The sequence below is a fragment of the Mus caroli genome, unplaced genomic scaffold, assembly GCF_978045245.1.
Source record: "Mus caroli unplaced genomic scaffold, Mus_caroli_1 scaffold_16, whole genome shotgun sequence".
Taxonomy (NCBI): domain Eukaryota; kingdom Metazoa; phylum Chordata; class Mammalia; order Rodentia; family Muridae; genus Mus; species Mus caroli.
In genome coordinates, this window is record NW_028227271.1 from 30132351 (window position 1) to 30274177 (window position 141827).

General features: G+C 51.5%; 4 protein-coding genes and 1 pseudogene across 9 annotated transcripts in view; 2 read left to right on the forward strand and 3 right to left on the reverse strand.

Moving 5' to 3' along the window:
- Window positions 1-5147: 5147 nt before the first annotated feature.
- CUNH8orf90 (chromosome unknown C8orf90 homolog) lies at window positions 5148-9121 on the reverse strand. The gene is made up of 2 exons (XM_085831746.1): window positions 9011-9121; window positions 5148-5808 (listed from the first exon to the last, which is right to left on the reverse strand). Exons 1-2 carry the CDS (start codon window positions 9075-9077, stop codon window positions 5348-5350), a joined length of 528 nt encoding a protein of 175 aa, XP_085687872.1. The 5' UTR covers window positions 9078-9121; the 3' UTR covers window positions 5148-5347.
- Window positions 9122-13983: 4862 nt separating this feature from the next.
- Window positions 13984-84280, forward strand: LOC110311066 (maestro heat-like repeat family member 5). Of its 2 annotated transcripts, none has more exons than XM_021184292.3 (30): window positions 13984-14128; window positions 22736-22911; window positions 23887-24032; window positions 24855-24983; window positions 43572-43731; window positions 44901-44953; window positions 50857-50964; window positions 51248-51364; window positions 52381-52500; window positions 53340-53498; window positions 54127-54249; window positions 54922-55001; window positions 56212-56353; window positions 58163-58258; window positions 59287-59391; window positions 60758-60893; window positions 61158-61330; window positions 62324-62473; window positions 63212-63366; window positions 71278-71431; window positions 72364-72545; window positions 78989-79126; window positions 79527-79641; window positions 80465-80608; window positions 81988-82164; window positions 82615-82770; window positions 83226-83348; window positions 83504-83606; window positions 83751-83825; window positions 84081-84280. In XM_021184292.3, the coding sequence occupies exons 1-30, from the start codon at window positions 14049-14051 to the stop codon at window positions 84179-84181; spliced, it is 3876 nt and encodes a 1291-aa protein (XP_021039951.1). In that variant the 5' UTR covers window positions 13984-14048; the 3' UTR covers window positions 84182-84280. The 2 variants fall into 2 exon arrangements, with proteins under 2 accessions (XP_021039951.1, XP_021039952.1); XM_021184293.3 differs by having other exon boundaries at window positions 14006-14128; window positions 83229-83348.
- Window positions 84281-87008: 2728 nt separating this feature from the next.
- Ptp4a3 (protein tyrosine phosphatase 4A3) lies at window positions 87009-119320 on the reverse strand. Of its 5 annotated transcripts, none has more exons than XM_021183304.3 (6): window positions 119247-119320; window positions 92287-93184; window positions 90416-90508; window positions 88794-88924; window positions 88097-88171; window positions 87009-87438 (listed from the first exon to the last, which is right to left on the reverse strand). In XM_021183304.3, the coding sequence occupies exons 2-6, from the start codon at window positions 92389-92391 to the stop codon at window positions 87321-87323; spliced, it is 522 nt and encodes a 173-aa protein (XP_021038963.1). In that variant the 5' UTR covers window positions 92392-93184; window positions 119247-119320; the 3' UTR covers window positions 87009-87320. The 5 variants fall into 5 exon arrangements, with proteins under 5 accessions (XP_021038963.1, XP_021038964.1, XP_021038962.1 ...); XM_021183305.3 differs by lacking the exon at window positions 119247-119320 and adding an exon at window positions 118526-118791; XM_021183303.3 differs by lacking the exon at window positions 119247-119320 and adding an exon at window positions 95859-95981.
- Window positions 114503-114579, reverse strand: LOC115029512 (U4 spliceosomal RNA; annotated as a pseudogene).
- Window positions 119321-137107: 17787 nt separating the features above from the next.
- Window positions 137108-141827, forward strand: part of Gpr20 (G protein-coupled receptor 20) — a 10626-nt gene continuing 5906 nt past the window's right edge. The window contains exon 1 of the mRNA XM_021184331.2: window positions 137108-137159. The gene's annotated coding sequence lies outside the window, so the exon portion shown is untranslated. The remainder of the gene's footprint in view (window positions 137160-141827) is intronic.

Genomic DNA, 141827 nt, shown 5'->3' on the forward strand with positions numbered 1-141827 from the left:
TCTCTCTGGCATGCTGCCAGGAACCAGCCTCCCATTTCAGAAGTGAAGTTCTTGGTCTCTCCACAGAGTTTTAACACTAGTCAGCCCCAGGACCCAGACGATGGGTGCAAGTACTTTAAATCACCAAGACAGACAAGAAAGGGATTTCCGTATGCTCCTCTGACCAAGATGCTTTGGTCCCCTAGTGGAAAGGTCATGGTGCCTGAATTTCAGCGGCTGTCAATGGTCACCTTCTAACCCCACCTGCCTTACAGCCTGGGAGGAGCAGCCACACCCAGAATTGACAGTAGATTTTAATAGGACACTCATTAACCTGAAGAGGTGACCACACAGAGCCCAACTGACCATTCACAATAGATCCCCACAGCCATCAGTCCCGTATCCAGGCATTCGTGTCTTCCCCTATCCCAGTCTCGTTGCCAACCAAACTCCCTGCTTTCCTGAACGCAGGCTTTATCTACAGGGGAGGGACGTAAAGTAGGTCCTTCACAGCAACTCAATTATGCCTCCATCGGAAAGTCTAACACAATCAATTCAGGGAGCCGGCCGACATCATAACACAGTAATTAGGAACAACTTCCAACTCAGGGCTTCCTTTGAAGATCGTAATTGCAATTAATTAAACATCCTCACTGCTCCTCGGAATCTGTTCTTGAAAAAACCTGGGGAGATGGGTCCTACCTCTATTCCAAGCAGCCTGGGACTCAAAGCATGCCCCAGTAGCCTTTGAATATAGCAAGGCAGAGAGTTACCTAGAACAGCTGTGAGGTGGAAGGAACTCAGCATCTGTATCCTGAACTCCCCCATCCCTTTTCTTCCATTCCCAGGATGGTAAGGCCCCAGGATGCCCTGTCTTGGCTCAGAAAGGTGATATCCCAGAACATATGGCTACTCTGGATACTAACTTGAGCACCTGCTGTATGCAGCTCTACCATGTGTGCACCAGGACAGAAACCCTACCATGGCAAGATGGGTGCTTCATCCAGGTGTCAGATCCCCCCACCTCCCCCATTAGGTGGTGCATCCTGAGGCTTAGCCAAGTCAACAGCAGGAAGCTCAGGCTCCCCATAGAATGAGAGGCCCTGGTAGGCACTGCTATACTTGGGGCAAAGAACTGGCTAGCCCTTAAGATATGGTAGCATACAGGAGCAGCTTACAAACCCCAGTGTAGGTCTTGGCTCAGCACCCCAGCTCCTTGAAAGATGAGGGTGAAGTCCCACCATCCAAGGCAACCCTAGACAAAATGCTTTCCCTCCTTACAAACCCCAGTGTAGGTCTTGGCTCAGCACCCCAGCTCCTTGAAAGATGAGGGTGAAGTCCCACCATCCAAGGCAACCCTAGAAAAAATGCTTTCCCTCCAACTTTTGAAGATAATTTGAAGGCTTGTTTGGGTTTTGCGGTGTTTGTTTGTTTGTTTGTTTGAGACAGGGTATCACTGCACAACCCTAGCTAGCCTGGAACTCACTATGTAAACCAGGCTAACCTTGTACTCACAGAACTCAGGCGCCTCTGTCTTCTAAGTGCTGGAATTAAAGGCATATGCCACTATATCTGGCTTTGTTTGAGGCCTTATGATGGTTATCTTTGCCAACTTGACACAGCCTGAAATCACCTGGGAGGAAGGTCGCAATGACAGGTTGTCTACATTGTATTGGTCTGTGACTTGTCTGGCACATGGGAGGGTTGTCTGAGTTAAGTTCATTGATGTGGAAAACCCAGCCCACAGTAGGCAGCTCCATTCCCTAGGAAAACCCAGCCCATTGTAGGCAGCTCCATTCCCTAGGAAAACCCAGCCCATTGTAGGCAGCTCCATTCCCTAGGCAGGGGGCCTGACTGTATAAGAGTGGAGAACTGAACTGAGCACAAGTAAACAAGCAGTCTTCCTGCCCTTGACCATGGCTATAATGTGACTAGTTGTTTAAAGTTCCTGCCTTGACTCCATACAGTGATGGACCGTAACCTAGAATTGTTCACCAAATAAACCCTTTCTCCCCTAAGTTGCTTTTGGGTTGGGGGGGGGAGAGGGATCAGAGAATTTTATCACAGCAGCAGAAATGAAACTAGGCCATGCCTCACATATTTATGATCCAGACATCATGAGACTTGGAAGGCAGACAGCTGGAGACAGCATCAGTGGTACAGAGGAGGGGCCAAGAGTCCCAGATGATGAAACACACGGAGAGTTATGCCAGGGGCCATAGCAAAAAACAGCTCTGTGAGTGCTGCCCTCGACTGTGTAATGAGGCGATTAGGGGAAGCTGAGGTCAGGAAGGGCCGAGCAGGCCTTCCTGCCACCATGCCCTCCTCTCAGAGCTCCTAGAGGCAGAATCTACCTTCACAGCCTCAACACCACTTGGCATATGCAGATGTCTGGCCATGTTTTACACAAATGATAGAGGCCTTGGTCTGTAGCTCTTTGGGACAGAACGTTCTCTGGGAGCGGAGGGGAAGGTGGAGATTCAGCAGAAGCTGGCCATGGGGCCACATCCTTGAACTTCTTAGCTGTGTCTCAGCTCACCCTTTCTGACCTTTCCCACTATAGACAGGCCTCTAGAGAGGCAGCCATTAAGTACCTGGCTTCCTGCCCCTGGGAGCTTGGCTCTGAGGCATGCCCAATATTTTTCTACCTTCCTGACAAAGGAACTCACTAGGGTGGCCGCAGACCACTGTCCACTGCTGTGAGAAACTGCCTGGAACATGGGGACACATTCACCATGGGGCCACTTTTGAGGTCCTGCAGCTTCTAAACATGTGGCTGTCCTTTCTGAAACAGCTTTCAGAAGCCAGTGGCCTGCGGCCAGGGAGATGGTGAAGGTAAACTGTGTCAGTTGAGCTAGCCTGGTGGGGAGGCCAATTCGAGGGCACAGCCAGCAAACTGCAGGGGCAGGGCTTCCCTGACAACCTTGAGCCCCAGGAACAGGGAAACACCCTTCCCTGAAGCTCCTGTTACTGGCCATTCCAATTACCTGATCACTCAATGCCTTCTGTGGTTGAAGCTCCCCTGAGTTCAGTCTCTTTAGCCTGGCAGAACTCCTGCTGGGACCTTTGACCCTTGCTGCCAGTCCCTGGGATTGCCTAGCCTTTGCCTACCTGGTCTCCTCTGTCTTCAGCTTGCTTCCCCTCCGTATAAGGCAGGCTCTTCCTTACCCTTTCTTAGCTAAAGTGCCACCCTCTCGAAGAGGCTTTCACACGCTGCTTGAAATAGCCTGTACCATTATTTCTCATGCCGCCATCTTGTGATGTTTAGTTTCCTATTTGATAACTCCTCTGGGAGTCTTGGTGCCCTATAGTCCCAGATCGGACCAAGGGTCTGCCCCTGAGCTCTCAACCACATGCCTTTGAAAACTGCTTTGAAAATAAATTTCTAGAAAGGCAAGGTTAAAAATACAAAAGGCCCAACCCCCAAATTTTCATTATTATACCATAGTCACAAAATGACCCCATCACTGCTATGAGAGAGGAGATGTGTGCTTCATCCCCACAGTGCAAGCTGACCTGGGGGAGATACTGGCCTGGAGGACTCCTCACAATGAAGAGGCAGTGAGCCTCCTGTCTCTGGGAGCATGGCTTTGAGGAATGCCTCCAGTCGCCCACAGTGTGATCTGCCTTGCCTCCTTCCCCCTTCTTTGCTCAGCAGGCTTTCTTGATACCCTGCCTGTGTTTGGAGGATAACCTCCGAATCTAAGGGCTGCTAGCTTTTAAGGAGCCTAAACAGCTAATATACCATATGGACAGACAAACACCAGTACACAGTCAAGACAGATGCTGCCTCACTAGGAATCAAATGAAGGATAGTGTTACGAGGACACCATTGGACACCTTGGTACAGTTGAAGTGACACCCAAGGTGAGAAGGAGCCTAAAGCGGAAGTTGGAGTTCAGGCCAGTGCAGTAGAGGATAGAGAGGAAGAGATCCCCTCCTCTGTAGCCTAAACTGCCTTTGGTGTTGTACTGTGTCCACCTCCTGCTCCTCCTGCTCTTCCTCCTCTTCCCCCTCCTCCTCTTCCTCCTCCTGCTCCTCCTGCTCCTCCTCCTGCTCCTCCTCCTCCTCCTGCTCCTCCTGCTCCTCCTGTTCCTCCTGCTCCTCCTGCTCCTCCTGCTCCTCCTGCTCCTCCTCCTCCTGCTGCTCCTCCTGCTCCTCCTCCTCTTCCTCCTCCTGCTCCTCCTGCTCCTCCTGCTCCTCCTGCTCCTCCTGCTCCTCCCTCTCCTCCTGCTCCTCCTCCTCTTCCTCCTCCTGCTCCTCCTCCTGCTCCTGCTCCTCCTGCTCCTCCTCCTCTTCCTCCTCCTGCTCCTCCTGCTCCTCCTGCTCCTCCTGCTCCTCCTGCTCCTCCTCTTCCCCCTCCTCCTCTTCCTCCTCCTGCTTCTCCTGCTGCTCCTACTTCTCTTCCTACTCCTCCTCCTCCTCTTCCTGCTCCTTCTCCTCTTCCCCCTCTTTCTTCCCTCTCCTGTCCCTGCTTCTCCACCACATCCCCTAAAGTGAACATTCCATCTAAGTTGTTCTGCCAAGACTTGGATTTTTTTTTCCTCCCAGCACTGGGAAATTATAAATAACTCCTGTATTAGAAGAAACAAACAAAAACAGAAGCAAAATCTCTGAGTCCAGATGCTCTTGTGTGGAAACGGGCCTCCAGCCCACGGGCTCCTCTACACCAGGAACCCAAAGCCACCCCCCCCCCAAATCAGGATGGAGCCTGGCCCTTTCTCTAAAGGCCACTCAGCCTTACTGCTTGATATCACACTATGTAGAGATGTCACCAGAGCTAGGCAGTCCTTCCTTGCTGCCCACACAGACTTCTGCCTAAAATTTTCAACCTAGATAGGGACAAGCTGGAAGCCCAGGTCACATGTGCCACATTCCAGGAAATCCTCTCGGATTTTCAAGGGAGAAGTAGACAGCATCCTTCTGGGAGGGGACAGAGAGGAAGGCAGGCTGGAGACTGTCAGAACTCCTTCCTGACACTGCCTCTCTCATATTTTCCATGCTTACACTCTACCCTTGTGCATCCCTAGCGGCTGTCATAGAAACCTGAGACGCGGTGGCCCTTGGAGTGAGACACAAGGACAGCCAGCATCCAGCTACTCCTTGGAGGCCAAGCAGTCCACACCAGGTGAGATCGTGTAACTTCCCATCCTGGAGCTGAGCAAGAATGACAACTGGGGGATTGACCTCCCACCTTCCCCAGGATCATCTCATCCTCACAGCCTGCCGGAGTCACCTTTTCCACCTGACTCTCAGACTCACTAGGCGGTTGAGATGGTGCAGGCATCGTGTCCCGCGTCCCCTCCCCGGCTTCCCTGGTGCACGGTACAGGGCGAGGCCAGACGCTGGGACGGGAGAGGCAGAGGCTTTATTCGCTGTCACGGGGAAGGGCGCGCCAAGCAGGACGGCCAGCTTCGGGAGGGAAGGCGGCGGCGGCGGGCGCCAGCAGCACCAAGCCGGGTGGTCTGCCAGCGCCGGCGTAGCTCAGCGCCAGGCGCTCCAGGCGCCGCTTGCGCTCGGCCGCCTGCGCCGTGGCGTGCAGGGGTCGCAGCAGCGCTGGGGGCGGTGCGCCAGGGCCGCGCAGCAGGAAGTCGAAGCCCGCGCGGTCCCGCGGATCGTAGAAGAGCGGCCCGGTGGCCGGGTCCGGGCCTGGCGGCCAGGCGAACGGAAAAGGCAGCGTGAAGTCCTCGGTGAGCACGCGGATAGCGAAGTCGTCCTCTTTGCCCAAAGCGCGGTAGGCGCGCCCGATGCCGCGGAAATGCGCCTCCCAGAGCTGTGCGTCGCCGCCGTAGATGTCGGGGAAGCGCGGTGCGGGGGGCGCAGCCGGTCCTGCGGCGGGCGCGACAGTCAGCGGGGGCTGGGGGCGACACGCTTGTCCCCGGCGCGGGGAGGCTGGGGTCATGGAAGGAGAGACCACTGGGCCAGAAGAAACAGGTGGGGACCACTGGGGAGTGAGAAATGAGCCCCTTCTCAACACCTAAGGGGGACCTGCCTCCATCCCTGACCTCTCTCCTACCTCCTGTCTCCTCTCCCTGCAAAGGGGAAATTGTCCACTGTCTTGAGGGACAGCATCAGCAGACTGTGAAGGCCTGCAAGTTCCTGAGAGTATGAAAAAGTCAGGCTGCTGGGCAGAAAGTTCAAGATGGGGAGCGAGTTAGCCAGGAAGCTCAGGATAGTAGGATTCACCCAGCAGGTGGCGGCCAAGCAGCCGTTAGGGCAGGAGGGGCCACTTAACAAAATCCAAGCGGACTACTGTGAATTCAGCAGACTGTAGGCCTGGCCTGGGGTCTTCAGCTTGGTTCCCATGAGGAGGAAGCAAGGGTAAGGAGAGTGGAGCTCTCACGGAGAGATACGGGGTGCAGGGACCTGGCATGGCAGCAGATGCTGGTCCCCAGGATGGGGACCAGTCCCAGTTTCAGGCTGGAAAATATGTGGGCTCCCACAATGCAATGGGGGTCAACATTCCATATTTGCTACAGGCAAAGGTCTAAGGACAGGAAAACCCATGCCGTAGGGCTGCAATAAACCCCCACAGTGCCACACCCATGCCTAGGGGCCTCTGTTACTATTCTTACTTAGTGCACTTACTGAGCACCTGCTGTGTGCAACCAGGCTCTGGGCTAGGTACTGCCTGTAGCCATGAGCCAGACAGCAAAGCCTGTTCTTCCACCTCCGTAGGTAAACAAATGCCTTCTTGAGTCAGAACCTTGAGCAGGATGAGGGGTGTTATACAAGGAGGAGAGATGAACTGGAGGTTACCCACCTAGCCCAGTGGGGAGAGCCAGACCTGCAGATGGTTTGAGATGCACAGGCAGGACCTACAAGGGCCACACCCTCAATCTACAGCTCAGAGGACCAGTGAACCCTGCCCCAATCCCTGCAGCCTATCCTGTCTCCCTGGCTGCCTTCGAAGTCCCTGTCTTAGTCCTCAATACCAGGGTCGGGTGCAAACACAGAAGGGGCAGTGGGAATTCCTCTGAGGTGCTGGTAGAGACAAGTTTTGGAGGAGAGAGGGCTGCAGTGGGTCATGGGAGAGGGGACAGTGACAGCCCTGGGCATGGGCAGGGTGGTTTTATCAGCCTGCCATTGTTCCAGGTGAGTAGTTACAGAGGTACAGTACAGAGGGCAGTGGTAGCTGCCTCTGGTCCGGGTGAAGCCGCTGGCGCCAGGACAGCAGTGAGAAGAGCCCTGCTGTTGAAGATGTCTTAAAGCTAGTTAGTGTGGAGACGTGGAGTGGGAGCGCTGTGGAGGAGGGAAACCTCTGGCCACCACTTGCTAGAGAAGGGCAAAGATGAAAAAGAAGCAACTGAGGCCAGAGGGTGGAGAGTTTGATTTGGGACGGGTTGGGTTGAAGCCTTCAGATAGACCCATGGAGAACATAGCTGGCTGGAGACAGACCTGGGGAAATGGCATTTAGAGCCAAAAGAGTAGATGAAATCACCTGGGGAGGGAGGGGAAGGAGGGGGGAGGGAAAGGGAGGGAAGGGGAGGGATGGAAAGGAAGAGAGGAGGGAGGGAAGGAGGAAGAGAGGAAGGAGAGGGGGAGGGAAGGAGGAGAGGAGGGAGGGAAGGAGGAAGGGAGGAGGGAGGGGGAGGAGAAGTCAGGGGAGAGGAGGGGAGGGGAGAGGAGGGAAGGAGAAGAGATCCAGGACCAAGCCTGGGGCCATCTGTCCTTGCCAGGTCAGAGAGAGGAGAAGCCAGTGAGGGGACCAAAGAGAAGACAGTGATGTAGGAGCAGTGTGGGAGATTCTGGAAGCAGATCTGGCTGAGTCACGTGCTGCCCGTGGGTCACATCAAATGAGGCCTGAGAGCTGGCCTCAGACTTAGCGTGGTGGAGGACATCGGTGACCTTGACCTGAGTTGCTTCAGAGAAGTGCAGAAATTAAGCCCGATTAGAGCAGGTTCAAGAGCAAATGGGAGAGAGAGAGAGAGAGAGAGAGAGAGAGATTTAGAGGCAGCAAGGATTTGTTATAAATGTGGAGCAGAGAAATCAGGCAGTCGCTACAAGGGAAGTGAGGTTGAGAGAGAGGACAGAGAGCCTCCTGCCTTTGTGGTAATGGCTGTGGAAAGCGAATGCTTCTGCCTGAGGCAGAGGGTGGCTTGGGTGTGGCTGCGTCAGAGAGAAGGGTGGGCAGCTGGCCTTGGCTGGGAGTGGATAATGTGGGACAGTCAAGGCATCAGTGTGTGGGGGCAAGTACCTGAGTCCTAAGATGGCTTCAGTGTCACAGGGAAAGAGGTTCATAGCCAGCAGCTGGGGCACAGAGTGAAGGCACCTAGCTGTTGCTAGGAGAGAGACCAGGCAACCAAGAAGTCAGGGGCCTGGCCTGGTGGAGGCGCCCTTCAGGCAGCTGTTAAAAAAGGGGGGTGAAGACCTGGTTCTTTCAGCCAACAGGACACAGACAATGGAGGGGGACCATGGGAGGGGGTGCCAATCAAGAGCAGCAGGAAGAGAAGGTTGGCTGGGTGGGAGGTGAGACAAAGCAGAGAGTGCAGGGAGGTGACTAAAAACAGAGGGTGTGTTTCCCCCAAGTAGGGCAGGAGCTTCCTCAAGGGAGCAGACCAGAGAAGAATCCAAAGATGGATGTAGGGGAGCTATAGTCGCTATGCTGACCAGGCCTTGACCAAGCTTGAACTAGATGAATCCAGAGGCCTGAGCCGTGGGATGGGAAGAAGTCAGCAGGATGATAGATAAACAGTCAGTGAACAGAGAGGGTGGTGACCCCACTAGGGTGAAGTACTGGGGTCTTAGAGGGTCATAAGGAGGCGTGGCCAGAACAAAGAAGGCCCCGCCTGTTCTCCCCCAGGAGGGCTCTCAGGGCAAAGGCTTGGGGGAGGGCAGAAAAGAACTCAGAAGAAAGACTGGTGTCCTCCACTACCTGGGCCCCACCCCCACTTTCTGGAAGATAGCTGGAATGCTGCTTCCTGTTCCCACATTCTCAGAACCGCCCCCCATCCCCCTTACACACACACACACACACACACACACATACACACACACACTTCTCATCAGACATCTTCCCCGTGTGTCTCACCTGGAGTGGTGACAGGGGGCGGGGCCAGACCAGTGGGGCTGAGGTCTCCAGAACACGGGGAAGCCATGTCAGAAGCTATGGTCCCACTTCTGTTTACTTGGCTGCCCAGGAGACTGGGAGGGCCCTTCTGGAAGACAGAATCTTGCGTTTAAAGGGGCCCCATCTGGAAGGGGGATGGGGCAGGGCTCATGAGAGTCCAAAAGTACCTTCATATTCTGTCTTGACTCAGATCCATCTGGTATTCACATGTCAGTCTATGCCCATGGGGCTGCTGAGAACTTGATCCCTCTCAGCGACACTTTCCCGCCATGGGCACTTCAGGAGTGTTTCCAGAGCCTGGGAGCCCATCATCAGCTCCTATCTTCAGCAACTCAAGTACAGCCCAGACTTGAGCCAGACTAAGTCTCCTGCTTCAGGAAGCCTCTGTGGACTTGTGCCCTCCCCTACCCCAGCCCCATGAACACAGCACCAAGGATCAAGGATGTGGGGCTGACAAGGTAAGAATCTCCAGAAGGAATTGCTGTGGATGCCAGGGCTCCCTGAGGTCAAGAGCACTGAGCACTGTGGCATAGCCTCCCTGCTGTGCCACCCTAGCACTCATGGTCCAGGAACTAGCCATAATCCCTGAGAGAGGCTGGGAGGTATCACTCCCCTCCATACATGCCTGCAGGCTGTAAGAAGGCCCAGGAACCAAGACAACCTCAGAAGAAGTGGATGTCCTTGCTTGTAGTTGGATCTGGGACCTGGAAGAGAGAAGACCCAACCTCCAGCAATCATATGAGCAAGTTCACTGTCAGGGGCTATTTGTTACACGGCCGCACTGACTGATACAGCAGTGCTGCAGTGGGAGAATGGGGGCAGCTTCATGGAAGAGTGGCCTATCCATCATTCACACCACCACCACCCACATCTGCATTTTCACATCTATTTTCTCCTGCCTTGCTATCCACTGCAGGGCAAGTACCATTTTGTCCTTCTGGTCTGCTCTGTACCTCTGAGCCCACAGAGCCTTCAAAAGAAGTCACCTGTCTGAATCAGTCCCTCCCTTGACTTCTGTGGCCTCATGCATCCTGGGATGGAGCGTGTCTTGCTCTAGGCAGCCCATACTAAGACCACTCCCTTTCAATTCCATTCAGTCATAGTAAAAGGGCTAAATCCCTCACAGTCCCCAAACAGCCACAGCCAAGCTGTTGGTCCCCTGACCTCCCTAAGTCTTAGGGAAAGCTGGTTCCTGGCTACCCACAACACCCACCCCAACAGAGCTTTAGTTCTATGTCCCATGCACATCAGCTTACACCCTCAGTGCTACATCAATGTGCCACTCTGCCCATCTCCCAAAGTCTTGGACCAGTAGCCCTCATCCTTTACTGACCCAGCCAGCCGCCATTCCCGGTGACTGGGAGTCAACTGTGTGGTAGGAATGAGATCAGCCATATTGCCTGCCATGGTAGCTCTTTTCACTTAATACAGTGTCTTTGGAGGCAGCCACACATGCAAGACATCAGCTTTCCTTCTTATTAAAGGCTGGATGGTATCCCCTGGGTGCCTCATCACACACCTCCATCCATTCGGTCATAGATGGACACAGGCCGCTCCCACACCCTGGCCTTGTGGAGGTGGCTGTGGACAAGGCGTGAGAGACACATCCTGAGATCCTAATCTTGATGGCTTTGGATGTGTGCCCAGAAGGGCGATTACGAGATCTTATGGCAGCGCTATTTTTAATTTTCTGAGGAACCTCCGAACTGTTTTCTTCACTGGCTGCAACCCTGTCACACTTCACCTACCAGGCAGGAGCATTCCCTCCCCCAACACCCCTGAGTCTTGCTTTTCAGTTGTCTGTCCTGACAGGTAAGAACGGACAACTTGCCATGGGTGGCTCTGACCGCACAGCCTGGGTTTCTAGTGATGGTGTCACCTGTGCATGAACCTGCCGGTCAGGTGTCTGTCCACTCTGGATGACGTCACCCAACTCCTGCCCTGCTTTCATCGGGGTTTCTCTGTTGATGACTTGAGCGTCTTCTTTTACTGTTTGGCTGTAACTTCTTATTATAGAGAAGTGATTGTCAGTATCTTCCCCTGGCTGGGGTGTGTGCTGGCAAAGGGGAGGGCTACCTTCCGTTTTACTATTTCCTCGCTTTGCTGAAATTTTTTTGCTTGAACACTGTCTTCTCCGTCTGTCTCCACCTTCTTCCCCTGGACTTTTGGTTTCATGGCCAGGGAGGCCAATGTCATTTCTCCTGTCCCCTAGGTTTCCTTATAAAAGTCTTGCAGTTAATTCCCAGCCTGATGTGAATGTCTCCAGAGGGGCGCAGACCCATGCCTGGCCCCTTCATCAACAATGCAGCTCCTCTGTCCTTCACCCACTGGGCCCAGCACAGTTCATGGGTCTGCCACCCTAGAACTCAGAAACCAAGCCTGGCTTCCCAGAGACCAGGAAGAGCTAGGAAGGTGCACTGTTTCCTTAGGAAGGGGGCAAATTCCAAAAAGGAAAAAAAAGGAAAATCCTGCATCACTGGACACTGAGAGCTGAGAACAGCCAGGGGCTCCCCTGAAGTAGGTCAGGTTCCTCTCCTAGGGGAGCCAGTATGCAAGGGTTTGGTAGCAAAGCCCAAGAGAAAACCACCCACATCTACCCTGAGGAGGTGAGATGCTGGACTCCACCCCACTGCTGGTCCTAGGATGGAGGAAGGTGCTATGGAAGCAATCTCACTCCAGAGGCTCCAGGACAGGGTGGCTGGCTCAGTGGAGTCTCCACCCTCGCATCTCCTCCTCATCCCGCCCCAACCCCAAACGGCAGCCCTCTGATCACAGTCCTGTCTGTGACCACAGCGCCACCTACTGGCTGCATGGGGGAGCCAGACAGGTGACACATTGAGGCATGATTGAGAGAGTAGCACCCTGGAAAAAGAGGGTGCCACCAGATAACCTCGTTCCCACACCGGACTTGTTTAGTGGCCTGAGTTTGCATCCTGTTTCTGCCCTCAACAGCTGTGTGACCAATGTATGGCCCCCTCTGAATTTTATTCCAGAACAGAACAGTGGGCACATCTGACCTCTGAGAGGCATGAAGAAGTGGCCCCCACTTGACAGGGCACCTTTGTCTGGCAGATATTTGGTGGTGCTCACGGGCAAACCAACACAAGCATGGCATAGCCAGGATCACTGCTGAATTCAGGTTCTCCTGCATACCATGGGTGCTTGCCACTCATACACAGTCACCGTTACAGTTTCCCACCCACACAGGTATGGTGTACAGCTAAGAAATGGTCTTCGCATAAGGACAATGACATAGCTACAAACCCAGGAAGGAATACGTATGGAGACTCGAGATAATATGTTTAAGCTTCCTGTAGCTTTATTTAGCAACCAACACACAAAATTCCTAAAATTTCAGGAATCACTCAGAGCCTACTGGGCTGGCTCCCACATAACCTTGGTCAAGGGCCCTAGGCAAAAATGGTTATCAGGGCCCTAGGAGCCACCACACACAGAAGTCACAGAACCAGCTCTGCTGTGACCTGCCTCGTGAACGGATAGATAAGGAGGTGTCGGCCTCCCTAAACGAACCTAGGGTTTCAACTCTGCCTCTCAGACAGAACACATGGCCTGAGGACTCATGGGTATTGGGAAGTCTGGACTGACCAGATCAAGGTGTGAACCAGCTCTAAGTCAGCTAAGGGACTCTTTCTGGCTGCAGACAGTACCTTCTTAGAGTGTCCTTGCATGGGGAGGGCCCTTGGGCCTCATTCACTTGGTTACCAGCTCTGCCTTTCCTCCTAGGCAGGGAAACTGAGCTAGAGCAGTCATGGGGACTGCAGATCAAGGTCAAAGCTGCTTATAGCAGACTCTGGAGCCAAGGTGATCAGTCCTCGGTCACCAGGGCCTCAGCTGTGAAGAGCCAGGCCCACAGCCTCCAGCCGTCCCCCAGACGAGTGACCTTTGCAGATGTCGTCCATGCAGTCTCATAGGATATCAGGGTTGGATTCAGTTCTGCGGTGACCCTAGACACCTGATGGGTCACACCTAGCTGTCTCTTCCATCTTCCTCAGGCGCCCCAGCCCCAGCCGAGAATTGTCTTCACAGTTCCATACGAGCAGACCTCAAACCCTCATGGTGTCTGCACACGCTGTCCCTCAGTACTTCCCGGGTCCTCAGCCTAACCCAGCTGCCCTGCCCCGCCCTGAGGCTGGGCTTCCTCCTTTGCCTCCCACACTTTGTGGGTGAAGCTGGGTCCCAGGAATGCCCAAGGCTGAGCACTGTGACACTCAGCACCATCAGCCAGGACTGGCATTGTTCACATCTCTCAGACTATTAGACTGGGATGGTGGCCACCACTTGGCACCAGAACCAAGATGCCCCTACCCTGCCCAGACACTATACTGGAGTACTCTTATCCTCTCATCAAGTCTCAGAGCGACCCAGGAGCTTGGTAGATATGCTCCCATTTCACAGGAGTGGAGACTAAGTCCCAGAGAGGTTGAATGACCGACACGGAGCCATAAGATCAGTAAATGGGAAGGCTGAGTTTGGTGTGGGGCACTTTGCCCCACCCTCTACTTGGAGCCTCAGCTGGCTTCAATCCAGGAGCTGGGTCTATGTGGGGATGTTTGCCAGGCATGTCTGTGCAATAGCACCCAGATAGGAGAGCATAGCATCTCATATGTTCAACTGGAGCCCTCAAGAGCAGTCACAGCCCCAGCCTAGGCCCTCCTGTCACCACAGGGTCCTGGACTCCTATTACAGATGGTCCACTCATTCACAGAGAATGCCAGAGGTGTGAGGAACCAAGAGATAGACATGAAGCAGCCTGACTGGGGACACACATCCTCAATGCATTTGTAGACCCAAGCACATATCCCCAGCCTACCATCCTCAGACAGTGCTGGCACCACAGCACTGTCTCTAGAAGGGTGCTGTGGACACTGGAGCCATTATGACCTCAGGGTGAGGTCAGGGCCAGCCAGGACAGCGCTAGCCTGTTGGTAAGGATAGAGCTGCAACTGGGACCTGTGGGTGGCCTGCTCTGGATCTCAACATGAATGGGCAGCATTCTGACAGGTCACACAGCCGCAGCTCAATTGATAAGCCCTCATCAGCCATGTCCCACAACTCCAGGTCAGTTCAGTCCTGGAAGACATGGGGGAGCCAGAGGCCACCCAGCCCGCAGGCACCTGGCTTCTTCACCTTCCAGGGCAGCAACACACCATCTTGAAGGGTGCATCCTGGGGTGGCCATGCTGGCGTAGGGCCTAGGGGTATCATCTCCAAAAGCAGGCTAAGGGGGACTTAGGGTGGGTCCTGGGCTGTTGCTGCCCTCAGTGTAATAGGAGGAGGGAAACCTTACCAAGAGAGGAGGGGACAGAAACTGCTCATGAGGACCAGAGATAAAGATGGGCAAAGGTTACAACACGGCGTGAGCCGGCAAATGGACAGCTGGACAGACAGGGATGGGCTGCTGCCTACTTCTGTGTCAGCTTCTTCAGGGCAGAATGGGAAGGAAGGACACAATAGCTTGTGTTTCTACAGACTTGACCCCAAGAAGAAGAGATACTGCTGTTCACTCATCACACACACACAGACCTACACACATGTGTACAGGCATACCCACACACATACACATATATGTACATCCATGTATGTATGTATGTATATATATATATATATATATACACACACACGTATATATACATACACATGCATGTACGTACATACACACAAGTACACGTGTATATGCATACACACATGGGTGTACACACACACACACATATATATACACATGTATACACACATAAGTACATATGCACACAAACGAGGTACCCACAGGATAGCTTTGCCCACAGGCCACAGCCTCAGCCTAGCCTTCCAGGTCTGCTGTTTTAAGTTGACTTCTTCCTCTGCCACATGGTCCCCCATATCTTGCTACTTCTGCCTACAATGTCCAGAGCTCTCTTGTGTAGTCACTTCCCCTGTGCCCCACCTCATTGCAATGTGATCCCCGTGAGGGAAAATTGAGAGGAATAGTTGTGACAACCTTTGCTCTGTGCACAGGGCCCAGCTCCCAGATGCCAGCTTTATGGGAACACAGTCCACTCTGTACAGGGACAGAGCACCAAGGACTGGGATGCTCCACCATCCTTGTCCCACCATACAGTTTCTGAGCAGAATTTCCAAATGTGATGACTTCTGAGGAGAGCCAGCTCCTGGCTCACTGACAGCCACCCTCCAGCTGAGCATTCACATGAATCATCCTCCTATGGAGGCACTGACCCTGTGCTTGGGCCCCATCCTCAGGACCCACCTTAACCCCAATCGTTTGGAAGGTTCAACCCCCAAGGATACATGGTGTGGGGAAGCTTTCACCTGGGCCCTGGAGCAAGGAGGGAAGTCTGTCCATAGCAGGGCAGCAGCCTGCTCCACAGCCAAGGCCTCCCTCTGACCAGGTGCCTGCTGCCCACTCTCTACACAACTTTAGAACAGTTTCTGCCCAAGTTTGTCCCCAGAACCAGGGAAATGATCTCCCTACCCAAGGGCATCCTGCTATATCCAGAGGGGGAAGCGGGAAGCACACAAGCCGGAGGTGTCTGCTGGAGTGCTCTCAGACAGCGTGCGTGCTAGCCGGGTTAATATTCTGAAGGCTGTTCCAGGGCTCCATCTAAAGATTCAGAGGGGCTGGGGTTTCCTTGGAGATGAGAATTGGTAGGATACTGCCAGTTATACCTTACACGTTGAGAAGTGGTAGAAAATTATGTAGGGTGAGGGTCAGGCTGAAGTTTCAGACAAGTTTGTCAAGATGACACCTAAGTAAGACTTGAAAGAAGTGCACTGCAAGGAGTGAGAGAGATGGTTCAGCATTTATGAGTGTGCACTGCTCTTGCAAAGTCTGGTTCTCAAGCAACCACATAAGGGGCCTCACATCTTCTGTAATTCCAGTTCCAGGGAATCTGATGCCTTTTTCTGGCCTCTGCAGACATATGTACATATATATACATATTAAGTCATTTAAATTAAAAAAAAAAACTAGGTTCCAGAAGAGCAGTGATAGGGAGTGGGGTGACCTCCAGATAGAAGGGAGCAGCTGGTGCAAATGTCCTGAGGTTGTAACTTCCCTGGTGGTTTAGAAACAGCGGGGGGGGGGGAGCTCAATGGGCTAGGGTGGAATGAGCAGGAAGCAGTATGAAATGAGATCTGACAGGGTGGGATCTGCTCTCTGGGTTTTGTCTGTTTTGCCCCATTTCCTGTACAGACTTACATAGGCTAGAATGCACCCGTTTGAGTGATGTCCTAGACCACAAATAAAAAACAGCTCAGGCTCCAGTTTCCCTGCACAGCCTGGTAGTGAACGAGCTCCCAGCCACACTCAGCCCAGGAGCCACCAACCAATGTTACCTTTTCTATCATATCAGAAAATTAACACGGAGTATAGCCTTGGGGTCTGGCTTCTTTTCACGTGCCATACTGTGTTTCTGATGTCTTGCATCGTTATTGGTCTGCTTTACCGGATTTCTGGGGGTGCACTGCTGCTTTTTTACAGAGCACATTTGCATGCTTTGTGAGTTTAGCTGTTATAAGTCAGGCACTATTAAATGTTTGTGCAGGGAGTTGTATGTGACTCTAACAAACGAGTAAACACACACAGCTGGGGTGCCTAAGTCCCGTGCCCACTGTGCGTTCAACTTCACCCAACTCTTTACCCCAAGTGTTAGATTGTAACATCCCTACCCCAGACTTCCTGCTTCCGCACATCCATGGCTTTTAACGTATTCAGTTTTCCTGGTATTATTTTAGGGATGCAAGGAACTTCCCCTGCCAGGCTTTGGTTTGGGGGTGGGGTTTTTTTTCTGTCCTTCAGAGGGACAATGTGGCTCCATCCATCCGCTGCTCTGCCTTCTGCTGCTCTCCACAGGTGGCTGCCCCATCCACTGTTTTGCCTGTGATTTGTTCAATTGTCTGTGTGTGGGTTTGGCTCAGAGTTCTCCATCGATCTGGGACCCACCCTCTGTTACCTGTGTGATCTGCAAGAATTGCTTCCAGGCTCTGCTGCTCCACCTTGCCTTCTGGATACCCTTCACCCACTCCGCTTCGATTAAATCAAGTATCTATATTTTTCTTTGGTGGTTGCATAATGCTTTTGCCACATCTAAGAAGTCTTTTGTCACTCAAAGTCATGAAAGCAGTTTTTCCTGTTTCCTTCTAGAACTTTCAAGAATTCAACCTTTCTTTTAACTCCATGCTGTTTTGGGGGTTATTTTAGGCATGTGTTTAAAATATAGATAGGGGCTGCTTTGTGAGCGTGTGTCTGAGTGTTTCATTGCAATATGCTGGCAAATCCGGCCTGCCTTTCCTATTGGAAATTGCTTCTGCATATTTGTCAAAACTCATTTGCCCTGGTCTGGGGAAGTTGCTCAATGGTTGGTGCACTTGTCTAGCAATTTGGATCTTCAGAAACCCATGGGTATGCTGGATGGTCATGGCAGCCTGCCTGTAGTTCCAGCCTCTGAAGGAATGTCTTTGTTGAGAAATTATCTTGTTAATCGACCCTGCACACTGTGGGGGAATACCATCCGCACAGTACGTTGTTTAATGACTGTCATGAAGATGCCCTTGCTTCATTCTTAATTGGGAAGGAAGAGTGTGTCTTTCATGGTTAAATGTGATAGGAGCTGGGGGTGGATTTATGTTCTTGAGATCCATTTGAGAGGACGACTCTTGTGATTTTGTTGTTGCATTATTTTTCAAACCTGTTCTCTGCCTCTTGTTGACTGAGACTTTAGTCTGTTGATATGGGAAGTTACATTGATTGCCTTGAATTCTCAAGAGGAGCCACACCTGGAGATGAGAGGCGAGGTGTTCCCTATGTTTTTAAACAAAGCTTCTGTCCTTAGAGGAAGTGTATGAGGCTGCGCTTTCCCTTTTTGCAAGTTCACTGATGGCCAGGTGTGGCGACGCACAACTTTAATCCCAACACTCAAGGAAGCAGAGGCAGGTGGGTCTTGTGTGGTCCAGGTCCCAGGCCTGTACAGTGAGACCCTGTCAGGAAGAAGAGATTCAAAGATCAGGCTTGAGTATCTCACAGGATGAGTCGGACTGTGTTATTCCTTCTGTTTTCTAGATAAACATCAATATGATTTCTCCCCCAAACACTCTGTGAAAAGTAAGAGGCTGGTAGGCCTGAGGTGCTCACTGTAGGACATTTCAATATAAAATAATTTTTATCATATATGAGTTTTGTTATATGTCTCTAGAATGAATGTTAGCATTTTATGGCCTTAAGTGTCTGTCCAATATGTTTACGTTGTCATTCTAGCTTGAGTAAAGTTATACATTCTATTCCTTTATCGCTCTACAAACACCTATAAGATGCATAGTTAGGCACCGCTCTATTTTAAATTAATCATTTGTATCTTCTCCTTTTTGCTTTTTTTTTCTCCTCCAGTAAACCCACAAGGTATTTATCAATGAACTTGGCTTTTCAAAGAAACAGTATCAGGCTTTGTTGGTTTTCTCTGTTTTGGAAGGGATTCATTTTTTATTTTGGAAATTTTGCTCAAACAGCATATTTTGATAATATTTCCCCTCCCCTAACTCCTTCCATATCCTCCACTATTTCTTTGTTTGTTTCTGATTACTTATTATGGTTAGTTCTCTTCTTCCACCCTGTGAGTCTTGGGAATGGATTTTAGGTCATCCGGCCTAATTAAAATGTCCTCACTGCTCGGGCACGTTGCCAACCCTCTAGTTCTTGCTGTTTTCTTTCCTTAAATTTAATATCTTCTGTTTTATTTTTACAGGTAGAATCCTAGTCTCTGGAGATTTAATTTATGTGTATGAGTGTTTTGTCTGTGCACGGCATGCATGCCTGGTCCCCACAGAGTTCAGATGAGGGTGTCAGATACCCCTGAAACTGGAGTTGTGAGCCAACATGTCAATCCCAGGAATCCAACCTGCCTCTTCTGCATGAACAAGTGCTCTTAACGTCTGAGCTGTCACTCCAGCACCTGTTTTGTTGTTTTTGTTTTTAAGACCAGCTCTCACTATGTAGAGCAGGCTCACCACGAACTCATAATTCCCCTGCCTCAGCCTTGTATGGATTACAGCTGAATTCTGTCCCTCGAAGCATGAATACAGTCCATGCAGGACACACAAACCTGATATTCCTTCCTACATTTTGGCAGTCTTTGCTGCTAGATGGCAGTGTTTGAATCACTTGCATTCCATGTGACCCTTGCTGTAACTTGCTGTTCTTGACCTGTGTCCTTCATTGTCTTTTTGCAGTTCTGACTTTGGGTTGATGTCCTTCTTTGTCATCGCTTAGGTATTTATAGTACAAGGTACAGCCTCTGAGTTATGTCACATCACTTACCGTTGTCACCCTGCCAGAGCTGTCAACACATCATTTCGACTCTCCCTGATCTACACTGATGTTATATATTTTAATTCTACATGTGTTACGAGCCCACAATGCATTATTTCACAGCAAATATTTTAAACGAGCAGAGACCTTTTCTCCTCGGCTACATATTTAAGCCTCTCCAGTGTTCTTTATTCTGCTGCTTCCATACATGGATCTGTCAGCCTCCAGCCTGGGGGAGGGGAGCTCCTCTAACACTGTCTGTGGTCTGGGTCTCTAAGGATGAGTTCATGGGGGTAGGGCCGCATGGACACGTGTATGGAAAGTGCCATATCTCACCTGAAGATTTCAAAGATACTTTCTTGAGTAGAGTCTTCTCGATAGCTGAGGTTCCACCACCACCACCACCACCCCTCAGCCCTGTTCCTGCTCTTCTATTTTGCATGATTCTAATAGGGGCACTGCTGCCCTGGTTTCCTTTCATAGATCTTTGTTGCCCTTCATGGGTTTTTTGGTTTGGTTTGGTTTTTCTTGCCTTTGGATTCAGGTGGCATTTTTCTGAATGTCATTTGATGTGTTCTTTGTGTCTCTTTGCTCGCAGCAAAGTCCTAGATGAGTGCATCGGTAGTCTTTATCTTACTACTTTACTGGAAAGTAGTAAGAGATCCTAAGTTGGCCCCACTGATTAAAAACTCTGCTCCATCTTGTCTAGTCTGCTGTTGGGAGTCACCCGCTGGAGTCTTCATCTGAAGCATGATTCTCATCCTTTTTATTGCTTCTCCTTCTCTCCTTAGCATCCTTATGTTCTACCATGTTGAATATAACTGTTTCAGTGACCTTGTCTACTGATTTTGTGACTCCTATATTGGTATGCATCTGTTTGTGTGTGACAAGACTGCACACTGTAGGGGCTGGTGAGATGGCTCAGTGGGTAAGAGCACCCAACTGCTCTTCCGAAGGTCCAGAGTTCAAATCCCAGCAACCACATGGTGGCTCACAACCATCCGTAACGAGATCTGCCGCCCTCTTCTGGAGTGTCTGAAGACAGCTACAGTGTACTTACATATAATAAATAAATAAATCAAAAAAAAAAAAAAAAAGACTGCACACTGTAGCCCCGGCTAACCCAGAACTTGCTATGTAGACCAATCTTGATGTCCTCCCACCTCAGTCTCCCTAATGTTGGGTGTACCTCATGCTTAGCCTTCCATATTGACTATGGTCCATTAATTTTCTTCCCTTTGTGGACTGTTTCTTGCTATGTTACCTTTCTGGTAAATTTCAAGTGACTGCCAGTAACCATGAACTAGGCCTTGCTCAGTATGCTGCTGTTCCTGCACACATAAAGATTCTTCAGCTCTGTCTGTTAAAACAGCTGGTCTCATTGAACCTTGCTTTTTTAGAGCTTTGACAGGGAGAGCAAGAGCATCCTTGCTTGGGTAGATTTTTCCCTGTAATTGATGTGACTCCTTAAAGACTTCATTGTACAGATGGGGAAAGAATGCTTTTCTAGCCCTGCATCAGTTCCGAAGCTTCCTCTGCTCCTACCCCTTCATGCACCAAGGTCAGATGAAGATGGGGTTGGAGGGAGCTCTGGAGACCTTCAGATTTCCTCCTGGGCCTCCTACCCTCAAACACTGACCACTGAGGTCCCCCCACATTTCCGCCTCCAGGTCAGCAGCTCACAAATACAGCTCACAGGCTTTCCTGCTAGCCACTGGGAACTAGGTGTGTCTCAGCACCCAGCCTCACAACCTGAAGCTCACCCTGTAGACTTCCATTTCTCGAGGATCATTGTCCCGTACCGATGGTGTCTACTGGTGACCACGATCTTCTACATCTTCTGCCAACTTCTGATTTCATAAGGCAAGAAGGAACTCTGGCTCTGGTGGCTCCATCTTGGATGCACAGGTGGCAGGGATCAGAAATATGGTGTGACAAGAGTCACATGTGAAACAATGAATAAATAAAGCATTAGAGACTGCTACCTTCTGGTATAACCATGATGGCTGTATTTTAAAAACACTCGTGATGGCTGCTTTATAATATGCCTCATGGTCTTGTTCAGTCTGCAGGCATGGTTAGCCTCCTCGCCTAGCCTAGAACAGGCCTTCCCCATAGGAAATGTGGGGAACTGAGAATTACATATGAACTAGCAGATGGCAGTCGTGAAGCAGGGAACAGAAGCAAATATGGAGGCAGGGAGGAACTAGACTTGGGCAGCATCCAAAGCCAGAGGGCCTTTTCTTTAGGCCCTTTATGGTAACTGCCAGTCTAGGGAGATACTTTGCACCCTTTTACAAAGCATAAAGCCCTGCATTATCTGTGCTCTTGCCACTACTGCTCCTGCAGATCTGCCACATACATGGAGACCCCTCAAGGGATATCTGGGTAGGCAGGATATTACATATGCTGCTCCAAAAACCCTGGCTATCCAAGTCAATATGAGAGAGAGAGAGAGAGAGAGAGAGAGAGAGAGAGAGAGAGAGAGAGAGAGAGAGAGAGAGAGAGAGAGGTGAGCCACTCTGAGCCCTTCTGAACTTCTAGTGTGTCTGTCTGTCTCCCTGTTGGGCCAAGCCACCTTCTCCAGACCTTAAACTTCTCCATTCATAAGAAACTTTTACAAGACCCCAGGGATACAGAAGTATACAATAGGTATACAAGCCAAACATCCCCAAAGACAGGTGTAGACAACAGGCCTGCAAGTCAAACACGGACTGATCATAAAACCACAAAGCATTTTCTCTTAATCGATTATTTGGTGTGTAGGGCCTTACCATTTATTAAAGATGAAAGCAAATTAGTTACTAATGCGACAGACGCGCTTGTTTGTCTAACAATACAATCCAAAGTTACACTAATTTGATGCTTACATGCTGAGTAATGCTAGTAGGGGACTATTGAAAGTTCCTTTTCCATGATATGGTGTGCAGTGCAGGATGCATGGGTGGTGTGTTCAGGACCTAGGCTGGGGCGAAGTCACACAACGCAACACAGGCAAACACTTTCAGAAATATCCCCAAATCACGGTATGTTTGATTTTGAATTTGTTTTTGGTGTTGGCCGTTCAGAAATATTTGACAGTTATCAAATCTTTTGAGGCTCCAACATGCAGTTACATGACCCCTGTGTGGGGTCAGACCCAGTCCAAGAAGCTTTGGCTTATTCAACAGTGTCGTCGAGCCTCAAGGTACACACACACACACACACACACACACACACACAACTTCAGGCTCGCCAGACTGCTAAACAGAAGGACAGACACATGGAAAGACACTGCGGAGCCTGATCCAAAGTGAACCATGCCCATATGCACTGCAGTTAACCACACATAAGTGCATGTGATGTTGACACTCAGAACTTGCTCCATTTCAGAATCTTCTTCCACGTTTCCCCTTCCAAGAAGGAATCCTCGACATGCACCGAGGAACCTCACGACTGTGCCTCCCGGGACAAAGAGTCCCACGCTGCCACCATCCTGCTGTGCAGATCCAAGAGCAGCCAGGCTTCCCTGGAACACCAGTTCGTTTTGGAGGAGGCCTACAACTCAGGTGAGGGTAGCCTGGACAACAGGTCCCTCCCAGTCCCTCCACCGGAAGTCGTCGGGAGGATGAGGAGTAGGAGCTCCTCTCTAGGACTTTGTGTATCGCAAAGGCTGCAGACGTGCCCAGCTGTCTGTGAGCCCCCTGGCTTGTTCTTGCCTCCTGAAGCACCAACAACGTACATTTTTTATAAATGCCCTCTCCTCCTCCCAGCCACACCTCCTCCTAACCACAACCCCTCCCAGCCACACCTCCTCCTAGACACAACTCCTCTTAGACACACCCCCTCCTAGCCACACCCCCTCCTAGCCACATCCCCTCCTAGCCACACCTCCTCCCCAACCACACCATTTACACCTCAGAGCATCAGCTTAGACATGAACCTCTCTTTCTGGAACGCTTTCCTCTTCATTCCAGTGCCAAAGGGGATCAGGTGACACCTAGATAGACAGTTGGAAAAGAAAAAAAGAATTTGTGTATGGAAGGGTAAAGACATGATTTTTAATGGATTTATGATATGGATTTATATCTGAGTAGATATATTGCTAAATGGATCAAAATATGTATTAATAACTAGTAGTTAGCTAGGTGGAGGAGTGGGTGGACTTTGGAGTTACCTGAGTAAATGGGTGGTTAAATAAATATGAAATGAGCAGACATGAGATGAAGAGCTAGATCACTGAATATATAGGCATTAGGATGGATTGATGGGGTGGGTGGGTAGATAAATGGGCGAATGAATATTAGAATGATAATAATAATATGAACGAGAGAAGGAGAATGCACAGATGAGAATGTATTCCTGCTCTGTCCCATCTTAAACCCCATAAAGGACCACGTAAAAAGCAAGCTATCAGACGACTTCCCAATGTGTCTGGCTCTTGGCTTTCACTATATGCTCGCCCCTCTTTACCCATCCAACCCCCTGCCACAGCGTGACCTCCCAAAGGCCCATCATCCTCACATCCTCCTTGTCATCTTTAGCCATCTGCTTCAAGATGCTCCGAGACATAGGCACCTCAGACCTTCTCCAAATCAAGTACATCACCAAGAAGATAAAGAAGATGGCTCGGAGCTTCCCCAACCTGGTGATGGAAACCATCCACGACTACCTCAAAGACAACCCAGAGGTGGTGTTGCTTAGGCCCCCGGGGCAGGCGTGGAAGCATAGGGAGGCCCTGGACCCTACGTGGCACTCAAACCCTGAATCCTACATGAGAAAGTTGCATTGTTCTAGCAAAATCTCAATCTCCTTGCATGCCACTAGGCTAAGTAGGGAGGAAGGGAAATGTACCCAGTTACCTTTGCCATGCTCAGAGCATACTCATGAGGTAGAGGTTATGACTCTCACAGATGAGGAACTATGGCTTGGGGAAGAGGAGGATTTGCCTAAGGTCACAGAACTAGTAAATGGTAGAAACTGGTAGGCATGTGGGAAGTGGGCAAACGGATGGATGATGGATTGATGGGTGGATGGGTGGATATAGTGGATACAATGGAGATAGGGTTGGGTGGATAGATTGGTGGGTAGATAGCTATAGCGACTGATGAAGAGGTGGGTTGATCTAGGGAGGGGAGGAGGGAAGTGTGGGTACTGAGTACACATGGAGATGGAAGCAGTCATTTATGAATACTTGAATGCATAAATGCATTAGTGCATGGATGGGGAAAAGCTGCCCACGTGTTGATGAAGAGATGACCTCACTTTGAAGGTTGGAGTGTTTAAATCCACAGCAGTTCCCTGAGGACCAACAAGCTTGTCCTCCTCTTGAGTCTGTAGGCCAGGCTCAAGGTTAGCACATGGCAGGTGTCTCCTAAGAATTGTCAAATGGATATGTCCATGTGTGCTCCCTGCCTCCGGCCTCCTTTCCTATCCTCTCCATAGTGTTCTCCTTGGCATCCCCCGTCACTGTCAGACACCATGGTCTCAGTCTAGCCTCTGTCCTCCACAGATCTCCTGCCGACACACATTCCAGCTGTTCCAGGTCTTGGTGGCAGTCATTGGAGTCCTTGATGTCTTGGAGGAGACCTGGCAAAAATGCTTCATGCAGCTGGCCCTGGAGCACATGACCAAGTCCACGGTATGCCGCCCACTCATAGCACACAGGCTGGTTCCCCAAGGGCTTCCAAAAGCCCTTTAGTCAGTTGCCTGGGATCCAAACCATGTAGCAAGGGCTTCCAAAAGCCCTTTAGTCAGTTGCCTGGGGTCCAAACGGGGTTTCTGAGCTTTCCCATCCATGTGTTTTCTGTATGTTCTTGTCCTTGAAATGGCCTCTTCAGCAGACCCCTGCTAGACCCATATACAAAAGCCAACCAGCTGGCTGCAGCCCCACTCCCTCTCAGGATGTCTCTTCCTACCTATCCCTTCCCCGATGCCGATATACCAGCATCTGGAAGAACCGTTGCCTGTCGCACCCACTCCTCAGACCCCAACCCTTGAGCTCCTGCCTCTTGGGTACCTGCTTGATGGAGACATTCAAGCTTGGGACTCGGCTGCCCCAGCCCACCAAACCAGAAATATCAGTAGCCCCACCACCACCCTTCTGTAGGTCATAATGGCCTCCAGGGGCCCAAGACAGGTGGTTTTCTCCAGATCCACTGACCCCGTGGAGCCCTGTGTTGAACTACTTTATACACACAGCACAAATGGTTTTCAGAGAACAGTGACTGTCACCAAGATGTACCACTCTCCAAGCTACAGCCTTCTACAAGTGAGCCCAGGTCCTTCATATGTCCTGTTTTTCATCCAAGAGCCCAGCATGGCTTTGCCTTGCATGCTCCAGACTTTTACCCTGAGTCTAATCACAGAGCTGTGGTCATGGCCATGTATTCTCAGTCTGCCAGCAGTATCCATCTGATTCCAGAAAACTGCTGAGCATCCTGTGCTGATGACAGCGTCCCTCTGCTGTGTGTCAGTGCTGGTACACAGAACTCCCTCTCCAAGCTTCTCGCTTCTTGCTTCCCTCCTATCCCATCTCTCTGGGCTAAAAGTTCACAGCATTCCCAATCTCCCACCAAGCATTGTGGTGCTGCTTCTAGAGCTTTTGGGAGCAAACAGTTCTGGTTTTATTAGGAAAGACTCATTGTACACAACAAGGGGTTTTGCTACAACACACAGAAACACGTGCGCTGTGCAAGCTGCTTTTATCACACCCTTGTTCTTCCTTCTTCCGCAACTACCTCTAATCAATCGTCTTCCTCTCGCAAGCAGTCTCCTGTCTATTTTCATATTTTTAACGTATTGTTTAATCTAGACTCCAGGTATAAGATGAGACAAGTGGCATCTATCTTCCTCCACCTGGCTTATTTCACTTGATCTCCTGCTACATCTGTTTTCCTGCAGAAATGGAATCAAACAAACATCCTTTGTGTGTCTGAATAAAAGCCCGCTGTGTGTTTAGGCTGTGTGTTCTTTATCCATTCATCTTTGGATGGAGAACAAGGCTAAGTCCATACCTTGGCTGTTGCAAACAGTGCCATATATAAACATGGATATGCGCATGTCTCTGTGGTAGGTTGACTTAAGACCCAGGGATGGTAAAGGTGGGTCATGCGGCACATCTCCTTTCAATTCTTTGAGGAGCAGTCAGGCTTATTTCCACAGGTGCTGCTCAAGTATAATTGCACCAACTAACATTGCATGAATCCCACCCACCACCACCGTCCTCACCAGGACTTGTCTGTCTTCTTGTTGGTGCCCTGTGCTGCATAGGTTTTATTGTCAACTTGGCATAGGCTAGAATCCAACTGGGAAATGAACTCTCCTTCGAATTGGCCTGAGTGTGTTTCTTTGGGGCATTGGCTGGACTGCTGATGTATGTAGGAAAACCCAGCCCACTGTGGGCAGTACCATCCCTAGGCAGAAAGATAGCTGAACATAAGGCAAGTGACTGGAGCAGCAAGCAGTGTGCCTGCCTCGTTTTGGCTTCTGTTCCTTGTTTGAGTTCCTGCCCTGACTTCCCGAATAAGCCAAATAAACCCGTTTCTACTCTAAACTGATTTCAGTCAATGAGTGCTCCATCACAGCAGCATCTAAGCAAACTCTAACACAGCCACTCTCTGTAGGATGATAGGGAATCTCGATGTAGTTCTGACTTGTATTTCCCAGAGGGCTAAGGTTGTTACACTTTTTTCTTTCAGACGCTTGTTGACCATTTGTGCTACTTCTTTTGAGAACTGCCTGCTCAATTCATTATTGGATGATTTGTCTTTCGGTGTTTAATTTTCTTAGCTCCTTAAATGCTCCCGATATTAATCCCCCGTCAGATGAATAGCTACCAACGATTTCTCCCCCCATCCCTCGGGCTGACCTTTCACCCTGGTAATTGTTTCTTTTGCTGTGCCAAAGCTTTTTTAATTTCATGCAATCCCATTTGTCAATTCTTGCAGTTGTTTCCTGAGCTATTAGAGTCCCTTTCAGAAAGTCCTTGCCTGTGCCTATGTGAGCGGGGTTTCCTGGAAAGAGGCTGTGTCTGCAGAAGCTGATTAACTGACTTCAGCCATGTGGAGAGGACAGAACGGTGCAAACCCAGAGCTTAATTGCAGTTTATCTTGGGCTATCTTTAGCCTACTAAACAGCCATTCCCTGCCCTCCTCCTTATGAGAACAAAGACTCCATCACTAAGAGATAAAGCCAGACCTGATATTCTAGCAGATTAAAAAAAAAAACCTTTAGAGTGTATTAATTTATCAAAACCCTAGATTTCCACCAACCAAAGGGATGAGATGTTATCAGATAGCAGCTAAGGCCTACAGCAGAGTTCTATCTCGATTTAGCCTGTCCTCTACCCACCAACCTACTTGGAAAATACCTCCACTATGGCTTTCCTCCACTATGACTTTCTTTTGTTCTGTCACTATAGAAAGTTCATAAGAAATTTGACCTGGCTGGGACATGGAATTTAGGGAAGACTAAATCTGTGTTCTGGAGCTGCAGCCACTCATATTCGGCTCCAAAATAAGCTATCCTTTATCATAACCCTTTGAGATGAGAGCTCTGTTTGTGTGTCAATGCCCGTATCTTGAAGTATTTTCCCTATTTTTTCTTCTTCTAGCAGTTTCAAGTTGTCGGGTCTTATGTGAAGGTCTTTGATCCATCATAAATTGAATTTTATTCAGGGTGAGAGATAGTGATCTAGTTTAAGACTCCCTCATGAGGATGACCTGTTTTTTCCAATGCCATTTGTTGGAAGCCATTCTTTTCTCCAACATATATTTTTGGCATATTTGTTGTAAATCAAGGGGCTGTAGTGAATTTATTTCAGGAGTCTCTACTCTATTCCATTGGTTGATTTAGGTTCTGTTTCTGTGGCCCTGTGGTATAGTTTGAATACATCTGCCATTGCTGTCCCTGCTTAGGGTTCTTTTGGTATTCAGCTTATTCTGTGATTCCATATTAATTTAAGGATGTGTTCTCTTTCCGTGAAGAACATCATTAAATTTTCATGGGGCTGTACTGAATCTGTGGACTGCTTTCAGTAATGTAGCCATTTTCATATTATTAATCCCATCCATCCATTAACAGTGAAAGGTCTGTCTTCTGGTGCCTTGGAATTCCTTAGGCAGTGTTTTAAAGTCTTGATGCGATAAGTCTCTTACTTCCTTTGTTAGGTTTATGTTTGGTTCTCATTACTGCTTTTGAGGCTATTGTAAATAAGATTTGTCTTCTTGCTTGCTTGCTTTCTTAGCATGTGTATTATCAGTATAAGGGCATTATTGAGATATAGAAAACCTCTGGTTTTTGTATGTTTATCTTTGTATCCTGCTCCTTTGCTAAGTGTTTGCCAGATTGAAGGGTTTTCTAGTGGTGTCTCTAGGGGTTTTGGCGTAGAGCAGTGGTTCTCCACCTGTGAGTCACAACCCTCTTGGGGGTCGAACAACCCTTTCTCACAGAGGTCGCATATCAGATATTTACATTACAGTTCCTCACAGTAGCAAAACTACAGTTATGAAGTAGCAATGAGACAGTTTTATGGTTGGGGGGTGGTCACCAGAACTTGAGGAACTGTATTAAAGGGTCACAGCTTCAGGAGGGTTGAGAACCACTGGCATAGAGAATCATGTCCTCTGCAAGTAGGATAGAGGTCATTTGAGCTCTTACTCTCTTTCTCATGTCACTTGTTTCTGTATCTTAACTTTGTACACTCACAAGTGCTTCAAGCTCTATATGGGACACAAGTGTAAAGAGTCAATGTATTTATCTTGTTCCTGATTTCAGGGGAAGTGCCCTCAGCAATAAATCTTCATTTATTGGATGTTCACTGTAGATTGGAATGTATGGTCTGTATTATGTTGAGGTGTGCTCCTTCTCTAGGCCTAGCTTCTTCAGAGCTTTTATGATGAAGGGATGTGAATGTTATCATGTCCATTCATATGATCGTGTGATAATGATCATGGTGATTTCCATCCCTCATTTTATTTATATCCAATAGACACTTTCTTGATTTCAATATATTAGACTATCCCTGAAGTGAAGCCAACTTGATTATGGTGTATGATTTTTTTTTGATTACGGTTCTATTGCTATGAAGAGATACCACAACCAAGGCAACTGAGAGCAAAGTCTCCCAAGAAAGCATCTAATTGGGGGACTTCTTCTTACAGGTTCAGAGGATTAGTCTTACCATCGTGACAGAGAACATGGGGGCAGAAAGGCAGGCATGGTTCTGGAGAAGTAGCTGAGCGCTTTGCATCCAGATCCATAGGCAGCAGGCAGAGAGAGAGACTGATTCTGGAATAGGCTTTTGAAACTGCAGAGCCCACCCCCTGCAACATACCTCTTCCAACTCACCACCTAATCCTTCCCAGCAGTCCAACTGGGAACCAAACTTGCAAACATGTGAACCTATGGGAGCTAGTCTCACTCCAACCACCACACTCCATTCCCTGGCCCCCACAGGCTTATAGCCATATCATAATGCAAAATGCGTTCAGACCGGCTTCCAGAGTCGCCCTTGTCTATTACAGTCTCAACATTGTTTAAAGCCCAGCGTTTCTCCTGAGACTCAAAGGAATCTCTTAGCTGGAACTCTCTGTAAAGCAGATCACACACTTCAAACATAGAATGTCACAGAATATACATTAAATTCCAAAACGGGAGGGAAAGGAACATAGTGAGGAGATACTGGGCCAAAGCAGATCCAACAGCCAGCCGGGCAAATGCCACACTCTGCATCTCCATGTCCAACGGCAAAGGGCTCCTCGCAAATCCAATCTGCTCCAGCTTTGTTGACTACCACACAGTTCTCTCTCTTGGGCGGGTTCCAGACCCAGTCAGCCGCTCTCCTTGGCAGGCATCCCAGAGCTCTGGCATCTCCAACATCTTGAGGTCTCCAACACAACCCCGGGCTTCACCTTCAAAGCTTCACACAATGGCCTCTCCAGGTGTCCATGCAAGGACTTCCCTGACACATGCTCGCCTAGAGCAGCTTTCCCTAACTAGAGAGGAAAATCCCATGGCCCCTTCCCCATACTCTTTACTCTGAAACGAGAAGCACATGGCCAAAGTGATGGAGTTCTCCTGCTAGCTGGGGCTGGAGCCTGGGCGGCTCCTTGAGTTGCATTTGTATCAGCTTTCCTTGTTGGTGGTTTCATTTGCAACTTCAGCTTTCCTTTAATTCCTTCTCACAAACTGAAAGTTCAGCTAGCTGGGATCTTGCCCTGAGTTTAGCCCTCATTTTATTCCGTTTAGCATCAGACTTATCTTTACACATTTTATTTCCTTCAGCTCAGGACTTCACCACATTTCCTTATGCCCTTTTTCTCCGCAAGCTGTGCTTTCTCCATTTCTCGTTACCCTGTTTACTCTCTTGCATTGTAGATCTCCATAAAAGTGGGCACTAAAAACCACAGGGCACACAGGATGCAGTCAATACTAAAGTCTTGAAATCTCCTCTGTCAGTGGCATTAACCCAAAACTCTTCCATTTAGCCTCTGGCAGATATTTTCAGACAAGAGCAAAAATCAGCCACATTCTTTGCCAAAATATCACAAGAATGGTCTATAATATTCTTCTCTAAAACCTCCTGAGCTGGGCCCCAATACTGCACGTCACCCACTGTCTTCCATGTTCCTACTGTAGCCCTGTAAGCTCCACTTAACATGTTCCTCCACGTATCCAGGCCCAAGTCCCCAAATCTTCCATATTCCTCCAGACAACAGCATGGTCAGGCCTGTCAGTTGACTTTTGAAACCTCAAAGCTCATCTCCAACAAAACACCTCTTCCATCAAGGACACACCTCCTTCAACAAAAGCCACGCTTCTTTTTTGTTTGTTTGTTGTTTTGTTTTGTTTTTTGGGTTTTTTTTGTATACGTTTTATTTCTGGTTAATAACAGATATTTGCCTATTTACAAAGTGAACTAAAGTGTGATTTTGATCTTTTTTACTTCAGCACAATAGACAGAATGCAGATGTGTGTTTAAGATACTTATTAAGGCTAGAGAAATGGCCTAGTTGTAGAGAGCACTTGTTGTTCTTGCATAGGCCCTGAGTTTGGTTCGTAGCACCCACATGGCGGCTCACAACCATCCCTAACTCCACTTTCAAGGGAGATAATAGCTTGTCTGAACTCCACAGGTAGCCAACACACGTGTGGTGTACATATATACATGCAATCAACACACCCATACACAAAAATAAATAAGTTAAAATAATTGCTAAAAAAAAGCTTTAAGAAAGTACTCATTAAATGCAAGACTGATTAAAAGTCATTCATATTTTAATTTTAGAAGAAATTCCAAGAGTAGAATTATGAGTATGACAGGAGCTCTCCCTTCAGAAGGGGTTCACATTGAGAAGTTGAGAGGCTAGGGGATCTGTTGAGCTGCTGGTGTGGAAGTGGAGTAGCTTATGTAGTTGGCCTCTGTGGGCAGGCTGCTGTCACAGCACTGCTTCCTCTTTTTTCTTAAGACTTCCATTCTGTGCTTGTAGGTACATGGACACTAGTGCAGGAGCCCCCAGGAGTCCAGATTAATTGAGACTGCTGATCCTCCTCCAGGATCACCCTTCTCATCTTCTTTCAGCCTTTTCCTAATTCAATCACAGGGGTCAGCTGCTTCTGTCCGTTGGTTGGGTGCAAATATCTGCATCTGACTCTTTCAGCTGCTTGTTAGGTCCCTTTTTTGTGATCCCTTCATAGCCTCAGTAATAGTGTCAGGCCTTGGGACCTCCCCTTGAGTTGGATCCCAATTTGGGCCTGTTGCTGGACCTTCTTTTCCTCAGGCTCCTCTCCATTTCCATCCCTGTAATTCAACAGGTCAGGGCGAGAGGAGAGAGGTCCCTGTCCCGCTGGGGTCTCTCTGGGGCTGAATAGGGTGACGAGTATCAATGGCTCAAAAGAAACACACCAAGCCGGGAGTCTTGTTGAAGCAGGAACTCCCAAAGGCACACTTCTAATCCTTCCCAACTGTCGTAGTCAGGGCTTTTATTCCTGCACAAACATCATGACCAGAAACAAGCTGGGGAGGAAAGAATTTATTCAGCTTACACTTCCACATTGCTGTTCAACACCAAAGGAAGTCAGGACTGGAACTCAAGCAGGTCAGGAAGCAGGAGCTGATGCAGAGGCCATGGAGGGATGTTACTTACTGGCTTGCTTCCCCTGGCTTGCTCAGCTTGCTTTCTTATGGAACCCAAGACTACCAGCCCAGGGATGGCACCACCCACAATGGGCCCTTTGCCCTTGATCACTAATTGAGAAAATGTCTTACAGCTGGATCTCATGGAGGCTTTACCTCAAGGGAGGCTTTCTCTGGGATAACTCCTTGTATCAAGTTGACACACAAAACCAACCAGTACACCAACAGTCCACTAACTGGGAATCAAGCATTCAAATATATAAAAATATGAAGGCCATTCTCATTCAAACCACCACAATGATATTAATGTGTTCTTGAATTTGGTCTGATAGTATTTTTCCTTTTTTTATTAAACTAATAAAATTGATTTTAAATATACGACTCAGTATTGACATTTTTAAGTCATCAAAATTTATAATAGTTAAATGCCTCTTAAATATACATGATATCTTCTGAAGCTAAAAATAATATGCACTCGATCAGGTTTTAAAATCTATTTGGAACAGTAAACATGATAGAAGTAGAAAAAAAAAATCTCTTCTGAAGTCCTCTATGAGAGGAAATTGTGACAAGTTCCTGATTAGACATAAACCGTTCCATCTCCAAGGGAGAATACTCAGTGTAACTGTGGCTTCCTAGAATGAATTGGGTAGTGTTCCTTCTGTTTCTAGTTTGTGGAATAGTTTGAAGAGTATTGGTATTAGGTCTTCTTTGAAGGTCTGATAGAATTCTGCACTAAACACATCTGGTCCTGGACTTTTTTTGGTTGGGAGACTTTTAATGACTGCTTCTATTTCTTTAGGGGGTATGGGACTGTTTAGATAGTTTATCTGATCCTGATTTAACTTAGGTATTTGGTATGTGTCTAGAAAATTGTCCATTTCATCCAGATTTTCAAGTTGTGTTGAGTATAGGCTTTTTTAGTAGGATCTGATGATTTTTTTTTAATTTCCTCAGTTTCTGTTGTTATATCTCTGTTTTTCATTTTTGATTTTGTTAATTTGGATACTGTCCCTGTTTCCTCTGGTTAGTCTGGCTAAGGGTTCATCTATCTTGTTGATTTTCTCAAAGAACCAGCTCCTAGTTTTGTTGATTCTTTGTATAGCTCTTTTTGTTTCTACTTGGTTGATTTCAGTCCTAAGTTTGATTATTTCCTGCCATCTACTTCTCTTGGGTGAATTTGCTTCTTTTGTTCTAGTGCTTTCAGGTGTGCTGTCAAGCTGCTAGAGTGTGCTCTCTCTGGTTTCTTTGTGGAGGCACACAGAGCTGAGTTTTCCTCTTAGCACTGCTTTCATTGTGTCCCATAAGTTTGGGTATGTTGTGCCTTTGTTTTCATTAAATTCTAAAAAGTCTTTAATTTCTTTATTTCTTCCTTGACCAAGTTATCATTGAGTATGGTGTTGTTCAGCTCCCATGTGTATGTGGGCTTTCTGTTGTTTTTGTTATTGTTGAAGGCCAGCCTTAGTCTCTGGTGATCTGATAGGATACATGGGATAATTTCAATCTTCTTGTATCTGTTGAGGCCTGTTTTGTGACCAATTATATGGTCAGCTTTGGAGAAATTACCATGAGGTGCTGAGAAGAAAGTATATTCTTTTGTTTTAAAATGAAATCTTTAATAGATATCTGTTAAATCCATTTGAACCATAACTTCTGTTAGTTTCAATGTGTCTCTGTTCAGTTTGTGCTTCCATGATCTGTCCATTGCTGAGAGTGGGGTGTTGAAGTCTCCCACTATTGTTGTGTGAGGTGCAATGTGTGCTTTGAGCTTTAGTAAAGTTTCTTTTATGAATGTGGGTGCCCTTGCATTTGGAACATAGATGTTCAGAATTGAGAGTTCTTCTTGGTAGATTTTTCCTTTGATGAGTATGAAGTGTCCTTCCTTAACCTTTTTGATAACTATGATTGAAAGTTGATTTTATTCATATTAGAATGGCTACTTTAGCTTGTTTCTTAGGACCATTTGCTTGGAAAATTGTTTCTAGCCATTTACTCTGAGGTAGTGTCTGTCTTTGTCACTGAGGTGCATTTCCTGTATGCAGCAAAATTCTGGGTCCTTTTCATGTATCCAGTCTGTTATTGTATGTCTTTTTATTGGGGAATTGAGTCCATTGATGTTAAGAGGTATTAAGGAATAGAGATTGTTGCTTCATGTTATTTTCGATGTTATTTTTATGTTTGTGTAGCTATCTTCTTTTGGATTTGTTGGGAAAAGATTACTTTCTTGCTTTTTCAAGGGTATAGTTTCCCTCCTTGTGTTGGAGTTTTCCATCTATTGTCCTTTGTAGGGCTGGATTTGTGGAAAGATATTGTGTGAATTTGTTTTTGTCATAGAATATCTTGGTTTCTCCATCTATGGTAATTGAGAATTTTGCTGGGTATAGTAGCCTGGGCTGGCATTTGTGTTCTCTTAGGGTCTGTATAACATCTGCTTATGATCTTCTGACTTTCATAGTCTCTGGTGAGAAGTCTTGTATAATTCTGATAGGTCTGCCCTTATATGTTACTTGACATTTTTCCCTTACTGCTTTTAATATTCTTTCTTTGTTTTGTGCATTTGATGTTTTGACTACTATGTGACAGTAGGAATTTCTTTTTTGGTTCAATCTATTTGGAGTTCTGTAGGCCTCTTGTATGTTCATGGGCATCCCTTTTTTAGGTTTGGGAAGTTTTCTTCTATAATTTTGTTGAAGATATTTACTGGCCCTTTAAGTTGGGAATCTTCATTCTCTTCTACACCTATTGTCCTTAGGTTTGATCTTCTCATTGTGTCTTGGATTTCCTGGGTGTTTTGTGTTAGGAGCTTTTTGCATTTTGCATTTTCTTTGACTGTTGTGTCAATGTTTTCTATGGTATCTTCTGCCCCTGAGATTCTCTCTTCTATCTCTTATATTCTATTTATGATGCTTGCATCTATGACTCCTGATCTCTTTCCTAGGTTTTCTATCTCCATGGTTGTCTCCCTATGTGATTTCTTTATTGTTTCTATTTCCATTTTTAGATCCTGAAAAGTTTTGTTCAATTCCTTCACCTGCTTTGTTGTGTTTTCCTGTAATTTTTAAGGGATTTTTGTGTTTTCTCTTTAAGGGCTTCTAGCTGTTTACCTGTGTTCTCTTGTATTTCTTTAAGGGAGTTATTTATGTCCTTCTTAAAGTCCTCTATCATCATCATGAGATGTGATTTTAAATCAGAGTCTTGCTTTTCTGGTGTGATGTGGTATCCAGGGCTCGCTGTGGTGGGGGAACTGGGTTCTGATGATGCCAAGTAGCCTTGGTTTCTGTTGCTTATGTTCTTGCCCTTGCCTCTTGCCATCTGGTTATCTCTGGTGTTAGCTGGTCTTGCTGTCTCTGACTGTGGTTTGTCCCTCCTTGCAAGCGTGTGTGTCAGTCCTCCTGGGAGACCAGTTCTCTCTGGGAGCAATTTGGGTATGGAGAGCTTCAGCACAGGGCCAGCTCTGAGGAGCAGGTGGAAACCGGACAGATCCTATCTCCAGCTGTTCCTTGGTTCCTGTGTCCCAGTGGCTCTGGGCTGTTCCCTCTTGGGCCAGGAATTTGACCAGAAGTGGTGGTCTTACCTGTGCTCACAGGCTTGTCCACACTCCTGGGAGACCAGCTCTCTCCCAATGGTATTTGGGTATGGAGCTCTGTGACACAGACAGTCTGATAGTATTTTACTGAAAGTTTTTCTCTCTGCCTCTTGCCTCTCTGTCTCTGTCTCTGTCTGTGTGTGTGTGTGTGTCTCTCTCTCTCTTTCTCTCTCTCTCTGTGTCTGTGTGTGTGTGTTCATGCTTTTATATGATGGAGGTATTGTTTTAAGTGTCAAGTGTCCCTCACAGGTTCATGTGTTTGAACACTTGTAACCTGGTGGGGCTTTGTTACAGAAAGGGAGCCACTGGAAAGCAGGCCTTGAAAATTAGAGACTTGACTTACACTATCTCAAGTTCTCTCTGCTTTCTAACACATCAAGATGTTAAGAATCCACCCACAAGATCTGTCATGAAGACTATCCCCTCTCAAACTGAACCTGAGCTAAGCTCCCACTGAGTTCTCTTTGTCAGATTTTGTGTCACAACAATGTGAAAGGTAACCAACTTGGACATCAGGATAATACTGGCTTTGTAGAATGAGGATGGAATTCTCCCTCTCCATGGAATGGGACAATTTGAGAAGTCCTGGTGTTAATCCTTTAAAGGCCCACTGAGATCTGGGATTCCTTTGTTAAGTTGTCTGTCTGTACTGCTCATTCTACATCTGTCCGGGTTATTTCTGGCCACTTGATTTAATTTGTTCAGGTCACGTGTTCCTGGGAATTTATCTATGTCTTCTAAAGTAGTCCCTAATGATCCTCTGAAATTCATTGGTGTTGGTTATAATGTCCCCTGCCCCCACTTTATCTCTAACTCTTGAATTGTTTCTTCTCTCCTTCTTTTGGTTAGTTTTGCTAAGAGTTTCAGGGGTCTCTGCAACCTTCATGGCAGCAGAGTAGTAAGCAGTGGGAGGCAAGAAGGCAGTTCAGGTCAACAGGACTTAGTATCTGGCGCTCATTCAAAGGTCAGGAGTCTGACCCCCATGTTGTTTATTTTAGGGTTATTAAAGGACAGCACAATCTGATTGAAAAGAAAACCGTTTTGTGATGATCAACTCAATTCCACATGAACAACAAAGCTTACCTAAAATCTCTCTGAGGAACAAAGTAAGCTAAATCCAAATCACATCTGACTACATTGAAACTCTTTTGTTCAAGTACCTGCACATCTTCGGTAAAGATAAATTCTTCGGATTAACTCACAAATGCAAGCTGATAATGAGATGGGTCTGGAGGAGGGTCTGGTGACAGAAAGTCTGCTGCCACAGGGATTGTGCAAAATGTCACCAGGCTGGAAAGTATATCTTTACATCCAGACTGCTGGGCTGACAACAGTTTTCCATGCTTTCCCCCTGAAGGAACAACACTGAGTGTTTACCACTGCAGGTGCCCCCTACAAAGAGTTTGCAACACTGTATCTTTTCAGAAAACCAGCTCACCAATCACAGGGTTTCTCTGTTATCTTTATAGTCCCCGTGTCACTTACTTCCTCCCCATCTTTATTGCTCAGTTCCATCCCATCTAGTAGCTTACTCTTGTTCTCTAAAACCTTGAGATATATCGTTGAACTTTTTATTTGAGTTAGTTCTCTTTCTGGTGGTAGTGTTGGTGGTGGTAGTTGTGATGGAGGAAGATGATGATGATGGTGATGATGATGATGGTGATGATGTTTTAATGTAAGTACTTGCCCATGGACTTCCGTTTTAGAACCACCTTTCTGCATTCCTGGCAAGCTATGTTTTCATTTTCATTTGATTTCTAGGAATCTTTTTTTTTTTAATTTCTTCAGCACCTCACATCTAGAGTGTACCATTTAGCCAAATGTATGTTTGTATGGTCTCTGTAGTTTCTCTTGATGTTTAACTTCTAGTTTTGTTCTGTTATGCTCTGACAACGTGCCATGCATTTATTTCAGGTTTTCATGTACAGACTGACTTGTCCTGTAAACTCTCCGTGGGGGTTGTTTTGGAGAAAACTCTGTAGCTTTCTTACTCTGGTTCTCAATAGTCTTTATTTCCCCATTAATTTTTAAGGGAAGGTTGGTGAGCGTGGCATCTGAGTTATAAACTCATTCCTCTTGAAGAGGGCTTGCAGCTTCTGCCCTGAGAAGTTTGGTGTCAGTCTAATCAGATGGACTTTGAGTTAACATTTTCTTTTTGAATATTCAGCCCTGTGTCTTTATTCCACAGTCCTGGCTTTTTATCTATGAATGCACTGAGTGATTCTTCCCTGGGCATGTCTGTTTGGAGTTCTAAATTACTCCTGTTCTCGGATGCCCTCTCTCCCTTTCTTTGGAGGTTTTCCATGATACTTCTCACCGAATAGGTTTCCTGGGCCTTCCATTTGTATTCTAGCCCCTTTCCCTACCAATTGGCTCTCATATTTGGTTTTGTAGTTATCCCTCAGAATTCCTACAACTTATGACCATGCTTTTTGCTTCTTTTATTGATCTCTGAATATAAGATCTCTTCCACAGGCACATGGAATCCTTTAATCCCAGCACTCAGAGGCAGAGGCTGCCAGATCTTTGTGAGTTTAACACCAGCCTGGTCTATAGAGTGAATTCCAGGACATCCAGGGCTCTGTTATACAGAGAAACCCTGTCTCAAAGAAAAAAAAATCTTAACCTCATGTTAAATTCCTAGTTTTCTTTTTCTGACTTGGCCTCCCGTATTGGTGGTTCTTCATATCCAGCGTTCTCTGTTTGACATACTGAGTGTTTCATTTCCAGCATTTCTGTTCAACTGTTGTTCTGTTGGTCGTTTTCAGACATTCAGTTTTCTTATGGAGCTCCTCGGTGTTGCTGGCTCTCCTGCCCAGGTTCTGTGGTGTCTTTCTACTTTTTTTTTCAATTTATTTTATGTATATGAGTACACTGTAGCAATTTTTAGGACTTCTGCTCTCTCTGGTCAGCCCCACTCCTTCAGCCCCTGGTCCCTTCGCTCCAGCCCAAAGATTTATTTATTATTATACATAAGTACATTGTAGCTGTCTTCAGACGCACCAGAAGAGGGAGTCAGATCCCGTTAACAGGTGGTTTTGAGCCACCATGTGGTTGCTGGGATTTGAACTCAGGACCTTTGGAAGAGCAGTCAGTGTTTGTACCCGCTGAGCCATCTTACCAGCCCTTCTTTCTACTTCTTTATCTGCTAGTTTCAATCCACTTTACTGTCACTTCGTATCATTTTGTTACTACATTGGCCTATCAGCCCTCCCCATATCTTTGACTTGGTAGCTGAAGAGTCATGGTCGTTTGCAGGAGCGACACTGCCTTGCTTTTTCATGTGTCTTGTGTTCCTGAGCTGTGTGGTTTGCTCATCTATTGAGGTATTTGCTTCTTCCAACTTTTTTCTGGAGTCTTCCTAGCCTTTCTTTTTGAGGGTTAATTCCCAAGCACTACTCAGAAAAGAGAAAACTAACTACTATAGCAACAGCTACACCAAACCAAAGCAGATAATGAAACATAATTAAACTCAATTAAAGCTAACTGCTATGCCACCAGTAACCGCAGAAAAGAAAATGGCAAAAATGATGTAGGTAGACTAAGCTGTCAAGGTACAATGGTTAAACTAAGCAATAATGTGTATATATAATACTAATAGTAATAATAATAATAATAATAATAATAATAATAATAATAAATGAAATAAGGCTGAAGAGATGGCCCCGCAGTTAAGGGCACTGACTGCTCTTCCAGAGGTCCTGAGTTCAATTCCCAGCAACCACATAGTGGCTCACAACCATCTGTAATGTGATCTGTGCCTGAAGACAGCTACAGTGCACTCACATATATAAAATGAAATAAGGGGACAGGAAAGGGGAAAAGGAAGAAGGTGAGGAAGAGGGAGAGAGCAAGAGATGAAAAGCTAAGCAAAAAGAACAACTTGTAAATAATATTAGACAGAGGGGGGTGGAAAATATAAAAGCTTTTTTTAACAGTAAAATAGAATAAACAAAACTGGTCTGGTGAGCTGCCTTGATGCAAACTTAGAGATCTCTGAGTTGTATTCCTGGAACCCACATAGAGATGATAACAGAAAGCCAGCTCCACAAAACTGTCCTCTGACCCCTACATGCATACCTAGGCACGTGTGCCCACGTGCTGTGCACATGTTCACACTAAGAATTTGTGAAGATTTGTTTTCATTTTTAAGTATGTGTGTGTGTGTGTGTGTGTGTGTGTGTGTGCAAGCACCCAAAGAGGATCCCTAAAGGTAGAGTTGCAGGTGACTGTGAGCTGCCCAACATGAACGCTGGGAACTGAACTTGGGTCCTCAGCAAGAACAGTATGTGTCTTAACTGTTGAGCCTTCTCCCCAGCCTCCAACACCCCTCCTGATCTTTATTTCTCTGATTTTATAACACATGTAAATGAGGCTTTGCCCTCACCCCATCCCACCCCAGTCTGGGGCTGCGGGGGAGCCAGGGCTGGGGCTTAGTTTTATTCCTGTTCCCTGTACAGCTTGTCTTTCTCTGTCACCTCTCTCAGGAGTCCTGCTGCTCCTCTCTCTTCCTCTTTGGAATAAAACTCCGCCGCCGCCGCCCCTCCCTCCCCATTACTGTGACACTTCTCATTCACAGTCACACACTGGCAGACTCTAACGTGTCACCTCTTCAGAAGTCTAATTTTCAAGAGATCTTGATTTTGTTCACAGAGTCGTCCTCCTTCATTCCCCTTCTGGGTGTTAGGGGAAACCAGCATCTTGTCTTCACTTTCCCACCTCAGGCACTGCAGGAGCCCATGACCTTGGAGGTGTGTGGGTGGTTCCAACATCCAGAGCTCTGAGGCTGTGGGCACCAGCAGGGCATCCCCCAAACCAAGGAGGCTCTGACACTCTCCCTGTTGGTGGCCTCCACCTCGGCCACGCTGGGCTCAGTCCCCAGGCTGCCTGACCCCTTTAGACACTGTCACCGCACCAGCTGTCATAGCCATTCCCCTGACCAACAACCACAGACCAGGACACCCACAACCACCTCCCTGTCTTCACTTAACTATCTCAAGCAGCTAAGGGAACTCAGGGGAAGATGAGCATATTCAGTTGTTGCAAAGCATACAAATGAAAATGTGCTCAGAAGGATGTGTGGGGGAGGAAGGGAGCATCCCTGCCCTCTTCAGGTACTCCCAGTTTCCAGAAACTTCTCGGGGTTAAGCTGTCAAGGAATCTCTGAAACCTGACCTTTCTGGTTCCTGTGCGGACTCTAATGCCTGTAAGTGACCTGACTAGGGGGATTCAATCAAGGACTATGTGCTCAGGTGGCTTCCGCTGTGAGCAACATTCCTCCCTCCAGGGCATAGGGCAGGAACTCCCTGGAATAAAGAGGTCATATGACCCACCATGGGAGAGGGCAGGTCTGAAGGTCTCTGACCTGCTCCAAGACACACAGGCAGAGAAAGACAGGGATTTCTGCAGCCTGCCTTGGGGAATGTGACGGTTCATCCCTGCTGTTAACCTGACACATCTGGGAAGACACCACTTCTATCAGCTAAGAAGCTGCCTCTATCCGTCTGGGCTTCGTGCTTGTCTGTTGGTGGAGGAGGGCCTAGCCCACTTGGGGCAGTACCATCCCTAGGCAACTGAGCCTGGGCTAGATAAATAAGGCGGCAACTGCTGTGAAGCGAGGAGAGAGCCAGTAAGCAGTGTTCTTCCAGTTTCTGCTTCAAGCGCTTGCCTTGAGTTCCTGCTTTGGCTTTTGTTACAAGGCGGGCTGTAATTAACCCTTTCCTCCCCAAGGGCTTTGGCCATGGTGTTTATCGTAGCAACAGAGAGCAAGCTAGGACGTGTAAGAGAATTCTAGGTCTTGTGCTCTCCCGTGTGTGAAGAGGGAGCTGTGAGCATGGATAAAAGCAAGCATGCACTGCTTATAGCATCCAGGGAGGTCACCTCCTCTTCTTGTTCCAGTGACATCAGTCGGCTTTCACTTTTTGTTTAGCGTGAGTACAAGTTCGTCGTGGCCATGTGTGTATGCACACCTGTACCCATGCACGTGGAGGCCACAGATCCCTCATGTGACATGCCTCAGGAGGACACTGTTTCCTGAGACATTGTCCCTCTCTGGGACATGGAGCTCACAGATTATGAAAGGCTGGACAGCCATCAGGATCCACCCTTCCCTGGCCCCGCAGCATGAGGATTACAAACATGCATCACCATACCCTGCTTTTATATGGGTCCTGTGAGTTGAACTCAGGTCCTTGCACATTCCACAGTGAGTACTGTATCAACTGAGCGGATTCCCTCGGCCTGATGTGTGTCCAGCCTCTAGCTTTCTCCAGTCAGTTGTTTCTGGGTTGTACTGGGTTGTAGCAGGTTGTGTGGTTTTCCTCCCTGTCATGCCCAGAGCTCTGCCCAGTGTGGCTTGCCCTCCGGCTCCATCACTGCCACTGTAGTTCTAAAGGTTAGGGAGCCGAGACCACGGGTCCCTCCAGATGCAGGGGTTGGTGCTAACTGAGGGGTCCAGATCTCAGTGCTCCCTGCGGCTGGCATAGCCTTAGGTTTTCAGTTCCCTTGTCCTTCAGTTCCTGGCTTTCAGAACATGATTACTGTTGCTCCTCCCTCTTTTTAATCTCCTAAATATAGTTTTAGATGAGGGACTTCTGTGATGTTTTGGGGTGGGTGGGTTTTTGTTTGTTTGCTTGTTTGTTTTTAATTGCAAAATCAGATTCAATCCAGTGTGTTAACAAGAGGCCCTAACAACCGTGCCTATAATAGGCTGTAAGTGCTAGATGGATTTCATATGACAGTTTTCCTGCATCACAGGGAGAGCAGGAGGGGGAGGGGCCTCAGACATCTATCCTCACTGATGCTGCCAAACCATTAGATTTGAGCAGGCAGCTGTACCCTGCTGGATCCACCTCTCTCCAACCCCACCCGACAGCACCCAGAGTGGGTGGGAACAGGTTTGGCAAAACATAGCACAGCCGCTGAGAAGCACATGGCACCCGGCTGAGCTGCAGGCACTGGGCTCCTAGCTGTCTGGGGATGACCCTCATGCTGGCAGATGGGGAGCTGCTTGACTAGACTCTGCTGTGGAGCTTTATAAACAATGGCTGTCCAGGCTGAGGTCTTAAGGTGGAAATGTGGGCTCTGCTCAGAACTCATGGTGACAAAGAATTGGGGGTGGGTGATTGATGTACTAAGTAAGCTGCCTGGGCTCCATGGGACAGGTGACAGTTAGCTAGAGGCCCTATGAATGGGTGTCCTGAAAGCAGGTTGGGGAGGGGGCTTACAAATGGACATGGATTTAACTGAAGCAAGAGAGATTGGCGCTCCAGGCAGGAACAGTGTGGTAGCAAAGGCTGGGGAGCAAAGACAGCACTTGTGTTCTGGGCTCTAGAAAGCCCAGCATCAGGAGGCAGCCCATCTCAGGTTCCCTTAGCCTGTCTTCTACCCAAAAGAGGCTTGGTAAAGGCAGTACATGTGGAGTTGCCCGGCTTGGTACATGCCACTCTCGCCCTGTTCCGTCTGTCCCCACCCACCTTGACCAGCACCCTTCTTCCCCCACCCAGGAACTGAATGATATATATCAAGATGCCGCCAGCAATGTGTTGCTGGCCCTCTGTCGGCACTCATGGCCGGCAGTGGCCAAGCACTTGGAGACGGAGCTCCTGACGGGTGTCTTCCCACACCGCAGCCTGTTGTATGTGATGGGCGTCCTAATCTCTCAAGGTATGTGCCGCCATAGCATGGATCAAGAGACAGGCAATAGAAGGAGGGCATGAATGGCCTCTGGGACCACCCTCTACCCATGGCTATAGTTACACATGGGTCATGTAGGCTGAATCCCTAAGCCCCCACAGTTCAACCAGCCCTCTCAACAGCTCTGAGCTCCATGCCTCACAAGCCCTCAGTAGCCCTGGCCATTCTACAGACCTTCCCATGGAAGGGGAAAGGACCTCTGTGCCACTGTCTGATAGAGTCACATTGTTGTTGGTCCAGGAGTTGGCACAGACCTGTGAGATGAGATTGTCACTCTGCCCTGACACCTCCCTATACTGGCATTGCTCTCCCTTGGACACACAAGGCAGATGAGAATCCCAGCTCAAAGAAGTAGCTTTGATAGCCAGAGTCATGGAGATTGCCTTACTTCAGACCCTGGGCTTTCTGCCTACTTCATTCTTTCACTTCATTCATTCACTCTTTTCACATGCATGTGCTATCCTTTAAAATGACCAATCTCGAAGGCGCTGGCTGTAATAGGGCCAGCTTGCCAGAAGGCTGCTATAGAGGGCTTCCAATAGGAGGCAGGCAGTATAAGCCACGTCTAGTCAGGCCTTGGGAGCTGCAGGTCAGCAGCCAACAAGGTCAGGCAGGAAGAAGAAGTGGGAGGTCCAAAGATATTCTGGAAAGTTTGTGCTTAAGCCTGAGACGAGGCAGGATCTGGCTTAACTCAGCCTCCCCCACCCTTTTCCAAACTGACAGGCTGGATGGGGGGGGGGGGGCTTTCAATGCAGAGGGATGCCCAAAGCAAGCCCTCCTTACATGGTTGAATTCCTAATCTTCCCAAAAGGCCTTCAGCCTCACCAAGTGTCCCTTCGCAGCCTGACTTTTCCATACCTGAAGGGACCACAGCATATCCCAAAAGGCCATGCTTCAAAGGGCCCCTCCATTTACCAGTGGGGAACAAGGTCCAAAGAAGGCAAACAGCTTGCCTGGACACGGCATGCAGGCAGTACTAGGATTCCAGCCCAGCTCTCTAGACCCTGATCCCCATTCCAGATCATGTTCTTCCACTGGAGGCTGCCCTACCATATCCCTGTGGGTCCCACCGGGCAGGAGCAGATGGGGTCTGGGGAATGTGCAAGACCTGGCCTGTAACCTACCCTCTTTTCCCACAGAGGAGCTTCTCAAGGAAGAAGACAGAGCGAGCTGGAAAGATTTGCTTTCCCAGGTACAGAGGAAGCCCATCACCCCAGAATTTCTGAGGGACCTCAGCAAGTGAGACAGCAAGCTTACACCGGAGCCCCTATTGTGGCCTTTGAGGAAAAGGGAAACAGGAAAGGTGGAGAGAATGAAGGAACTGAAGGGGGAAATACAGACAGCAGGAGGGTAGACAGAGAGTCTCCACTTACAGATAAGCACACAGCATAGGGGCAGGAGGTGGCTTGACCAAGGTCACCAGGGGAGCCAGGATTTGATCTTGGTCTTCAGACACTTGGCACAGAGTAAATGCCCAACATAGACAAGTTCCTGCCACTCAACATGGGGGACTAGAAAAGACACAGGGGCCAGAGTTAAGACCTGGGAAGAAGGGAGACAAGCTTGGGTGGACTGAAGATTTGAGAACCCCAGAAGCAGTCTCATGGCAGGCCCACCTCTGACCTTCTCCCAAGTGAGAGGCTTGTACTGGTTTGCAGTCCAAGGTCAACTACTCACAACTGTGCCCTGGACTGACTTCCTTTGCCTCTCTGTCGCTTAGTTTGCTCATCTGTGAAATGGGTTGAGAGGTGAAAGTTGTGAAAGTCTTGTCCAGTGTGGAACCCAAGGGGCCCTACTCAGTGTTGGGTGTCAGCACTGTGGCAGGCAACAGGCAGAGAAGCAGGAGTGGGTTGGAGAGGTGAAACAGAGTAGCAAGAAATAAGTCACTGCGGACTGGAGGACCAGAGGCATCACTAGCCACATTCATCTGATACTGAGGACTGGAGGACCAGAGGCATCACTAGCCACATTCATGTGATACTGAGGACTGGAGGACCAGAGGCATCACTAGCCACATTCATGTGATACTGAGGACTGGAGGACCAGAGGCATCACTAGCCACGTTCATCTGATACTGAGGACTGGAGGACCAGAGGCATCACTAGCCACATTCATGTGATACTGAGGACTGGAGGACCAGAGGCATCACTAGCCACATTCATGTGATACTGAGGACTGGAGGACCAGAGGCATCACTAGCCACGTTCATCTGATACTGAGGACTGGAGGACCAGAGGCATCACTAGCCACGTTCATCTGATACTGAGGACTGGAGGACCAGAGGCATCACTAGCCACATTCATGTGATACTGAGGGCCAGAGGACCAGAGGCATCACTAGCCACGTTCATGTGATTGGCGGCGATTCTCGCTACAATGAACAGGACTAGCGCCTCTCGGCTGTGTATCAACATCCAACCAATTTAGGAGGACTAAAACCAAACAGAAGACTTCTAGGACCAAAAGTTAAATTAGAGGTCAGTGTTACAAAATATATCTGAAAACACTCCAAACAAATGCTTGGAGATTAAACAAGTCACTTCTCAGTGAAATGTAGGGAAAAAGACATCTGAAGGAAAAATTAGAAAAATATTTTTTAATATTTTTAAGTGAGTGTTAATGAAAATGTATTTGAACCTCCTGAGGTACAAAAAGCACTTTTTTTATATTAGTAAGGATATGAAACTTCATTGTCAGAAGCTACCGAGGAAGAACGAACTAAGCCCAACATAAATAGAAAGGAGGAAAAAATGCACTCGATGCAGAGGCAGGAGACATGCCCTAAGTGTGAGAGCAGCCTGATCTACACAGCAAATACAAAGAAAGGAAACAAAGTTCATCACAAGGGGTCACCGTACTGATTAAGAGGGAGAATGTCTCTTTCAGCACAGAATAATTGTCAACTGCACTAACATTCTCAGTATTAAAGGATTGCTTGCAAAACTCAGATTGTCAGAACTGAAGCAAGAAGAAGCTGAAGGTCTCAGTAGTCCTTGAGAGAACGGCAACTTGGAACCGTCCCGTTCTAAGCCCAGCCCAGCCCAGTCGCTGAAGGACATGCTTGCAAGAGTTAACAGATTTGTTCATTAGCTGCCTAGCAAATGGACACAAGAAAGCGGGTCTGAAATCCACCTCCAGTCCTGGGGAGAGGTGACTGAAGCACCCCATCCTCAGGCGATAGGTGTCACCAGTCATCTGGCAGTGACTAAGAGCAGGCGAGGTCTGGCCTGTCTAGTCAAGACAGCAGTTGGCTTGTTAGGGTTGTCCTGAGATTTGCTTCCAGCAGAGAAAACGCCCAGTTCTACCTGAAGGAATACGGTGGACTTGTGTGACCCTGAAGAATCCTGGGGAGTTGCTCTGTGGACTCTCACACACCCCTGCAAAAAGCGCCAAGCAGCCATCCTTGCTCTAACCTCAAACTGGAGACAAGTAGAGCTGGCAGAGCTAGAGGTTTGAACCCACAACCCGATGTCCTCCTTAGGAAGCCAGACAAGGGGAAGCCTCCCAAACACAAACCAATTTTTTTTTAAAATTCCATATTAAAAAATAAAATGAAGTTTGATGCAGGCAGCAGGTTGGATGGATCTCAGAGATACTCAGTGAAAAAAAAGCACACACTGATGGACCCTACAGACAATTCCAGAAAAGTCGACACTAACTTATAAGCAGAAAGGGTCATGCTGGTGGTGAGTCTCGGGAGCTCTGGGCAGATTCCAGGAACTAGAAGATACATGAAGCTCGCAGTTCTAGTGTGTGCCCAAGTCTCTTGCACTCAATGCTGTGAACAACACTGTACGTTAACTATGCCTGAAGGTTTTAAACGGTAACAAATCTCCAAGAGCTTACACCAACCCTGATGACCTGAGTTCAATCTCAGGACCCACATGAAGACAGGAACTGACTCCCTCAAGTTGTGTATGTGTGTGTGCCATGTGTGTGCAGTGCCTGCAGAAAGCGAGAATGGATCTCCTGGAACTGGAGTTACACATGGTTGTGAGCCACCATGTGGGTGCTGGGAACTAAGCTCAGTTCCTCTAGAAGGGCAGCCAGTGATCTTAACCACTAAGCCATCTCTGCGGCCCGTGTGTGTGTGTGTGTGTGTGTGTGTGTGTTGTATATATGTTATATACGTAGATATGCACATATATGTTACATACATATATGTGTTACATACACAGATAGGAGTTACATGCATATATGTGTGTTATATAACATACATATATTATATAATATACATAATACAACATGTATCCATTGGGAATAGATAGGCTTCAAAGTTTCAAATATTCTGATTTTTCTAAGTGAAGTAATGCCTGCCTTATATAGTCCCTGGATGCACAGACAGAAACACTGACCCCCTGCCTGTGCTGCAAAGACAGGTATGCACAAGTCCTGCCATCCATGCCACATCAGCTTGGGTCAGTCTGGGCCACACACACACAGGAGACTGCAGAGCTATCTGGGGGAGAATGTTTCATTTTCAGAGTTTTGACATTCGCATTGCAGACACGAGGCTCCCGTACTCATCAGTGAGCAGACAGAAGGGACTGGGTGAGAAGACAGGACCCCTGCCCTGCCCCCCCCACACACACACACAGAGCCTGCTGCTTCTGGGTAACCTGGAGGCTTCCCAGTAGTCATAGTACTCTGGGATTAACCTGGCATCTGTTCTGTATCCTAGAAAGCAGAGAACGGACCAAGAGCAGGGCCCAGCCAGGGCAAGCAAGCTTTTATCAGGTTCTGCCATCTGATGAGAACAGTCTCCAACTCAGGGATGGAAGACGAAGACTAGGGAATGACAAACAATCCTACCTACAGGGGGCGCTCTAAGATGGTCATCTGCCTTGCAAGATACTCCCCCTTGGGTTCACGGTTTCTCTCATTTAGAACTATTTTATGATAAATCCCTAGAAGTTTAGTTGCTTAAACAAATTTATTTTGGGTTTTAATTTGTGTCAATATTGTTTTTTAATTGGTGCTGCCAAAATGTTCACACATACACATATGAAAAGCTGTCAATTCAATCACCCTGCTACCAAAAAACACTTCTTTTGTGTTGCAGATCTGTTGGGCATTTTCAGGGCTGTGCAAACAGAGCCTTGATGAAAGTAAGAGAGGGTACTCACAAGCTGTATGGGGCTGCTGCCTGCTGACACTGTTGCAGAGTGCAGAGTGAGGGATATATATATATGCATATATATATATATATATATATGCATGCAGGAAATATACTCAAGTAATGATCAAAGGAGTGGATGCATAAACCAGCAAAGGAGTCATTTATCATGATCAAGGAGTACATACCACACCATAATTGTGTGTGTCAGGTTTGACAAGACTGGTGGCACATATGCCTATTCCAGCATCACCACATTGACATACACACACACACACCAAAAAAAAAAAAAAAAAAAAAAAAAAAAAACAGGAGCAAAGACCCTATGATAACAGCAGCAATAGAAGTCTCCCAGCTCCATTTCAACTTAATGGGACATTGTCTGTGGTCCTCAGTTGTTGGAAATAATATTATGAATCTAGTCTTTTTGCAATCTTGGACCAAGCTAAGTATTAATTTTCATTTCTTGTTTAAATATTCTTTATAGGATAGTCATGTTGCTAGGATTACAGACGCATGCAACAGTGCTTGATTTGTTTGTGGTTCTTAGGTTGGGTTGGGGTGGGGTGGGTTGGGTTGGGTTGCGTTGCGTTGGGTTGGGGACAGGGTTTAAGGTGGTTCTGGGGATTCGGGCTCAGGTCCTCAAGCTTGCCCAGTAAGCTCCCTTAGCCACTGAGCCATTCCCTGGGCCTCTAATTTCCATTTCTTTAATATCAGCCAGGTTGAGCTTAGACCTCCTTCATCAGCATGTTCCCTTTTGTAAGTTGCCGTCGTTACTCTTCTATTGCTGTGAAAAGACACGGGGACCAAGGCAACTTATAAAAGAAGACATGTAATTAGGGGCTGGCTCACAGCTTCAGAAGGTCCAGGACTATCACAGTGAGGAGCATGGCAGCAGGCAGGCAGGCATGGTGCCAGAGAAGTAGGTGAGGGCTCACATCTAGTCCGTAAGCAGGAGACAGAGAGTAAACTGGAAATGTTGTAGGTTTCTGCAACATCAAAGCTCACCCCCAGAGACACACCTCCTCCAATACCTCTTAATCCTCCCAAAATAGTTCCACCAACTAGGGGCCACACGTTCCAATATATGAGACGATGGGGGGCATTATCCTTTAAGCCACCACATTCCATTCCTGGTCCCCACGGGCTTGTAGCCATATCAGAACAAAATGCATTTAATCCAACTCTAAAAGTCCTCATAGCTCTCCGAGGTCTCAACACTGTTGAAAAGTCCAAAGTTCAGTCTCTTTCGGGAACTCAAGGTAATCCCTTAATTGTAACCTGTAAAATCAAAAAGAAAATGACATACTTCCAACATGCAGTGCCACAGAATCTATATTACCGTTCCAAAAAGAGAGACCAGGGGACATTGTACTCTCAACTGTATCTTTCAACTTAGCTTACATGACCGTTTATCAGTATTTTCTAAGAGTTGAATGTTAAGGTGTGTACCTAACACCAGAAGAATATTAGGAACAAAAACCTCAGGCTCATTGACTTACAGCATCTGGGAATGTTGGAAATGAAGGTCTATTAGACATAATTACAGCCATCCTACTGAGCTCAGATGGAACCTTCCAGAATCCTGCATTTAGAAGGGTCATTGCATTGATCCCTCGTTTCATTAAGAAACAGTCGAGCGTCTGCCACAGGCTGGCACCATGCCAGGCAATGGAAACACACTGAGAAGCAGACTGAACCCTGTCTATGGGGCCCACCCTGTCTCAGGGCCACTTTCACTGATGCTGGGCCCTCAGCCCATACTGGGAACATGGCTGGATACCGCACTGCAGCCTCCCAGGGTTCAGATATCCTGAACACAGCTTGGGGGTACCTTGAGAAACATGTTCTCCATCTCTGAGATCCATCCAACAAGCCAAAGTGCTGAAAACTTAGAGGAAGGAGAAGCAGGGGCTAATGAAGCCAGGGCTTTCCGGCTCTGGGAAAGTGCCTCTAAGCCCTGCCTGCCTTGCCTCACAGATGGCCAGAAAGTCGGTGCCGTTCCTGAACACAGATGTGTGGTCCAAGGAGTTGCTGTGGGCCATCACCAAGTCTGGCAGGACACAGCAAGAGCAAACCCCGGACAAGGTAGCCCCCCACACACACACACTGTTCCCAAGGGCCCCAGCCTATTCACCACACAGGCCCATGGGATCTGTCATGGACAAGCAGGGCCCTTGAACAAAGGGAGAAGGAACGAGGCCTGGGCAGCTGGACTAGAAGCACCTCCCTTCCTCACCACAGGCTGGGGTTTAGGCCATCCTGGGGCAAGATGGGAAGGGTGGCCTCAGAGTGAGGAAACCTAGGGAACTGGTCATAGGTGCTCAGGTCAGGTGGGTCCCGCTCAGGACAGGATGTTGAACCCCACCAGGCCTTCCTGTTCACCTACTACGGGCTAATCCTTCAAGCTGAGGAGAACAGCACCACTGTCAGGACGCATCTCACAACCCTCTTGGAGACATCTCACCAGTGGGCCAAGCAAAGGGAGGTGAGGCCCCAAAGGGGGGAAGGGAGGCGAGGCCCCAAAGGGGGGAAGGGAGGCCCCAGGCAGGGGGAGGAGAGGGCACAGGCAGGGGGAGGAGAGGGCCCAGGCAGGGGGAGGAGAGGGCCCAGGCAGGGGGAGGTGAGGGCCAAAGCAGGAGTTTGGGGAGGTAAGGGCTCAGTCTCCTTTCATCCTCTAACCCAAACCACAGCTTTGGTCATAGTCACACACTGACCCTGGTCATAAACTGAGTTGTGCTGGTCACCTACCGATTCCCTGGTTTCCGTCACACAGAGCTCCGATCCTTATCACACACTGAACCGTGGTCCTATCTCACACTGAGCCCTGACCCTGTTCATACTCAGCCTGGTCCCTGGTCACAGAATGAGCCCCTTCCCTGGTTTCACAATGAACCCTGATCCTCGAATGCACACCGACTGTTAATCCTGCTCCCATAGTGAGCCCTGAAGGTCACAGGCTGAGCCCCTAGTCTCACCACACACACGCTGAACCCTGCTCCTGACGCTGACACTGAGACCTCCTGAATCTGCGCATATACTGAGTCCTTATAACTCTCATACCGTGGTTCTCCAGTCAGAATCTGAGCCCTCATCCTGGTCACACACTGAGCCCTGGTGCTCCTCACAATCTGAGACCTGAACATGAACACACACTGAGGCCTGATCCTGGTAATGTCCTGAGGGCTGATCACAGCATGAACTCTGACTCATTCACAAACTAAGCCCCAATCGCATCTCTCGCATCTCATACATATCTATCTTCACTGCTATCCTGAGCATGTCTGCTCAAAGCTGAGCTGGCACGAGAGACAACCAACCCCAAAAGCTCCCTTTCTTCCTCTCCCCACCCCCAACTCCATCCACCAGACTCCACAAGACACCTCCTGGGTGTCTGGGCTCCGAGCTGCAGGTCCTCAATTGTGTGTGAGTTCCTGCCCCCTGCTGGTGGAGTGGGGAATTACAGGATCCAGATCACAGACTCAGGGGGGACTCTGCCCACAGGGCATTGCTCTCACAGTGGGGCTGGTTGCAGTACAGCACTTGGATGATGCCTGGGCCATCTTAGAACAGTTTGGGCGGAGCACACCCTTCAAGAGGAGCCTGCAGAACTTTTCCCTGAAGGTATCAACTCAGGGTTCCTAGGGTGGTAGGGTGGGATGGGGGTGGTGGAGTAGGGGCAGACATCAAATCCCACACTGCATGAAGGGAAACATAGCAACCACTCTAGGATTATGGTTGTCACTGAGGCAAAGATTTATCTAAAAGGTGAGACACTTGGCCCGAGAACTGCTTGTGCACACTGGAGGGGGCTCCATTCTGTGCCACCTTACTGCACCCTGCGTGACTCCTCTGGAAGACAGTGCCTGGGAGCCTCTCCGAAGGAATTTTGGGTTGGGGAGGTTCTTCATGCTCTTGCAGTCTGTTCATGGTTAACCCTGCAACCTAGAGGAGGCTCCGCTGGCTCTTCACATCTGGCAAGTGGCAGAACTGAAGTGCATGCCTCAGGCTCTCCGTGGGTACCTGTCACTGTTTTGCAATGTTACCATGCTAGTACCGTGGTGACATCTGAGAGGAGAGATGACTCTGGGCCACAGCCAAGCAGGAAATTCCACTTTGCCCATTACTGTCTGCCTGGATAGAAATGTGATCTTTCCACGGCTCCCGGCAGCCCATGAGTGTATGGTGTGCCCATCAGGGTGCTGGGCTGTAGGGAAAGACTATCACGGGAGAGGCCTCAACTCTTCCAGTACCAATGGAGCCTTAGTACAATGCCTTTGATGTCCTGGTATAATCAGCCTAACTCCCTGAAAATCTAATTTCACTTCTGCTGTTCTCATTTGGTAAACAAAGACCCTCTGGACACTCCCCTCCCCGACCTTGCTGGGATCGGGGTACCCCCTTCTCACCACTCCCCAAGTAGACAGTGGGCAAGGCCCAACCCCAAATCCACTCCTACCCAGCTCCACGGCCAGAACACTGAGGACCTTCGGTGGAAGTGGGCCAGCAGCACCATCCTCCTCTCCTACGGCCAGATGGCAGCCTGGGCCAAGAACCACATCCTGCCATGGGTGGACAACATCTTATCCAGGATGATCTTCTACTTCCACTTCAGCTCCTGGGTACAGGTTGCCTTGCTCACCATCACCCCAGTCCTGCACCTTCCCCAGAACGGAGCCAGGACTCCGGCTCTGCCCTGCCCCGATCATGAACTCAGGGAAGCCTAGGGCCGGCCATCTTTGGCCTGTGCCCAAGTCCCCTGCCCTCCCACCAAGCCTCCTGTGCTGTGCATTGCCCTGGTGCCTTTATTACCCTGGAATTCCCTCTGGTCTGATGAGAACCCCATTCCCCCACTTCTTACTAAGCAAATACTGGATTTTCACATGGGGGAGAGCTGGATCCTAAGAGGCCAGGGTGATGCCTTTCTCCAAGGAGCACCATAGCCTGGCTTGTGATGGCCAGCAATAAGTCTTGCCCATCGAGGCTGTACATACCACACTCCAGAAACCCTCACAGACCCCTCTCACATTTTGACCAGGCTCACAGAATTCACACGCTTAAACCAAGAGCATGCGTTCCTTCCTAAGGAAGACCCTACCCACCAGCTCCCAGCCCAGTGGTCCCCACCACGCCCCTCTCACCCTGACTCAAGTGTGCCTGAAGATGGTGGCCTCGGCCTCGCTTCTTGCTCTCTCCCACAAGCTCCTGGGCTCTCAGCCTGATCTGTGCCCTGGGGCCTGACCTACACAGGATGACACCCTGAAGCAAAGCTTCCTTACTGCTATCACGATGCTGGTGGGAGCCATCAGCCGGAACGAAGGTGCCCACAGCTACGAGTTCTCCCAGACTAGTGAGCTCCTGGAGTGTCTGATGGTATGTGCACAGGAAGCCTGCCCCTCAGAGCAGCCCTGCTAGGCAGAGCTTCCTCTCTCAGACCAGCAGCTTTCCTAGGTACAGGGAGCCTCCTCCCTCAGACCTGGGAAAGGGCTAACACAGGAAATACTCCATATACCCCGAGTTAGTTGGGTCTTGCTGGGACCCTGAGCAGATCGGGTATGCCCACAGTACAGGCAGTGCCATTGAGACCCAGAAAGGCCGACACACTCCATTCTGCATAATTTCTTGGCTTGGGTCCCAGACCAATCACTTCGGATTTTGGGTACCCATGTAGATTCTTTGGGATAGTGAGAAATGTACAAGAAGCTGGGCAGTAGTGCCAGGAGCAAAGGGCCATTGATCAAAACAGGTTGGGTCCTGTCCCCTGCCTGAGATCCAACAGAAAAGTGGAATGATTTCTAAGGAAGCAAGAGGCAGAGCAGCTTGGAGCTAGTACAGGGCCGGGCAGCTAGGACTCAGTATTCAGGGCTCAGACCTGGCCTGTCTTGCACCGGAGACCACGCTGGCTCTCTTAAGGGTGGACCAGATCTCACTACAAGGTGGCTAAAGACAAGCATCAGCATCACCCAGGTTGCATGGAGTGGTAATAAGACTTGGTGTCAGAGGTGGGGTCTGCTAGCTTCTGCACTTTCTCCTGTGAACTTACAGACACTGATGGAGAAAGAGCCGCAAGACACACTGGTCACCAGCATCCGACAGCAGACCATCCATATTGTCTCCAGCCTCTGGTAGGTTGCAGTCTGTGATGAATGCCAATCCCTGCCCAGGCTGCTAGCAGGACAAGGTAGAAAGAAGTCAGGCATCAAGGCCCTGCAAGGCAGAGCGGTTAAGCCACTGCTGGTCACAGAAAGCATTTAGTCTGAGCACAGCCACTCCACAGAGACAACACCCTCTCACCAATACTCAAGGTAGGGAAGAATCAAGGAGGCCAAGCATCTAGATCCAGCAAAGCCTCAGGGAAAAAGAGTGAAGCTGAATCTAGAGAGCCAGGGATACAGGACTCAATTTATCTCTCCATCCTCAGACCAGGAAGGAGGTTATAGACCAGGGGGCTCAGAGCTGCCTGCTCACAGACCATAGCAGGCGATCCACATGACCTTTGGCAGGGTAGCATGTGGAGCTGGGTGGCTATCCACTCTGACTGCATTTCCCAGGTGCTAGCCTTCACTTCCTATCCGCCTGCCACACAGTCACTGCTAGCCCCTGCATGGTGTCTGGGGACACAGCCGGAAGCCAGCGGCAAACACCTCTATTCTCCAAACATGCCCCTGAGATGGGATACATACACCACACGGGACTGAGAAAAGTGCTGAAAGAGACTGAAGCAGGAAGCGAGACAGGGAGACTGTAACGTTTTCATGGTAGAAGTCCCAGCGCTGGCTGAAGGAAGTTGATTGACAGTTGGTAGAGTGCTGCTTCGTAGTCTGTTCCTATAAGCCTGGTGCTCTGCTAGAGTCCAGGGCTTGGCCTGCGGATGTCTGAAAGGAGAATGTTGAGGAAATCCTGCATGGATGAGTCATTCAGTGAGCCCTGCAGGTACATTGCTGCAGGGATGGCACCTCGGCAGGCCCTTAGCTAGCATGTGCTTGTGTTCATGAGTAGGAGACTGGGAAGGCTGGGGCTGGAGAAATGACTCAGCAGTTCAGAGCACTGGCTGCTCTTCCAGAGGACCCAGGTTCCATTTCCAGCACTCACATGGCAGCTCACAACTGTCTGTAACTCCTGTTCCAGGGGATCTGACATCTTCACGTGTGTACATGCAGTCAACATACCCATGTACATAGACAAAAAAACAAAAAAACAAAAAACAAAAAAACAAAAAACAGAAGTAGAGGCAGCAAAAGGCTGCATTGTCAGAAACAGACGACGGGGGACTCCTGAACCCTGAACTCTGCCTTCACAATCCCAGGCCCTCAGAATCCCTTACCCTCCCAACAGTGCGCTGAGGCCGCCCATGGATGTGAACAGGAAATCCCGCCTCCTCTCCACCTGCTTCCGCAGCATCTTTACCCTGCCTCAGCTGGATGCCCTGGAGAAGCAGGCCTGCCTCCTCACGGAACCATCCAACATCAACATCCAGGTGAGGCCTACACTTAAGCCCGGGAGACTCCGGGAGACTCCGGCAGGACATCAGGCTCAGTCCGCTGTATGTGGCTGGATAGAGAGCCAGCGCTGGCCACTCCACAGGCAGAGTAGAGGCCCTGGGTAGTTGCCTAAAGGCTCTGGGTCTCCATTTGCCTCCCTGGGACACGGTCCATGATCACTTTAGGCCATGATTACTAAGGCAGGTGGCTTACCTAGGGTGTGCCTGCTCAGGAACTCTACATGTAATAGTACACATAGTCTCCTTGCTGACACAAGGTCCATGCAGAATAGGCAAAAAAGTCATCACTGTGTTTCCCTCTCTCCAAGCCCCATGCCAACCAAGGAATTCACAGAATAGGGGAGATGGCTCTCTCAAAGGAATGTGTTCCCTGATACTGCAGGAACTTGTCCTGCCACACTATGGTGGCTTAGGGAGTCACCTTCCCTGAAGGTGGGCTCTGTTTCATCACACCTACCTGCCTGCCTGGGTCACTACTATTCAGGTCTCACCTGGTCCCACCTCTTCAATACTAGCAAGCCTTGCAGAAAAGATACCCGCCATGTCTCATGGCTACCACCAGAGGGCGCATGAGATTGCCAGGCATAGTCGCGGCCAGGTGTGTCAGTAGCAAAGGGCAGGACAGTTTTGTGAAGTGAGCCCCACTTTGTGGAACAAAGGCACCACCAGGCTGTCTGTGTGCCCTTCCCACAGTTACTTGGGAGCAAGGGGTACACAGCTCAGGAGAAAAGAATCTAGTGAGATGCCAAGATCTGAACCCTACCCAAGGGTCTTACATGTATTATATGGCCATGAAGCTGTGTGGACAGGTGGGCCCTTTGGGAAAAGGTGGTGATAGAGAGAGTCGTTTCTGTCTCTACATCTTACAAAGCAACTGGTGACTGGAAGACTCCTTGACTCTGCAGAAAATACAACCAAGGTGTCCACATTGGGATCTAGTAGCATTGACCCAGTCTCCTGTTTGATGCTACTCATTATGTCTCCTATCCTATCACTTGGGACTGGCTGCCTGTCACCTCTGTGGAGGAATGCTGACCTAAGAAATGGAGCCATCTCCCCAGGTCACCAAATAGCAAACGGCCAGAGTTCCTAATGGACTCATGAGAGTCTGACTGGGCATTTCTGTGACCGCCCCACCCTTCCCTGAACGTGCCAGTGGTAAACACTGTTGAAGGTCCTTACGTGGACGATCAGCCATATCTTTTGAGGACCAAGGAAAGGTGTTTATCCATGTCCTTTTTAAAACCTTTTAAGAGGACCAGTGGGGATGACTATTACATAGAAGTCACTCAACCTCCATGGCCTGAGTTTGATCCCAGAATCCATAGTAAGAAAGAACAAACTGCTGAAAGTTGCCCTCTGGTTTCCACACACATGCTGCTGTCTGCCTGCATGCATGCATGCACACATATACATACTTACACACATGCTAAATAAACAATAAAATTAAAATTTGCTAAGAGCTTCAGGAGGAAAAATTACTTCCGTAATAACATCCCTTTAACCCTGGGATCCTGGGGCAAGACAGCCCTGGTCACATATCTACATGTCTATGGAGCCAGCACTGCTGGGACTGAATTGTTCTGAAGGCATGAGTGGGTTCCCAAGGCCTTTCTAGCCAGTATCCATACCTGTGTGGCAAGCCCCCTTGGCAAACACAGTAATGAGCTCTGTCGGTTGTAGGAGCCCAGCCTGAACACATGGGGAGAGTGGGTGCCCCTGGGTACTGCAGCAGTGTTGGGGTGTCATCCCCACAGGAGCTGGCTGACCTCCTCTCTTATGCAGAAACTGTACTACCAGACCATGGAGGCCCTGGACCACATGTTGCAGTGTTTCATGATGCAGAACCCCACAACCAATGAACTCCAAATCCTGCTGTCGGTGAGGGCTTCCGGCAGCTGGGGACAGGGCAGGGATACCCAGCTCTGGCCCAAGAGTCCCAAAGAGGACATTCCACAGGTAGCAAGACCTGACCACTAGACTTCACATGTCTAGAGGTTTGGAGTATCTGGAGTGGGCAGGGAAGCATCCATCAGCCTGGTCAGAAAGAGATCTGCTAAAGAAATGGATTCCCCTACCACTTGTACCCATGCCTCAGTGTCCCTCGAGGACATGGGTCCTACAAACCACCTCATCTGCCCGCTAAGGTGTCTGTGGGAGGGAGACCACTCAGCAGCTAGTAAAAGCTTAGGAGGAGGGCCTCGGCCCAGAAGACAGGCCAGCTCCACCAAGGCCAGAGGTCGGGACCAATGGAAGTTCACTAAAGAGCCCTGAATGAAGACCATAGCCATTCCTGAGAAGAGAAGGACTAGGCAGGAGCAAGCTCCGTAGGTCAGAGTAGAGGTAACTTGGCCCACTGGAGCCTGGAGGGTAGTGGGTTATGGTGTGGCTCAGCCCAGCAGGGGCAGGGCTTCATCAAGAAGTCAAAAGAAGCAGGAGCTCCAAGCCCTGGTGTGCACAGGTGGAAGTCAGGAGGGAGAGCTCCAAAAGCGACGAGGTATCGTGCCACTTTAGGAATGTGCCCAGGTGGCAATGGCTTTTACCAGTGCAAGTCACAATGGTTTCTGCACCCATTCCTAAGCCACTCTACCTCTGAACATCCTGTGTCGAGGTGAGCTGACCACCCAGTCTCAGCACGCAGTTGTCTAAACCATTTCCACCCCCCCCCCTTATACCAGAGGCGAGTGCAGCCCTGTTTATGTGCATGGCAGAAGGTTCTAGAAAGGGCCACCTGGCACCCAGCAAGCTAAGTGCTTCCTGCTGCACAGGAAGAAGGTAGCCCTAAAGGGTGGTTCTAGGGACAGAGACTGACAAGGGAACAGGAGAAGCTGAACACACGCTCTGAGGGGTGGGCAGGGATGGCCATTTCTGGGGGTCTGGCAAAGCCTCTGATCATATCCACCTTACAGCATCTCTACATCTGGTTGACATCAGAGAAGACCCATGAGCGACAACAGGCAGTGCACAGATGCACAAAACTCTTCAAATTCCTGAACAATAAACACTGCCTAAGTGTAAGCACCACCTCCCCAGCTCCACCCCTCCCCAGCTCCACCCCTCCCCAGCTCCACCCCTCCCCAGCTCCACCCCTCCCCAGCTCCTCACCTCCCCAGCTCCTCACCTCCCCAGCTCCACCCCTCCCCAGCTCCTCACCTCCCCAGCTCCACCCCTCCCCAGCTCCTCACCTCCCCAGCTCCTCACCTCCCCAGCTCCTCACCTCCCCAGCTCCACCCCTCCCCAGCTCCTCACCTCCCCAGCTCCACCCCTCCCCAGCTCCACCCCTCCCCAGCTCCTCACCTCCCCAGCTCCACCCCTCCCCAGCTCCACCCTTCCCCAGCTCCACCCCTCCCCAGCTCCTCACCTCCCCAGCTCCACCCCTCCCCAGCTCCTCACCTCCCCAGCTCCTCACCTCCCCAGCTCCACCCCTCCCCAGCTCCTCACCTCCCCAGCTCCACCCCTCCCAATCTCCTCACCTCCCCAGCTCCACCCTTCCCCAGCTCCTCACCTCCCCAACTCCTCACCTCCCCAGCTCCACCCCTCCCCAGCTCCTCACCTCCCCAGCTCCACCCCTCCCCAGCTCCACCCCTCCCCAGCTCCTCACCTCCCCAGCTCCACCCTTCCCCAGCTCCACCCCTCCCCAGCTCCTCACCTCCCCAGCTCCACCCCTCCCCAGCTCCTCACCTCCCCAGCTCCACCCCTCCCCAGCTCCTCACCTCCCCAGCTCCACCCCTCCCCAGCTCCTCACCTCCCCCAGCTCCTCACCTCCCTCCCTCAATTCACTCTGTAGACCAGGCTGGTCTCAAACTCAAAGATCCACTGGTCACTGCCTCCCAAATGCTGGGATTAAAGGTATGTGTCACCACTTCCAGGTGACAGTGGCTCTTACCAGTGCAAGTCACAATGGTTTCTGCATCAATTCCTAGACCATTCTATCTCTAAATACCCTATGTCTCAGCACGCAGTCTCTCAATAAATCCTTTTTTTGTTTTAATGTAACTATAATCCACAGAGTGGCTGCTTATTTTATAAATAATTTTATTGGATCCAAAACTGAGATCAGAATAACAATTTAGATAGTCTCCTACAAGTTCACTGTCTTAAGACACATAGAACCTGTTCTAAGGCCACACCACTCATCTGGAAGTTTTCTGCAGAAAACTTATACGTGTGTGTGTGTGTGTGTGTGTGTGTGTGACACACACATATCACTACCCCATTCTTTTCTTTTGATTACTAAGTTTGGAGTCATTTTATTTTTGCGTAACTCCAACCCCTACCACACAATGCAAAATATCCTCTGGTGGAGGCCATTCTGGGATGCATGAGGAGCCAGTGGGATGCTGTAGGTAAGCCCACCTCAATGCCATGCTCTCTACATAGACCAAGGAGAACTTCACAAGGATCGGGCAGCTGGTGGCCACACTGGGGATCCTGTGCCAGGACTCTAACAGGGCCATCCACAGCTGCAGTCTAGAAGCTTTGGGCCATCTCTATCAGCTTCTGATGCACCAGAAAGGTGAGTGTTCTCAGCGGCACAGCACACCTGGCCCTCTCCCACCTCAGCCTGGGTGAGCTCATACCAGCACCCCTGAACTCTACCTTTCCCCAAGTCCACCATCAGCCCAGCCTTGACTCCAGCCATAACCTTCTTCTAACTCAACCCCCAAACCCAAAACACCCAGGCCTGATGCCAGTTACTAATGGACCCAGCTGGACTCCTGCCCTGCCCTATAACTCCAGCCCACTCTGTCCTGTTCACATCCCTGCCTGCCCTGACTAGCCCAAGAAACTCTAGAAGTGAAGAGGGAAAGTCCTCGGGACCTGTTCGGGCCTGATGCAGATGGAGCTACCTTTTGGGGTAGTGGAGACCAGAAGGGCTCTTCTCCAATCCTCCGGAGGATGGCATCCAAAGATCACAGCATCTTCTCCATGAGCAGCAACCAAGCCCTCAAGGTCAAAGCCTTTAAAGTCTTTTCAGCTGGGTGGGTGCATAGCCAGAGCAGACTGCCACATCTGTGGGCAGTGATAAACACATCTTTTCTAAGCTGTTGAGGGAAAGCCAGGCAGGTGAGAGGGACACCAGCACACACTGGACAGTGTGGACCTTGTACAGGAGCCTTTGCGGATTTCCTCAAATCCCTTTCTCTAATGTTTCCAACCTTCTTCTGTAGAGTATTTCTCAATTACAGTTCTTCCACTCCTTTCACACCAGAGTTTGAATTGTGTTTTCCTTGGGAGCCACAATCTGAGGCTATGATCTAGGTACTGGCCTTAGCTGGATGGCCCTTGCTGACACAGCATAAGACCTGTGAGTTCAGGAAGTCTGTGAAGTACCCAAGCAAGACTTGATCTCATCCCATGGACTCTGGAACTCAGCAGCTGTGGCGTACTCTCCGAGCATGGAGGCTCCTTAGAAGTTTAGAACAGAAACTCTGGGCCCAGCTAGAGGCTCAAAGGCCATACATGGGACAGTAGCCCTGAGTTCCACACCAGACTGGCCCATATATTCCCCACCCTATTCCAGATCAGAGGAGGTAGCCTGGAAGATCCTTGGCAACTACCCTGACATTCAAGTCTCATTAATTAAAACCCTAGTAAGGAGGAGTGGGGCCTAACCATGGGAAGCACTACTCTGAACTCAGGACAACATGTGGATGACCTAGGGCCAAGAGGAGAAGAGGAAAGGATAAAACAAAGCATACAAGAGCAAGCCAACACTGACTGGGGAAAAGAGCCCTCGTATTCTCTCTTCCTGTCCCTAGGCATTGGCAGGGACGGGGTGGGGGGGGGGGGAGGTGGAAGAGACTGTGTACTGGGCCCCCACTAAGACCTTAGAAGAGTGGATGCCCAGAGTTTTAGGGAATCTGACAAAGGAAAAGGGTAAAGGGGGTGGGGTCAGGCACAGGAGTTTGAAGTGATAAGGTGACAAGCATTCTACTCTCACAGGAGATCACTGATCATCTGGAAATGGCAGAGCTGACCGACCTCATCTGGACAGCCATTGATGGCTTGGGCTCTTCCAGCTCTTCCTGGGTGCAAGCAGCTGCTGATTTGCTTCTCCTTGTCATCCAGGAGCATGGGGACAGCCTGTTGACTGTGAGGGGTTGGGGCCCCACCCAGGGCCAGGGAGGAGAGGGGCAGAGTAGGGGGTTAGTCAATAGGCAGAATCTAGGGGCTTTTCTCTGGACCATGAGGAAGACTGGGATCCCACTGCAGGCAGCAGACAATCCCATTGATGGATAGATGGATGGATGGGTGGGTAGGTGGGTGGATGGATGGATTGATGGATAGATGGATGGATGGATGGATGGATGGATGGATGGATGGATGGATGGATGGATAGATGGATGGATGGATGGATGGATAGATGGATGGATAGGTGGATAGATGTATGGGTGTGTGAGTGGATGAGTGGATGGATGGATGGATGGGCAGTTAGGTGGGTGGATGGAGGGATGGAGGGATGGATAAATGGATAGATGGGTAGATACAGGGGTGACTCATAGAGTCACCTGATAACAACAGCTGGATCATGGGATAAATGTACATTAGTTCACTGCAGCCTTGGACCATAGAGAAATGAGGTGACAGGGTAAAACAGACCAGAGCTTCTAGAGCTTGTGGTCTGATGGGGTAACAGGAGACAGCGGTGAATAGAATGGTCCAGTAGGTGCAGAGAGAGAGTGTGTGTCATGAGCCTGATGGGATGAGAAGGGTACCCCAGTGGAAGATAAGAGGTGCCAACTTTTCCAGATGCCTCAGTCTGCTTCAGGTCAGGTGTGCAGAGTAGGTGAGATCCCCCACCAGATCCCACTACTCCCTACCCCTGAGCAGGTTGGTAAAATGGGCCAGGCCATCCACCACCACCTCTGTGCCATCCAAATGCCCCAAGCCAAGGACAATGCCCTGCGTGTCATCACCCTACTGGCCCGAAACCACATCCCAGAGCTGGTGGCTGCCTTCCTAGACATTTCCTCGCCCCTGGACAGGTACCTCGCTCTATCCCCCTCAGTGACCCCATTACCTACCCTCCATCCTCCCCCAGGCCAGGGCCACAGCTTCTGCCTCCTGTCTGTCCATCACAGCCTACGGGAAACCCAGAATGATTCATACAAGAGGCAGTCAGCAGCTCTGTTTACTTAGGCATGCTCCCTGTCGGCATTCCACATGAAACATCTGCCTCAGCCTCCACAACCCAACTTAAGTGTTCCCTAATTCCAGAGTGTTCCTGCCAGGACCCTGACAACCACAGAGCCTCGGCATCCATCAGTATAGCACCCTTTGCCTTGCCCTGTTTTTCATTCTCTTCTTCCTACTCTTCTGAGAGCCTCCTGCAGCCACCTCAGCCTTCTCAGGTGGGCCTGCCTTTTCTCCCATGCCACTGGACCCCTGGAGATAGACCAGGGTTCTCCTTACTCCTCATGATCCCCCTCCTCCCTAATATTCCACCTCTGCATCCCACATCCTCTGTCCGTGCCACCCAGCATGCATCCACCATACCTGGCCTGAGTCACTCCTCACTTCTTGATAGTGGAACACCTGCTCAAAGCTAAGAGTGCTTTCTCCCCTTTCCAAACTAGAATTCCCACTCTGTCCCTCACCCAAACTCCTCCTTGGATCTCTTACTTCTCCAGGATCCAGCAAGCTTCTACCTGGTGAGGCCAGCGTGCTGCTGTCCTGCCTACCTTCTCCCCCAAGTTCTTATCCAGTTCCTCCTTCCCAGGTCAGGTTCTACCAACCAGTCACAGCTCACTCACATACCCAGCTCCTTGCCCTGGGTGCTAACTTTGCTCCACGGTGCTTTGGAAACTCTGGGAGCTCTCCCAGAGCCTACAGTCTTCTCCAGGGAGAATTCTCACCTCAGCAGGGAGGTGTCCAGTTTCCATGAGCAACTTTGTACTTCCATTGTGTTCAGATTCAAATGTGGTCTCTGGACTTCCCTGATCCTTTGAACTGTTTATGTGAAGGATGCCTGGGTCTTCAAGAAAAAGGTACAGCCTGTCATCTCAATGTGGAGTTTAATATATTCACCAAGTTCACTTCATTGTTTAAAAAAAGTTTACTGTGATGGTTTGTATATGCTTGGTCCAAGGAGTGGCACGATTAGAAGGTGTAGCCCTGTTGGAATAGGTGTGTCACTTTAAGATCCTCACCTTAGCTGCATGGAAGTCAGTATTCTGCTAGCAGCGTTCAGATGAAGATGTAGAACTCTCAGCTCCTCTTACACCATTCCTGTCTAGATGCTGCCATGCTCCCACCTTTATGATAACAGACTGAACCTCTGAACCTGTAAACCAGCCCCAATTAATGCCGTCCTTGGAGTTGCCTTGTCATGGTGTCTGTTCACAACAGTAAAAGGCTAAGACAGAAGGTGGTACTGGGGACTGTGCTACTGCTGTGATAAGCCTGACCATGCTTTCGTTTGACAAAATGTGGATTCTTGACTCCTGTCTTCTAGTTTTTGCAATAACTCTAGAGCTGTATGTCTCAGTCACTGTTCTATTGCTGTGGAGAGAGACACCATGACCTAAGCAACTCTCATAAAAGAAAACATTTAATTGGAGGCTTACCTACAGTTACAGGGGATTAGTCAGTTATTATGGCAGGCAACTGTGGTGCAGGAGAAGTAGCTGAGAGCTACATTCTAATCTATAGGTCAAGAGAGAGAGATTGAAATCTCAAAGCCCACCCCCCAGTAACACACTTCCACCAACAAAGCCACACCTCCTGATCCTTCTCAAGCAGTGCCACTCTCTGATGACCAAGCATTCAAAGCTATGAGCCTATGGAGGCCATTCTTTGGCAAACCACGCCCCTGTTCATGTTGTTCCTACTGTTGGCACTGTTGGAATGTTTTGTGGGATTTCGAGTTCAATTGTTCCACCTTCTGTCAGTACAGCAAAGGCCAAGCCATCTCCAAGACTGGACTTGTGGTAGGCACCAGCACCATATGCCCTCTAATTCTTTTGGCTCCTTTTCTCTTCTTTGACAGGGATGTCTCTCTCCTTCCTCTTCCTTTCTTCCTTCCTTCCTTCCTTCCTTCCTTCCTTCCTTCACCAGGTCTCACCCCCTCTTCTTCCTCCTCCCTTTCATCCTTTCTTCTTTTTCTTTCTTTTCTTCCATCTTTCCTCCTCCTCCACTGACTTCTCCTTTTCTCTCTTTTATTCCCCATGCTATTTGAAGATGGCTTATTGTTTAACTCCCTCCCCAGTGACCGGTGCTCTGACCTCCCAGAGTTCTCTCTCCTCCACTGTATTTTAAGACTTCAAGTGGATTCATCTTACTGAAGGTGGTTTTGATCCAGTCCCAGCTTCCCTTTGCCCTGTGTTCACTCTCCAGAAGTTTCTCTTATCTGCCTCTGTCGCAGAGCCTTGAGGTGTGTGTGTGTAGGAGGGGGGCGTGGAGCTTGCCTATAGGGCTGGTAAGTTTTTTTTCTCCACTCCCAGTGAAGAGGCCACAGTTGCACCGTTCCCACCAGGCTCTGTGATGTCTTTCAAGGAATCTAGGAAAGTGCCGATCTCAGCAAGCAGCACCTTTTCCAGTGCCCAGCAATTTACTGCTACATTTCCGTTCACTGCTGAAATGTATGTCTTTCTTCCTCAGTTCCAGGCACGGTCCCCACGATAACATTTACAGAGTCTGTGTACCATGTACCAATGGAGTCTCATGGCTAAGTTTATCTGGATTTACATCAGCTTCTTCCAGTCACCTGGGCATAGTCATTTGTGATGGTTTTAGACATAAAAGTTCCTACTGGAACTGCTGGGCAGTTTGGGAGCTGCATTGGTGGCAGAAATTTGGACATTAAAATAGGCTTTATGGTTCAAATTCCCAGAAGAGTACCCTCCTCCCAACTTGGGTATTGAAGCAGAAAGGGCCCCTCGCTCTCATTTTTTTTTTCGAGACAGGGTTTCTCTGTATAGCCCTGGCTGTCCTGGAACTCACTTTGTAGACTAGGCTGGCCTCGAACTCAGAAATCCGCCTGCCTCTGCCTCCTGAGTGCTGGGATTAAAGGTGTGTGCTACCACGCCTGGCGTCGCTCTCAGTTTTAAAAGGCAAAGATTTGTTTACTTATTGCTATAATTTTCTCTTTCCTAAACTATGCACATAACTCTATGGAGAAATCACCTATTAAATGCCTATCATGAACAATCTTTCTCTAAAAACAAAAACAAACCAAAAAAAAAAAATCCTGCATGTCCTAGCTAGCTAGATATGCTGACTGACACCTATATTCCCAACACTGAAGAGGCTGAAGTAGGGGCTGGTGCGATGGCTCAGCGGGTAAGAGCACTGACTGCTCTCCTGAAGGTCCTGAGTTCAAATCCCAGCAACCAGATGGTGGCTCACAACCATCCGTAATGAGATTTGATTCCCTCTTCTGGTGCATCTGAAGACAGCTACGGTGTACTTACATGTAATAATAAATAAATCTTAAAAAAAAAAAAAAAAGGAGGCTGAGACAGGTGGAGTACAACTTTAAGGAGACTCTGTGTACAGAAATTCTCAGGAACAAACATAAATTGCCCCCTTGTCTGGGATGGGGGAATTTATGCCAGGAGTGGGAAGACAGAAGTTTCCTCCTCCAAGTTCAGTGACAGTGAGGTCTACACAGCAAGTTCCAGACCAGCCAAGGAGACTGGAAAGGCCCATAGCCATCCCAACGGTGCAGTATATGCTGAAAGTGTGAACAGCCGTGCAATCGGGACTCTTCTGATGCTTTTCTTCTTGCCTGGCTTTGTTTCCTCTGGCTTCATGCTCCAAGTTTACGGTGTCTCGCCACAGCTCCCTCATCTTAGTTGTTCTGTGGCACTAATGTGAATGCCAAGGGTCCTCTCCACTGTCCGTGAATGTTTCATTATTTCCTACTAGAGACCTTGATGAACAGTGCATCTGTGAACTTGCTTGTTCCTGTCCTAACATACTCAAGAACTGGATTCTCTCTCTCTCTCTCTCTCTCTCTCTCTCTCTCTCTCTCTCTCTCTCTCTCTCTCTCTCTCTCTCTCTCTCTGTGTGTGTGTGTGTGTGTGTGTGTGTGTGTGTGTGTGTGTGTGTGTGTGTGTGTGTGTGTGATTAAAGACAATGTGCCTGGAAGAGAAAGCTGTGCTGTGGCCCACCTCCATGGAGGATGCAGGGCATTTCCCAGTGTGCTCTTGCCGAGTCACACTCCAGGAACAGGATGCTATCCTCCCTGCATCCCTCCCTCTCTGCAGCCCCACTGATGCACAGCCCCCGAGTTGTAGTCAATCATCCAAGTTTTCGCTAATTTGCTGGATGCTGGTCATCTTACAATGTTCACTGTCAAGTCCATAGTTGAGCTTGACTTAACATCTTCCCATTTCCTTCACGTTTCTATGTGCACATGTATACAACAAAGGTGTGTGTGCATATTTGTGTGTGCATGGGATCATGGACACACAAACATGGGTAGATGGGTGTAAATTCTAACACCGGAGTTGAAGTCGATCTTCCACCTCATTCGTTGAAACCGAGTCTCTCAATCAAGCCAGGAGCTCACTGACACAGCTAATCTCATTAGCAGTTTACTCAGGGGATGCTCTGCCTCAGCCTTCGGAGGCTGGAATTAGGGATGGATCACCACACCCACCTGGCATCTCTGTAGTTTCTAGGGATGAAAATTCTGGTCCTCATACTTGCCTGACAAGTTCTTAACCACTCAGCCACCCACCCCACCCCCTTCCATTTGAAAATGAGACTTCCCAAATATCGTGCCTGATTTTCGATTGGCTGTCCCTACAGTGTTAGGAATATTTCCTCCCATGAGACAACTTCTTTCCTGTACCTGCCACATCCTTTTGTGAGCAGACACCAATTCACACGTCATGCACTGCCTTCCAAGGATCTTTCTCTCGTTGGCTGTCAAAGTTGCTCTTTCCAGCCCTTCTGGAATCAAGCACTTCCTGCCCTCAAAGGGTTCTGTGTCTCCATTCCAAGATCAAACGCTCAGAGTTGTAATTGTGGCCACTCCGTAGCAACTGACCTGGCCTATACAGAGCAGCCTCCCCTCTGACTTTCCAAGAATGTCTTCTCTCTTGGCCCTTTGCATTTGCATAAAGCACCTCGGGTGAAGTGTGCAACCTGCCTTTCTCCCCTTCTGCTGCTTTTACCTGACCTCTCAGAAGCACTGCGGGGGGGGGGGGGGCGGGGGGGGGGGGAGAGAGCAAGGGATGTCTCAGGGCTTCTGGGCATTTACTGCTCTTTTGGAGGACCACAGTTTGGCTCCCAGCACCTGTACTGGGTGGCTAACAACCCCCAACTCCAAGAGATCTGACACCTTCTTGTGCCCTCCTTGGGTAATGGCATGTACAGAGACACAGATACATACGTTCCCACATGTGCCCATTGGTGCAAAATATGAGTCCACACCACCCAGAACTTAGACTGTTCTAGCCCTAGTCTAGACACAGCAGTTCCCTTTGTTGGTGTTGTGGTGTTTCTACAGCTTTGTTTAAATGTTATATGTACTTACTTATTAATTTGTGTGTGTATGTGTGTTGCCTGGGAGTTCAGCAGGGGGCATTCCATCACTGAAGCTGGAGTTAATGGATGGTTGTGAACAGTCCCATGTAGGTGCTAGGAACACAGCCCATGTCCTCTGTAAGAGCAAGGGCTCCTGACTGTGGAGCCATCTCTCCAGCCCCCAGACCTGTCTAGTGTAGACAGAATTTTATCAGGCTTGTCACAGCCAATCATTGTCTTTGGTTGGAGTATAAGTCCTATTAGCATGAACTATAACTGTTAATGCGTTCGGGATTGACTTTGCTATCTTGACTCTTTCCCAACAAGGAAAGAACCTTCAAAGACCCCGTGTGAACTGACATGGCCCTGTTGTTCATGCCTAGACTCTCCCCTTGATATTGTACCTGCCAAGTTCCTCTGTACTAAAACACGTGTTGTAAGTTCTTCTGGCTGGGCAGTGTTCTGCTGTGTTCTCTCTCTCTCTCTCTCTCTCTCTCTCTCTCTCTCTCTCTCTCTCTCTCTCTCTGTGTGTGTGTGTGTGTGTGTGTGTGTCTGTGTGTCTGTGTGTGTGTGTGTCTGTGTGTCTGTGTCTGTGTCTGTGTCTGTGTCTGTGTCTGTGTGTATCATTGTGTCTATGCCACATTCTGCCCACCAGCCTACCTGCTGATGGATATCTAGATGCACCTTTTCTCTGCAAGAATAATCAGATATCAACATTGGAGTACATGAGTCTGCCCTCTACATCCACAGCTCCCACACCCATGGAGTCAGAACTGTCATCCAGAAACACTGTGCCTATGCCGACCCTGCACAGGTTCATCATTACTACCTTAGTGATGCAGCTTGATGCCTGCTTGCATGGAATCTACCTTATATTAGGCAGTCCATATACTGAGGATGGTGGTTAAAGGACACCTGTGTGCCCTTTAGGGTGTGTGTAGGGCATAGACAAAGAGTGCACCACATTACACAGGGACTTGTGCAGGGTTAGTTTTGGTTTGGATTGGATTTTTGAGACAAGGTCTAGAACTCACCAAATCCCAGGCTATACTCAAACCCTTACAATCCTCTTGAATCAGCCTCTCAAGTTCTGGAATGGCAGACCTAGGCCACCATGCCCAGATAGGGCATCCACAGATTTTCATACCCAAGGATAACTCTGAAACCAGGCTCCTGCTGATACCATGGGGCAACTATATATGTTTGATCCTGCCTCTGGTTTGGGGAGGGTGGGGGTGAGCACGTAGTGAAAGTTCAAGGCTATATGGCCACACCCCACCTAACAGCCACGACTTCCCAAAGCACTTCTGCCTCTTTCCACTCCACCAAGAGTGTCGGATGGATCCCAGCTTCTACACATCCTCTTTATGCCTTGTGTTGGTCACACCTTGGACCATGCTGTCACGGTGGTAACACGCACTAGCTCTCGCTGGAGTCCACGTCTTCCACGTGCCTCTTTCGTGGCTGTGCGGCTCCCTTTTGAGAAGTGTCCGTTCAGTTCTGTCGGCTTGTGGGTTCTGGCTGTCTCTTTCCCCTTTACTTGTTGCTCCCATCCCTCCCAAACCCGCTTCCATGTGGCTTTCCCACTGAAGCTGAGATAAAAGTGCTTGTAGCAACAACGTCACATTGCTGGGACCATCCCCATCCTGGATAGCTGTCGGCCGTCAGGCTCTCATCCAGCCTGTGCTCATCCCATTGGTTCCTAGGTTTCTCCACCTCCACTTCATCCTTGCCCTCCACACTTAGCATCCGACATAATCCGTGTTGCCCACTAGGCTGTCACTCCTAAGACATCAAGGATTTTTGTAATTCTGCATGTCTTTCTTCCCTGAAAGAAGTTGCCTTCAAAGGCTGGTGCCTCACACAAAGGTGTGTGGATAGAAGCCCCAGTGAGCAGATTGAAAGTCGTACTCTCCAGGGTCTCAGGCTCAGGGAGGACTCACTCACGCTGGCCTCTTGATGCAGCCATCCTGTGGTCACACTGTAGAAGACTCCTGGGATCTCTTGGCATACCTAGCAAGTGTCATCTGGGACTGGGGTTGTTTCCACAGGGCCTTAAGGGTGCCCCGCCTTGGGTCTGCCTTGACATTTATGAGACCACTCAGTTTCCTGGTCTTGCCCCATGAAGCCCCTTCCACGCAACATTCCAGCCCAAGAACACAAGGGCAAGGTAGAGAACATCTTAGTTGTGTCTCAGGACAGCTCTTACCTGCCCTCCACGCCCTGAACCTTAGATGGCTTCAGGGCCAGTGCCTACATACTGACAGAGCCATGATCTGAGCAAGCCTCTCTCTGTTTTAGCATCCTCCTCCCTGCAAAGTAAACACAGGGTCACACTGCCCTTCACTGGGACCCTAGGCATAGAGCCTACTAACTAAGTCAAGCAGGCATGGCAGTTACAGTACTCCCTCTATCCACAGCCACACCTTTCGCCTGTGGAAGGCCCTGGGAGCTGAACAGCCTGCAAGCTACCTGATTCTGACTGTGCTGCTGGCTTGGCTGCAGAAGAGGCCTCTGCCCCCTAGTGTTGGCAGCTCCTCTGACAAGGAGAAGCCCTACTTGCGTTCACTGGCTGTGAGTCTCTGACCCCATCCCTGGCAGGCAACTGTGTGAGCACACGGATCAGTGTGCCAGACTTCGGGGAAGCAGACCAAATACCCAGTCCACTCCCTATCTGGAGGAGAAGGGCATAGGGCAACCCAGCTCATAGACTGACCTCACTCACAGTCCTTTTCCCAGGGCTCAGTTCCCAATGACCTGTTCCCAGTGAGCCCTCAGCAAGTACGTCAGGAGGGTCTTCCCATAGGACTGCTTAAGGAGACAGAATGAGATAGCCTTGGAGGGGAGGGGCCTTTGACAATGCACAAACAGAAACCTAGAGTTTGGGGCTCAAAGCCATGCCCCATATTGGTGTCAGAGACTTTGGAGGAGCCAATACCATTGATCCCTGTAGGATCCTTGCTCCAATTTTCTCCATTAGCCCACACCTTACTTTCACACCCTAGAGAGGACAGGCTAGACCTTAGTAGACCTTACCTGTCTTCCTTAGCTAGAGTCTTGTAAAGTCAATAGCTTGTGCCAAGCTCTATGTAGAATTTTCTCTAGAGTCCTGGTCCTGAATGAAAGCCCAGAGCACACATCTGCCTCCCCACACCCTAGACAGACAGTGACCTACAGACTGAGAATGAAGGAGATGCTTAGGCTGGTGTACAGGTCGAGGAATCATGGATTGGGGGGAGCACATCTGGCTACAGAATATCAGCTAAAGAGCACAGACCAGGGAGCACCATTTGAGGAGCAGCAGAGTAGGAGGTTCAGATCCTCTAGTGGAGACCACACAGGTGGCATAAGCTGGCACAGGTCAAGGGACATTGCCTGGACACTTAGACTTGGTCCTTGAGCCATCAGAATGGGGAGGGGAGGGATGCAGTAGAGTGTGGGTTTTGACTAAGCATCCTGGGCCTGAATCCCAGCACCTGAGATCCATACTCACCCAACTCCAACAGGCCATGAACATAATTCACGAACTACAGTTTGCGCGGGAGTTCAAGAAAGCCGTGCAGGATGTCTTCCCCCAGCTGTTCCTGGCCCATCTGGCCCAAATGCACTATATCCTGGAGCTGAACCAACCCACAGAGCCTGAGCAGGGGCAGAAAGCCCCGGAGGCAGCCATGCCAAGCCCCCAAAGGTGAGCCCAAGGCCTCGTAGGCAGCTAACCTGGGCTTCATACACACCGGTAGGATTGCCCAGGATGAAGTAGCTTCCTGCCCAAGAAACAAGTGTGTGCACCCCCACACAGAGGAACTTAGATAGCAGACTATCACGATTCAGATCAGTAGTCAGAAGTCAAAACCAGAGGGTCTGCAGGCTTGCTCTTTATTGCTTAATTAGCTTTGCTGTTCCCTGGATAGGTTGGTAGTCTGTAGCTTGAAACTGTACAACTTTAATCTGTTTCCACCGTCCCATAAACTGTCCTCTGCCTGTGTCTAAATACCTTTTTTTTTTCAAGACAAGGTTTTTCTATGTGTCCCTGGTTGTCCTGGAACTCAACCTTTAGATCAGGCTGGCGTCAAACTCATAGAGATCCACCTGCCTCTTTCTCTGCCTCCTGAGTGTTGGAATTAAAGGCATGAACCACCACTTCTGGGCTAATGCCCATTTCTTCTAAAGACACCAACCACTGAATTTGGGCCACATTGATAACTTAAGTGCCACCACATGGTTGGAGGCTGAGGAATTATCTCTAGCACATTTTTTAAGGGCAATGTCTCAGAGTTTCCATTGAACCACTATGACCCAAAACCACTATGACCCAAAAGCAAGTTGGGGAGGAAAGGGTTCATTTGGCTTACATGTTCAGATCCCTAGTCCATGACTTGGAGGAAGTCAGGATGGGAACTCAAGCAGGGATGAAACCTAGAGTCCAGAGCTGATGCAGAGGCCACAGAATGCTGCTTACTGGCTTACTTCACATGCTTGCTTAGCCTGTTTTCTTATAGAACTCAGGACCACCAGCCCAGGGAAGGCCCCACCACCGTTGGCTAGGACCTCCAGGACTGATCGCTAATTGAGAAAATGCCTTACAGCTGGATCTCATGGAGGCATTCCCTCAACTGAGGCTCCTTTCTCTCTGAGGACTCTAGCTTGTGTCACATTGACACACAAACCCAGACAGTACAGACAATTGTCTCATAATAGTCACGATCCCAAATTTCATCCATGGCCAGGAGAGCAGTCAGCACAAACTGTCCCAAAGACATGTGTGTATCTGCTTTCTTTGTCCCCCTAGGATGGTACCAGGCCACATAGACACCTATCAAGAAGGGTCCCTGAACACAGCTACCCAGTTATGACACAGAGAAATTTCTTTTCCTTTTGTTCTTTCTTTCTTTTTGTTTCTGTTTGTTTTTTTTTTTCAGGACAGGGTTTCTCTGTGTATCCCTGACTCTTCTAGAACTTGCTATGTAGATCAAGCTGGCCTTGAACTCAGAGATCAACCTTCCCCTGCCTCCTGAGGCTGGGATTGAAGGTGTGCACCACCACTGCCCATCAGGGCACCTGTTTGTGATCCATGTGCTCCTTGCAATGGGTTCAGGACATAGCCCTCCCTACCCACAGCATATGCATGGACCAGCAGAGGCTGGGGGTGGCCCTGACTCCTCTCTAGCCAAGAGGCAGTGAGCTGAACCACAGGTGACCATCCATCCCTCATTCACCATAGCTATTGCTGTGGCTACCTGAGTGGATCGTGATTTGTCTCTGTAATGTCATGGATGGGAGTGGCCCACTCCTCAGCCCACCTGAGCAGGGTTTCAAGGACATTCCATCCTGCCACGGAAGGCTTTCCTTGGGCTACCCTTGGCGCCTGGTGCTATTTCCCAAAATCCAATACGCAAGTCTTTAAAAACCCACAGGGGCTCACTCTTTTCATTTGTCTCTGTGACAATGTGCTTCGTGCAATTTGTCAGTTTTAACAGCTCTCCCTGAGGCATGTCACGGAAGAAAAAAAATGTCACTTTTTACATTGCCTCCGAATTCCAATATGCGCAGAATCTCTTTTTTATTCACATCAACCATGCAAAATACATGAATCTTCCCTAATAAGCTAAGAAAACATTCTCCTCCCCGAGCAAGCCGGGGAGAATTGCAAAGATGGCTGCTTCCTCCCTTATGCTTCTCCCCGCTACTCTTCCCCCAACACGTGCTGCCCTCAGAACTCTGCTCACCTGAGTCACCTGTCAAGGCCTCCACGGTCACCCCTAAGAACAGCAGCACCGCCTCAGCCCCTATCCCACCATGACCCAGCCCTCAACACCTAGGAACTCTCACATTTCTGCTCCTTTGCTGGCTTGATGGCTCTGCCTTAGGACAGAAGGTTCTAGAAGGCAGGGGTGTCTGTTTTCCACATCCCAGGGAGGCCCTACCCTCCTCAGTTCATGGGCCACTTTCCCTGTGGATCCATCCTTCTCTATCTCAGCTCCTTGTTTCCACTGGCCATTCTGCACATAGGTCCTATGGGTGGTCCAAGCAGCCAAAGGCCCAGAAACATACCCTGGGTAGAATCCATGAGCTCTGATTTGCCCAGATTTACACATATACCCATCCCTTTACCAATGGAAACATTTAAGGCCCTGATTGACTAAGTATGGATCCCATATCTACCTCAAGCTGAACAAGATTTGGGCCTCTCACCCCGGGGATAATCAGCCTGGCTGGGACCAACCAAAGGGGCCCAGTCATAGGCAGGCTACCCAACAGGCACAGCAACAGGGTGACTGTGGGAATTCGGGGAACTGGTTGGCATTTTTTCAGTCTCAAAAGGTAGGTGGCATCAGTGAGATATATCAAAGTCTAGGACCTGACACCTTGTGCCCGATTGACTGGCACTGTGGGGAGAAAAAAGGGGGTGCTGAAGAGAGGACATGTGAACCACTGGTGAGTGTATCAGTGGCTGCAGGTGCCCCTCAGGGTGGACGGCCCAGAACACTGAGTGGCAGGGGAACTGAGCCTTGACACTGGAGGCCCCTGATGTTCAGTTCAGCTGAGTGGGGCTTTGGGTAGAACATGCCTTTGACAGGTGTGGGACCACCCTGACTCACGAATACTCATGCTCTGGAGACTTCTGCCCCCAGACTGTTCCTCAGCTGTGTCCATCCCCTGCCTCTCGGAGGACTTCCCACTGACTTACTCCCCTACTCATGAGACATGCCATCTCTCTATTTCCAACTCTCTCTCATCCTGGCCTCGGTGTTGACCTTTGCCCTACTGAGCCAAGGGGCAAAGGCTAGTGTTAGAAGAAGAGAAGCGAGTGTGTCAGCATACCTCTCTCATCACTCGGCTCTGCACCTGAACCAGGAGGGTCCTGAGTTCGAGGCTAGCCTCATAGAAAGAGTTTGAGGCTAGCCTGAGATACATAGCAAGATCTTGTCTTTAAATGAAAAAAAAAAAGAGGAAAATGGAGGAGGAAGAAGTTCTAGGGTGCTTGGTAATGATGTGAAAGGAATGAAGCCTTGCACAGTGGCAGTGAGATGTGAGATGGAGCAACTGTATGGACCTCAGAAAAGCCACCCATGGCATGAGATGCGGTGGCATGTGCTTGTCATATCAGAAGGATCATGAGTACCAGGCCAGCCTGGGACATACAGAGAAACTTACTGACTGACATTATTCACAGTGGCCCTAACTGAAAATATGCAGAGTCAAGGACAGACAGATGGACAGACAGACAGAATGTGACCCACCCAGACAATGGGATAATATATTAGCTACTTTCTCACTGCTATGTTCAAATACCTGGAAAGCAACTTAAAGAAGGAATTCTCTTTGGCCCATGGCTTCAGAGGATATAGTGCATGGGCCCTCAGCCCCATGCACTCGGGCAGCATCCCATGGCAGCAGGAACATGTAGCTGGGACTGTTCTCCACTGCTTGGTGGACAAGAAGCAGAGAGGGGTGCTATACCAAAAGGAACCACAGCACCCAGAGGCATGGGCTAATTTTCTAAGGTGCTTAGCAATCCAATCAAGATGACCCATCATAGACAATACTCCAAATTTAAGGGAAAATCTGCCACATGGAAAATCGTGGATGGGCCTAGAGGACATTCTCCTGAGTGGCATGAGCCGTTCATCACACAGAAAACAGCTGAACAAGGTTGCACAGCGCTGTGATCCCGACAGCTACAGAGCAAGCTCAAAGCGAACCTGGGACGCCTGAGATCCTAACAAGAGTTAAAGAATTCTACTCCTGTGAAGTCCCTAGAAGTGTAGAAGACAGAACCGGGCTGGGGCTGGTATTGGGGCGGGGCTAGGGTTGGGGCGGAGCTGGGGTTGGGGCTGGGCTGGGGCTTGGGCTAGGGTAGGGGCGGGGCTGGGCGGGGTAGGGCGGGGCTGGGTTGGGGCAGCGCTGGGGCTAGGGTTGGGGTGGGGGTGCGGACAGGAGTCAAGGCTTAATGAGAGTTTGCATCTGAAAAGATGGAAGGCAGTAAAGGTAATTATGGCTATGCTACGGTTGCAGTACAGCTTACCACCACTGACTTAATTAAAATTAACTATAATGGCAAAATGCAACGGGAACTGCACTTTACCTCAATTAAAAAATACGGGGCTAGGAAAAATGGCTCATCGGGTAAAGCACTGGCTTAACAAACCTAAGGACCTCAGTTCGAATCCTGCTACTGGACACACTAGCACAGATCTGTAAATCGTACAATGAGATGAGAGGCGGAAACAGGAGAATTCCTGTGAGCTCGCAAGCCAGCTAGCCTGATATACATACACAGCAGTGAACCTGTCTCAAGGTGGAAGATGAGGACTGGCACTCTGTGGTTGTCTTTGACCACATGCGCATTGTAGCATGCTTATAACCACATTCACAAAGACGTGAACATGGGACATGCATGGACACACACACACGCGCACACACACACACACACACACATGCACGCACACACACCATATGTATAATCTATTTATTAAACAAACAAAAACAAAAGAAAAGACATTCAGGGCAGTGGATGTATACATTGGTGTCTGCTCAGCCCTCCGGAAGCACACAAACACTGCCTCCCCTTTCTGAGGAGCCTCTGTCCCTTGAGGGCCACAGCAGGTTAACAGAGTGGCACTAAGTCTGGACATCACTGGGATGTTGGAATGTGGAGAGTCTGAAGAAGAGATAGTGTGACCTTCTGGATGGTCAGAGGGACTGCCCTATAGCTCAGGTGTCTCTTTTCCACTGCTTTCAAGGACATGAGAACTTGAGATGGCTCACCGCCATTGGGGAGTTCTGGACAGGAGAGCAAGACCTGGAGATGTCTGGAGATCTGTGGTTTTCTCCTGGAGTCAGGCAGAGATTCCCAACAGTGCTTGATGGCCATCTTTCTGAAGCCGTGCTGTGGCCATGAGGATAAATCACCCATAAAGAAGAAGCTGTCACATGGACCCAAGATGCCCCAAGACTAGAAGCCTCCAGAGTGTCACAAAATGAACCAAATACCCTCCCACCCCTTTCTGAAATCCATCATCCCTCTGTGGGTGTGACCAGAGATGTAGAAGATACTGCCTTTTAATGCCCGCTGGGGATGACAGTTCAGCCAGGTGGCTCTTAAGTTGGCACCATCAGAGTCTTTCAGAATGGAATTTTATCCTCTGACACTTGGTTTTACAAATCTGCCCTGAAATGGTGCTGCTGATCTACTAGACGGCCCTGAAGTACAGCAAGCCCACACATTCTTGCATTCCCAAAAACCAGGCCAGGGGCAAATGGTCAAGTGTGGGGCCATGGAACCACAGAACTGGGAAGAGCTGGTCTGGAGCAGGAGTGGGGTCAAGTCCTGTCTAACCCCAGAGATCTTGTCTCAAGAGAGGTAGAAAGTGGAACAACTCCCTCCCCTGTCTTAGACCTGCATGTCCTGGGCACAGAGTTCTGTGCCCCGCCCCCCCCCCCCCACCTTTGCCCACACCAGAAGTAGTCAAAGCCAGGTTAAACTTCCCCTCTCCTTATAAGGTCAGGCCCAGCAAGCATCTGGAATTCCCACTTATACTCCTAAAGCGTGATTAGTCTCCTACTGTGACTGATTGCATGAGAATGGCCCATAGCTTGCAGACATTTTTAAAAACTTGGGTCCCCTGTTGGTAGAACTGTTTAGGAGGTGTGGCCTTGTTGGAGGAGGTGTGGCCTTGTTGGAGGGGGTGTGGCCTTGTTGGAGGAGGTGTGTCACTGTGGTTGGGCTTTGAGGTTTCATAAACTCAAGCTCTTCTCAGTTAGCTCACTTTCTTTCACTCTCTGCCTCATAGATGCAAGCTCTCAGCTACTGCTCCATCACCATGTCCGCCTGGCTGCTGCCATGCTCCCCACCATGACGGCCGCAGACTCTACTAACTCTCTGAGATCACAAGACCCCCCTTAATTAAATGCTTTCTTTAATAAGCAGGTCCTAGGGATAACTGTGCTCTGCTGTGGGACCAGCACAGCCCTCCTCACCCTGAGCCTTAGCAGGAGGCAGGCTCCAGAGCTGAAAGAGCCCAACCCCTCCCCCACCAAACCATCCCCAGAGCAGGAGATGGCTCAGGCGGCTCGGGTGGGCAGCTGATGCAGCTCTGAATAGAGTCTGGCCTCTCTGCTTGGCTGCAGCACATCACTGGAGGCACTGAAGAGCCTGCTGTCCACCACAGGACACTGGCATGACTTTGCTCACCTGGAACTGCAGAGCGCGTGGGAATACTTCACCTCCATCCACACCTATCCGCAGGCCGTGGGACTCCTTGCCAGGTACTGGTGGGGCAAGGGAAGGGGAGGCTGGGCATATGGACCGCAGCCATCCATACCATTGAGCTGTCTGGATCATTTGAGGCCACTGAGGGCAGCCTAAAGGCAGCATCCCTCGGACTTACGTGTGTGCTTACAACACTCTGGAACACAGGAGGCCCACACCACACACCAAGTGCAGACTCTTTCCCCAAGATCTGCCCTGTCTTAGGACCTCAAGAACAAGGGCTCTAGCTGTTCCTCCTCTGCCTTCCCCATGCATAGCCCAGGCCTGGCACATGGGAGAGGAGCTCACAGACACATACCTACTCCATTATATTGGGATGTCCAACCTGGCCAGCCCGGGAAGTGGTAGAAGATATATACTCATGGGCGGGAACCACAAACCAGGCCCTGTCCCCAGGGCCATGGTGCAGAACCACTGCACGCAGATCAAGGCAGTCCTTGGCTACTTGCTACCCAACCTGCAGAGCCAGCAGGAACGAGAAAGGAAGACAGCCATCCTGCTCCTCATTGAGGTAAGACAGGGAAGGGGCAAGGGTCCCACGCAGCCTATGTGCCCCCCACCCTCCACCTGCCTCAACCCCAGACAATCCCCACCTGACTCACCCTGTGAGGACAGCTTCCCAGACGGTCCCCTTCCAGGTCTGCAGAGGCTTCTGAGACCTCTCAGCCTAGAGCGGGAGGGGGGAGTATGATTGGGGGGGGGGGGACTGTCTCTCCACCCTTCCCTGCCTACAACGACCAAAGCAGAGTTAATGAGCCCTGGGTATGGACTCATCAGACCACATTCAGGTGTGGCATTATCCTGCTCACATATAACTCAGGCCCCACCTACTATCACCTGAGAACCTTGAGCCACAAGAGTTATGGTTCAACAAGAACTGGAATGTGGCCACTTCACCACCGAAGGCTCTGGCAAAGGCAGAGCTTTGAAGGAGGGGTCATTTCTATATCTGGGACCAGCTACCTGGGTCTAAGACAAATAAGGAGTCTTATGCTTCCACCCCCTCTCCTCCCCCTCCTTCTCGCTCCAGAAGGACGTGTGAGCTGCTCCTCCTGGGGCCCTGTTTTCAAATGTTCCGTGAGCCTACCGAGGGTGTTAGTCGTCTCCAGGCTAGCTAAATAGCCTCTCTAGGCCCCAGTTTCGCCAGCCATACCTAGAAGGGCTTGACCATTGAAAAGTTTCAGATGCTTTTTAACCCTGGTACCCAGGGGATACTAGCCAACCATCCTTCCCCAAGTCCTGCACAGGCCTAAGCCTCAGAGCCCCCAACAAAGACATGGGCTAACCAAGAGAGGGGACCAAGACTGAGCCACCTTGCTCTCTGGGGCCCCCAGTTCCTCTATAGCCCTGCCCTGTTGGAGGTGCTTTCTAGACAGGCTGCCCTGACTGTACTGGCTCAAAGCCTCCAGGACCCCAGCTCTGAGATCCGTGTGGCCAGCCTACAGGGCCTTGGAAATATACTCTTCCACCCGGAGAAGGTGAGAGCCAGAGGGACAAGCATCAAGGGATGGACAAGGCCGAGTGGGTTGGGACCCTAGCTCTGTCGCTTGGTACGCTGACATTTCCACTCTGAGTCTCAGCTTCCTCATCTTCAGAAATGGACGTATTTTAGGAGAGGACTCTCCTGTTTCCAGGAACATGTCTCCTTACCGTGAGAAGGACAGACCCTCCTGCACAACTCCAGAGGCCCACTGAGGAGCCAGGCAGATGGCACCTTTCACCCCGCACAAAGAGAGTTCCCCTTGAGAGTCACATGTCTTTTATCCCTCAATTTTCTGTTCCCAACTAAGAGCCCTATGCTCTCACCATAGCGAACCATACTCCATATGGACAGCTTGGGGCAAGAAAGACTGCAATAGTGCCTTTGGGGGACCTGCCCTTCCTTCATTCTGCATCCCCCACCTCACCTCCAGTTCAGAGCCTAGAATTCCTGACACATCTTCACTGCAGGCATTGTATAATGAGCAAGACCTGAGGCCCTGGATAAGCCCCTTCCCAGATTCTAGTGAGAAGGCCTGTTTAACACTCAACATTCACATCTGAGAAATGGGATGGAAATCGAGCCTGCTTGGTGTGATAGGCAGGTCATGAGACCAGTGGTGGCTATGATTGTCATGCTGGCCATGGTCAGCTCTCAAGCCACTGCCATTAGTCATCACAAGCAGCAGCATCACCCTCTTAAAGCCAGGACCCTGTGGACTAGTTAGTGAACTCCATCTGATGAAGACACTGAGATAGGCGCAAGTGTTCTCACTAGTAGAGAAATGTCCACTCATCTACCCTAGGGAGAGACAGATACACAGAGAAAATGTGATCATGGTGATACCACAGAAATACAATTCTAATGAGGCCCCAAAATATCCTTGACCATCAGCCAGTTTCACTCCAGTACCACTAGACTTAGATGTGTGCACAAGGTTAAGGCAGTCCCAATCGTTAGAGTGACCATGGTCAACAAAGCCCTTTGCACTACATCTAGCACAGAGGGTGCTTAAGAATGGGGTGGGGTGGAGGCAATGTAGCACTCACTCCTTAACCTGTTAACCCACCCACCTGGCCTTCCATAGCACCTGCCTTTCCATAAATACATACACACACATACATATGCACATACATACATACATACATACATACATACATACATACATATATACACCTATCCATGTATGGAGTCATCCATCTATCCATCCCTCCACCCTTCCACCTACCCATCTATTCACCAACCCCACCCAACCAGACTAGACCCCAGACTCAAGGGCAAGACAGGGGCAGAGGCTCAGGTCAAGTACCCCAGGTGAAGCCGGGTGAAGGGGGCAGACCTGTGCCTTCCACCCACTGCCCACTACCTTCCCTATAGGAAAGCCTGCTCCAGGGTCAACTGCCAGCCTTCCTCAATGGCCTCTTCCAAAAAAATGAGGCAGTGGTGGTAGGCATTATGGGCATGGTCTCGGATGTACTGCACCGCCTGGGCACACAGGGTGCAGGTGCACAGAGTCTCAGCATCGCTATCAACACCCGCTACTTCTTTGATGACGTGAGAATAGAGCCAGGCGTGGCTGGGTATGCTTTCCTGGGTCCTCCCCGCTCCTCCCTTGGGCCTCAGGACCCCTTCTGCCTTCTCACTGTACCTGGGCACTGAACCCAAGGCAGCTGCCAAGCTGTGAGCCCACAGGTGCACCAGATCTAGCCAAGGGTCCACCAGGTGGTGCTCAGCCCTCTTCATGGCTGAAGAGTGCCAAGTCACACTTGTCCAACCCCTCTGGGAATAAATCACCCAGCTACCTTCATGATCAGGGTGACAGTGGGCACCAGAGGACAAGGTAATTCCATGTGAGGATGGCCTGAAGCCTTGTCTGGGAGAAAGCCTGAGTCCAAGGGAGGAGAAACAACCTTACCCTGGGCCCCTGAACCTGACTGATGGAGTCTGAGGAGATAAAAGGACTCCAAGCTAGGAAACACTAGAACCTAAGTTCCTGCGCCATAGGAACAGGACAAAGTTCGAGCAGCAGCTATGTCACTATTTGGGGATCTGGTGGCGACGGTGGCAGACAGGGAGCTGAGTGGCATGCGGACCCAAGTTTGCCAGAGCATGGTGCCTTTGCTCCTGCACCTGAAGGACCAGTGTCCAGCTGTTGTCATGGTCAGTGCCAACCTGCAAGCCCTTTGGTCTTGGCAAAGGGACAGGGCAGCCAGGTCGGGCTACCCACAGGGCTCCCCAGATCACCAACCCCTCCTACACACACTGCCGTATTCAGCCAGCCAGCTCTGTGGGTCTACCAACTACAGAAGAGCATGGTGGGACACAGACCAACAGTGTGCCTGCTGATTCATGAATACAGCCTGCCTTACCGTGCTCCACTCTCTGGAGTCCCTGACATCGGGGGAGGGGACAACAGCAGCCAACAAGCTCAGACAGAGCTGGGTATCTCCCTGTCTTCCACAGGGCACTGTGACCCTCGGGTGGGAGCAGCTTCCCAGACACCAGCACAGCAGGCTGATGGGCTGCTTACTGCAGCTGTGGTCTCGGGGAGTGGAAACCCCAGGGCTCAGTCACCCATGGGTAGTGGGTGACCCCTCCTATGGCTGTCTCCGCAGCAGGCCAAGTTCACGTTCTACCGCTGTGCTGTGCTGCTCCGTTGGCAGCCTCGGCACACCCTGTTCTGCACTCTAGCCTGGGAGACCGGCCTCAGTGCCCGCCACTTCCTCTGGACCTTCCTGGTGAGGAACCAGGGTACAGAGTCAGTAGTGGGGGCCTGAGATAAATAGATGCACCCCCCCATGGAATCCCCTTCCCAGGGAAGTGAGGCTGGCAGGGTATAGGTCAACAGTCCCTGAGGCCAATGGCAGTGACAAGAGAGCTCTCCTCTGGCCAGATGACCCGCAGCCAGGAGGAGTTCAGCATCCACCTATCACAAGCCATCAAATGCCTGCACAGCCGTCACCACCACATCAAGACCTGGGCAGCTCTTTTTATAGGTGGGCAGCATGGGCCGACCAGGCTTGAAGCCCTCGTTTCACCCAGACCACCCACCACCCATCACCCACCACGGGGCTGGGAAGGAGGGCCTGGGTCTGAGCAGCCCCACCCAACAGCCATGACTCTCCCTCCATCTTACACAGGGTATACCACCTGCAACCAACCCCAGGCCGTGTCACAGATGATAAATGACAAGGACATCCAGCTGTTATCCTCCAGTAAGTGGCCCACACCTTGGGCCTGTCTCCATCCCTCCCAGCTTCCTGGAGCACGGCCATCTCAGATGGTGGCACAGACAGGGACCCAAACCTCCTGAACAGACCCCACCCGACCAAGGCACTCCATGCTGGTCAATGGATAGAAAGAGCCCTCTGAGCCTCCTACCCAGATGGAACCAGAGTTGGGGGACAGTTGGGGGTGGAGGATTACTCCCAAGCCAGGGTCACCTCTGACTTGTTCTTTCTCCCCTGAAGCTTTTAAAGACCTCAGAAAGAACCCAGAACCCGGCATCTGGGAATACACCACCAGACAGCTCTCATTCTTTCGGAAGGTGTCAGCAAAATCCAAGAAGTGACTGTGAGCCATTCTCCCTACCTTTACCTCCCCCGACCCCCAGAACAGCCCTGTCCAGAGAGCTTGGCTGTATAACATTTTTTTCACTTGAAAGAAAAATCTAGATTCAAAACAAAACGAAAAACAAAAAACAAAACTGTACTAACTGCCAGCTTCCTGCCTGCCACCCTTGAGCCCTCTGCTGTGCCCAAGCCAAGCCCTTAGAAGATGCTGGCAAGACTCCAGGACACAGGCAGTGACAGACAAGGAGAGGCTGGGCGGGGACAACCTGGAAGCTCTGTGGTAGACTCTGCTGATGATAGCTCAGGGGTGGGATCGACTCCACATGACCGGAGCCCAGGCCATAATGTCCACCGCTGAGCGGAGGAGCGGGGCCTGAAAGGAGGGTCTTCCAGAGTCCAGAGGTGAGAGCTCTACATGGGCTGTGGAGCCCGTAGAAGTGACTAGCATCACCGCAGGCCTCTCTATCCAGGGCAGCATCTTCCTCCAGCAGGACCTACCAGCCAGCCCCAGAAAAAGCCCAAGAGTCCAGAAGAGGGTACCTAACTCCCTGAGAGCCCCCTCCCCCGCCCCCTGCCCATCCCTTCTCAGGCAGACCCTCCCCCTCAGCCTCAGTCCCTATTTAAGAAATGGCAGACAGAGCAGGGACGTGGTGGCGCACGCCTTTAATCCCAGCACTTGGGAGGCAGAGGCAGGTGGATTTCCGAGTTCAAGGCCAGCCTGGTCTACAGAGTAAGTTCCAGGACAGCCAATGCTATACAGAGAAACCCTGTCTCGAAAAACCAAAAAAAAAAAAAAATGGAAGAAAGAAAAAAATGGCAGACAGGCCCTGTAGGCCCAGAGCTTAAGAGAATCTCTCATCACAGCCTGTCATTTTCAGAACTCACTAGACTGGCCAGATCTACCAAGGGACGCTCTAGCTAGCCTTCCTACTCTGGGCTCTGTGCCTGCCACCCAAGAGCCTCCACACTACATCCCCTGGGCCTTACGAAGTCTCTGCTAGGTAGACCCTGCATGCCCTCAGTTGGTTGCATCCCCAACACCATCTCTCTCCCAGCCCCTAGACTATTGCTTCTCAGGACAGTGACATTATGCTTAAAACTTGGACAGCAGGAGCTGGTGAGATGGCTCAGTGGTTAGGAACAGTAGCTGCCCCTCTAGAGGTCCTGAGTTTAATTCTCAGCCACCACGTGGTGACTCAAGACCACGTATAAGGAGATGTGATGCCCTCTTCTGGCATGTGGATTTACTTGCAGCAGAGCACTCATACATCAAATAAATAAGTTTTTAAAATTTTAAGGATTTAAAAAATAAAAATAAAAAAAGCTTGGGGCTGGCGAGATGGCTCTTCCGAAAGTCCTGAGTTCAAATCTCAGCAACCACATGGTGGCTCACAACCACCGGTAATGAGATCTGGCGCCCTCTTCTGGTGTGTCTGAAGACAGCAACAGTGTACTTATATATAATAAATAAATCTTTGGGCCGAAGCAAGCAAGGACTGAGAGAGATTGGCTAACCGGAATTAGCAGAGTTGACCAGAGCAAGCAGAGGTCCTAAATTCAATTCCCAACAACCACATGAAGGCTCACAACCATCTGTACAGCTACAATGTACTCACATACATAAAATAAATAAATAAATCTTAAAAAAAAAAAAGCTTGGCAGACTAAAACAAAAACAAAAACAAAAACTTACCCCGGTGCAAATATGCCACCGGGGTAAGTGAGTTTCCAGCCCACACAAGGTCACCATTACTGAGTTTGGCTGCACCTTGTCACTCCCTACTGGGACAGGCAGGAACAGGGATTGCTGGGAGTCTACGTGGGCCCAGATGGTTTCTGGGATCTAGTCCAGAGCTAGGTGGGACTTGAAGAGGGAATGATCCAAGCAGGCAGCAGGTACCAGTGAGAGGCGCCCTGGATCTCTGTTCTGGGCACAGAGGGGACTGGGTCTGCAAAGGCCTGAGGATCACGTCCTAAGTATGTCAGTGCTGTAAGACAGCCAGCACATCCACACTGACATATTGTCACTGTTTAAATATGACTGGCCTGGGGAGTGGCACCATTTGGAGGTCTGACTTTGTTGGAGTAAGTGTGTCACTGTGGGCATGGGCTTTAAGGCCCTCATTCTAGCTCCCTGGAAGTCAGTCTTCCACTAGCAGCCTTCAGATGAAGGTGTAGAGCTCTCAGCTACAGCTGCCCCATGCCTGCCTGAATGCTGCCATGCTCCCACCTTGATGATGGCAGACTGAACCTCTGAACCTGTAAGGCAGCCCCAACTAAATGTTGTCCTTTTAAGAGTTGCCTTGGTCCCGGTGTCTGTTCATAAAACCCTAACTAAGACACACATATAGCCAGCCCTGTCCCTCATGATACCCTTTCCTCAGCTAAGGGAAGAGTCAGCCCACTGCTCAGAACTTATAAGCAGGATGAGGAGGTCCTAGGCAGACCCATGTCACCTAAGGCCATCCACACTCAGATCCACCTGCACCCCACACCTCTGGTTGCATGAAGGTCGGGGGTGGAGGCCACTGAAAGTTCCAAGTGACCCCTACTCTGTCCTGCAGAGGTGGTCAGTCTCACCTCCTAATGTTCCAACCTCCGACTGTCACCAGTCCAAGCTGTGGCTCAGTGCTGATTTTTGTGTCAAGAACTTGTAGAACAAGTCAGGGAGGCAGAGCACGGGATGGCCACCAGAGGGCGCCATGGAGGCACGCCACCGCAGCAGCAGCAGCAGCAGCATCATCAATAGGACAGAAGAGATGGAGACCATGGCCTCCCGGGATCCACACCCCATTCCCCGGCTCTATACGACTCTTCACACACATCCACAGCTCCTGATTTATTGCCTTGAGAGTCCAGAGCACCTGGTAACAAAGGTGCTGGAAAAAGGTTAGGGTGAGGGCCACACTGCTGAGGCATTGGGCCCAGTGGTTTAAAAACTCCCACCTACAATACACAGGCCAGGGGGAAGGCCTGGGCAGTGGGGGGTGGGGGACAGGGGTTGGACAGGACTGGCAGAGGGTCCAGGGACAGCTTCAGAAAGACAGTCGTGGGTACAGATGGGGACAGAGCAGGGACGCACGTAGCCGTTGGACTCCTTAGACACAGATGTAATGAGGTACAGGGCCAGGGCCTGAGCTACATGACGCAGCATCTGGTCTTGTGCGTGTGTGGGTCTTTGAACCTCAGTCTCTGCTTAGGCCGGTACTTCTCCAGGTAGGTGAGCTGCTTGCTGTTGATGGCCCCACGGCGCTTCCTGCAGACAAGGACAGACAGAGAGACATAAAGCCTGGCCTGGACACCTTGCCTGCCCTGGGTAGCTCCAGACCCTGGAGGGCTAGGAGTGCCTTATCTGTGTGGCCTTGAGTGGACAGTCCCACAGGAGGTAGGCTAAGCTGGCACTCTGGGAGAAAGCAGGGGAGCCTGGGTTTCATGAAGGCTGGGGAGTGCATCTCACCCTAGCCATCCAGCACAAGAGAACTGTGAGTGTATACCAGTCTGCATAGCCCAGGCTCCCCTACGGACACCTGCAGGCTAGTAGGCGATACTACTACAGCCATACCGGGCCTGCCCCAGGAAGACAAGAGATGGCTGTGCCTATTTCAGGCAGCAGAGAGGTGCCTACACATGAACATGTCACACACGCGCACGCACACACATATGCCACAGGCAATGGGTACAGCATCAGCTGAACTGTCCTTGCCCAGAAGATCAGGAAGATGGGGGTCTACCAGGAAGGCCACCATACCACGAGGAGGTACCAGCCTGAGGGCATCCAGGGAGGGATAGAGAGAGGGGGGACTTTGCAGGAATGGCTACCGAAGTGAGAAGTGAGGGGCGAGGAAAGGCCGTGGGGACAGCCTAAGACCCGCCACAGATTCGCTAAGTGCCACGCCCACCCACTGGCTACTCACTGTCGGATGAACTGGATGGCGTCCTCGTACTTCATCCCACTCTCGATGAGGGCAAGAGCCACGAGCACTGGGGCCCTGCAGGAACAAGCAGAGCTGAGGCTACCTGAGACCCCGCACCCCTTCTCATCCCCTGCCTCATACCACCTGACAATGATACAGGGCATGGAGGGCATGACTGGACCCCCCCCCCAATTCCCTCAGCTGCCCTTGGAGGGTTCAGACTCCAGACAGCCCAACTATCTGCTCTAGTCTGATCCCTCCTATTCAACCAGAGGGGACGCAGACAACCTCTCTATGCCTAAGCACCTAGAAAAAGAACTATGAGCATACTGAATGAGTACACACACACACACACACACACACACCACAGGCCTCCTGCAATAGGGGTGTCAGCAAATGCTCTCCTGCCTGGCTCACTTCCATCTAGTGTGGGCAGCTGTGACTCTCTCAAGCAGGAGTCAAGCCTGGATGACCAGGATGTCTTTGCGGCAGCTCTTTTCCTGCATGAGGTGCAGTGACTGGATCAGAGCAGGAAGCCCTCCCTGCCAGGCTGTGAAAGAAAGACCTTGCCCAGGGACCCCGGGTGTCTTGGGTAGAGCGGATGTGGCCCACATCCAAATGCACAAAGCCATGAAGTTAGACCACAGGGGCACAAGCGGAGCCTCCGACAGCAACATGAGCCCCACCTGTCACTCACCTTCCCAGGCCCGCCACACAGTGCACAGCTACGCAGCTGCCCGGGTCATTGTAGAACTTGGCCTTCAGCAGGCTCAGCCAGTCCTCTACCACTTTGCCAGGAGGGGGCGCCCCATCATCAAAGGGCCAGTCCTGCAGAGGAAGAGGCCTGAGGACCTGCCCTAAGGGATGTTAGCTTCCCTTCCCCTGTCCCTTAGTTCCAGGTGGGTAGTGGAGGCTAGCCCATACGGAGAAGGCTCCAGCTCAGGGTATGCTGGGAAATGGTGTGGGGAAGATGGAGAAGGAATCCATCTTGAACCTATTGGTACCAATGGGTGAACCAACATGGGGTCCTCAGGTGCTAAATGATAGAGAAAGTTCTCGGGGTCTCTGCCTCCAAACAGCACAGCTCTGGGAGGCCACCACCAGTTTAAGCATCTGTCCTGAGTCTAACCCAAGTCCCTCTTGTGACAGAGGAAGGAGGTCCGCTGGGGCAACCTTGCACTAAGAGATGCTGATATATACCTTCATCTCATGTTCACATTCCCCTAAACAACCACGTTATGGGAGGCCCGTGAAGCTCCGAGTGGCCTACAGGATCTCACAGGAAGGGGTCAGCAGGATTCCTCCCAGGCCTGAGAGAGCCCAAGTTCTTCCTCTACAAACTGCCAGGCAGTGGATATAGGGCCCCGTTTGACACAGTGTCCTCACAGTGGAGTAAACTAGAGTCACTACTGTGCTGAGGACTGGGCACCAGGGCCTCTGCACAGTCAGCCAGGATCTGCTGCTCGAGAGGCCTGGCTCATCCAGGTTCTGCATTGAGAAGATAGGCCTTGTCCCAGGGAACTGTAACAGGCCAGGCTAGAGGTGGCCCCTGTGGCTGTCTCTCCTCTGACCCTCCACGCACTAGGCCCAGCTCCATAAAGTTGCTCCTCCTCCCCTTAGCCGAGCCCCCAGGGTAAGGAAGCCAGGGAAACAGCAGCTAGGATCCCTACCCACGGCCTCTGCACAGGGTCTCCAGGGACGCAATGCTGCCAGGAGACAGGCTCCCACATGGCAGGCGATGAGAGGCTCAAGAGAGGCCCCCTGGGAGCCATAGGGGAGCCAGGCAGGCACAGGCTGAGCCCCAACCTCATCTGTGCAACAGGGTCTCCATGGGCTGTCAGGGTCTCCAGGGCTATCAGGGCTCAAGCCTCAACCCACAGTGCCAAATACACCCAGCAGGTGAGAGAAATCACCACCATTAGGGGAATGGCACTCCCCAGGCAAGCTTTCCTGTCTCTTTGCTGGGGTCTAAGAGAATGTCTGACTCCAAGCCTCAATTGCTCCAAAAAGGAACCACACAGAGGTTACAGGGCTACATGCTGCAATAGGCTTGGAGCACCTGGTAGGACCCACAGGCCCCAGCGCAGATAAGCCAAGGGCTTAGAATAGCCAATAGCACCAAGGGTGTGTCACCTCACCTCAGGGCTAGTCAGGGAAGATGGGTACAGGGCTAATGACTTTCTCACAGTCATCTGTCCCCCACACCAGCACAGGCACAGATAGAGAGCTCAGGATGGATCGGGTGGCAGGAGAGGCCCAAATCTACTGCCCAGACCTTGCTTAGGGCAGCCACAGGGCCCAGAACCACATGTCCCTCACCACAACAGTGATGCCATCCTTCTCCAGGGGGGTCTTGTCATAGGTCACTTCACACACGCGCACCACGGTAGTAGCCCCGTACTTCTTCAGGTCCTAGGGCAGAAAGAAAGAGATGGGGGGTCGGGGGACAGTTCAGAACCCAGGACGGCCTCCAGCCCAGGCCTCTACCTGTGCTGAGTCCCCACAGACCTACCCTCTAGAATTCCTAAACAGAGCTGTGTCCCCTCAAGCTGCTTTCTGAGACAAGCAGATTTCATAAATCAACAGGTGGGCTTGGATGCTTAGCGACTAACAGGGTAGCCTGGTGGTGCTTCGGGGTCACCTGTCCCTGTCCCACCTGTGCCACACACAGCTCAGCCGCTGTGATTCAAGCCCCTCCTGTCCCTCTCACCCCTGCAGCACCTAGGACAAAGGGTCTTGACTGCAAAGCCTGGGTCTCCAGATAAAGCACTAGGTCCCCGGCAGGGTAGCCCAGGCCTCAGATAGACCCCTTCCTGAGCTTCATGGGTGGGTCCCACAGAGTCCCTTCCGAGTGTCCAGCAAGCAGACCACAGGAGTTGGAACCCCAGCGCCAGCTGGGTGGCACCGCTCAAATACCACGGGGGAAGCCCCGTTCCTCCAGAGAAAAGTTCACTCAGCTCACAGCCAATGTGGAGTATTTATACCCACAGCCACAAGCAGGACTGGCCCCCACCTACCTGCCCCCAGTGGATATTTTGGGAGTGGTGAGGGATGATGGTCTGGCTGGCCATGTGATAGGAACAACAGACACAGCAAGGCCAAGACCCAACTATTTTGAGAGTGCAAGAAAAAAACAAAACAAAAAAATCAAAAACCAAAAAAAAGAGGGAGGGTCCACCTCAGAGACCATGGGATGCCTCAGAGTCCATCAAGGAGAAAGCCAGCTCAGGCCTCAGGCCCAACTCTGCTCATACCCTGAACCCTAATCATGCTTGTCATGTGGTCCCTGACCCTGGTGATACAGTGAGCCTTGACTTTGATTGCGAAACCCTCATTCTGGTCACACACCGAGCGAGCCCCTGTCCTGGTCACTCGTGGTAGTTTGTTTTTGTTTGTTTTGGTTTTTGTCTTGTTTTGTTTTCCTAGCCCTTCGTCAGCCTCTACTGTCACAAAGGTTCTCAACTGAGAGTCGGCAGTCTTCTCTGGCATAGCACCCAGCTATGTGTCCAGGGCCCAGGTTCTCTGACTTCGGGTGTCCATTGTCTTCCTCTATGCGGTCATCCCTGTCTTGATACCCATGAGCCCATGGGGCTTTGCTCGTGCCACAGAGAAAAGGACTAAGAATGTAAAGCCACAAAAGTCCATTCCACCAATGGCTCAGCATCCAGCTGCAGCCTCTGCAAGCAGCTCCAGATCTGCAGTAAGGAGCCCTGCCCAGGGTCCCCAGTGAGGCCATGCTGACAGCACCCCCCCCCAGCTATATTCCCCCACCCAGGCTCAGAAAAAATTACCTGGTCACATCTAGGGGTGAAGTGAGGGTGGCCACAGACCACAAACATTTGTGGACTCTCCACACGTCACCTCCACAGACTGTCACTCTCTGTTCCCTAAAGCTTCCTAACACCTAAGCTTGTGGGCTGGCCTAGCCACAGGGTAGCTCTCTCAGTCCTTCTTCCAATCTGCCTGTCTCAGAGCCATTTCCCCGTCAACCCCTCCCTCCTCAGCCTCTTTATTTGCTCTGTCTCTGCAGAGGCTAAGGTCACCCAGGGTCTGGACAACCACAGCCTAGACAATGTCCATTCCCCCTAAGCACGGATGCTGACAGCCCTCCAGGAAAGCCATCTGATCGTGAGCACCCATCGCACCCTGAGCTGTGCAGGACACCCACCCGGCCCTGAAGGCCCACTCACCTCGATGAACGTGCTCAGGGTAGCATTGCTGGGGTTGTGGGTGATGAGGAAGCGCATGTGTCGGTAGCTCACCTCCACAGGGGCAGGCCGGTTCATGCGGGCCATGCCTCCTCCGGGGACCCAGAGGGGACTAGCCAGCAAGGGCTGCACGGGGGGTCCCCCAGCCCCCCACACCAAGTCCAGTGAGATCCCCGTGCTTGTCCACAAAGAAAAGACTTCTTAAAACCTCGCCCCTACACCCCGCACAAATATTGTGCAAATACTTGGGAGAGGGAGAGGAAGCTGCCTCGTGGCGGATAATTCCAAAAAAACCCAATTCTAAAAAAGAAAAGAAACAAACACACCCCTCCCCCACCCCGCAGCAAGATGGGCAGCTCCAAAGTCCTGTCCCTCAGAGTGGAGAAGTTACAAGGAGTCAAAATAAAAATAACAACAACGAAAAAAACTAAGCAGAGAGAACTTCGGGTTGGTGACTCCGGCCGCAGAGCAGTGTCCTCTATGGGGCCGTCGCTGGAGACACCCTCTCTGCATGGGTGGACGGAGGAGTGTCCCCTTTGGTCAGAGTTGGGCCCCAGCAGTCAGGACCAAAGGGAAAATGAACTTGAACTCAACCAAACTCTGGCGGCCCTGGGCCGTGGTGGGCAGGCAGCCTCTGATCCGGTCTGTCACGTTACCCCATCAGGGAACGGCAAGTCCTGAAGAGGGGCAGCGGGCTCAGGCAGCAGTGCTGGCCTCCGGCCTGGCAGCAGAGGCCATTGGGAGGCAAGGGCAATGGTGAGGGCCAGAGGTACACAGGCCTCCTCAGCGGCAGCACCCACGGTGTTGGGAACGGCAGTAGTCAGAGCTGCCCTCCTGGGGCTTCTCCATCAATCCCACCCTGGTCTTCAGAAGGCACAATCTATAGGAGGGGAGAAAGAAATGGGAGGTCCTCAGATTCTCCATGTGAAACCCAGAAGAACAGACAGACAGCTCCTGCCTGGGCTACCCCAGGCCCCTGTGGTGACAAGAGAGCCATATATAGCCACCGAGATAGAGTGAAGAGGGTATCAGGGCTCACCCCAGGAGCATGTGAACCCCACAAGCAGAGTACACCTACAGCAGCAGAAGCCAGGTCCCCCATCTCACAGCCCATAAGGGCAGTGGTCCTTCTCTTGGGACTGCTAGCCACAGCACAATATTAAGCTCGGATCGTTCTGCAAGGGCAGGTCTCAGGGACAGTGGGTACTGCCAGAGGGACAAGGGGCTGAGTGGCCTCAATTGCCGCCCCTCGGGCTTTCTGAAATCTCTACCCACAGCCACAACTTACAGGGACTTGTCAGGCACTAGAGGTAAACAAGACGTTCTGCCTTGCAAGAGACCACAGGCCAAGGGGCCAGCTGCCAGGCTCATGCCAAGGAGGTGACAGCACAGGTGGCCAGGAAGGGAGTCACACTGTTGACAGGACCCAGGGGAAGGGCACTACTGGAGGACATCGACCTCGACCCGTTGACTCCACCTTATCCTCTGCAAGGACCCCAAAGAACAGCTAACTCCCTGCCACCTCCAGGACGGCCTGGGAGACCTCGGGCATGTCACTGTCCTCTCTGGACCTGGTTCCCACCTACACGATGAAGGTTGAAAAAGAGGGCACCATAGTCCCTTGGGCTATGATCCAGTAGTTAATAGAGCCTGAGCCCCTGGACTCAGCCCATCCCCCACCCAGCATTCATCTTTCTGGAAGGAAGGCCCCTCCTGGATCGCATCTGGAAGAGATCTGCCCGTACCTCTTACCTCTCTGCCTTGGCCCCAGCTCTCCCTTCTCCAGCTGCCCACCAAGCAAACCAGGCTCTTGGAGCCTCAGCCCAGCATAAGACCCTGGTCTCTGGCCCCAAGCTTCGGGCACAGGCCCCACCGTCCAAGGCTCGGCTGTACTGGATAGCGCAGAATCCTCCCTTGCTACCTTCTACACCTGAGAACAGCTCAGCACTCCACTCCAAGTCAGTGCCATGGCTCACAGCTAGTCCCTGCCACCATTCTGAAAGGGCTAAGATAGAGGGGCACCTTGGAGGAGGGCAGAAAGGAGTCCTGTGCCTGCTTGAGCAGGCCAGGTTCTCAACGCCCTGTGCATGCGGAGCCACGACTAGCCCGCTGTAAGCAAGGAGAGGCTTCTCTCATGCTATGACACAAACACCCGGGCCCTACTGAGATGAACATCCCATGTGTGCACACTGCAATGCCCTTGTGTGTGCAGGAGAAAAGAAGAGAAGGCCCCAGGGAGTCAGAGAACACTGGCAGGCTCCTGTAGAGCTAACCGCACCTACCAGCTACTTGCAGGGGTTGGGGCTGGGTTGTAAGATTCTAGGGGCAACAGAAGCCACATCTGAGAAAAGGAAGCCTGGACCACCTATCATGCTCCCCCCAGGCCTGACGGGATGGAGCCAGGGGTCCAGATGTATAGGTGGCACCAGGCTGAACTGCATCTTATAATACATGCACAGTTCACTGCAGTCTGGGCCACACCCCTAAGTGTAGGCAAAGAGGGGCATGCCCACAGCATGCCTGAGTCTACCCAGACTCAACCACATGGTGGCTGTCCTCCAAAAAAGGAGCCCCTCTGTCAACACATCACTCCCCTCACCCCCTCTGGAGACAGTGTTTCTCTGTCCCTGTCTTGCCTCCTAGACCGCACTTTGTAGACCAGGCTGACCTCAGACTCACAGAGATCCACCTGGCTGGGCCTTCCGAGTGCTACAACTAAAGGCATCTGCCACCACACCCAGCTGGACACATCACTTCTATGGGGTTGAGAAGCCCGGAGAACAAGGGGGCGGGGGTGTCCTGCCTCTACTGCATTCTAACAGGCCTGACCCAAGGCTTGTGGGCCCACCGGCTACCTACACCCCTATCCCAGCAGCTCTAGGTGTGAACAGAAGCTGAGCTCACCTTGCCTCAACAGGCACTCAGTCAAGCCACCACACCCTCCCCACCCCTCGTGCTTAAGGACCCTACTATGACCTGGGCCCTTCTCTATCCCCGCCCAGCCTCCTCTAGCAGTATCTTAAGCCCTCAGCTGCTCCCAGAACCGGCATGTTTTTCAAGACCCATTTTTGTCCCTGTTTGCCAGAGGAGGACATGGGACAGAGGGGCGTGGAAGGACCATCTCTGGACCCTGGCCAGCCCCGGCCGTCCAGACACCCAGGTTTTCTCAACATCGAGTCTAGTAATCGGAAACACTTGAACCCCAGGGGGAAAAAAGACACAGAGGTAATCAGAAGCCACACCCTCGAGTGATGGGGTAGGAGTGCATCTAGCTTCAGAAGGGACCTAAATGGGACCCTGTGTGACACTTAGGAGTCAGGGGTCACAGTTCAGGGGTCTGTGCTGTCAAGACAGGCAAGACTGCTCCGTGGATGGGCTGGGGACCCCAAGGACCCATAGTGGGGCGTGGGGAGGGCACACAGCTCCCCGACCTCAGCGGGACTTCCCACCCAGCCCGCCAGGGAGCCGCCATCCCGTGCAGGGCCCATCCCAGTAGGGTTAGGGTTAGGGAGCGTCCTCGAGGCCGGGTCCCCGCCGCCCGCAGCCCGGCTCACCCGCGCCCGCAGGCGTGCGGCCGCCTCCATGCGCCGGCCGGCCGGGCCGGGACCCGCGCGCGCCCTCCGCAGCGGCGCCGGCTCCGGGCGGATGCCCGCCGCCCGCGGCCTAGCTATTTATAGCGCCCGGCGTCACGTGGGGGGGCGGTGACCGGCGGGCGACCCGACTCACAGCAGCTCCCGCACCTGCTGCCTAAAGATAGCACGCAAACAAAGGCGCGGCCAGCAGAGGAAGAGGAAGGAGGAAGGGAGAGGACCACCGCGGACCCGCCTGCCATCCCCTCTGCATCCTGCTGGGTAGGAGACCTCCCTCTGCAGAGGGGCCACAAGCCAGGAGGAATCCTTCCAGCTCTCCAGCTTCATATGCACACACTTAACAGCTACTGTGTGCTCAGCCGCACTAGCCCACACTTCACCTTAAGAGCCACCACTCCCAGACTACAGCTGAAGAACCTGAAGCACTGAACCTACGCACACTCGCACACACAAGAAATGGGAGCCGACTCTACACAGGCTCATCTCCAAGGGAACTGACACCCACCCAGCTCTCCTGAAGCCTTCCAGGGCATCCCCTGAGCAGGATCTTCTCCTGGGCTCCACTGACCAGACGGAGTCCTGGTTCTGTCCTGGGGCATCCCAGGCAGGAACCCTGTGCCCTCCCGCCCAAGAATGGAGACAGATGTCAGTCCGCACCTGCCCCAGTGGCTGCACCGCCCTGGGAGCCTTCTGGAGCAGGGCTTGAGTTCCGGCTCACAGAATCCCCAGAGGCCGTGCCTTGCTGGGAACCCTGGCCCAAGCCCGGCTCCCAGATAGAGGCCTGGCCTTGCAATCAGTAGTTGGTGCTGGGGAGAGGAATGGTCCCTGAAAGGCTGGACCTGAGCCAGGGGAGGGCATGCCCCTAATATTCCCAGAGAGAAGTCTCATTAGCCAGCCTTGCACAGCAGAGCCTACTATCCCCCATTCTCCCCTGGCCCAGGTAAGCAGGACTGATAATGTCCAGGCTGGAGCATACCATTGCAGCCCCATCCTGGCTCACCCCCAGAAAGCTAGGCAGCCACTTAAGATCCCCAGAATATACCACCCTTATAAATCCGGCAGGTTAACGGCATTGTTGCTGACCAGACCCATGGTCTCAGCTGTTCCACTAGTTCCCATCCTGACAGCAGATCCTGAACCCTCCACAAGGCACCAGCCTCCAGCAACGTAACATACTGAGTAGATGCTCCAAGTCACCCAACCAGGAAGCTGGACCATGATTGGAGATTTGCCCGCCCCCAGAGACCCTACTGGTCCCAATCCCAGGTGGGTAAGAGAAAGCACATTAAACCATCCCTGGTGGCCCACCAGTTGTCTAGAAAAGGGTTTGTTAGTGACAGGCCCAGCAATGTCTGAGATGCTGCACCAGCCAGGGCTGCAACCGGGGCTCCAAGTGACACCACACACACACACACACACACACATACACACACACACACACACCAGCATGCTGGGGCCTCTAGCTAATCCTGGGGGCACCTGCTACAGCTGGCAGGGCCCCAAGCCTTTCGGAGAAGTCTATATATAACACATCCAGAGCCTTCTTGGAGCCCTCCCAGAGTAACCCATCTCTGGGGCCAGAAGGGGAGACCCTAGCAGGCTCCACCCACACCAGTCCCTAGGAAGTCATCCAAAGCTCTTACACCCCTGTGCCGCACAGTTCCAAGGGTGCAACCCCTCACAAAACAGGCTCCTTAACCCCAGGCTCTTCCCAACCCCCTTGGCTATGTGCCCAGCTCAGGGAAGGCATCCCTAAAGGGAGGGGGAACCTAGCACTGGGCCCCACCCATACCCCACCTCCCACCCAGGCCTGGCACCAAGAAGCTCCCGCTTGTTTATGGAAGGAACAAATGACCTGGTGTTCTAGGCAGAGGTCCAGATTGGGGAGCCATTCAGAACCTATCACGAGACCTCAGCCCTCGAGGTCTGGGAGAACTTCATAGGAGGGGACAACCAGGCCACCCTAAGAGCAGCTCCATGCCTTCCAAGAAGGAGCCACTATGTCAGCTACCCCTTTGCCTCTTGCTTTAAGGGGCTTCCCCATCTTGGTCCCTCAAGGGCCATCTGAAACTATGCACAGGATAGGGACCACAGGAGAGCCCCAGGTGGCAGGGTGGGCAGGGAAGGGTTCCTGGAGAAGGTGACCCAGGATGTAGGCAGACATACTCCTGGTACCTGCATTGACCATCTGCCCTGATGCCCTGTGCCACCTGGGATCAGCGCTAGCCAGGGATAAGCCAAAGGCCACCTCTATAAAAGGACACACTGCTAGAGAGGGAAGCCACCTTCCAAGGTGGTACCAGCACCCTGCATGCCATGGGCTGTGACCTGGAAACAGACCTGGGTTTCCAGAAGGCAGGCTCCTGCTGTCCCCACCGAAGCTCAGCCTGAACAGTGCCCTGTGGAGCACAGTGATGATCTGCTGACCCAGGCTCCCGCTCTCTGAGGGCACCCTCATGCCTGGCATTAGCCTACACCACTGCAGATCAAAGGCTGTAACTGTCACTTCTGCCGACTGGCAGCACAGAGTGGGCCCAAGTAGTTGTGCATGAAGTCCACCAGGTTTCTAAACTTGGGACCTCTGACCCCTGAAGGTCCACTATGAGCTACATGTGTGGTCTTTTTTAAAAGATACACACACACACAGTATTCTCCCTTCATGTATGTCTGCACACCAGAAAAGGGGACCTGATCTCACTATAGATGTTTGTGAACCACCAAGTGGTTGCTGGGAATTGAACTCAGGACCTCTGGAAGAGCAGCCAGTGCTCTTAACCTTGAGCCATCTCTCCAGCCCCAGCTCCATGCTTTCGAAGGGCATCGGGTAGACCTGTCTCCACAAGTTGCCTCAGTCATGGCTGACAGGACACCCCTTTCCTCCTCTTACGCTGTACTTCACCTCCCAAGAGCTCAGTCCTGGCTCACATGTCTCCTGCCTTCTACAGCCTGTGACCTCCTACACTAACCTCGACCTTAGGATTCCTTCCCAAAAGGAAGGGAATCTAAGTGTTCATTCATTCATTCATTCATTCACTCACTCACTCACTCACTCACTCACTCACTCACTCACTCACTCACTCAGTGTGACAGGCATGCTGAGCACCTCCTGGTGCCAGTCACAGGGCTGAGCGGGATGGAGACTGAGAAGATGGGAGAGAACAGCTGAGCTGCCGGAGATGCTGTAGGCAGGCATCACTCCTGACTCAGGGTACCTCCGTTTCCTGGGTTACTGCATACAGAGTTGAGCGGTGCTTTGCCAATGCTGTCTCTCACTGGGCTGTCTGCTCAAGGATGAGGCACCCTGGCCAGCTCATCCTATCTTCCTCTCTTCACATCTTCCCACCAATGCCTCCCACACCACACCACAGCCATGGCTCCTGGATCTTTTTTTTCCTGTTCCCGTCATGAGAGACAGCCCTCCTCCAGCGGAGCGAGAACTCTGTGCCTGGGTTTCCTCCATACATCAGGATGAAGGCAGAAATTCAACTCCCTTACAGTCACCAGAAACAAGCACACTCCAAGCTGCACTCACACCCAGAGCTCAGTACTGCCTCCTCTCCTGGATTCTGTAAGTAGAGGACCACTGGGGTCTGGATGTCCCCCAAGGCCATACACCCTCAAACTCACCCTTTGCTCAAGCCCATGTCTCAGGATTTCTCACCCTTGCCGTCTGGCTCCTCTCACCCAACATCCAAACCTGCAGAAGATGTAGGACTCTGACTGGAGACCCGGCTGCCTTTTCAAAGGACAGCATCCACAATGTCTGACCCTTCTGATAAAGGGATCCCACTTCATCAGGGACCCCTTCACACCCTGGAAAGTGTTAAGTGGGTAACAGACACGTGTGTCCGTGTGGAAGGGCAGCGTTACGTCTCACATTCCAGCACAGATTAGCACCAGGATTGGACACCAGTCCATCTGTCAAGCCACCCAGCAAACCACCAGGACTGGCCTCAAGGTTTGGCTCAAACTGCAGATTGATGTCTCCCACCTGCCACAGCTCACACATCTTCCATGGCTCCTGTAGTCTACCAAACTCACTGCCCTTCAGGGGAAGAAATGATAGGGTACAGGATTCACACCTCCAGGAACCCTGCTCTCTTCCTCAGAAGCCTCGGACACCCCCAAGGCCAGAACCTTGTGCTCCAGGAAGCCACTGATCACTCTGTGTCCCAAGCTCCCGGTCACATGTTTACCTGCAAAGCACGTCTAGGCTCCTTCCATGCCTCATTGTTGCACGGGATTAGGGTTGAGGAAGCAAATGCCATAATGGACTCCCAGAGATCACAGAGATAGAGGTTGCAGAGAGCATGAGATATTAGGCAGGGAGGTACAACACAGGGAAACGGACTAGACAACGTCACCATGGAAAAGAGAAACTGGGATGGCAGCATTCAGGCAGACTCAGTTCCCAGGGCAGGAACGAACCGCATTCTCCATCAACAACTAGCACCAGTGTCTACCCAGCTGGTGGCTTACCATCCGGCCCATGTCTTTCCCCAAATATACAAACAAACCCCAGCTGAGACCCAAGATTGAGAAACCCTGTATTACGTGTGGCCGGATAGACAAGGAGGAGAGCCTGCATCCTCCTTGCCTCGATCTAGCCGAGGCCTCCTTTCCGTCTGCTATTGTGTGACTTGCACAGCCTCGGAAGTTTTACACCCAATGGGCAACCAAAGGAAATGGCAGGAGGCCCACTCCATTCCCATCAACTGTGGCACCTCCAGAGCCTCTCCAGACACCCCTCACAGCCCAGGGGAACTGTCACTTTGTATACAGCTATGACCAGCATGAGAAGCAACTCTCTAGCACTTCATAGGAGCCATTAGGCTGAAGGTGATAACGGGTGACAAGCCAGACTGCCATGTGTTAGCATATGGCTGGCTGAGGTGATAGGGGAGGCTCTGGACCTCACTGGTCCTTCTGTGCCCACCAGAGCTGTGCTGCCACCACATCACCACCCGCTGTGGTCCTGGCCCACTTTCTGATGGCATGGCTGGTGTGGAAGTAACAAGGACACGTGGATCAGCCAACACTGAAGCTGGGGTACCACAGGAGGAAGGGCCAGGCACCCCAGGATGGACAGAGAGCTGAGAGGAAGGCAGAGCTTGGGCCTTGCCAGAAAAAAAGATGCCACTCTGGCCACATGGGTGGCACCCTTCCCTACTTCCCCTAGAAAGTGCTATGACACCCTTCCCTCTGGGATAAGCTCCTCTTGCCTGCTGTCCCCAGACAAGGACCCTCCCATTCAGGGCTAGTGACATTCACCTCCTGGGGCCTCCGAGCTTACCCTTCCCTTGCAGCTAATTTTATTCACTTCCCTCTATGTCAGAGGTGGAGGCAGGAGCCCTGATATAGCAGCCCCAGGACTGAGCTCAGGGGCAGCCCAAACAGGGTATTGACACAGGGTCCAGGGTCACACCACCTGATACAGTTCTCCCTGCTGATTGGGGGACAGGGGACAGGCAGTCCTCCAGGGACCTGTGACAGCAGGAACAAGGGAGGGTGGGTGGCAGGTCATCACAGCCCCAAGCGGGTGGACAACCTACCTAATGCAGACCAGAAATAAGAGTCTCAACTCACCCCACCCTCCAAGTAAACAGCCCCATACCTAAAAGCACTGGCCAGACAGCCCCAGTAGGCAGCAGTCTGGGTTTGGCCTTGGGTCCTATGTGCCATCAGTGCCTGCTGGGCCTCGCACTTCCTCTAGGGCAGTACACGTCGTCTCAACCTTCCTAATGTGGTGATCCTTTAATACAGTCCCTCAGGTTGTGGTGATCCCAACCATAAAATTATTTTCATTACTAGTTCATAACTGTAAGTTTGCTGTTATCATAATGTAAATATCTGTGTTTTCTGACGGTCTTAGGGGATCCCTGTGAAAGGGCCCTTTGACCCCGAAAGGGGAGTCTCAACACACAGGTTGAGAACTGCTGCTCTAGTAGGAAGAAGGAGGGTGTCTTAGTTAGGGTTTTACTGCTGTGAACAGACACCATGACCAAGGAAAGTCTTATAAAAAACATTTAATTGGGGCTGGCTTACAGGTTCAGAGGTTCAGTCCATTATCATCAAGGTGGGAGCATGGCAGCATCCAGGCTGTCATGGCACAGGCAGAGTTGAGAGTTCTACGTCTTCATCCAAAGGCTGCTAGTGGAAGACTGACTTCCAGGCAACTAGGGTGAGGATCTTATACCCACACCCACAGTGACACACCCATTCCAACCAGGTCACACCTATTCCAACAAGGCCACACCTTCAGATGGTGCCACTCCCTGGTCCAAGGATATACAAACCATCACAGAGGGGTAAATGGAACAGACCCGCCGGCCCACCAAGGCCCAACCTAGGGGCTCATCCACACCCCTTCCTGCCCAGCACAAACCCCTACTCCCATTCATCCCACCCGGAAACTCCATAAACAGGGCATGGGCTGCTCCTGCCACTCAGGACCAGTTCCTTGTCACTCCTCAACCAGCTGCTCCAACAATGGTAATATAAAGAAAAGCTGTACACACACCTCCACACATGCACACGGACACACAGCCACATGTACACACGTGCCTCCACACGTGTCACTCAAGGATCTGCACACACGGGACACACGGAGATGAATTTCTAGGGAAAAAAAATGTGATCAACCAGGAAAGAAAACTCAGTATCCTGCAGTAGCTGGATGGACCTACCAGAGTCTCTAGGTGTGTACAGAGCCTACCAAGTCCTCCCACCCTCAGCCGACAGTTCCTCTTCCACTCTGCCCACCCCTGCATGGCCAGTGCTTTTAGGTATGGGACTGTTTACTTGGAGGGTACTCGTGGAATTGGGCCCACTTCCAAGTGACGATGCAAACCTGTACTCTGTGGTGTGAACAGAGCTGTCACAGTGGCCAAAAGGCACATGATACAAGTAGGGTAGAGGTTGCATCAATTCTGCACCTGCCTGCAAGGTGCCACGCCACAGGCCACAGCCCCTCTGCTCGAGGGACCAGCTACAGCTGCCTTTTGGGACCCTTCTGCAGAAGTCAAAATCCCAGGACCATCAGCATGCGGCCAACAGCCAGCTGGCCATGTGGCCCTTCCCTCGTGCCCCAACCCCAACACTGAAAACCTCTTCTAACCCACTCAGCATCCTCAAGGACAGGATGGAGAGGTCTGCTCTTGGGTGAGGAGCCAGTCTCCACCCCCACCCCCACCTGAGGAGTTGGAAGCTGGGCTAGCCTGGCCTTCTAAAGGAGGACCAATGGGTGGCATACCCAGGATGCTGTGGTCCTTCAGGATAGCAGGACCTCAGGGAATCCTGGGTCTCTGTGGTCACTTCCACAGGAAGCACCGAAACAGCCTCTGGCAGGCAACAAACACAAACATCCACACCCCACAGAGGAAGAGACCGGCCCAGAAGAAACTCAAGCAGGCTCAACTCAACAACTCAAGGTGGTTCACAGTTGAAAGTAGGATTGCCCAGTGGCCAGAGTAGAGGCTGTACCCATTCACTCCATGCTGGCTCCTCTCTGGGTCCGCTATCCATACCTTTGAGATGAGAGAACCCCAAAGCCTCTCTGTGTGGCGATCATATGCACCACACCAATTCTCAGGATGGTTCTGGAAGGCACTCGTCACCCCATTTTCTGGATGAGGAAACTGGGGCACCCACAGAACCAGCCTAGAAATTTACTTCCTGTGTGTTTTGTCCTTACTGTAGCCAAGCCCACTAATGCATGGCAGGTTCAGACAGTTCATCCCTCACCCAGAGTCTGCCTCATGGGATTTCTCCTCAATTCTACCCAGAGCCCAGGACTCTGGGGCCAGACGGGCAGGGGTGGGGTGGGGGTGAGGGGCTGGAGATCACGTAGGGAGCCAGGGCTGCATGCCAAGGCCCTCGGATGCACGTCAGAGGGGCCCAAGGAGCCGCGGGAAAGAGCTCTGACCTGGCCTCAAGAGGCCATGTCCAAAATAGCTGGCCTTCACGGTGAGATGACTTGGCCTGGTGCACGTAGGCCGCTATGCTCCAGCGTTGCCAGGCTGGCCACAGAGGTCACAGCTATTTCTGGGCTGGCCTGGTGGTAAGACAGCCCTGATAACCGCCCCCCAAAGCATTAGTATGTGAGGGACAGCAGAGGTCCAGCTAAGTGAGAACCCCAGGACACAGGTGGAAAACACTGGGTCACCACAGACCCTTGATGTGCCGAGAGACTGTTGGGGGTGGGGGGGGGGGGTGCGTTGCACTCCCTCAGGCCTTCCTGTCCGCAAGACCTCAGAGCATCACCCACTGGCTTCACAGGCCAAGCCTATGCCGGGCACACGGGTGGCAAGGCAGTGGGCCTCCTCCATGAGAGAAGGAAGTGACCACACCATGGCGCTCTGCTGGCTGTCCCCAGCTGCTGTGACTGGTGCCACTAGACACAGGCATCACCTCACATACACAAGCCACATTCCTGGGCACACACTGGCAAAGCCAGCGCTGGCCCCTAAGTGTACAGCCTCTGCTGACCCTACTTATCTCCAAATCACTTCCCCTCCCATCGGCCTGGCCAGCCCCTGTGACACCATAAGACATTTAGGGAAACTGAGGCAGCTCAGAAAGACTTGATCCTCATCTTCAACTCCCCCACCTCTTAAACCTTCAGCTCAAGCCAAAGGCCAGCAAGCTCCCTGGGGCGGCAGACAAGGGGCCTTACTCTGGTGGCTGCCTCAAACCCTTGCTCAGCCTCTGACTTCTGGCTGCAGAACCCATCCCCTCACAGAGAACCCCCAGCTTGGACCTCTGCCTGGTTCCCTGCTACCTATCACTTGTATGAGCTGTATGACATGGGGTGGCATCCGCTACTGCTCTGTGCTCTGTCTGCTCATCAGTGAGATGGGTACTCTGGAAGCCTGGCCTTGGTGGAGCTGTCCTCAGTGTCCAGAATCTAGGAGACACGTCCCTTTCCCAGAGCCCTGCGGAATGTCCCTGTAGCTTTGACTCTGGGCCGGGTCCCCACTAGGACCCCTGAGGACCCTCGCTCAGGTTGGTACTCCTCGGTTCTTTGGAAAACAGTCTAAGTAACTTCTTTCCTACAAGACTTTCCAGAGACCCCCATTCTTGATACAGAGACAAGGGAGAGACAGCCAATCGGCCTTCCAGATGCATCTGACATCGATTTTAAGTACGGTGGAATGATACAGAGGCCCACCGCAGCAACCTCAGACTAGATCACTCCATGCCCCAGATTTGACACGCAGCCAGAAGGCACCAGCCAAGGCTCACTGCTGCCCATCCAAATGCCTGATCCCCCTGCCTAAGACAGCAGGGTCCACTTCCCATCCACACAGGAGTGGGTCACACAGAAAGCGTTGGGAGGTGGGTATGAACACTGGGCATGCTGGGCCCATATGGGCCACGTGGCCTGCATAAGTACCTGCCCTGCTCCCAGGATTAAAGCGAAATCCCTCCCAGCATCTGGCACCAAGTACAGGCTGGGTTTGCTGGGAGGGACCTGCAGGCACCTCAGGAAGCACCGGACATTCTCGGGGCTGCCCTGTCCCCCATGGGTCCCAGCAGGGGTGGGTAGGAGGCAGCAGCACCAGGTTTGAGGCAGATAGAAAGCCATGCACCAGGGGATTCCCAGCTTAGGACGCAGAGGACCGCAGGGTGGGAGGGACCCAGTGTCCAGAGAATGGCTCTCGGGGTAAGCTGGGACCTTTGCTCTACTTGGCACCACGGTGGCTGGGACATTCACGAGTCGGCCAGACTCCGAGGCTCCCAGAGATCCAGGACAAAGCCAGGCAAGGATTTGTACAGGCAACACTGGTGGCACCTGGGGGACCAGGAGCTAGGAGCAAGAGCCCTAGCTGCTCTTGCCATGGCTAAGTTTTGGGGGCTCAGAGGGCAGACTTACAGAAGCAAGTACCTGCTGCACTGGCGGTGAGGACAAAGAACAGGTTCTCTTCATGGTCCCAGGTTCCCCACTGTAGTCACTGAAAGCTCCTCAGGTAGAAGAAGGGCAGCAGCCTGGGCCCAGCACCCAAGTTGCTAGCACCAACCCTCTGTGATCAGAGTCCTAACATACCAGGCAAAGCCAAGGGCATCTCTGTCCTTTCACAAGCCCGGCAACACATGTTCAGCAAGCCCCTAGGCAAGGCTGTTTCAATGTCTCCTCTCCAATAAACCCTAGTAACGCGAATTCACCACCATATTTTATTATTTTTGAGGCAAGTCTTGCTGGTAGTCTAGGTTGGCCTCCAACCCCCTCCCCCCCCATGTAGCTGAGGCTGACCTTGAATTCCTCCTGCCTCCAGCTCACAAGTTCTTCCAGGAGTGCACCAGACCTGATTCGTGCCAACCAGTTTAAAGCATATAGCCTCCCTGCAGGTTCAATACGCCACGCATGGTGATGCACTATAATCTCAGCTGTTGGGAAGCTGGGGTGGGAAGATTTTCATGAGTATGAGGCAAATCTGGGCTGCATGGCAAGTTTCAAGTCAACAAAATCCATAGCACAAGATACTGCTACTGCTGCTGGTGGTGGTGACGGTGACAGTGACGGTGATGGTGGTGGCCAGGAAGACGGTTCAACCAAAAGACTGCTTGCCACATAAGTATGGAGACCTGAATTCAATCCCTGAGCCCCAGTTAAAAGTGTAGTAGCACGAGTTTAGCACTTGGAAGATGGAGACAGGCAGAGTCTAACTGATGTGTTCCAGGCCTGGGAGAGACTGTGCTTCAGAAAATAAGGTGGATGGCTTCTGGGAGACTTAAATACACACAAAGTTGACCCTTCTGGCCTCTACACAAATGCACGCACACACGCACACACGCACACACGCACACCTTACAGTAATTACCTTACAATGCAGACAATACAGGAAGTACGAGATGCTGTGGTTAACAGTTCATTCTCAGGGCTAAGTAGTCATCGCTACTTCCCAGTTCCAAAATACCTTCACAACTACAGAGACTCTGCAGCCAAGTGTGGTGGGACATCCCTGGAATGCCAGCACTCAAGGAGCCAGCAAGATGGCTTAGCAGGTAAAGGGGCTTACTGCAAAACCTGAAGACCTGAGTTCAATCCCTGGGACCTACATAGTGGAGGAAGAAAACCAACTCCTGGGAGTTTAATCAATTAATCAATCAATCGATCGATCGATCGATCAAGTAATCAACTGGTGATTGAATAAATAAATTTAACTAAACATTTCAGGGGAATTTTTCTTTTAATCCCAGCACTCAGGCAGCGGAGACAAAAGAACTGTTGTCAGTCTAAGGCCTGTCTCGGGTATATAGCAATACTGTCTCCAGATTTAAAACTTGGAAGTCTTGGGGCTGCAGCCCAGGGGCAAAGTGCTGGGAGAAAATGTGTGAGGCCCTGGGGACCTCCCATCAGCACACAGAGCAGCCACAAGCATTCACCTCTTCCTCTGGTCCCCATCTGTGGTTCCCTGTCTGGGATTTTAAAAGGATGTTGCATGGAACCATTGTGATGTCTTTTCCCACACACGCATGTCTTCAAAGATCTCACTTGTAGCAAGCCAGTGCTTGGCTTCCTTTTATTAGCCAAATCGTATTCCACTGTAGGAGCATGCCATGTTTTATCTAGTCCTCGGCTAAGGGACATTTAGATCACTGTGAGCCCGAGCTGGGGACAGTGTTGATCATTGCAGGAATAGGGGAGGCGGATGCTATGAGATGCTGGGGTCCAAGAGCACTGTGGCACCCCGAGAGGGACCAGGAAGCCTAGAGCTTAATCCAAGCAGGGAAGTGGGCTATGGCAACAAGGGCAGGATAACAGAATCCAGCCCACACCTGGTGCACCTGGCAGAATGTTGGCAGTGTGTGGCCACTGAAGAGGTGCAAGGTAAAGGGGAGAGGAGGGGAGAAGGGAGGACCTGATGGGCCACTGGGCAATGGTCAGGACCTCAGGAGAGCTCAGATCACTCCCCTGAGGACAGAAAATGTTTGTCTAAGCATTTGAAAAGCTGCAACACACTCTGACAAGGGAGGGAGGGAGGGGGAGAGGGAGACAGGGAGAGAGAGAGAAAGAGAGAGAGAGAGAGAGAGAGAGAGAGAGAGAGAGAACCCTGGGGCTGTTTACTGAGTTTATTTGGACAGAGCCAGTAGCAGGCTCCTGGGAGATCTGGGCAGCTGAGTGTGTGTCTCTCTCTCTGAAGGACCCTAAACACTGGGATAGAAGGGGAAGAAAAAAGACTTGGCCAGTTCCCACCATCCTACGGGATGGGATAGTCACTGTCTATTTACATTGGCCTTCTTGAAGTTCACCCAACTATGTAGTGGGGTAGACATCCCCAGGACTGGCTTACTGTGGGACTGTCATATACACAGGACAATGAGGGATGTGTCACTGTTTAATAGAAGAGTAGAGGATAGGTGTCCACAGGAGGGCCCAGCAACAAAGGGCCACTGTGGAGTAAGTGGGCATCATCTAATATAAAAGCCAGCTAGGCCAGCTCTCAGAAATCAGAGTCGCCATGGGCACCAACAGATCTCTGGTCTTCATCCAGGCCTGTCCCAGAGTCCAACACAAGAGGAGGACACAGACAGTCCCTACAACCCCAGGCAGAGGGCAGCTCTGGAAGGGGGTCTAGTGAGATGCTGAGCCACTCGCCTGAGGGCCAGGCCTCTTGGAACAGCCCCAGCTGGGTATCCTAGATCATCCATCTTCCCCCATCACACCTCAGGGAGACCATGGCCTCCTCCAGCTGCCCTAGCACCCAGAGGATCGCCCCAGAACCAGTGACTGTTCTCTAAGCCTCCTCTGCACCTGCCTCCCCAGCTGCGTCTGCAAACCACTGAGCACAGTGCAGCTCTGCCCCCAGGCCTTTGCACAGCCTAGCTGCTCAATGGACATCTCTGCCTCCCCACGTCTCCTCGTCACTCGGACCTCAGGTCAGTGACTTCTGGGCTAACAGCTGTCCATCTGCACTGTCTGACCTGGAATCTGTCCTCTCCCCACTGAGGGGATGCCCTTGTCTATAGATTCTGAACACTGCACCCAGTAGGTGTTTCAATGGGTATGCAAATACAGGGGGCATGCAGTGGGATATGACCAAGGTGGGGACTACATACGCAGGACACCAGGCCTGGCCAGGACCACGTGGCCAGTGAAGTGAAGGACAGCTGGCAGGCTTGTCCCTTCCCACCAAGCCTCCCAACCTCAGAGCCTGGACCAAAGATAGAGATGATCAAAAGTCACCACTTGGGATGCCCCTTCCCCAAGAGAGGGAAGGTTCTCAGGGGATGCCCCACACACACACAGCCCACCTCAAGGAAGACAGCACATGCCAAGAAAGAACCAGGATTACTTCTGTCTGGGAACATAAACCAAGGAAACCGAGTGGCCAGGAGCGAGGCCTGCAGGCCAGGGGTCTGCATGCAGCTGGGGGGTCGAGGGTACCAACACAAGCCTGCAACCCCAGACTTGGGCAGCAGCAGAGACCATACAGGTCTCTCAGGCACTCAACTCAACCTTCCCTAACTGCTGGAGACCTGTTCTTCCCCCACGTGGGCTTTATGCACCAGCTGGGGCAGCCTATGGCTCTTGCTAGCTCCTAAAGCTTAGAGAAGAGGGTTCCTGGTTTTCCTCTTATTGCTCGGTGACTCTTTAGTCTAGCCGGTGGTCAGTGGGGGCTGGTGGGGGATGAACACTAACCAGTACTTCTGAACACAGCATGCTCCTCCACGGTAAAGGGCAGGTGGGCTTCTTATGCATGTTTATCCTGGCTGCCTCCCTCTGGAGGCCCTCCAGGATCCTTAAGGATGTAGCCCCACCCTGGCAAAGACTTCCTGAAAGATGTCTCTGGACTCTCTAGGGGACTCTCTGGTCACAGACCTGCTGAGCTGTTGGCCAGGAACCACGCACACACTCTCCAGATCACTCTAGCCTGCATGGCCTGAGGGTCTCTACAGCATCTCTGGAATCTTTGAGGACCAGGACCTATCCTTCTGTTCCCGTGTTCAGCGGGCTTATGTGGTGTATCCCGTGGATTCTCTGTGTGTTGCCTCCCAGCCGTGAACACAGGCCTAGGATCCCAAATTAGCCTGACTCTGTCCATCCAAATGCCCTCTTCTTGGCAGGCCAAGGGAAGAGCAGAGGGAAGATCCCCTGGTATCAGCGGGGTGTACTGGGCCTAGGACAGCATCACAGCTAAGGTGTCCCTGCCCCAGCCAGGCTGGAACACGGTGCAGTCAGCCTTGCCCTGGGCTCTGCACTCTCAGCTACAAGGTAGACACCTGGCCCACTGTGCTTGATGCTCCTTGGCTACACTTGGGGTTGGCTGTAGTTTAAATACTTTAGCCCATTCCACTGGGACTTCTGCACTATCTCAGATTCACTCGGTATCTCGTGGGAAGGCAAGATTATTGGGCTGAGCCAAGGCTGACCCCTCTCTGAAGGTCTGGCCTCACAGAGACAGCCAATCATCTCCTGACCCTAGCACAGACTCTGAGGTGGGGGAGTCTCAGCCCAGGGCTGTGTGAAGCTGGATCGCAGGACGGCATGTCCTCGGTGTACACAGCAAATGCTTTGGACCTACCAGTGGCCCTCCTGGGACAATCAATGGCCACCACTGTGCCAAGGGACAGCCTCTGTTCCCACCCAGACTGGGTTCTCATGTTCACTTCCTCCAGCACAGGACAAAGGCTTGGAAGGATGCTTGTCTGGGAAACCCCAGCACATCTAGAGGTTTGCACTCAGGGTCGTATCGTAAGCTACAGTCTCCAGAAACGGGAGGAAGAAGGGGGGAGGGGAGACACTGAGTATGAGGAGGCTATACCTTGACCTACCCATGGCTGGGACAGGGCTGTGTGACCCCCAGGGCCCACCCAACTCCCCAAGGCAGACGAGAAGCCAGGACAGACACAAGGCTGCCAAGAACCCAGGCCACAGGTCCCACAGGGTTCGAGGTCCCTCCTGGGGCAGGGCAGGCCCAGCTGGCAGTGTCCGTGGGAACAGTCCCCAGGCCCTGTCAATCACACTTAGACCAGCCAATGGACAAATGCCTGGGGCAGCTGGAGATGCTTGGCCTGTAAGGCAGAAGCCCAGGTCCCTAGGCCTAAACAGCCAGTCTAATGAGCTGATATGGAGGCCCGAGAGGACTTCTGAGGAACAAACAGGCCAGAGGCCCGCAGAAGGGGGCTAGAGGGGTCTGAAGGGCCCAGACCACTGGTACTATTTGTGCCCTGTGATCTCTCTACTTCTCTCTCCTCTGCCCCCACTCCTAGGGGCCCCTCCCTTCCCAAGGCCACATCTGCTTCCTGCACCTCTTCTGCTTCCTGCCCTGAGATCACTCCTCCCCCATGCAGCCTCCACCTGGTGGTCCGTGCAACGTGTGTCCCCTCCTGTTCCCAGGATCCCACACACATCACACAGACCACCCTGGGATGGAGCCCCAAGTGGCTTTGCCTGAGTCCTGTGATCAGCGCTACTGGTCCTCCTCTGGGCGGGGGAGGGGTGGACAGACGGTCAGATGGCTCCTGGATGAAATGTCTCAACCCCACTCCAGCCACATACCCGGCTCCCAGCCCTGCCTGGCTCTGTTCTCCCTGCTCCCTGCCCCCTTGCTCCACTGGGGGACTCCACAGCACAGACCCCCAAGCCGCTGGCTGTCCTCACAGGCCTGAAGGGGCCCCTGGGGACGGCCCTTCCGGTGACTTCCTGCCAGGGAGGCTAAGCGAGGGTAAATAAGCCCTCCAGATGGCTTCCTGCACTGGCCAGTCGTGGGAACTACAGCTAGGAGGAGGAGACAAAGGGGTAGGGGGGAGCAGGAGGGCCTGCCTCGCAGTAGCTGAGGACTCCCAAAATCCCTAAACAGAGACTTCACACCTTCTGACAGGGGAGGAAACTGAGGTCCTTGCTGTCAGCCATGGCGAAGTCCTATGAGCTAATGATCACCTCTCTGTCACTGAGGGAACTGGGTGCCACAGCTGTTCAGGGTTCCTCCCACACACACCTGGGGGTGCCTTCTCTAGCTCACCACAAACAAAAGGACCAAGAGAGCTGGGTCAGGCCACTCTGCAGAGGCATAACATCAGCCTGCCTTCCACTTGACACTTCCACCTGCAGGAGGCCAGCCCCAGACAGCAGCTTCCTGCATGAGAACTGGCGGGGGGGGGGGGGGGGGGTAAAGAGAAGCCACACCCAGGTTACCTTGAGAATTAAAGAGGTACCCTGGACCAGTGCCTAACCACCAACCCCAAAGGGCTCAGCAAAGCCCTGCCCAGGTGATGTGGGCTGCACCCCACTAGCCCCTCTCTCCATATCATTTGCCACCATCTCCTAGAAGCTCACATGACTACCCGGTAAGAAGAAAGTCACCTTCCTGCAGCTCAACCTCTAAGATGCAGAGCTACATGCTCCAAGAAGATGATTACTGTCCTACTGTCCCCTGTCATCCTGCTGTGGGTGTGTGTGAGAGAGAGAGAGAGAGAGAGAGAGAGAGAGAGAGAGAGAGAGAGAGAGTTTCTCCAGTACAGGACCACGCCTTTTCCACTTTTCTACTCCATGAAGTTACTACAGACCAGGACAGCTTCCAGGGAGCCTGGGGAGGCAGAACAAAGCCAATAGCTTGTGTCCTCATCCCCCATACAGCAGCCAGGACAGTGGCAATGGGGTGACGTGGGATCAGGGCCAGCAGACGGGACTAAGAGATTCACACAATGCCCAAACGCACGTCCCTAGCTGCCCAGAACTTCCATTGTAAGTGGGGGTAGGGAAGCAAGCAATAAACAACCCTTCAAGACCCGGGAACCAGAGGCCCACAGTCAAGGCCATGGGAAAGTCCAAGTGTGATGTTGGCATCCTGTTCCTGTAGCGCTGAGCATACAGGGGAAGGCCAGCATACAAGGAAGCTCTTCCCTGGGCCATTTACAACAAACGTGGCCAAATCTACAAGCTGAGCCGTGAACAGTGTTTAACTGCTGCGCTCGTCTGTTGTGAGCTCTGAAGCCACTACTGGTCCACACCAGCCCCAAGAGCATCCCCTGATGGAAAGGGAAATCAAGGCACCAGCAGACAGCACTCCCACAAGCCACAGGCCTGAGAGTGAAATCAGCGTTTGGGGGGAGTGCCCACTAACACCCAGTTCAGGTGCAGCAGCTCAGCTCAGATAGCCAGGAATCAGCCATCCAAGCTGTACTGATCAGCCATCCAGCTTTGTATGGTATATCCAGGGCTATGTTCCCTAAGGCCAAGGGAAGAGAAGAGGCAGGGAGATCACCACGGAGGGACCACTGGGAGTTCTGGGCACCTCTAAGCTCGGCAACGCAATTCCCAGCATAGGCTGGGCCTCTGGGCAGCCAGCCAGAGGAAAGCTGACCCTGGAGGAGGGGCCTCATTGCTGCCCTAACTGGGAGATTAGAGGGAACTGCTTGCCTTGGCAGAGTTTCAGGGCCAGCGGGCATTGCCAGAGAGGGCTGCCAGAGAGAAGCAGCATCCTCTCTGGGGCACAGGCAGCAGGGACCCAGCAAGTGACCCTGGGCTAATGCAGAAGCCATGATGGTTGGGGCAGGAGGGCATTATCCTGGACGGGACAGGGGATCCTCCAAACACAGCTGAACTGCTTCCGGGAATCCTGAGTCACAGGGAGGTTCGAGCAAGAGTGCAATGGGAGCCCAGGTCCCAAGGGAAGGGGACAAGTCAGGCCTGCCTGCTACAGTTGACCCACCTTCTCCTTCTGGACCAGCCCTGGCTTTGGGTGTGTCTGGTGAACCCATGGCCTTGGGAACAGGCTTCCACAGGACTCCACAGATCCAAGGAGGGGGAAAGAAATACAGAAGATAAGACACTACAGAGGGGAAACTGAGGCTTAAAAGGAGCGTTCTAGCTAATAAGTGGCCATTTCTCATGCCACTCAGACCCGAAGGCATGGAGGCTGAGGCGGGCTGGCCAGCGAGACCCATAGTAGCTTTATTCTGATTTCCTAGAGCAGACCTATGCCAGCCTATCGGTCTTTTACTCATTTGAACCTTCCTCCAGATGCCTCGCTCCCAGTGACCTAGATAATCTGCTGCCCACATACCGGGTTCCAGCCCCTCAACGCTGCTTGGGTACTCAATAACTCCTGCTGATTCCAAGAAGAAAATAGCACTCTGAGGTCCAGGTGCTCCACCTGGTGCTCCGCCCACCCCCTTCCCCCCCCACCACCATAGGAGGATGTTAGGCTCCTGGGGCTATACATCTCAAACCATAGGATCAACCAGGGCTGCTTCCCGATCACAGCCATGGGTCTGGGCCAGCTTTGGATCTCCAGGGACCATTACGCTGATCCTTACCTGAAGGCCACCCACTAGGAAACCTGGACCCTTCCTGCACCTTCCAGGCCCTGATCACTGATCACTGGCCCACTCAGCCAAAACCCAGTAGCCTCTGCCCGTGTCTCAACCTGGCCCTGTCCAGGCAGACCTCCTCCTTCTCTACGCAGTCTGCATGGACTCCACAGGGGACAGGGACAGCAAGAAACAAGGGTGGGAACCGAGCAGAGTCAGGACAAAGGAGGGGGCAGCAGGAGGGGCCGTGCCTAACTCCAGGTTGGTTTCTGGAATAGCCTTTCCTAGACCCCTTCCGGCCCTAGTAGCAGAGGACAGCAACATCTAGCTCCAGAACCCCCAAAGGTCACTACTGCCTTCAGTTTTCAATTAGCAATAATCACGCCTTGGATAGATCTCATTGGCTATGATACTGCCACTGTGCAAGCAAAGAGAGAAGAAAAATGGTCACTTCCTTTTGAAGGGTAAACGGCAGTCTAGAAAGACTGGACAGGTCACCCCCAGTGTGATGCTTGGGTCTGGAGGTAGGATCCCCCTTTCTAACACCTACCCCGAGTCTGAGTCTCACATCACCTACATACACCAACACCTCCTGCCCTATCTATCCCTCCAGAGATCCAGGTCATGAGTTCCAAAAGCCATCGCTAACCAAGAGCCATCTGGTGCTGAGCCACACCTCAGGCTCTGTGGGAGACGGGTCCTTCTGAGAGAGACCACCCAGGACAGCGTCAAGAAGAACCCGACCGACACCCTGTAGACATTCCATACACCCTGGCTAACATAATCTCAGAACTTCTTGGTAAAACAGACTAGCATGCCTGCCTCCCCAGGGGGACAGTGGCCCAAAACATTCATGCTGTCCTTGGGGCAAGTGACAGGAACTATCCTGTACACAAGCGCTCACTGGAGTGGGAAAGGTAGAGCTCAGAGGCGGCCTACCACTGGGCATCAGCTTCACCCAGTGAACACCTGACTCCCCAGCTGCATCCGTCCACTGGATCCACAGCAGTCTAGAGATAGGCATCAGGTCCCTGGTTCAGTATGATGGCTCAACCCATCAGCTGCACAGTTGCTTTTACATGTAACTGAAGAGACACTGACATTCATGCCCAAAGTGGTCCGGCCAAACTAGGGCCACCTGCCCCACCACCTGTGGCCCAACCCTGCTGACCACACTCTAGACCTTTCCCCTTCACACAGGTACATGAGCACACCAGGGACAGTCACACTGTGGGCACCCACGCTCAGCTAGGGCGGTAGGCAAGGAGAACCAGATCGGCTGCAGGAACCTTGGAGCTGCCTGCTCCTGAGGTCCTCACTCAAAAAATGGGAGCCCATACCCTCCCACCAACCCACCCCACAAAAGCAGCATAGTCCCACAATGGTGGACCTGGGCTCTAGTCCTAGGCCAAAGCCATCCCCATCCAGCAGGGTGCCCTAGGTGCCTATTCCTGAACCTCTAGGTCCAGCATAGCTGTAGGACCAGAAGACAACCTCACAACCCGGGCAAAAGCAAGGAGGAAGATGTCCAAAGGCCCTCCTTTGTGGTCACCACTAATGTCACTAGACACTACTAAAGAGCCCCCACCTTTCCTGGCCCCATCCCCAGCACCTGGCCATGCAGAGGATAGGCCCGGGTAGTCTGCTCGCTCTGAGCAGGACAGAAAGGATCTGTAGCAGCCAAGCAGGAGGGTGTGTGGCCTGCAGGAAAGAATGGTGCACAGCACCATTCTGACTCTTCCAGCAGACTCCACATCTGGGACAGACATCTGGGAGGCACCGGGGCCTCTTGTGGGAGACAAGCAGGTAGGCATGGGGAAAGGGGGCACAGTGGAAATGGTGGAAAGGAGAGTGTTCCAAGGAAGACAACTGTGTACGCAATGTCACCCTAGTGTCCCTTTCAAGGGTTCTAGAAGAAGAAGACCTGGGTCCTAATGCTCCCAGGCTGAGCTCCACGCTATATGAACATCAGGTGGCCAGCCAAGCTCCTGAGTCATAGTTCTGTCATTATCATGACATCAGAGACCCCTCAGGGCCACCAGCGTCACTAGGCTAGCAGCCTGCTTTTTGTCTGAACTGTCTCTGACCCAACAGCTTTGGCCCAGCTCCAAATGATTATGGTGAGATTCAGGAGTGCTGGCCTGAGGCGCCTCTTGATAGGAAACACACAACCTCCACCAGGTGAACTCCTATGGAGCCTTCAGAACCCCACAGCCCCATCCTCTCCCTTGGGCCTCATAACTAAACTTCATTACCTTATTCACTGTAATATAACATGGCTTAGAGCTGCACTGTTGGTGGCTCCAGGGCCCTCAGCAGTCCCCTCTGTGCTCCACACCCTGCAGCCTGTCCATTTGGAGTATACAAGACAGGCTATTTACATTTACAATACCAAGCTAAGACCAGCCTAGTCCACAGCACACCACAGTCCTGTCCCAAATGCAACTCTCTTGATCCCAGAGCCCCTACTGGGTGGCACCTGAATAACAAGGCCATGCATGTCCCCTGTGGATTAATCCTTAATACCCATCTTCCCAGCAAATATACCACACCCCCGATTTTTTTTTTTTTTTTTTTTTTTTTTGGTTTTTTCGAGACAGGGTTTCTCTGTATAGCCCTGGCTGTCCTGGAACTCACTTTGTAGACCAGGCTGGCCTCGAACTCAGAAATCCGCCTGCCTCTGCCTCCCGAGTGCTGGGATTAAAGGCGTGCGCCACCACGCCCGGCTACACACCCCCGATTTTACAGGAGACAAAACTTCAGGACTAGATTAATCAGAAACTAGGAAGCCAAGCCAGGCAGTGGTGGTGCATGCCTGGTCAGCTGGATCTCTGGGTTTGAAGCCACAGAGTGAGTTCCAGGACAGCCAGGACTACACAGAAAAAAGAATCTTTATAGAAAAACAAAACAAAACAAAACCAAAAAAACAAAAAACCAGATCGGCTGCAGGAACCTTGGAGCTGCCTGCTCCTGAGGTCCTCACTCAAAAAATGGGAGCCCATACCCTCCCACCAACCCACCCCACAAAAGCAGCATAGTCCCACAATGGTGGACTATGGTGGACTAAAGAAAGAAGCCAGCTCTGGTGAGCTGAACCCAGCCTCACACAGGCACACATGTAGATGCTGAAAAGGCCACTGTGGCAGGGAATGTACATGGGCCAGAAGGAGCAGAGATAGTCAGGGCAGCTAGGATAGAAGTGGGTGGGCTGGGAGGCTTCTTGTGGGAGGACAGGGCAGACTTATGGCCTATCATAAGTGAGAACCATTGCACACCATGCCATCAGAGTTATCAGGCTCAGTGCTGTGGGAGCAAAGCAAGGCCAGAGGCTTAGGAAAACAATCAGTGTTCTGTCAGCTCCAGACCCAACAGCTCCCAGCTCTGGGCCTGGACAGATATCACAGGGTAGGTAGCACTTCACCCTCCTAGCGAGGTGCCTTCTGGAGCATCGCGGTCACCACTGGGCATCAGAGATTTGTGGCTGGGATTTGAACTCGCAACCTTTGGAAGAACAAGTCGGTGCTCTTAACCACTGAGCCATCTCTCCAGGCCTGGCATACAGAGATGTGTGACACCTCCTAAGTCCAGCTTTGTTTCCTGCATCCCAACACTACAGCAGTGAGGTCAGGCATGCAACTTGGCAGCCCTTACACACCCCCAGAAACTAGCCAAGAGTCCGAGGCAGTAAGAGCCAGCTCCCCCACCCCCGCCCCCGCCAGAGGTCCTCCTGCCATTTTCTGTCCACCACCATCAGAGCTGCCTGCCGGTCTGAGGAAGAAGCCTTCCTTCAGTTCCCCTTCTGCCAGTCCAACTACACGAGCTGGCCACCCTCAGCCAAGTTCTGTGCTGGCAGGAGACAGTGGGGTCCTGGTGGGCTCCTACCTCAACATCCTCAATGACCATCTGTCCAGGCTGCTTACCCTTGCCCTATCCATGAGCCACCAAGGTCCTGGTCCTACCACCAACACCTCCGAGTCAAATACCAGGCCAGGCCAAGAGAAGAGAACTGACAGATATATGGGGCTAGCCAGTTCCTTCTCAAGGGGACGTTTGGGAACATTCTCACAATATCCCACCCTTAGGCCCACAGTAAGAGTGCAAGGGTAGGAGCCCCACGGCCTGTCTCAGAGCAGGCCACAGACTCCATGTGTTGTCTTCCCTCTCCTCACTGCAGGCAGAACAAGGCTAGACCTTAGGGGCTGGACCTGACTCCACTTCTCCAGTGCCAGTATAATCTGAGAATGGGGTTAATAACTTTGTGGGAGGATTTGAGGCCATAAGCACCACCCAACGAGTCCATACTACACTGCCCTCAGCACTAAGACTGGGCAGTTTCCTTCAGAACATGCAGCCAAGTAGAGAGGTACACCACTTACCCATGGGACACGGCACACTGTGACAACCGGCCTGGAATCCACTCTGCCCCTCACTGATAGGGTCAGAGGGATGGTCACTCTGCCTGCCTTGGGGGCTAAGCATGGCATCCAGTCCAGACATGCCTGCAGCTCCCTACCAGGAGTCACCTGCTTAAGCCGGCTGCGTGTGGACAGGCTATGGCAGGACCCCATGGACAGTGAGGTGCTGTCCCATCTGGCCTGACCCAGAGTGCCTAAGCCAGGACTCGGGTCTCTAAGGGGCCCAAGACTTAGTGCCCAGACTTCAAAGGTGACCCACTGACATTCATGCGGGAGGCAAGAAAGGATATGGGGTCCTATGCCCCCAAGCTATGCAGAGAAGGAAATTGAGGCGAGCCAAATCCTAGATAGGGATCTCTTGGGGAAGATGAAAATCGGGCAGATGTTGAGGGAATCTTCCGCACCCCTAGAAATGGGAGCAGAGTCACCCTTTTCACCCATCAGGTCTGGTCGCCACACCGAAAAAACAGCTGGCTGAGTCCCCACTCCTGGCCTCCCTGCGGCTCCGGCCCTGCACGTGGCAACCACCGGCCGGGTTCACGCAGGGGCTGCCGCGGGGCGCGGCCCCCGCCGGGAGCAAACACTCAGACCGGCGCGCGTCCCCGCCTGCGCGTCCCCGAGGCGGCGCCCCCGCCGACGGCCCCCTGCGCGCCCCCGCCCGAGCGGCGCGGTGGAGACTGACCTGGCGGTCCGGGCGCCGGCGCCGGCACGACGCGGAGGGCTCGGCACGCGCGCGCACAGGGCGCGGCCTCGGCGCCGTCAGGACGTGCGCGCGCAGGGGCGCGGCCTCGGCGTCGCCGTCTCGAGGCGCGCACCGGGTCACGTGGGGGCACGACCCAATGGGAATGTACCGGTGCACGCTGTCGCACGCGCGCGCGTGGTCTCAGTGTGGTCGATTTCTTGTGCCCCATAGCCTAGGCACCCCAGGCCAGAGGCTCATTGGAGCTTCTAGAGGCCTCTGCTTCTCCATAGGTCTCCTAAAGAAAAGTCCCTCGCTTCAGGAAAAGTTGGGTGGCTCATGGGCCAGCAAGCAATAGTCACTGGGTCTGGGGACCTATGTTGACTTTGAGACCCCTTGTGCTAAGCGGATTCTGGGAGAGGGGCGCCTCGGAGACTAGCTCCCCTGGACTGATTGTCCTCTGTCTCTGCCCACCCTCTGGAACCTTCAAGATGAACTCTACAAAGTGCTACAACCACCCAGCCTGTGCCCGCCCCCGCCCCCGCCCCCGCCCCCGTGCCAAAGCCAGCATCAATCCAGCAAACCAAAGGTGCAGATTGTCGTCTTCCCTCTTCCAAAGTCATTCATTCATCCACTCTTCCTCAGTGGTAGGAGAGACGCCAGAAAGCTAAAGTGAGGGCTCTCTGTGTAACGTTCTGCAAGTATCCTATAAAGCGGGTGAAGGCTAGAGACCCCACTTTATCCCTAGGCCACCAAACTGGGTCCTTAGCTGTCACCTCACACTCTCTAAAAGCTCTTCCCCCGATAGGTGAGTTGCCAAGACAAATGGGGGACATCCCAGTCCGAGATCCTCGGAGAAAGGCCATGCTCCCAGCTCCAGTAAATTCAATACCTGTTTCAGCAGCAATGGCCCATCTCATCATAGGGCTGTATGCCCATTTGAGTTGCCGATTTTTGGTTTTCTTGTTTTGTTTTTCGAGACAGGGTTTCTCTGTATAGCCATGGCTGTCCTGGAACTCACTTTGTAGACCAGGCTGGCCTCGAACTCAGAAATCCGCCTGCCTCTGCCTCCGGAGTTCTGGGATTAAAGGCGTACGCCACCACGGGCTTTGAGTTGCCGATTTTTAAAACAGTTTGACTTCCTCTCACATGGACAGTTTGACTTCCTATCACATGGACAGCGCCACCCTCCTCCTTCTCTAACCTTTCCTTTCTCTTTTACCTAAAGCCTTGGGAGTTTTATTCCAGCGTTTCCGCTGGGGACAGGGGGTTTGCCTTCCACTCAGTCTCTGGAAGCCTAGAATTTCCATCTCACCCAGGTCCTGGCAACCAGAGGCCAGGAGAAGGTACCAACCTGAAGGTTTCCAGCCAATGCTTCAGACACTTGCAGATGCCAGACCATGCACTTGATCAAATCCAAAGTCCCAAAAGTTCACCTCTTTCCTTGGAGGAAGCTCTGTAGCCCTGTTTTACAGAGTCCCTGACAGAAGTTCAGGGGGACACAGAGTGAAAAGAAGGTACACGGGCAGGAGGCAGGGGTGGGGGGAGGGATCCCGAGGTTTCCGTGGTAAAGGGAACCTTAGGCTGGCTTAGTCTACACTAAGAGAGATGGTGAGATGGGGGCTGGGCAAGGGGAAGGCGGAGACTGAGTCAGAGCCATCCTTCCAGAAGCCGCAGATACAGACACAGCCCCCCTGAAAGCATCCTGCCCTCTGCACTAAACCTATTTGGATCAGGAAGACCCAGAGCTACCTGCCCTCAGGGACAGCAGGATCAGCAGATTAGCTCAGAGGACAGGGAATGAGGTCAATGCTAAGTGGATTTCCAGGAAGCTACTACCTCCGGCCACCAGGCCTGGCCCCAGGTCAGCAAGGCTAGAAAGGAGGGGCCCTGGCTAGGGAAATGCTGAGCTAGACACAGGATCCATCCGGATTGGGGGGGGGGGTGGAGAAATTGTAAGGCCAATGCCACAGAAGTGACTTTTGAGCCCCCCTCCTTGGGCCCCATGATGTAACCCCCGACTTGTCTTCCCATCTCTAGAGAGTGGTGGTTAACAATTCTAATCCTAGGGCCATGGAGAAGACGGAGCAAGACAGCACTCGCCATACTTGCTTGCTTTTGCCAACCCAAGACACACTCTTCTAATGTAAATCCATAAGGACCCTTCCTGAGGATAGGCGTGAGGAAAGAGACAAAGAGCTTGTGGTAAAAAGAAGGCCAGAGAGGATTCAAATAGGATGAGGTGCAATGTGGTACCTGCTCTGAGCCACCTCCCATAGCCATCCTAATTCACTTCAGTGGGTGTGGCCATCTAGAGAACACAGCCTTCCCCTCACTGACAGAGTCTCACCTCTTATGGTATGGAGCCCCGAAGTACAAAAGGAATGGCCTCAGGCCAGTTCCCAGAGCAGGGAAGCCAGCAGTAGAAACACACCCCAGCATCTTACCCTGCTACCCTCGGGTATCTATCCCCAGGTCTCCCGTTGTCTCTGGAAAATGTGCCCTGGAGTTTTATAACCAGGGAAACCTCGGGAGCACACTTGTGTATTGGCTTCCTCACTTAGGGTCCCTCCTCTCCCATAATGACTCGACTAAAGCCAACTCCCCCATCACAGGCTCTGCTGCTGTGAAGGGGATTGAAGCAGGCAGCAGTGTCCCTGACAAGAAACAGAGACAGCTGGAGGGAAGCAAGGCACTGGGGCAGCACGAAGGAAGAACTGTAGAGACCATGGTAGTATGGCTCGTTCCTGGGTCCCCTGTTGTGTAACTGTGCCACTGTGCTGGTTCATTTATCAGAGGCTTAGCTGTGCCGTGATGAGTCGCAATGGCAGTTAAACAACATCCAAGTAGCCTGAAACAGCCAAACTGTTGTTAGCTGCAGGTCTATAGCCAAACAGACCATGATACAGAGATAGTCAGCCAGAGATACAATGGACCATCTGTAGCTGGCTAGACTTAGGATCAACCTCCAAGATGCAGGCTCAAAGCCCTCTGGGAAATTCCCTCTTGGGCTGCATGAGCATCCACACCAACGTTCTCTGTAAGTCAAGTGGAGAATAGGCAAGAAGCAGGGATGCCTGTGCATGATCTAGCGTCAAGAAATGGTAATGTCTGTCGGTCATCCTGGCATGGAAAGGAAGCACTGAGCCCATGCAGGCTGAGACTGAACAAGTGTTACAGCAACATGGCTGGCTCCTGTGTGAGAGATGCTTCCCTTCCCAAGATGGGGTGGCGTGGAGGTAACTACTGTCCACGTGGAGCTTCTGAGGCTACATGATAGTAAGGGGTAGGGGACATCAGAGCTTGCATCCTTTCATGGAGAGGGGCAGAAGGAACTCCTTTGGCAAGCTTAGAACCTGCTGGCTCCCCGACACATTTGTTGATCATTGTAACAGGCTGCCCAGTTCAGGGTATAGATGGGAGCCAGACAGCCCACTTGGATACCTCAGGTCCAGCAATTAGGAGCATCAAGGAAGGCATATGGGGCTAGGCTTCAGAGTAGAGCATTCCTGGTGTCTGCCAGTCAGTAGGCACAGCAGATAAGCAAAAATGGGTGCCTGAATGCCCAGGCTCTCCTCTCAGGAAGGAGGCTGACACTCAGCAGGCAGAGAGCAAGGAGTCCCCAGAGAGTCCCCTCTGGTCAGAGCATCCAGGAAAAAAAAAAAGTGGGGCATCCTATAGGAACAATTGAGCCTCCTTGAAGGGAAGGGACAGGTGTGTCCCAACCTCCTGCTCCCTTGGACTCTTCTGACACCTGCCACCGTCTTTGGTGGCTCCAGCATCCGGAAGTACCCTTTAAGGAGAGGCTCCTGCCCATGAAGATGCAGAGACACCAAGCTGCCCACCATGCTGCAGCCTGCCAGTGTTAGTGTGAGACATGGCACGTTAGCGCCCTCTTGTGGTGATTCTGGTCATACCCGACCATGTGGACCATTCTGGCTTTGGCTTTACTGCCCTTCAGTCCTTACCCTCCGAGGGAGCAGTTTCGTGATTCTGACTCAGAATCTTGTGGCTTCAAGATCCCTGAAAGGGTGTAGGGCAGTGGTTCTCAGCCTTCCTAGTGCCTTCCTAGTGCTGCCACCCTTTAATACACACCCTTCATGTTGTGTTGATCCCCAACCACAAAATTATTTCCATTGCTACTTCATAACTGTAATTTTGCTACTGTTTAAATCGTAATGTAAAGATCTGTGTTTTCAGGTTGGAGACATGGCTCAGAGGTTAAGAGCACTGACTGCTCTTCCAAAGGTTCTGAGTTCAAATCCCAGCAACCACATGGTGGCTCACAACCAGCCGTAATGAATTATGATGCCCTCTTCTGGGGTGTCTGAAGACAGCTACAGTGTACTTAACATATAATAAATATATAAGTTTTTTTTTAAAAGATCTGTGTTTTCCAGTGCTCCACGGCCACCCCTGTGAAGGACCCCCACGAAAGGGTCATGACCCACAGGTTGAGAACTGCTGATGCGGTCTTACCTCAGGGTCACTTGTAGCCTGTCTTGTGGGCTGGCTTTGAGGACAGTGAGAGGCAATATGGTAACACAGGGTCTCTACCACCACCCACTCAGGACAGGAAGCTAAGGTGCAGGGAGGTACAGCCACAGATCACTTTGGCCATAGGATATACCACTCTAGGTATGCACTGAGACCCAGCCCATTAACCCTCGGAATAGCTCCAGGCTGGTTGATACCCAGTCCTCTAAGGCTAAGCAGTGAGATGCTTTACCAAGACTTGTGAATACTGCATGGCCAAAAGAGAGCACTGAAGTTTCAGAGAATCTCTACCCTCTTATGGGGAATCCTAAGGCACCACACAGCTCTCTGGAGTCCAGGGTCCAGCCTGGAGCAGGCAGTAGAGAGGAACAAAGAAGAGCCCAGTAAAGTCTGAGGAATCCATATTGGGTTTTTATTTTTAGAAATAAAAACCTCCTGGTCAGGTGAATAGAATCTCTGGCCTGAGTAGAGACCTAACATTTCAATTGGGCGGGATCAACACACTAACCTGGCCGAGGAACTAACTCTAGGAAGGCAGGCTCACTTTGGAAGGTGCCAAAGAGATGCGCAGAATAACTTCATTTCATGAGATAACGTGATTTTCCTTTCCCCGGATTCCCTCCCCAGTGCAGAACTCACCAGACCACAACCGTGAGGCTTTGTAAGTCTGCCACAATTCAGGGCTTTCCTTTTCCTTCTAGCTCCTCTCTAAGCATGCTTTTGTAACACTCTGAGCTTCCCCAACATCATGGGCTCTCTTCCCTTTATCTAAAGATCCCCTCTCCTACATGCTTATTCACTGTGTGCCTGACCTCTGTGGGGTTCTAATTGAGTGGCTTTTCCTCCATTTCCTGCTCCGAGCAGCTGCCAAGATTCACAATTTGTTTTTGGTTGGTTGGTTGGCTGCTTTTGGTGGCTTTTCAAGGCAGAGTTTTATCCTAGCTGTATCTCTACCTGTCCTAGAACTCGCTCTATAGACCAGGCTGGCCTGGAACTCACAGAGATCCACCTGTCTCCATCTTCCAAGTGCTGGGATTAAAGGTGTGACTTCCACCACCCGGCTGTTTCGTTTTGTTTCATCTCTAATAAAATTGTCCTCAAGTTTCCATTTGAGTTTTTCTTACATTATTTTATGAGTGACACTAAAAACCCTAAGAGGGCATCCCCATTTTTCCAGTATCACTAGGACTCTCCCCCCAGGACAGTCTTAGCTGCTGGCAAGCATGAGGGAGCCGGCCAGCCATATCCCTGCACCCCCACCCTCAGGGGCCAGGACCCCATCTGGAGCTCTTAGGTGTCAGGACCCCAGATGTCAGCCAGAGATCCTATTCTTTCACCTTCTATATACCACAGGCACGGCATGTTCTCAAGTGGTGCCCACCACCTGTCCAACCACTGAAACCAGAATACTGTGTCAGTGCCACCCTCCCATGCTGCCCACAGGTGGCCATTAGGAGGGACACTGAGCCCTCAATGGGTGTAAGAGTCAGTTCTGGGGAGAAAGGAGTTCATGGAAAAGGGACGATTACACTGGTCTCTGAGGGTCAGTGGGGTCAGGTCTGTCCAGAATGGAAGCTGGAGGGTTCAGTATGCCCTACCAGCTAATTGAGAGGGTCAGGGGGGTCTCACAAGGCTCCAATGGGTCTGCAGAGGTGGTCCTTAAAGACTCATGGATCAGTGGCTAAGATGAGGCACCCTAATCTTGCACCTCCCCACTCACCTCTCCATCTTGGTTCAGACGCCTGTGCTTCATGTCCTTCAACCCTCCAAGAGCACACCAGTACACGCCCGTGCACACATGGAAACCCATGTGTTTGGTCCCAGACGTGCGACTTTGGACAGGCCACCTGCCTCCCTGGGGTATGTTTTTCCCTTCTACAAATGCCATATCTTGGGTGTGTACACAAAGGAATCTGAGTTAGCAGCCCACAGACGCACCTGCTCATCCGTGTTTACCGTCCATCGGCTCTGACAACGGAGTCGCAGCTGAATGGATAAAGAACTGTGGCATTTATACACAGTGGGGCTTTATTCAGCCATGACAAAGAATAAATATGCCCTTTGCAGGAAAGGGGAGACCATCTCAAGTGAGATATGCCAGTTGTGGGGTGGGGAGATGAAGTACAAGCTGGGCTATCAGAGAACAGGAAGGAACCCATCGTGAGGGTCAACTGTGACAGGAAGACAAGATGCAGTCAAATGACTTAGATGCTTTTATGTAATGACACGAGGAAACACGCTTCATAAGAACCAGAGGGGAAGGACTAGAGAGATGGCTCAGTGGTTATCCCAGAGGTCCTGAGTTCAATTCCCAGCAACCACATGGTGGCTCACAACCATCTGTAATGGAATCTGGTGCCCTCTTCTGGTGTGTCTGAAGACAGATATAGTGTACTCACATACATAAAATAAAGAACCAGAGGGGAAAATCTTAACCAAAACAATAACAAATATATGTGTGTGAGTGTGTGTGTGAGTATGTGTGTGTGTGAGTGTGTGTGTGTGTGTGTGAGTGTGTGTGAGTGTGTGTGTGAGTGTGTGTGAGTGTGTATGTGAGTGTGAGTGTGTGTGTGAGTGTGTGTGTGTGTGTGTGTGTGTAGTGTGTAGTGTGTATAAAATGGTCCCTGAAAATTCTTAGTTGGGGTCCCTGATGTGCCCATCCTCAGGCACAGCCAGCCCTGGGCTGAACCTATGGACCCAGGAAGTGTCACAGACTTTTCCTTGCTTGATGGTGCATGGAAGGCAACCTGAAGCAGGCCTGCAATCAGCCTGCAGCACCTCCATATGGCTGGAGGGGAGAGGGGCATGACCCTGCATCTCTAACCACCCCTCCCCTTTGGCCTCAGCAGTGGTAGTCCCTCTGTGTGTTAAATAAGGGCCTTTCAGACCATGACTAGGCTGCCCGGCAATGACCACTCTATGCCAGAGCAGAACAGCCCTGTTTCTGCCTTGGGGTTTCTAGTCCTCCGTGGAGGATAACAGGGAGTTTGTGATTTGGTTGAAATGGAAAACCTAACTTGTCATTTGGTTGCTCTGCTGTTCTGACCAAGTTAGATTAGGGCCTCTGAAATGGTCAGGAGGAGCAAGATACAGGGGAGAGAGAACAATGGAGGACTGATGACTGGACCATCGTCCTCTGTCGTGGTCCCCTTGAGTCTCGACCCCAGTCCCGGTCCTCATCCCCTACCTCTTTCCCTGGTCCCACACCCCTCCCCTTATCCTCTTCCCGGGTCCCTCAAATGGTAGAAGGAAGAGAAGAAAAACGCTGATATGACTCCCAGGCAACATTCAGATAGACTGGGGAGTACAGCAGGAAGCTTCAGGGAATGGGGTGGCACAGAATGCCTCAGGCATCCAAACAAGACTCCACAGAGGGCAGACGGACAGACAATCCATTGAACCAGGATTTGGAAAGCCTGTAGTACCCACAAAGGAGCCTAGCGGGTGGCTGTACCTGTTGGGTATGGGCGCCCCCTGGAGGAAGCCTGTGGGAAAAGTGGTCAGTCGTCCGTCCCGCCCCCCCCCGGGGGGGGGGGGGTAGGAGCGCCGGGGAGGTTTGGGAGGGACAGGGACAGACATGGAGGTCCAGGCTAAGGACAACTGAAGCCTCATCCCTGGGGCAGGGGCATAAGAATCCAGAAGAAAAAACTCAATCTCTGACCTCTGGAACCTGAAGATGATTCTCTCTCCCTGTGCTGAAGCGTGGGACCTACACCTCGTTCCCATTTCCCGAGTCTCCAGCAGGGGGAACTCAGGGACAGGAGCTCCGAGAGGCCAAATGCCCTCTGCACTTGTAAGCGTTTGCCACCAGAGGGTCGCATGGTTCTCCGGAGCTATAGAGACTGAAGGCACCCCACTAATGGCAAATCTCTCATCGTCCCCTTCATAGAGCAGCTGACCTTCTTCCATCAAGCCTTTTTTAGGGGAGCCTGTGCCCTTGTTTCCCAGAGAGTAGCAATCTCTGCCATGAGAGGACCATGGTTGGTTAGTGTTTTTGAAACAGGATCTCACAGCCTCAAACTTATGTTCTTCCTATCTTAGCCTCTTGATAACTGGGATTGCCCTGCCCTAGCAATCAGAGGGTTCAAACTGACCTCTCCCTTGATCTGCTAGCTTGCAAGGCTGAACTATAAAACGCTGTTGAGAAGGGGTCACCATCTGATCTGGGGTACGAGCACCCCAGGTCATCCAGTATCATCTAAGGATGCTTTTTAAGAGTTGGCAGGCCATGCACTATGTCCCCAAGAGTGACAGACTCACAGGTCTGGGTGACATTAGCCTAGGACACACCAGGAGGCTTCAGGCCACTGAAGGTGGGAAGGGCTGGCGAAGGAACAGCACCTGTAAGGTACAGAGGCATGAAGGGGGTGTGCTGGCAGCTGGTCATGACAAAGTTGGTTGAGACCACACAGTTGGCACCCTAGCAAGATACCTAGATGGCATGGGGTTTCAGGCGCCACCTGGCCGAATGAAGAAAAGAAAGAAAGAAAGAAAGAAAGAAAGAAAGAAAGGAGGGAGGGAGGGAGGGAGGGAGGGAGGGAGGGAGGGAGGGAGGGAGGGAGGGAGGGAGGGAGAAAGGAGGGAGGGAGGGAGGGAGGGAGGAAGAAAGAAGGGAGGGAGGGAGAGAGAGAGAGAGAGAGAGAGAGAGAGAGAGAGAGAGAGAGAGAGAGAAAGAAAGAAAGAAAGAAAGAAAGAAAGAAAGAAAGAAAGAAAGAAAGAAAGAAAGAAGAAAGGACATGACTATCCCTTGTGAGGATGGAGAGATTTATTGTAGAACAAAGGGAGAGTGTAGTCACAGGGAAGGACAGCTGGGAGAGTCCAGAGTGAACATAACCCTGACTTGGACCATGTGAGAAGACCGGGGAGGAGAAAGGGGAGAGTCAGAAGAGGAAAGAGCAGAGCAAACAGGCCGGGTAACCAAAATGGCTGGATTGTATACCAAAGGGCAGCTGGGGGAAGGGCATCTCAACTTCTGGGCTGGAGAAGTTTAGGCTAAGGGGTGGGGTATGCTAGCCATACCTTGTAATGCATAGGGGCTGAGGGATGCTGGGAGAACCTGTCAGCCAGGTCTGCTGTGATATGTTAAAGAGACACCTCAGTTAGCCCTTTGTGCCAGGTTTGAAACCTAACACTGACATGTCTTGCTTGGCTTTCCTCGAAGTGTGGGGAAACCTTCAGGGGCTGGGGATGGGTGTGCTAGTTCATGGATCTGGAGTTAGAGCTGGTGACTGCTGAGTGGCCGCTGTGCGCCAGACTCAGGGTCTGACACGTGTTCTGCCCCATCTTTCCTCTCTCCTGGCAGAACAGGAAGCATCTATGCAAAACCAGGCTCCCCAATGCCATCCAAGTCCCCTACCTTCTGCCCTGGATGATAGTTAGAAGGGCTAGGTCAGAGCAGAAGCCAAGGACCCAGTGAGTTCAGGTTAGACCGCTGTGTCCTCAGACTTGGAGGAAGCAGAGGAAACCAGATTCCAGAATTTGTCACCAGATGTCCTGAGACATCACCAAGCCCCGCCACAGAGACTCAGTGGCCAAAAGCAAAGACTCCTCTGCTAGAAGCCAGATTGGCCTGCTTTCCTGGAGATTCAAGCATCAAAAGTCTTTGGGCACAATTTGCCCCCAGTTTCCTGTGCTGGGCCAAGGTACCTGGGGAAAGGTACTATTCCTCCAGCTGCAGTGACTCAGCATAGGGGACCCATGCAGACACTCCCCACACAGCCGCAAATGCTCCACAGTTTTTATCAAAGTCAGTTTGAGGTACAACAGGGGCACAGCTTGGGTTAAGATACTCTCAGCCTTGCTCCCAGCCTGCCACGGACAGAGTTCTATGGGATTATTGGTCCCTTGCCCCCCCCCCCAGACTGCCTAAGGCGATCTAGCGTACATCCCCTGTTTTAGCATATTTTCTCTTGCAGCCCAGTCCTGTGGGAGCAACACATCACAGCTACTCCTAGAGAGGGAAAGCAGAGGCACAGGGAGTTAGGGAGTGTGCCCAAGGCCACACAGCCTGGAGTGGGGATGGCATTCTACACTCAGGCCACATTCACCCAGTAGAATCAAGCCATTGCATGTTGGGGCTGGAGAGATGGCTCAATGGTTAAGAGCACTGACTGCTCTTCCAAAGTTCCTGAGTTCAATTCCCAGCAACCACAGGGTGGCTGACAACCATATAATGGCCTCTCTGGTGTGGCTGAGGACAGCGACAATGTACTCATATACAAAATAAATAAATTTAAAAAGGAAAAAAAAACCATTGATGTCTGCTTTCTATCCAGAGCTGGGAAACACCTGATGTCCTACACCCATTGGCTCACACATCAATCTTCATAGACAACGAATTCCATGCCCCCTCCTTCAAGAAGCCTGCCTTGGGTCTCTCCTCTTTACAGATAGGAACCTAAGGAGCCATATCTTAATTCAGTGCCTCCCACCCCAACCCCAGGCCTTCTTCGTGAGCCGATGACAGGTCTGGATAAACCCCAAGATCCTCACGTCAGGGGGCCTGCCTTGTCCACCTCCTTCCTGTCCTTGGATTTCCTGGGAGAGCGCAGTGCCCATGTAAACACCTAAGGCAGCAGGAGAAGAGTCGTCAGAGGACTATAAACAAACCTGTCCCAGAGATGAGGCACAGACAAGAGATCTGGTCGGGGCTGAAGCCCTGCAAAGTTTACAGTGGGAAAAAGAATTATCTACAAAGACTGAGAAACGGTAAAGTCGGTTGTGGATGGATGAGTGAGCAAGTGACCGAGACCTTGTACCTGGCGATGCTGACAGTCGCTGCAAACAGGCATCTGGGAGGTAAGGGCAGTTAACCCAGGTTTGCTCTGGTCAGCATCACTGTGCATGGCTCGGAAACTGCCCTTCCACAACCTCCATCTGCATGTCACAGGCACCCTGGAGCTTCTACGAAAACATTAGCAGCTAGCGTTTCTCTACTTAGATCCCTGGGACCTGTGCTGGACCAAGGTGAGAGAATGTGATATCCCTCTAGCTGCAGCTTGCAACATAGAGGACCCTGTTCAGACCATCTGAGACAATCTCAGATACTGCTCACACAACACCCCTGTGCTGCTGGCTTCATCGTGCAGGGGAAATAAGGCTAAGTAACTGTTTCTGTCTTTCCCACGTGTGCCTATAACCCAGTCACCTTCTTGTTGTCTCCTCCATCAGACCAGAGTCCTCGAAACAGGAATTGTCACCATCCAACCCAAAAGCCTTCATAAGGATGGTTTCCTCTCTCCCTACACCTACTATACTTTGTGTGCTGTGAGAAAGGAGCCACGTGTAGGGTGGACGTAGGGCCTGGCTTCCAGTCCAGACCATTGGTCTTGCAGCTCTCAAGTATAAAGTGTGGGTCCTGCAGGCTTGAGGTGTCTCACCAAGCAGGAAGAGGTAGCAGATCGATGGTCCCACAGATGTTCCTTCCGCCCCAACCAGAAGCGTCACTCCAACAGGCCCAGTTGAAAGTTCCAAACCGCCGGGCGTGGTGGCGCACGCCTTTAATCCCAGCACTCGGGAGGCAGAGGCAGGCGGATTTCTGAGTTCGAGGCCAGCCTGGTCTACAAAGTGAGTTCCAGGACAGCCAGGGCTATACAGAGAAACCCTGTCTCGAAAAACCAAAAAAAAAAAAAAAAAAAGAAAGTTCCAAACCTAGAGCCCAGCTCCTTCAGAAACCACAGTAAGTGAGAGAGCCACTAAACCCTTTTTGCATTCCTATGCCTCTACACTAGGAGACTACAAGAAGCCAGGACTTTGGACCCAATCCTGGGGCTATACCACCTGCTGTACTGGTCTACCCACCTGCCACCTGAAGATTGTGAGGAGATCTCTGCAAACTTGATAGAAACAAAAGCCTAATTGATTAATGATGCTAGCCAGGGCCAGCCTGCGGGGAGGGGATAACTGCCCTGGGTTTGGGAGCCCTGATTCCCTCATCACATAACAGGAATTAAAGTTTCCATCAAAGCCAGGAGGTGGTGGCACACTCCTTTAATCCTCCCACTTCGGTGGCAGAGGCAGGCAGATCTTTGAGTTTGAAAGCAGCCTGGTCTACAAGCAAGTTCCAGGGCATGCAGGGCTACACAGAAACGTTTTCTTGTAAGCCAAAACAAACAGAGAGAGAGAGAAAGAGAGACAGAGACAGAGACAGAGACAGAGACAGAGACAGACAGAGAGAGAAAGAGAGAGACAGACACAGAGACACAGAGAGATAGAGAGACACAGATTGATTCCCAGACTATCCTTCAGAAAGAACGGGACATGCTCTATCTTGTCATGGGGGGTGACTGTTCATCTCCAGCTCTGAACGAAACCATAATGTAAGGTGACAGCCCCTTTTCAGAGTCCTGGAGGAGCACAGGTGGCTGAGGACAGGATGGCAGGTCTCCTAAGGCTGAGTGTTAGGTTTCACACAACAGGAGACCCGGTCCCTGGTGGTTAAGCCAGGCCTGCCCCTGGACCCCTCACATCCTCAGTTTGTTTCAAGCTCTTAGATAGGGGTTTCTCTTACTGTGGTAAGTGTATTCCTAACCTCTATAGGGTCTTTGAGGAAGCCACACGACCGTGACTGACATCAGTATGACGTCCTCCTGTGTTTGTGGTTGGTTGGCCAGTTCCCACCTCTCGCGCATACAACTACATAAGTGCATACAACTACAGTGCATACATAGAAGCCAGAAGAAAACGTACAGGAATTGACTTTCCTTCCATCCTGTGCGTCCCAGGATTTGAACTTAGATCGCCAGGTTTGGTGGCATTCACCTTGACCTACTGAGCCATTGCTCTGCCCCTACTCCCTTTAGAGAGAAGATCTTGCTATGTCATCCTGGCTTGCCTGGAAATCTGTGCACATCAGAGTGGCCTCAAACTTGCAACAATCCTCCAGCTTCGGCCCTTCAAGCCCTAGGACTGTAGACAGACAACCATAGCCAGCTAAACTATGAGTCATGCTTCCAGTCACAGCCTAAGATCTGACCTTTATTACCTGCTAAGCTTGGCTTCTGGTCACACTCTGAGCCCTAATCTTGATTACACCCTGAGTCCTAAGCCTGTCACATACTGAGCCTTGCTCTTATTTGCACACTGGGCCTTGATCGTGCTCATATACAAGCCTTGGTTTTGGTCACACACTGAGCTCCTTTTGACTGGATAGTATTCTGAGCCCTGATCTTGATTATGCTCTGAGTCTTGACTCTGTTCAAACACTTCTCTGTGATTTTACACTGAGCTTTGATCCCTATTACAGCCTGAGCCACGATCCTGGTCATGTAAGAACACCTGTCACAGACTGAGCCATGACTGTCTACATTATCCCCGGAGGTCACCAGGGCAGAGAGTGTCCTAATTCTCTTTGCCTGTGAGCCAGCTAAGGCTCTACAGCTGGGACTTGAGCCCTGGGGGTCTCAGACCTCCCTTCCATCTGAGCCTCATGGAAGAGAAGGGAGAGGGGAAGAAGGAAGAAAAAGAGGCTGGCTCACCTGGAAAGAGATTGAGGACCCTGATGACACCCAGGCTGGCCCTTCTGAGGCTACTGTCCATGAAGGTGGAGACAGGGAAGGTCCACCCATGGCTGGTAGCTGTGGAGAGACTAAACAGAGCCAAGGCTGCTGGTAGGGCCAAACTCTAAGACATATCCAGAGGGATAAGTGACTCTGGACACCCTCAATTTTGAGGCCTTAGTGTGGCACAACCCATAGCAAGACTTTGTGTCCTGGTCTGGAGAAAGATCAGCTTCTCTGGAAAACTGCTTCTCCAGGACTTCTTGTACCTGTATGTAGAATATGAGAGGGGGTTCAGCAATGAAGAGCATCTACTGTTCTTTAGAGGACCCAAGGACAGTTCCCAGCATTCATACCAGACAGCTTGCCACTACATGTAACGCTAGCTCCAGGATATACAAACCCCCCCCCCAACATAGATCCTCTGAGGATCCCTGCACATATGTTGCACATACCTCCCTCAAAGTCAAACAGGCACACCCATATACACATACACACACACATGCACACATACCACAAACACACATAGACAGCACTCACATACACACACCACACTCACATATACACCACAAACACACACCACACACACACCACATACCACACACACATACACCACATACCACACTTCACACCACACACAAACCATACATATACACACGTACACACCACATGCACATACATACCATACACACCACACACCACATATTGCAACACACACACTCATACACACACACACACACACACACACACAGTTTAGAAATAATTGAGTGGCAATCAAAAAAGACAAACATTGGTCCTCTTTGAACCTCAGAGTCTAGTGTAGAGTCCAGGAAGACAGTAAAATGTACACAGTGCCCATTGTAGGGTTCTACAAGGCCTATGAAGCCCCTTTGTCAAATATGCCATGATCTTCAGCAAGCTGTGGCCATAACATAAAATAAAATAGGGACCCTGAGCACCCTCAGCTCTGGCAGGTTAGAGGCCGGGCAAGCAGACAAGCTGATTTCAATACTTCTTTATTCGAGCACAATTTGGATTCAGGATCCAGATGGGATCCAGGTGGGTGGATTCTGACCCACCAGGCTCACCTTGACTGACTGCTCATCATCTGGTGCCCGCTTCCAGTCACTCCACTCTGAGTCTTGCCTATCAGTCAACCCCAGGGATTTGTCACTGGCCTTCCAGAAAGTGAACATCTTACCCAACAGCATCCCTCCTCACATTCACACCCCTGCCCCTAGTGCCTCTAGTACCCCTAAAGGAGAGTGCCAGGGCAACACACAATGTCTCTGCTCTGCACACACAGCAAGACAATGAGGTTCAGAGAGGCTCCGGCTATACTACAGGGACCCACTGTGCAGTTCCATGTAGACTCAGCTGTCATAATCCCAGGGGACCACCAGAAGCCAGACAGGTCTGAAATAGAAAGCCATCCAGGCTCTGCAGGGGGTTTGGCCAACTCTTGACCCTGGTCCAGTTCTACCAAGAGAACTGAAGCCCAGCCAACTCAGAGTAGTGCATGGTCCCCAAGACCACTGTGCCGGAAGAGGCAGAAGCCCACACTTTGCCCAGTTCTAGGGCTGGAGCTGCTCCTGAAGCCTGCATGGAGAAAGCAGGCCAGGCTTTGGCTCCAAGTGTGACTGGCAGCTTGACAGAAGGGACAGCTCCAGGTCTGGCTCCCCTCTTTCTAACAACATACCCTTGAACAGGTGACATTACCTCTCTGATTTGTCCTCCCTGAGAGTGGAACCCAGCAGCTCCTTAGAAGGCTTGATGGTTGAGTGAGACCTAGCACCTAGCCCATGTGTGACAGATACCACTGTGGGTGCACCATTCAGCATTTGTCTGTCTGTTTGTTTTGCAAGACAGGGTTTCTCTGTGTAGCCGTAGCTATCCTGAAACTCACTCTGTAGACCAGGCTGGCCTTGAACCCAAAGATCTACCTGCCTCTGCCTCCTTAGTGCTGGGATTAACGGGGTGTGCCGCCACCACCCAGCTGCATTCTGCACTTCTTACTGAATGATGAACCCCCAGACTATGTTTCTAGATGGCAAGGCACGGCCTGGCAGTTGAACAGACTCTCTCAACTTCACATGCACCACACACAAATGATGCACACGCACACACACCACATACACGCCACTCTTCTCCTCTTCTTGCAAAGGTCGTGTTGCACCACGATACCCAGCAATGCCCCAGGGTTCCATCACACCTCAGCCATCTCCGTTCTCCAGCCTTGCACCCTTGCACTCACCCATGCACCTGGCCTGTCACCTATGACCTGAGCACCTTGTCACCCCTCAGACATAGTCCAGTAAGCACAGCAGCAGCCAAGAGCCCCACTGAGGTTGTAGACCTATGCCTCAGGGCTGCCCTGGCCCCTGAGCCTCAGCGCCACCCTTCTCCTCAGGTCTGTACACCCTGCCAAGTGATAGGACAGGACCCACCCAGGTGCTTCCTGGAGGTGGAAGGGCATGAAGGAGTAAAAGCCAACACAGCCCTACCTGTGTTGTTCCAACATGGAGACAGGGCAGGGAAAGGAACTATGCATCCAGGCTATAGCCACCGCGTATCCCAGGCATTGAAAGTCTCAGCTACTGGCTGAGTGTAGAAGGAACAGGTGGGCACTGATCCCTAGGCAAGGACCGCGGCTTTCTGGATCCACCTCTGGACAGCTTGTGAAACGTGAGCTCCTCCAAGCTCCAGCCCTTTTCTTGCCTGCCAGTGACTTTGAATCCCTACCTACCCCTCAGCCCTGCAGCCTAACAGAAGCCTAAAACCTTCCCTCCAGGACCAGAAGTTGGTGCTGACCTAGGGGAGGTGGTCTGGCAAGCCATGGGCTCCTGCCTAGGGTTCAGTTTGGCCCCATAGGATAGATATAACAAGATTCTATGGATATTATGATGGGTGGAGACCAAGGCTGAAAGATTACACCCCTCTTCTAGAACCTTCTGTTCCCTTAGGATCAAAGCCACCACTGGAGCCTCTAAAGGCTGCTAAGACTCTGTGTGCAAGTGACCACTCCCTCCCAGCTTCATAGCTCTGCAGACTACGCAGCTGACCCTACCAAGATGGCTTCCCCTTCCTCTACCCATCCAGGCAGCCCCGTCCTGTGACACCTCCCTCTATCCACTCTGGAGCCCTACCCTCACTTCTCATCTGGGATGGCTGGATCTGTCACTAGGCACCCACTTCTTCCTGTACTGTTTCTCACACCCAGTGTGAGTTCTGAGGGCACCGGGGCGGGGGGGGGGGGCCTCCTGCACACAGCCCTCCCTGGTCAGCGATGTCAGAATGGCTTTGAGTGGATGCTCAGGAAAACACTGTGGTATGACTGAAGTGGATGACAGACATGAAGAGCAGAGGGCTAGAGGGAACTCCTGGCAGAGCAAACAGCCCTGCACAGCCTCAGCCCCAGAGACATTCAGCCCTTGCTGACCAGAGATCATCCTCTGCCAGCCATCTGTGGTTACACCTGCCTGGATGCCCTAAGCCCCTGGCTGCTGCGACTGGACGGGACCCACCCAGCAGATCTTTCTTCTCTCAGAAACTGGCCGAGCTGTTCTAAGACAACCCATAGCCTTGGGCCAGAAGCCAACCCTGCCCCCCTCCACTCTTCCTGGTCCGAACAGCTGTGGCTCACCCCTCTGTCTAGGGAAGGTGTGGTATCTCCGAACCCACCACCACCCCTCTCCCGCCCCAGCCTCCCTCCACCCCAACCCCGCCCCCCTTCCTCCAGGCAGCCAGGCCAGCAGGGGTGGGGAGGGAGACCGCTCCGCCCCCACCCCTCCCACCCCTCTGCCTGTGTCCAAAAGCAGCTGGCTGGCCTGACGTCAGGCCCTGGGAAGGCACTGTCTGTGGGTCCACAGACCTAGAGCTTCAGGGGACAGGCTCATCCCAGAGGAAGGTGCGGCAAGAGCCGGTGAGTTCCCCGGGCACTGCTGCCTCCTGCATCCCTGTGCACAGAGCGGGCTATCCGTATTGCCCAGTTGGGTGACTTAGGAAGAAGAAAAGGGGTGAGAAACAGGGCCAGGAAGCAAGCCCAGTTCACAGCCCTCTGCCACAGAGACAGTCGCAGAGATGGAAAGAGTTTGGAGGGTGGAGGGGCAGAAATGGCACCCTCCCTGCCCCGTGGGGTTGCTCTCTATTCTCCCAGTGACCCTCACCCACCTTGCCCACTCTGGATTTCATTCATGAAACCGATCACACACTTGCGCATCCGCTGCTGAGTCCAAAGCCAAGTGTTCAGTTTCTCTCCCGTCGAGGAAGGCACTGGGATGGTCCCTCCCACCGGGCAAGCAGCATTTGATGAGCTCTGGGTCCCTAACCACTAGCACCAGGAGGGGACAAGGCTTGGAGAAGCATCTACTTTCTCTACAAGGGACCACATCTGCCCATCCCTGGCTCAAGGTCTCTGCCCTAGTCCAGGTCCTTCCTCTACCTCTTTGGGAGTGGGGAAACTGAGGCCCATCGCTGGATTCTATGCTCAGCCCGCAACAGGACCCCCAAGCTGATGCTTCCGGACTGAGCTTCCCTGGTGTAGCTGCCCTGTGAGAAGACTGTAGAGCAGGGTCCCGAGGGGGCTGGCTGGCTGGGAACTGGCTGGTGGCCAGAGTGGCTGGCGGGGCAGGCCGTGGAGCAGCTGGGTAGCCTCAGGCAGGACCGAGACAGAGGCTGGTGGAGGGAAAGCATAGCCCGCAGAGGTTACCTGCCTTTGCCTGCCTCTGTGTGCTGCCCCAGAGCAACAGGCTGCCAGGGGGCTGCCCGGCTGGGTGTCTGCTGAGTAGGTCTTTCCGCAAGCATGGTGGGAACGAAGGGAGCTATGCTTCCTCCTGGGAGCCTTCAGGGGATTTCTTCAAGCCTGTACAAGATAGTGTGAGATGGGGTTGGCTATGGGGTCTTTCCTGTTTGTTGCTTGTTTTGCAATAAAGCCTCAATCTACATCCCAGGCTGCCCTGAAACTCTATTAGCTTCATAGCTTAGGTTGCAGTGATCTTCCTGAGTCAGCTTTCAAGGGCTGGCTTTAGAGAGTGCGTGCATCAGACATCAGACACATTTCCAGTGGGTTTGGGGGTAGGGGTTGTTTTGTGTTCCTTGGTTTGTTTGTTTGGTTGGTTAGTTGGTTGGTTGGTTGGTTGGTTGGTTGGTTGGTTGATTGGTTGGTTGGTTTGGTTGGTTGATTATAGTTCTTGAGACAGGATCTCCTGTAGCCCAGGCTCACTGTGTTATTCAGACCTCAAACTCACAGTAATCCCCCTGTTTCTACCTCCCAAATTCGGAGATTGCACCCTCACTAGCTCCAGGCCAGCCAGATACCACACAAATAAAAACAGGGAGGCAAATGAACAAGACACTGCCACACAGAACGGAACACGAACTAGGGAAGGTGAGTGTTCCAGCCACGCCCTCGAAGGAGGTGAAGCAGGTCCAAAGATGTCTGAGTAAGATTCCTTCCATAGGTCTAGTCAAAACCAAGGCCACAGTGTACCTAGGTTGCCCCGGCTCTCCACTGCATATTGGACCACACAATGACTACCCTGGGGCTTTGAATTTGTCTGTCCAGCCTTCCCCTCCACTACTCTCTTAGATGTGAGCTGTATGAGGAGTGACCAACTCAGCCTAAATCCCTTAAGACCCCAGTGCTGAGGTTGGAGTCAGATCTAATGCCTGCAGAACCCCCTGCTCTATGTGCATTCTGCAGGGGGGGGGGGACTATAGGTGGCTGAGTTAGTCCTCCTCTGTTAGTCCTCCTCTGTTAGTCCTCCTCTGCACAGTGGAGGAGAATCACCATAGGGCAGGTAACAGGCCTGGCCTGATGTGCATTCAGCTTCCACAGAGCTTCTACCTGGGAATTAGACAGCACAGAGGTCAAACCTAGTACTCCTGTGCCCCTATTGTATGACATAAAGCATCAGAGTGATCCTCTCTAGGCCCCCATTCACCTCATAACCAAAATGGGGCCAGCAGAACCTACTTGGGGTTCCCTTGGGAGGGAGAGGAGTTAGTGAGATCTTTGGAGGTATTCTCATAGGGACCAAAGAATCATGGGATTATAGTTTTTCCCTCAGGGAAGGTATCCAAGGTACCGGGAACTTGAGGGGGTTCAGGGAGTATTGTGTGGGATATGGACTGTGAGTACTAAGCACTTATGACAGGGAACAGAGTGTGCAGACTCTCCCAGGTAACCCAGGCACAAAGAACAGCATGCCTCAGATGGAGAACAGCGGATGCAGAGAGCATATGCACCAGGCACTCGGAAGAACTAAGCATCTCCCCCACCCCCACCCCCACCCCCCAACTCTGCACATCCCAGCAGCCCTTCAAAAGGTTGAATTGGCAAACAGAGTGTCAAGGACCAGGGAAACTATAGTTGTCTAGGCTAGAGGTGAGCAAGGAACCAACATATCAGGGAGACCTGAGGACATTAGAACCCCCAAGTGTGACCAAGTGTGATCCTCCAGAAACGTGCCATTCCTGTTAGTCCCATTCCCAAGGTCTCAGGTAAAGTTTCTCATATGGTGACTTTGGGGGAAGTCAGCAAGATACAGCCCAGGTCCTGTACACAACAGTGCGTGGTCTGCTCCCAGGAAAGCTGGGTTGTGGGGTCTTTAAGGTCCTAACTGTGCTTCAGAGAGCTGCCAGGTGACTCGGAGAAAGTTGGATCTTTATGCCAGACTAGACGAAGGGAAAACACAGGGCAGTTCAAGCCAATGGAACACAGTTGCTCCTGGACCTAAAGAGGAAGCTACCGAGTCCAACACAATAGTTCACACACGTAATCAGCCCTTGGGTAGCTAAGACGGGAGGGTTGCTATAAGTTCAAAGATAGCCTATGTTTACATAGTAGGTTCCAGTTCAGCCTGGACCAGAATGTGACTATCTCAAAAACCATGATTAGTAATAAAAATAAGCAAGCAGGTGCTTCCCTAGCCATGGCTCTCTTGGCCTTAGAAGAACCAGGTAGATCTTTATTATGGTTACACTCTAAGCCCCGGCAGACTCGTACATACACCTGTGACTTCAGAGTCCCCAAGAACCTCCCAGTTGCTGCAACTAGCCCCCCTGCTCCCTACATGGCTCTTGGTCCCGCCCAATGCATATTGGATCCCCTATTGGGTCATGACCCTGGGCAGATGGCTTGCCTCTCCTGTAAAAGCTGCCGCCCCGCCGCCTTGGAGCTGTGAAATTCTCATACTCCCGCCCAGACATCCCTAGTGCCTGCCCCTCCCAAGCCTGGCGCAGGAAGTCAGGTGGAGCAGGATCCGGAGCCACCCTTTAGCTTCCTGGTCCCATGTGGAGCCAGGCTGGGCAGCCAATCTGCAGAAGAGACAGTGGGGCCACTAGACAGCCAAGAAGCCACATGCTGACGTCAGGATGGGTTTGGGCAGAGCCTAAGGAAAAGCCAACACAAGCCACTCCCCACTCAAAGGTTAAGGAGAGACGTAGCCGTGGCCCCTGGTGACCAATAAGGAATCCTACACTAGAGCATGCCACAGGTCTGCTCTCAGAGCTGTGAGCGACAGAAGTTGCCACTCCCATCAGAGTTCAGAGCATGGTATATCAACTTGACTTAAAAGGGAGGGTGACTTAAGAAGTTAGATCTGTCCCTGAGAGCTTCCTGAAATCTCTTGAGAAATCCTGGGCTGGCTGACATGGCCCACTCGAGATCCTTCAGCTTGCTCACTGTAACTTAGAGCTCTCTTTGTGGGCGATGTGGGCATTTCCCACTGAGCCACACAACACCCCCAGGCCTCTCTGCAGCACTCTCTTCATTTATGTAGGTCCCCAAAGTCTTGACTCTACAAGGTGGAGTGAATCCCCGGGGTCCGGGTGGAGGCAGAGCAAGCTCAAAGCAGACAATTCCATGGAGTGTGATGATGTGCTGGGGTAGGGACAAACCCAGCAGTCTGGGTGACGTCAAAGGGCTTCCTGGAAGAGTTTCAGCTTCACTCAACTACTGGATAAGGAGGGCATAGCTGGAGGTAAAAACCAGTAACAGGGCCCCCAGCTCCACCCTTAGTGGATCCCTGAGGGCTCTGGGAAGGTGAGCAGTGGTTAGACAGTGAGTGTTAGGGCAAGAAACCCACCTTTTTCTGCCCACTTTGGCAGGACGGCTATTCTGTGCTGGGCTCTGATAGCCCACCATCCCTAAAGTGCTCTGACTGGTGGGAAGGTACAATATACAGCATCATAGGAGTAGCAAAATCATTGAGTGAGGAGCAGAAGGCCAAGTTGAAGGGACACCCAGAAGCTGGGCAGGGATCATACCTGCAAGAGGGAGAGTTTCTTTCTAGCAGGCAAAAGCCTTGGCAACAGAGGGTCACTCCAACCCTGGTCAAGACCCAGTCTCAGGCCCCAGGGGAGAGGGACTGCACAACCCCTCCCCCTGAAGGCTGTTTGTGTGTGATCTGGGGGGACCTAGCCCACTACAGCCTGCCCTCAGCAAAGCCTCAAATGGCCTATAACACACAGGTTCTGGCTCTGATCTCCTGGAGGGAAGAAAAGAAGTTAGCAGGGGGGCTGGAGAGATGGCTCAGCGGTTAAGAGCATTGACTGCTCTTCCACAGGTCCCGAGTTCAAATCCCAGCAA

Coding starts and splice junctions, on each gene's coding strand:
- LOC110311066 (XM_021184292.3), top strand. CDS start 14,049: ATGAATGGGCAGCATTCTGACAGGTCACACAGCCGCAGCTCAATTGAT. Junction 79,642..80,464: donor CCATCCTGCTCCTCATTGAG/GTAAGACAGGGA, acceptor TGGGGCCCCCAG/TTCCTCTATAGCCCTGCCCT. Junction 83,826..84,080: donor CATCCAGCTGTTATCCTCCA/GTAAGTGGCCCA, acceptor TCTCCCCTGAAG/CTTTTAAAGACCTCAGAAAG.
- Ptp4a3 (XM_021183304.3), bottom strand. CDS start 92,391: ATGGCCCGCATGAACCGGCCTGCCCCTGTGGAGGTGAGCTACCGACAC. Junction 88,172..88,793: donor TGTGTGGCGGGCCTGGGAAG/GTGAGTGACAGG, acceptor TTGTTCCTGCAG/GGCCCCAGTGCTCGTGGCTC. Junction 87,439..88,096: donor GCCATCCAGTTCATCCGACA/GTGAGTAGCCAG, acceptor CCTTGTCTGCAG/GAAGCGCCGTGGGGCCATCA.
- CUNH8orf90 (XM_085831746.1), bottom strand. CDS start 9,077: ATGGCTTCCCCGTGTTCTGGAGACCTCAGCCCCACTGGTCTGGCCCCG. Junction 5,809..9,010: donor GCCCCCTGTCACCACTCCAG/GTGAGACACACG, acceptor CGCCCGCCGCAG/GACCGGCTGCGCCCCCCGCA.